The sequence below is a fragment of the Sturnira hondurensis genome, unplaced genomic scaffold, assembly GCF_014824575.4.
Source record: "Sturnira hondurensis isolate 20B ecotype Veracruz unplaced genomic scaffold, ASM1482457v3 Scaffold0004152, whole genome shotgun sequence".
Lineage (NCBI taxonomy): Eukaryota > Metazoa > Chordata > Mammalia > Chiroptera > Phyllostomidae > Sturnira > Sturnira hondurensis.
The window spans coordinates 6,081,326-6,221,825 of record NW_028076783.1 but is presented as its reverse complement, the minus strand read 5'-3'; the positions used below and the strand labels follow the sequence as shown (position 1 = coordinate 6,221,825).

Genomic DNA, 140,500 nt, shown 5'->3' with positions numbered 1-140,500 from the left:
CTCACAGCTGCATGACCTTGGGCTAGTCACTTTCTTCTAGAAAAAAGAAGTTAAAATAACTTCCTCCTGGGATTATTGGAGAAACAAACTAGCTGATACATAGTCATGGACTTGACATCCCATCTGGCCCATGCTGGGGTGGCCTGTTTTAGGTGCCAACTTGGTTAGCCTGCAGCACCCAGTATTAGTCAAGCACTTGCCTAGGTATCTCATAGATGGGGTTAAAGTCCTTAATCAGTTGACTTTAAGCAAAGGAGATTATTCTACAGGGTCCCAGAGCCCTGATTAAGTCAGATGGAAGGCCAAGGGCGAGCTGAGGTCTCCCTGCAAAAGAACTGTTTCCTCTGTGCCTGTGAGCCCCAGCCTGTCCCGCTGCACCAGGCAGGTTCTCCAGGGAAATGCAGAACCAGAACCAGTGGAATGTAAGTATTGTACCTTGCTTCCTTTTTAAAAGAGTGTTTTAATTGAGTTTAGACAGAGAAAGGAAGGGAGAGCGAGAGAAAAAGAAACACCGATTTGTTGTTCCACTTATTTCTGCATTCGTTGGTTGATTCTTGAATGTGCCCCGGCCAGGAATCGGACCCGCAGCCTTGGACTACTGAGACGACACTCTACACAGCTGAACTACCGGGCCAGGACCTGTGCCTTTCTCCTTTACACACATCACACACACACAGGGCAAGCTGGAGATGCATATACAGAACCCCACCTAATGCACATGCACACAGATACACCCAGGAAAACTTTTGGTGTAATTCCAGTTTGGGTCCAAAAGCCTGAGAACCAGGAAAGCCAATGTTTCAGTTTGAGTTCAAAGGCAGGAAAACCCCAATGTCTCAGTTCAAAGATAATCAGGCAGAAAGAATTCTCCCTTCCTTGTGGGAGGGTCAGCCTTTGATTCTACTCAGGCCTTCACCTGATTGGATGAGGCCCACCTACATTAGGGAGGACAATGTGCTTTACCATTGATTCCATTGTTAATCTCATCCAAGAACATCCTCCTAGAAATATCCAGAATAACATTTGACGAGATATCTGGGCACTTGGTGGCCCAGTCAAGTTGACACACAAAATTAACCATAGCCTGTGGATTTTAGATTTGCCTGGCCATCCCGTACAGTGGAGTAAGCTGATTCTCAGTAATAAATCTTTTAAGATGTGTCTCCTACTGGTTTTGTCCTTCTGGCTGGACTCTGACTGATAGACATGGTAAGCCAAAATAAGAACAATAATCATTACGATTATTGTCTTCTTGGTGAAGTCCCCAGCAATGGGCCTGCACGTGGAGCGTCCATGGCACACGTTATGGAGCCCTGTCATAGAAGAGAGCAGATCGCGTCACTTCTTCCATGACTCTACTGGGGTCTGAGCCGCAAGAACAAGTTCTTCCTGAGCGCCCAGCGTGGCAGCCTCACTGCGCCTTCCCACGACCAGGCCAGCCTCTCCGGGTGCCCAGCACACAGAAGAGGAGCACCACCCTCTCCTGAACGCGTCACCTGACCCTCACAACAGCCTCTGACGTGGCTATTGCAATTCTCCCCATTTCACAGAAGAAAAAACTAAGTCATGGGCACGCTCATCGAAGGGTCTTGGTGCTCTCGTCGAAAATTGGTCAAGCCCAGATGTGAGGATGTGTTTCTGGACTCTCAGTCCTGTTTCACTGATATCAATGTCTAGCCGGGCGCTGGTACCAAACTGCCCTTGTTTCGGTTGCTCTGTAGTAAGTTCTGAATTTGAGAAGTGTGAACCCTCCTATTTACCCTTCTTTTTCAGTATTATCGGACTGGTCCAGATCCCTGGAAACTCACTGGGAACTTTAGAATCAGCTTGTTGGTTTGCACAAAGCAGTCAGCGGGTGGCGACAGGAATCGCACAGACTCGGTGCCTCCGTTTCAGAGTGTCGCCTTCCTGGCGGAGTGTTGTCCTCCTGGCGGTGTTCCTGGGGTCTTCCGGCCCGTGAATATATGATGTTTTCTCATTTACTTAGGTCTTTCTTTCTTTATTTTTTTAGGAAGATTTTTATCTGTTTTTATTTTTGGAGAGAGGGAAGGGAGGAAGAAAGAGAGGGAGAGAAATGTGGGTGCCTGAGGGAAACACTAATCGGTTGCCTCTCACCAGAAACTGGGCCCACAACCCAGGCATGACCAGGAATTGAACCAGCGACCGTTCACTTCGCAGGATGACACTCAGCCGGTGGAGCCACTCCAGTCAGGGATATTTAGATCTTATATCGTTTATGTCAACAGTGTAGTTTTCAGAGGTAAGGTTTGCATTTCTTTTGTTAAATTTATTCTTATATATTTTATTCTTTTGGATGGTATTGTGAATGAAATTGTTTTCCTCAGTTTATTTTCAGACTGTTTATTGCAGATGTACAGAGATACAATCAATTTTTGGCTATTGATTTTGGTTCCCACCAATGTGCTGAACTTGTTTATGAGTTGTGAGAGTTTTGGTGGATTCCATGGGATTTTCTATACACAAAATTATGTCATCTGCAAATAGAGATGAGTTTTACTTCTTCCCTTCCGATCTGGACGCCTTTTCTTTTTCTTACCTAATCAACTTGACGAGCATCTCCAGTTCCATGGTGAGAGCAACGGCAGACAGACGCCCTTGTCTTGGCCTTTTTCTTTGACGACAAGAGAAGAGGAGAGCTGGGGTTGAGGGATCAGGCAGTCTCGGTGCATATCGTCTTGCTTTGTGACTCTGAGCAAGTGATTTAACCTCTCGGAGCCTGCGTTTTCTCCTCCGCTAACGTGAGTGTCCGGAGAGTGCTCATCTCACATGTGCAGACACGTGGGCCCCTTATGGGAAGTGCTTCACTTAGATCTGGCCCCTGAGCAGACCCGCAGACAAGGTGGAGGGCAGGGTGAGACATGCCAGTGAGGGTTAAGGTCTGGTGCTCCTCCCAGGTCCCCCTGGGAACCCCCTTCCCCAGGAAAAGGCAGGGCTGCTGGGGTTTGAATGTGCAGACTGGACTTAGTAGAGCTCTGTGTGTTGGTAATACATGGACAGGAAAAAAGATTCCATTACGCAGGAATGTCTGGGGAAGGAGGGGGTGGAGCCCGCTCCCCTCCCAGCGCCAGCCAGCCCTGCAGCCTTGATTGATGCGCTTGCACCACAGCAGCGTCTGGGCCTGCGGAAGGAGGCCCCTCCGCCACTCGCCCCTCCTGGAGTCAGGCCAGCAGCCAGATGTTCCTGGCCTTTGGGGAGCTGGAATGGGGGCAGGGAGGTCGGCAGCAGGCCAGGGGTCGGCCGCCCAGATGTCAAGCCTCCACCTCTTCCTTCTTGGCAGCGGGGCTCAGGTGGCATTGGTCCTGTCACTGACTTTTGGCCAGCGCCCCGTGTCCCTGAGCCATGACTCTGTTCAGAATTGGGGATGGTGGTCCTTGCCCACCCTGTCCTGATGGGAGAGGCACACAGCTGCCCAGGAAAGGGCTTTAAACTCTAAAGAGGAAAATGTCCCACCTGCCTAGGGCTTTTGTGTTATTCTGGCCAGAGCCAAAGGAAGAGGTGTGATGGGGGCCTTAACTGCCCCTGGCGTGGGGAGATCCAGGTGAGGTCTCTGGATTCATGGTTGGGAGAGTGGGTCTGAAGGCAGATTCAGAGCAAGAAGGTGGTGCACCACCAGCAGGTGTTAAGACAGACCCAAGACCACGGCTAGCCGGCTCAGTTGCTTGGAGCATCATCCCATGCATCAAAAGGATGCAAGTTCAATCCCTGGTGAAGGCACATTCCTAGGTTGCAGATTTGATCACCGGTCAGGTTGCGTACAGGAGGCAACCAATTGATGTTTCTCTCTTACATCTCTCTCTCTCTCAAGCCCTTCCTGTCTCTCAATAAACATTTCCTTGGATGAAGATTTTTAAAAAAGGACCATCAAGGCCCATCGCCTCATATGTTCCTATTAAGCAGCATGGTTGTGCAGTTACACAGCATCATCTCTGAGCTTTCTGGTGATTTTTAGCGTTAAACATTTAAGAATTAGAGAAGAGCCCTGGCTGGTGTAGCTCAGTGGATTGAGTGTGGGCCTGCGAACCACACGATCGCGGTTCGATCCCCAGTTAGGGCACATGCCTGGGTTGCAGGCCAGTTCCCTGCAGGGGCCAGTTCCCAGCAGGGGATGCACGAGAAGCAACCATACATTGATGTTTCTCTTTCTCTCTCCTTCCCTTCCCCCCTAAAGATAAATAAATATTTTTTAAAAAAGAATTAGAAAAGAACAGAAAAAATATATATAGAGAGAACAACAAAGAAGGAGACCTAAACATCACCCCAAGACTCACTGTTCACCATGTAGAATGATGAACTGCTAACACATCAATGTAAGTTCTCCTGTTGTTTATACTCAGGTTCTATGTGTATAAACATTTATGCACGCACATTTCCCCCCAAGTGGGTTCATGGTGCACGTCTGGCTGTGTGACCCGCCTCCTCCTACTCCCAGTGGGAGGTGCAGAGCCTGCTTCTGCCTTTGCATTGTACAGCTGCCCCATGTCACTGACTCTGGGACTGTTTCCACAATTTCCCAAATATGGGCAGTGCAGTGCTGAATCCCTTTGTACCTACGCTGTTTGTGCACATGTGGGTCGTTTCCTTAGGAGGAATTCCAAGGCGTAAAATTAATCGGTCAAAGAGTTTCTCGGATGGGGCTTCAGGGAGCAGATGATCAAACTGACTTCCTGAAAGCCTGAACCAATTTAACTTGCACACACAGACCCTCGCTCCCTGGATACCCCAGCTCGGCTCACACGCTCACCCTAGAGCCCACCACCATGTCCACCTCGCCCCAGCCCCCACCTTTGGGAGGAGGTGGCTGGTGGTGCCAGCAGTGAGTCCCCTGTGGGGCCCAGAAACACATTCTTGCTCATTGTTCCCTAGAGGGTACCATGGGTGGGGTAATCCTGGACTTTGGGTTAGTCCTGTCTGGGCCTCACTCTGCCAAAGTCTTAAGCTGGGGACACCAGCTTCACAGTTCTCGTCCAGTTCATGGGTCTGTGAACAACAGCACCTTCCCTATAGTGGGCAGGGTCTTCCAAGACACGCATGGAGACTGTGTCAGGCGTGAGAGCAGGACGTCATTTTCTGAGCGCCTACCCCAGGTATGGGCCCGTGCAATGACGGGCCTGCTCACCACCAGCCGGACACGAGAAGACCAGGCTCCTGTGGGCAGTGCAACCTTAGAGCAGCTACTGAGGGCAGCCTGGCAGCCTGCATGAGCCCTTGGAGTGTGGGACAACACAGCAGGAGCTGTGGCCTCTCTGAGAGGCACCGGAGGAGAGAAATGAACATGGAGATGACCCCTGAAGGGGTCCTGGACCCCAAGAATCCCATGGACTCCACAGAACAGCCACACGCACACTCTCTTTCGACTTCGCACGCCGGCCTGCACATGAGCTGCTCCCAAGAGTGTTCCAGCCTCTCTTCCCTTCACACATGTGCACACACACACCAACTGAAGCCTATACTTCATTGCCTCACATACATGTGATCACATTTAGAAACACAGTGATAATAATAGAATAGTAACAATTTTAATAACACATCTACTGAGCATTTACTCTGTGCCAAGCACTCCCCAGCTCGTGTCCAGCCCTCCCAACCACAGGCGCTGTGACCTGCACCCTTGCACAGTTGAGGCAAGTCACTTGCCTAAGGTCACAGGGCTGGTGAGCAGAGAGCCCCCCTTGGTGCTCACCACCAAAATTCCTCACCAGCCCTTGGTACACAATTGAACAGACTTCGCTTGTCCAGACTCAGGCAGCCGGAGACGCCGTAAACCCAGGCAGTAGACCACTTTCTTGGCTCCTTCACAGACCCAGAGTTTCTCCCTACCCCCCCACGACCTGCTCTAGGCAGGAAGGAGGAAATACCCCCCACTCCAGCCGCCATGCTCTCTTTTGCTGAACCCTTCACTTTTCTGTAGGTCTCCCTTCCTCCTCCTCCCTTCCTCTCTCCTTTGCCTTCTCAAGCCAACCTTAAGGACCTACTGAGGTCAGTGCTAGGCTCCAGTGGGAAGGTAACCTGGGTTCCCATCTTCGAGAGAATAACAGCTCAGCCAGTCACATGAGACCCCGAGGCGGGATTGCTCAAGGTCGCACAAGAGGTGACAGCAGAGCCAGGCCTAATAGCCAAGGCTCCCTACACCCAGGCCAGGAGACAGCCCAGGCCCTCCAGGAGAGCTAAGTAAGGCTTGCGCTGAGTTCTGAATGCATGGCTTAGTATGGCTGTGGACCTGAGCTCAAAGCAGCACTAACTCGAACCGTAGCTCCAGCGAGTTGTGCACCAGGTACTTCACAAGCCTCTCAGTTATCTTCCTGATGACCCAATAAGGCCCATAGCATTATGACCAACTTCCCCCCACTTTACAGCCAAGGAGACCAAGGCTCCCAGGGAGTCAAGACTCAAACCCAGGGCTGTTTCTCCAAAACCCCAGCTCTCCAGCTGTACTCACTGCTTTGGGTGGGGAAAGGGCTGGGGCTCCCACAGGGATGGTTTGGGTCAGCAGGGACTGAGCAGGCATTCACAAGGATGGGCAGGAGGACAGGAAGAGAGAGGAGCAGTCTAGGAAGTGGGCATGGCTGTAGCCCAAGTACGGAGGCTGGAAGGTACCCATGAGCCCCAGCACCAATGAGGAGCAGACCCTGGGGCCGGGGGAGGGGAGGCTGGTGGCTCAGGGAGCCACGCAAGCTCTTGGCACCTCTCACACTCCTTCCTGAAGAAGTGGCCGACAGGCCTGAGGTGATTCTGGGGACTCTGCCAGGGTTGGTCCTAGAGGAGCCACAAGAGGCCCTGAGCTGGGCAAAGGTCTCCCTGGAGTCACTAACCTGGCCCATGGTGGGTGGAGCTAGGAGGCCCTGGAGGCCGGGCCACCCCCAGAGAGGGATATTGTCTGATGTTGGGGCAGGTTCAAGGCTTTGAAGGTCCTCGGGACACATTGGTCTCAAGCTCCTTGGCATGTGGGGCCACTGCAGGCCAGTGTGGCAGGCTGGCAGAGGTGAGTGCCCAGCAGAGGCTGGAAAACAGAGAAGGGAGGGTGGGGGAGGGGAGTCCCAGCTGCACTAGTAGTCAGGCACACCCCCAAATCACGGAGGTCAGAGTCGGGAGTGTGGCGGCAGAACCAGTGAATGATTCAGGCAGGAAAGACCACAGCCTGTGAGTCCACCTTATACCCTGATTTCCCATCTCTAGTCAACCACCACCTCCTCCCTCATCTCAGCTCAGGTGACCCCTCCTCAGAGAAGCCTGCCCTGATACCTGCCCTCCGACTCCCTTCACACCCTGGAGGTGCGACCAAACTCCTCCGGGAGAGCACTATTGGAACTGGAGTCTCTTCGAGCTTAGTTTGGAATTATCACTCTCACTTATAGGGTTTTCTGATGGGTTCTATGTGCCTTCTAGCTGTGAGCTCTGAGAGGTCAGAAAAGGTGTTTGTCACATTTGCATATAGCAAAACCCCAAGACATTTGTTGAACAAATTGGTGTGGACAGGTACGTGCACGTATAAACGAATGAGTAGATGAGAAGATGATAGATGGGTGGGAAGATGGCTGGACCGTTGAGTGAAAGGATGTGTGGACAAACGGATGCTGTGTGGTAGGTGGGGGAGTGGTAGGGTAAGTAGATAAATGGATGAATGGATGGACAGATGCCGGTGTAGAAGGATGGGTGGTTAAAACTTTGGAATGTTACACTCTTAGAATAAGAATCATGAAACTCAAGACGCAGACTCAGAAAGGTGAGTAGGTTTGTCCAAATCAAACCATGTGACCCCAAATCCCTGGGTCCTGTCTAACCATTGTGCAAACAGACTCTGAAAAATGAGGGGCCGAATCCCCTCATTCTAGTCCTGTCTCATCTGTGCTTTCTATGTGACCTGGGTCAAGTACTTGGGCCTCCATTTTCTCTTTAAAAGAGAACATGAAATCTAGGGTTTCCCTACATTCTAGAGAAGGCCAGTCCCGCTGGGATTTGTCAGGCCCAGCCCAGAGACCCTCCACACACTTCCCTCAGAGCCCAGTGGGGCTGTCGGGGTGGACACCAGGCCTCTTCGGTGACAGTAAGGCCCCAGGTCTGGAGTGGGGGGCCCATGCTCCCTCTCTCTTAAGTCAGCCTGGCCATCAGCCCTGTCTCAGGGTGTGGTTTTCCACTCCCAGGTGTGCCCGGCAATGGGGGGGATGGAGGAGTAGGGAAGTGGGGGGTGGGCAGTGGTGATGCAGCTTGTAGAAGGAGCCCCTTTGTGATTTTCCAGCTCTACAAGCCCTGCCTGGAACTTCCTCATTATTCGTGTAGCCCCAGGCCTTGCAACTGGGGATAGCGTGCTTAAGGGGGACTCCTCCTGCAGTCGGCTCCAAGGGAAAGGGGCTTGTTGGCAAGGAAGGGGCCTTTGTGGCAGCCCCGGGAGAAAGTAGGTCTTAAACGTACTCAGAGGCCCCGGACACAGGACTGTGGGTGTCACAAGAGAAGGGGATCTTGTTCTGTGCGTGCATGTGTGGTGGGGGGGGAGGGAGAGACCGCGAGAGATGAAGACAGAGCAGAGAGCGGGAAGGAAAGCCTCCTCCCTGCCCTGTGACAGCTGTTGGGTGGGGAGGGGCAGGGGCAGACGAGAGGAGGCTGGGGCAGCGGCCACAAGGACTCCTGGGGCCATAAAACCCAGCTGAGGCCTTTGGACTTTTTCCTCTGGAGCAAGGAACCATTTTTTTTTCTCCGAAAAGCTGTCACAAAAAACGAAAGGAAAAGAAATCTTACACACAGTCGTTGTAAAAAATAAATTTCCCTCCCCACTTCCCCAGTTCCCTCCTCAGAAGGCGCCCCTGTTGCCAGGTCTCTCAGGTCCCTGTGGAGATACTCCCGCCCGTAGCTACTCAGCGTACCCACCCGCCTCTCCCCAGTGGAAGTGGCTCCACACACTGCTCTGCTGCTCCGCGGGCTTTACCATCACTTCTCAGCGTTGATTTCACCGCCACGTGCCGTCCAGCTGCGTGGACGCTCTGCACTTCATCACCCAGTCCCTCCTGATGGACAGTGACATTTTTTTCTGGCCTTTTGCTTCCACAAACAGTCCTGTCCTTATGGGTCCCCTTCTGAGTGCATGGGCTGGTGTGTGTGTCAGGTAAATTCCCAGAAGTGACATCGCTGGATCAAAGGGTCCACACACCCAATGTGCACTCAACACCCCCAAACTGCCCCCTGGGGAGGTTTCAAGCAGAGGAGTGACAGACTCCCAGGTCAGGTCGTCAGCAGCTCCTGATGGAGAGGATGGAGTGAGTAATTTGGAAGGATGGAGAGAGTAAGGTATGTGGTGATGAGCCCCATAGTCTTCATGTCTGAGGCGGCACAGGGATCTTCAAACGAGGGTTCACACCAGGTGTCTGTGAGCTCTCAGCTCTGGTGCTCCCTGGAGAGAGGGAGAAAGGGGCCCTGGTGGACATGTCTCTTTTCTTTGGGGAGGGGCTCCAGCCCCGCAGCCAGCAGTGCGTGGACTGCATCCCCCAGGGTGGCTGCAGGCAGCTGGTGGGGAGACGACAGGCTGCCAGCAGCTGCGAGGGGCCGAGTTCAGCCAAAGCCCGTGCAGAGGGCTGCCAAGGTTTCTTCTCCTTTTCCCGAGTCTTACGCTCTGGGCTGGGGCACAGTGTCATCCTCCTGTTTCCTATTACTTTACAAGGCTCCCACAAAAGCGCCAGCGGTGGAGGCCCTTTGATGTCTGGGCCGGGCCTGCCTCCGCCTGGGGAGAGGTATCTTTGTTGAGGATCAGACGGGCCTCAAACTGAGATGGTCCCCAGACTTTCCCTGCCAAGGGCTCCCCAGCTCCGTTCCAGCCAGGATAGCCGGCTGCTGGGGCTGAGGAGCGACTGTCACAGCCTGGCCAAGGCTGCTATGCTAGAGCCCAGAAAAGGACACAGAGGCCCAGAGAGGGCAAGAGGCTGCCCCAGGCCACACTGGGGATTGGCGAAGTGCTCCCTCTCTGGTGGTGAGCAGAGCTTGGGGAGGCGGTGAAGAGGATTTCTGCTGAGAGCCAGTGGAGCCTGGCAGCCTTTGTTTGCTGGTCTTGGTTTCCCTACCTAACGCCCTAAGAACCTTTTCTGGCAGCTGAGGTGGGTGGTTCAGTGCCAGTGTATGCAGTCACCCTACCTGAGTTCAAGTCCCGGGGTCTATCTCCTTTAGCTGTGTGACCTTGCTCAGTTCCTTAACATCTCTGTACCTCAACTTTCCCTTCTCTAAACTAGGATAAGCCCTGGCTGGTGTAGCTTAGTGGATTGAGTGCAAGCCTGTGAAGCAAAGGGTCAATTCCCAGTCAGGGCACATGCCTGAGTTGCGGACCAGGTCCCCAGTAGGGGACATGTGAGAGGCAGCCACATACTGATGTTTCTCTCCCGCTCTTTTTCCTTCCCTTCCCCCCTCTCTAAAAATAAATAAAAAAATATTTTTAAACTAGGAAAACGACAATCCTCACCCCAAAATGCCTTCATGGAGGTGAAATGGGAAGATTCAGGAAAGTCCTTAGCACAGTGCCCGAGACCTGGAGAGTCTCAAACTGAATAGCTCTTATCACTGTTGTTCGCCATGACATTAGAAAGGAGCCGGATGGGTTTCCAAGGAGAAGGGACTGGTGTGCAGCAGACTTGCTAATACAGGTCCCCACCCTGTCCACTCATGTTCTAAGGAAGGGCTGGGCCTGCCACTGCAATCCAGGGAATTAGACCCGTCTCTGCTCCTCCTCCAAGTCTCTCCCCTGAATCTCAGCTGGAAAGGGCTGGGGAGAGGGAGCTAGGCCAGGGGTGGGGCCACCAGAGGGGTCTGGGCTGGGAGGTGGGGGTGGGGTGCCTAGGCCGTGGCCCTGCAGCCTAGCTCCAGGAGGCAGCTGGAGAGGGAAAGAGGGCTGGTTTCCTGGCAAAGCTGAAAAGCTTCAGATTTGACTTGGAAACGCATCGAGAAGTCCCTGGTGGCTGCCTCCTCTGCAACAGCCTCTCTGAAGTTGAGCCCAGGCCGGGAGGGCTGTTTTGTATAAAGGGGCTCAGGGACCTCAGTGATGGAGAAAGGGCCGAAACCTTTCCCCCAGAATTGCAACACATGCAGTCGGCCAAGCCTCTGCACCTCCCCCCAGGCCTGCCCTGGGTGCTGGAGAATTCCAGCCTCCGAGTCTGCCTGTGTGGGCAGGGGACCTGGAAGGGGAGGAAGGGACCCTGCCCCTAGCAGCTCACGAGTGGGGAAAGAGAGGACACCTTTTCAGGTAGCCTCAAGCCATGTCCTGTGAGGTCCACCTTCCTTGTTCTTTTTGTCATATCTGTGTTTAGGATGTGATTTTACTTATATAACATTTTTTAAATTGACCCACGTTTTAAAACTTGAATGCATTTCTTTAAAAAGAAACTCTGTGCTCCTGCTGTAAATAGAAGGCGCCACTCCCCATACAGAGTAACCTCATAAATACAATACAGTAAAAACAGAACAATGTTAAATTCTGCATAGAGCCTGAGACTCGCTCTCTCTTTGATTCAAAAAAAGGAGACAGGGGAGATTAGCAGGCAGGAGAGAAAGGCGAGCTAGCACCCGACTTTCTCCTTGATCTGAGCTGCCAGACTGAGATACAAGACGCCCAGCTCACTTAATTTTCAGATAAACAATGAATATTATTTTAGTACAAGCAAGCCCTAAATATTGCATAGGCCACATTTCCACTGAAAAAAAGTTATTTGTTGTTCATCTGAAATTCAGATTTGTGGGCATCCTGTATTTTAAGTTGATGATCTGGGCACCCCATCCTTGATGAATGACAGACAGTTTTAAAAGAACAACATTCTCAGTGCTAGGAGATGAGATGTTTGCATGCAGTGACCCTGTGCCACCAAAAATTATCTTGAGAAAGGCTGTTCCGATTCAAGGTGGAATTAAACCAAGAAAACACACGTGTGGGAATTGGGAGGCAGGAAAGAGCGCAGCGGTTGGGGAAATTCTCAGAGGCTCCCTGGAGGGGAAGGAGGCCTTGGGGCTGGATCCCAAGGGCCGGCGAGTTTGGGGCAGCGATCTTGGAGCTCTGAACACCCTTCCCCCCTTCAACCCCAGGGCTTGGGAGACCGAGGACATGCCTCCGGGATAAAGCCCTGACCCTGCTCTCAGAGGACAGAGGGGCTTGTGTTTGAGGAACTATGACTTGTGAGTGTGAGCGGCTGCATGTGTTTGCCCAGATCACACCCTCCCGGGACACAAAAGGGCTTTTGAGGGCATCTTCTCTAATACCTCCTTGAGCCCCTGCCTACCCCATGTGGGAATCTAAAACTTGCTTGCATTCCTCCAGTGACAGGGAGCTCACCACCTATCAAGGTAGCTATTTCCATGATTGGGCAGTGTTGACTGTGAAAAAGCCCTTCCTTAAATGAACAGAAACCTGCCTTCCTGTAGCCTCCCATCGCTGTAGATTCTTTCCTCCCACCTCTCAAGATTCAGTTCCCCTTGTTTAACAAAGTGTTCCCCTGTGCCCCAGGATGGTCCTTCACAGATTTGTCAGCTCTGATGACAGCCCACTGGACTATAGACCCATTAAGAAAATAGACCCATTTCTTGGATCTATACCACTTACCAGTTGATTTCTAGATTCCTCATTCACGGGGAAACAGGTCTAGGGCCTGGGACTGGAGCTGCTGCCTGGGTGGCCATGACTTGTGTACTATCTTCTGGTAGGGAACATGGGAAGGTTGCCCGTGAAGAATGCTGGGAGCCAAGGCAAGGAGAGAACCAGTAAGAGTTGCAGGAAGAGCCCTGAAGAGCTGGGCCCTGTTCCCTGCTCAGTCCTTAATTTGCTATGGCTTCAAGCAAGTTCCTCTCCTTCCTGGCCCTAACTCCGCGTTAGGTTCTGTGAGTGGTTCAGCCTATGCCCATGGGTAAAACCTTCTGTGCCTGTTCTGATTGACTGGCGCTGGAGAGCCCAAGTCTGGAGTTCTGTGATGAGAAGCATTCTGAGGCAGTGTCTGGGTTCCATGGGAAAACGGGCCATGTGTGGGAGGTGGGATGGCAGTCTGGGAACTGCATATGTGCCAGTCGTGGCCTCGAGGGGTGTGCCAGCTCTAGCAGTGCCTGGCTCTGGGGAGACCAAGCCAGAGGAACCGAGATGATGGCTGAAGCCAGGTATGGGAGGGGCTGTCCTGCTGGAAGGAGGGAGGTGCCCTGCGTGGTTATGTGGGCCTAGCCCTGCCCTCTGCAGCCTGCAGACTATCACACGAGTGTTTGCCCACACCCTGCCACCCAGACAGTCAGAGGACAGAGGCGCTCTGTGGAATCCTGTGTGCAGGCCAAGATTCGGGCTGGAGGGTGGTGTGGGAGGTGGCCAGGGAGACTGGCAGGGCTGGGCGGGGGAGTGCAGCCAGGCTTCTCTGCCAGGGGGAAGGTCTTCAGGGAAAAAAACTCGGGTCAGAGCAGGGGCTTGGCTGCTACACAAAAGGGCTTTCTCCCTGCAGGGTCAGGAGGCTGCAAGGGGGAAAGCCCAGGCTCTGAGTATCTCAGAGGGGTCATTCGTATGAAATCCCCAAGCTGGGCAGGACCCCTAAAACTCAAGAAGTCCTCCCCAGCCTGTGGACAGGCCTTCCTGTCAGATGGCATCTCTTACCTTTGGACACGGTCAAAGGTGGGGTCCCGCCACCACCCCAGCTCCCCCCTGGGCCCCTTCCTGGTTCTCCTGCTATCTTACCATGTGGCCTTCACCAAGCCCCTTCCCACCCCTCAGGCTCTCAGCCTCCCCAGCTGCATGGGGAAGGACTCGGACAGAGGGCCTCCGAAAGCCCCCCTCCCAGGTCTCACATTTGGGAATCCAGATTCTTCTGGCTGAGGGTACTAAGCTCTAATGGTTTACAGCGCACTTTCCTACTTTCCCCTTATCCTCAACCACCTGGCTGGCTGGGCATGAGGAACACTGGCCCTCCAAATTTCCAGAGGATGAAATCGAGGCCCGTGGTGTGTACACCCCCAGAGGGCAGGGGCTAAGGGGCATGGGTCACGGCCGGTCCAACTGCTTCACCTGGTTTTCTACATGGATTTCCATGTAGGAAATGTCGTGGGAAAAAATACCTGTGCCTCCTACATCTGCAAGCCTCGTGCTCTTCCGAGACTTCTGAGGTGGGAGCTAAGAAGGACCCCTCCTCAGCTGCGCAAGTTCTGGGTTAGTTAGCTTTTCCTGGGATTTAGGCAAAAGCATCAGGTGTCCAATGGCAATAAAGAGGATTTGCAGACTTGTGACTGGAGATAGTTAGCCAGTGACAGTTTTGAATGGAGGTTGGACACTTTCACAACACAGAACCGCAAAGTATGTGGATGTCAGCTCCACAGAGTGTTGATGCTAGAAGGATCCTCAGAGCCACCTGGTTCGTCCCTCCCTCCCTTCCCTTTACTGAGGGGAAACCGAGGCCCAGAAAGCAGAGGGATTTGGTGCAGGTTACACAGCATCCAAGACAGAGACAGGAATAGAACTTGGGTCTCCTAACTTCCCAGACAAGTTTTGGCCCGGCCCACGTTACACGGGGGCAGCAAGGTAGGGGGACAGGGGAGGGGGGAGAAAGAGAGCAGGCTGGGGGTCTGGGCACAGCCAGACGAGAGGTATGTGGGGTGCAGCCACCTGCTGATAAGAGACCTACAATGCCATTGCAACGGGATGTTTTCATCAAGATGCAGTTTCCCCGCTGCAGACACTATTTTCTTTCTCGTGCAGACTACGCTGGTCTTCGAGATAAGGCACCTAGACATGTTCACACTAAGCCAGCCAAAACATGAGGCAGGAGGAAAAAAATTCCCCTCTTAATCTCCCCCCACCCCAGTCCACTCCCCCCTCATTTCCTCTCATTCTCTCCAAGTTCTCATGTGCCCCCCCCCACCTCCCTGGGGCTGGCTGGCCTCTTCCTGCCTTCCAGTAAGTCAGCCCAAAGGAGCCAGGAAGGTATGCGGCCCAGAGGAGGTCAAAGGAGAGAAGTGTGGAGGGCCCCCCCTGGGGACAGGCTCAGGCCCCATGTTCTCCCAAGACAGCGTGCAAGGGGGGCAGCAGCGGGGGACACGTTTCTATGGGATTCCCCTAGAACCTTCTCTCCCTGCCCCCACAATCTCTGAAAATGAAGTGCAGGGCTCTCTCTGGTTGGGGGTTTAAGCCAGAGGAGATCAGTGCTTTCCCCACTGCAGATTCCCTACTCAGCGACCGGCACTCCCGGTGCCCTAGTCAAAGGCCTGACAGGAATTTCTGGGGAAGGGGCTATCCTGCCTACTTCCATCTAAAAGCCCCAGACTTAAGAGACCTGGCCAGACAGGAGATCTAGAACCCACCAGTTCCTGCTGGAGCAGTCCCTTCTGCTCTCTAGTCTCTCTTGGTCTCAGTTTCCCCATCTTCCCACTAAGGAGGTTGGACTCAGATGTCCTGGCCCTGAAATCCAACCTTTGTTTTTTTCAGAAGACCCATGCGTTCTGTCTCACTGGGCTTGTGGCAAGTTGGCTGCATGGCCCCCATGTATTAGGACCCCGCCCCTGCTCCACTCAGGAAGTCAACCCGGCTCTTCACATCTGGATGGAATTTACCCCCAGAGCAACTCAATTACCGGTGATCTGATCAGGACGGCTCGTGTGTCAGCGGGGGCCCTGGTGAAGGTTGTTCTGCCAGAGACCAGGGTGCCTGGGCCTGAGCTCCACACCTCTCACTGCCCGGGTGCCTTCCTGAGGTCCCTGGGGAGACAGAGCTCCGTCACCGGTGTCCTGCTGAACTGGGGCTGGGGACCCAAAAGGGGCTGCCGCCTCCTGCCCTGTCTCAGTCCCCCTACTCACTGAAGACCTGAATCAGCACCCAGAGGCCAGAGGGACAAGGAAGGTGGGGTATGACTTTTACACCAACTGGCCCGGCCAGGTGCCCAGCCAGGGGAGCCTCTGAGGGGGGTGACCTCGTCTTCTTGTTCTGCTCCCTGGCAGGGGGGCCTGGGTGGTAGAGGCTGGGGCCTCCCTGCGAGGCTGTGACAGTGAGGTTTTGGGAACTGAGTGCAGTGCCTTAGTGTGTCCTCCTTGGGAATTAAGGTCATCCTCCTATCTTCCTTCGGCTTCTCTAAGTAGGAGGCAGTGGGCTTCAGGGTTTCCTATTTCTTCAGGCCTGTACTTTTCATCTCTTATTCTGAGCCCATTACTCAAGAACTGCTGTCCCTACCCCTCACTATATGCACGCACAGGGGGACCCCTGGGCCTAGGTGCTCTGGGCTGGAGTGCGCGGCGCCCATCCCAGAATGGCCTCCCAGGAGCGGGACCACCAGGCTGCCTACGGATCAGGGGTGAATTGGGCTAGACTGGAAACAGAAGGGGTCAGAATTCTCATGTGCATCACAGAAGGGCCACACCTGTGAGGGCCCCCTGCCCTCCAGGAGCCCCATGTGGTCACATGCCCACTCCAGTGTTTGTTCCAGCAAATGTCCATTAATGCTCAGCTCTGATGTGGGGACAGTGGGAAGGCTGGGCTTGGATCTCACCCCTCCAGGGGCTTGTACTGTCCGGGGTGAGGAAATATTGACCTAAAAGGCAGGGGAGAGCTGGGCTGCAGCCAGGTAGGCTGCACTTGGCTCTGGGCTCTGTCACATTCGGGCTGGGGGGATTCAGGCAAACAGTGTGACCTCCCTACCAGCCTCCTCAGAGCAAGCAGGCGGTGTCCATGGAACTGCAGCACAGTGTCTGGCACAGAGCACACGCACCTCGAAAGGCTGTTATTATTATCTCATGAGACAATTAACACTGAGACAACAACCTCTCACTACCCAGAAACTGTCTGATGCAGAACTCGTATGAACCCTCCTTCTAAAAAGGCCCCTGAGCTGTCCCCACTAGAGTGGCAAGTTCATGCATCCAAGTTCATGGACCTGTCTCATCAGTGAGCTGGTGATCAGAGGGCGTGCAGATGACAGTGGAGGAGCTCAGATCACCAGGGGGCAGGAAGGCTTCCGGAGGCCTGAGGACTGCAACTGGCACTGGCTCGAGAAAGGTGGGAGCGCTCAGGTGGGGAATCTTGAATGTGTGTCTAACTTGCTGCCTGCACTTGGGGCAATGGGACCTGCTATGGGGTCACTGAGGGGAGGCGACAGGATGTGAGGGCTTCTTCGGGAAGCTGCCTCTGTGGGCTGACGCTGTGTTCTCTGAGGGGCACCACTGGAGGTGGGGTCGGGCACGACCTGTTGGAACCGGACAGGATTAACGCTGGGTCCATCCACAGCGTGAAGCCCCGACAGGGGGTGCACCACACCCTTTAGTCCACAGAGCCTCCCTCGATCAGTAACAGCTTATCACCACTTCACAGAGGAGAGACACTGTGTCCCTAGACAGGGGACCTCGCCTTGTCAGTGGCAGATTGAGGCCAAGAACCCAGTTCTCCCAACTCCTGCACCAAAGCCCTGTTTTCAGTGGAGGGATCGGGTGCCCTGCCCGTTCACTTGATAAGTGGAGGCGCTCGGTGAGGGCACAGTGCTGGCAGTCTTGGGAACAGGGCTGGGGCCAAGCGGGGAGTCCCCTGAAGATTCTGACCACTGACTCTGGCCTCAGGCAGTCCTGGTTAAAGGACCAACGCCATTACTTACTGCCAATGTGGCCTGGGAAGCTCCTGGACCTCTCTGAGCCTCAGTTTCCCCCAAATGGGGAGAAGAGGCCCGCAGAGAGGGAGGTCTCTCCTGGGAGCCCTGGAGGGCATGGACTTGTCTCACGGTGCAGCCCCTGTGCCTGTATGGGGCTTGGTGCGTGCTGGAAACTCCATATCATCATCTTAGGCTGTTTGCATTTATGATGGGCACGTGCTACGGGTCCAGCACTGTGCTCACTAAACTAAGTGGATGGCCGGGAAGATGGTGAGGAGGGGGCTGCAACTCCTCCTTCCAACAGGAGTGGGAAGCTGAGGCCACTGCTGGGGAAGGCGCACTGACCAGAGGCAGCTGGGGGATAATGCAGGCCAGCAAGCGCAAGCTCTGAAGGCCCAGGTTCAATTTTCTGCTCTGCCATTGTCTTGCTATGTGACTTGGACCAAGGTATGGACCTCCCTGGGCCTCTGTTTTAATTCCCGGAGGACACATGGAGGGCACAAGACACCTGGAGCCAAGCTGTCAGGGAGGGAGGCTCCCATACCTGACTGAGGCCTCCAGGCCTGTTGGGATCTGCCAGCCTGAAGGGGATTTCCTGGGACCGGCCCAGTTCCCAGCCCTGCTGCTGTCTCCCCTGGATGGGTGCCCAGAGTTGGGGGGGTCCCAGAGCAGCCCTCCAATGGGAAAGGCAGGCAGCACGCTCCCAGACCACACCTTGGCCCTCCTTCTGGGGCTCTAGGGTCTCCCCGCCCCCAACCCTGAGGGGGGACAGTGGGGGATCTCTCCTGTTGCAATAAGAAGGCATTGCCCCATGGTCTCAAGATCCTGATTTGCTGTGTGACCTCAGGCAAGTCCCTGCCCCTTTCTGGGTCTTGGTCTCTTGTCTCTGAAACGAGGAAAGCAGAGGTTTCAGGGTCTTTCCTAACTAACATTCTGGGATCCTGCTGGGGCTGGGGATATTAGGAAAGAGAGCAGGGATGGGGTGGTGGGGACTGGGTCCCAGGGAGTTGCTTTTCCTGCTACAGAGCCAGAGGCAGAAGGGAAGAAGGAGGGTGGCGGGAGCAAAGGAGCCCCACAGCCTCCAGGTGGCTGTTTGAGGGGGCAAGGCAAGCCTGAGGTTTTGGAAACATATTTATTTTTAAGCGTCCGGTGTCACTGGGGCCGTTTTCCGAGGTTTTGAAATGCTCCAGAAGTCAGCCTGTGCATGTGCGTGTGTGCCGAGCCGAACATGGGCTGTATTTATTCATCCTTTAGCCTGAGCCCTTAAAAATATAGACGGCTAATGTCTTCAGTATGTATGAAATATCCCATATGCTCGGAAACAAAAGGGGCTCTGTTATTAAAGTTTCATTTCCACACGCCCCCTCCCCTCCCTCCCGCCCGCCCCCCTGACACCCTGCCCTCCTCCCATCCTGCTCAGCCTGCTGGAGACAGAGCAGGATCGAGGAGGCAGGCGGGCAGCTGTGGCCGGAGCCCGGGCACAGCCGGGCCCTGCGTGAGTGCATGCGGATACCGGCTCCAGGTGAGGGGAGGCCTCGGAAGAGGACAGCAGAGTCTTCCAGAGGAGAGGGGTCTTGGGGGTCCTCAGGATGGCCAGGGGAGGAGTGCCGGCGAGGTGGCCCTTCTTGTGGGCGCCACCGGGGCCGGGGCCCTGGCAGGGCCCGGCTGTCTGGGACGGAAATGCCCGCTCTGCTGCTAACTGAAACCACATGTGTCTCTAGGCAGCGGGACAGAGACGCCGCCAAGCTTGAGGCTTGGGGCTCTGGGGGGAGGAGAGGTACAGGCTGGCCCCACCGTGTGTCTTGGGGTGTGTGTGTGTGAAGGGGACCCCCTTAGAAGGGTGGGGGTCTTTTGCATCTGTACAAGTGATAGCATGTCAGAGAGTGTGTCAGTTTGAGTTCAGTGTGTGTGTGTGTGTGTGTGTGTGTGTGTCGCATGGATGAGTGTGTGTGTGAACATGTAAGTGTGTCTGCTGGTCAGTGGAGTGTCCCGCTCACAGAACTGAATTGGCCCTCTTCTTGGCCTCCTGTGGCCTCAGTCCCGGGCAGACTTCTACCTGCCACCCAGAGCCTGGGCGTCTGCTGGGTCCCCGAGAGGGTCCGCTAGCGCCAGGAGACACGGCAGTGGGTGGCGGCCCTTTTTTCCCCCCCACTCCCCTGTGGCCGCCGTCCTCCTTTGTTCTTTTCCTCCAGCAAGTTCCGTCGCCTCACACCTGCCAAACTTCAACCCATTTCCAAGCAAGAAAGGTTGAGGCAGAGAGCAAAGGGCTGAGAACAATCTCTCTTCCGAGTCTGTTTTCATCTTTTTCAGAATGCTCACACCACTAGGAGCGTGGCATGGTCACGGTAGCCCTAGAAGGTGAGAAAATCAAGCCCAAGAGAGGGGACAGCTTCTCACAGCATCGGGGAGACACTCTGGGGGCTGTCCAGGCCTGGAGGGGGTCAGAGGATTGCTGGGACATGGGCTCAGCCTGGGGGAAAAGCCTGGAGGCTGCATTCAGGTTCTGTGGCAAATGGAGGCCCCAGGGGAGCTCAGTTCTGGGTCTCCTCTCCCTAAGGAACGAGACTGCCTGGGAGCTGGGCTCTGAGTTTTGGGGGTGGCCCTGCCATGCCTTCTGTGGGTGTTGGACAGGTCTCCTCCAGTCTCCAGACCTCAGGTTCCCCCATCTCTGCAATGCGAGGCTGAGAGCCCAGAGAGCATTTCCCAAAGGGCGGTGTGCGCCTGTCTGGCGGCTCATGACATGGTGCCATTTAAGAAGGATTGTTATTTTCACCCATGTTAGGGAGAAATATACAGAAGCACATCAGACCAGCGAGTGGATTCCAGGAAAATGTAAACTACCCGAATGAATGAAGACTGGGGGCCGCGGGAAGACCCCAAGTCTTGTGCGTCCGGGTACCAGGCTCTCTTTAGGCTTCAACCATTTTAAATGACCACAGGAGAGTCAGTTCTGGCTGTCGAGGACCCCAAGATGCAATCTGCTGTGTAGACCCTCTTTGGGTTTCCACAATACAGCAGCCCTGTAATCCTGTGATTAGAGTGAAAAGCTCAGTTGTCATCCCGGAGTGTGTGTGCGTGTGCATGTGCGTGCATGATGTGTGGGAAGGGACCAGGAATGGAACAGGTAGAGCTGGGAAAAAGATCAGCCTGTCCCTGTGATCAGGGCTGGGTGCCCAAGGTCAAAGGCAAGGAGTTTGGGGAAAAGATTGTTCTCTAACTGACATTTTTAAGTGCTTTGGCTGGCGTCAGCCTTGCTTTGAATTGCCAGGGTGGGTGAGTAAGCCGGGGGCCCAGCCTGGCTTCAGCCTTTCCTGCCATTCAGCCTTGACTCCCTGGCCACTTGGCTGAGTTTTACGTGCCAACCCAGGACTGACCTGGGAGGGGTGCAGGGGTGTGGAGGGCCCCCCAGTTACTTCTCCAGGTGGGGCTGATTGGAGCTGGTGTCACCGAGGACCTGCCCCTGCATGTCTCCCCCTCACTGAGCAGCCCGTTCTTGCTCTTATTGTTACTCACGACAACGACTGTTTATCTGTGGACCTTCGCTGGTGGTGGGTTCCTTCTGCAGCTCTCTAGGCAAGCACGTCCCTGCTCTTCTGTGGCCGGTGCAGCTCCCCAGCTGGTTTTTTCTTGTCTCATCCTGCAACAGGCAGAGGGCACTAAACTTTGGCTCAAGGATGAAGATGGCTTCCTAGGGTGGGGAATGAATTCATGACCCCTTCTTGGGAGGCAGCAGGTACAGAGGAAGGTGCCCAGGGCAAACTCCCTGCTCTCTTGGGGCCTTGGCGCCTCAGACTTCCCTCTGGCCCCAGAAGACATTGTCCTCTGTGAGGCTGAAGAAGCCTCTAGCTCTGTCCTCAGATGGAGTGATATCTGCCTATTTCTAGAGGGTTCTTGTGTCTCTAGAATCATCCCTTTCCCCGTGGTGGAGGGTAGGGAGAGCCCTGTGAGCTTTAGGGACAGGCTGCCTCGAGTGGGCAGGTCACATGGAGTCATCCGCACTCATGGGCCCAGGTTCAAAGCTGTTTCAAATCCTGGGGAAGCAGCTGGCCAGGGTCAGGGGCACATTCCTGGCTTGCAGAACTTATCACATTCTAACTAACCTTGTGGGCCCTGCAGCTAGACCCCAGGTCAAGGGCAAACAGAGACTGGCTTTGTGACGCACTGGGCAGCTTTATGGGCATTGCTCTAGAGAGATCCGCCTGCCCAGGGAGTGGGAGGTGGCACCGCTTAGAGGGCGGGATGTGGGTTCAATGAAACGTTCCCTGGTGAAACATTCTCAGTTGGAAAATGGAATTGTTTGTACGACCGCGGTCCCCTTAAATATGTCACCCGTGGTGGGCTAAGCCTGGGTTCAGAGGGAGGCCAGGGACTCTAGTTAAACTTAGGTTACCCACTCACGGGGGTGCCCTGGGGCTCCCCTGGATTAGATTCCACCTTGCTTTCTGTTTCCTGAGTTCTGCAAAGGCAGAGAGTGGGCTGGTGGCAAAGCAGCTTGTTTACAGAGCCGCGTCCAAGTCTATGGGTGACAACGATGTCGACTCCAGGCAGCGGGGAGCTGAAGTTTGCTGTTGGGGAGGAAGAGAGGTAAAGGAGCAAAGAGGTGGAGGGGGCCTGCGCCCTGTGCCCCGCTCCCACCGCAGCTGTGGGCCTGTGCCAGATCCTTGTATGTCCTCGGCTCCACCTTCCTGATCCATAAAATGGGTTGTCATGAGGATTCAAAAGACGATGCACACCGGTCCTGGTACACACTATGTCTGGCACCTGTTCAGTAATAGGTCAAAGGTATCAGGCCTGTCAATAGCTCTGCTGATCGAAGGGGAGAGTGTCACTGTCATTTTATGTAAGGGAGAATGACTCTGAGTGATGTGCCCTAAGATGAGCGAAAGGCGCCGACTCTTTCTCCGGCCTCGGCACCAGTCCCAGCCCTGCCCCTCCTGGCTGGGTAACCTCGAGAAGGTAACTTAACCACTCTGAGTCTCAGTTTCCTCATCTATAAAATCAGGAAAACAGAACCTACCTCATAGGGTGACTGTGGGGATTAAATGAGCCACCCTAAAGCTCCTGGCACGTAGTAGGTGCTCAGTGAATACTACCTAGCTGAAGGGGAACCTTGAAACCTGAGGCCTGGCCCTGGCCTGACCTTCTCAAATGGTCTCTCTGGTCCCCATCAGGGCCACAGCCTTTGTGGATGGTAAATCCAAGGACCAGAGGCTCGGGAGCCCCAGGAGGGCTTCTGCCCCAGGCACTAGTTTCAGATCTTGCCACAAACACTACCAGACACCTCCTGGGAGGGTGCTGTGCCTCAGTGCCCAGACAGTGAAGAGTAGGGACTTGGTGTTCATTACCATTGCCAGCAGGAGTGCGGGCCGGTTTCCTACTGGAGGAAACCAGGTAACTGAGGCTGGGAGAGGGGAGGGGGCCCGTGTGGGGTCAATGTGGCAATGAGGCCACGTTGGAGGGTGGAGGCAAGAAACTGGGAAACCACTGTGGGGTGAAGGGAAGGGGAAGGCCCTGTAGTACCCTGCCAGGGCCTCCCTCCCCACTCGCTGGGAGCAGGAACTGGTTAAAGGGGAACAGGGAAGGAGGGAAAGAAAGCAAACAGTCAGAGAAAAGCCTGGAGCTTGAAGTGCTGGGATTGTTTGGTCTGGCTGAGCCACCTCCTGGGCCACTCCCAGCAGCTCTGCAGACAGACTCTCACACCCCCCACCACATGTGTGTGCGCGCACACATACACACACAGATGCACATACAGTCACGTGCACACACAACACACACATGCCCGCGGACATGTACCACGCACAGGCACAGACACATGGCGTGGAAGCCTCAAGGTGCCCCGGCGGAGGGTTTCTGCAGTTCCTTCCAGCTCCCCCTCACCGCTCCCCCACTGGGCCCCCCAATCACTGACGCACCAGCACAAGCCCTCACTGCAGCCACCGGAACACCAGCCGTGCGCACCTTGAGCTCTAAGCTCTTTACTTATATGAACTTGTTTAATCCTCCCAACAGCCCTAGGAGGCAGGCACTGTAATTAGCCCTGGTTTGCAGATGGAAAAACAGGCGCAGGGAGGTGAAGTGACTTGCCTGAGGTCACATTATTGGTTCAGCAGCCCCCAGTGCTCCTTGGCGGACTGCTGCCCCACGCTGTCTCTGAGGGCGCTGGGCTCTGGCTCTGGTCCAGGGACTGGGATCAGTGCCGTCACCCACACTGTCCCCGTCACGTAAAGCAGCAACGTGATGTTGCCCTTTTCTCAGGCCCAGGCCAGGACCGTGGACATGGAGCGTGGAGGAGCAGCACTGGGTGTCCTACTGTGTGCAGTGGTGAGGAGAGGCAGGAACTGGGTTGGACAGACCATCGCCTCTGCAGGATTAGGCTCAGTGCCCTCCAGCCTGCTCCTGCAGCTTCTTCTGCCGCAGCCCCCTTTCCCGGTCGGCCCGACAGCTGGGTCTGTGCCTCCATCCCCTGGGCCTTGCGTGTCCAGTGTGTGGCGCCCTCACACTCGTTCGGCCAGTCCGCCACTGCCTCAACAAGAGTGCCCTGCATGTCCTTAATAATAGCTCTGGATAACTGTTGACAAAACCTCTTTCCCTTTCATTATTTTATTTCATCCTGCCTGTCTGCAGGGAGGGGAGGGGCTGATTACTTCCTTTTATCTCAGCTCCCCCACTCACTGAGAGCCCTTTCCAGCAGAGGGCCAAACTGTCATACCAGAGCCCTCATCAGGCTCAAAGCTTCTTGCTGAGGAAATGAATGCCGAGCAAAACAGACTCAGCCCCAGATCAGGATCACGACCAGTGCTTCCTGAGCCCGTCCCGTGTGCCCGGCACCAGCCTGGGGCTTCTCCCATGTCCCTTCCTTATATCCCCACATCAATGCCTAGGTACAATGATTGGTCCCCTTTTCCAGATGGGGAAGCTGAGGCTTAGGCAGGCTAAGTTGCTCCTCGTGGCCCTGGTCTCCCCCACCCTGTATTGTGGATATTCCAGGCCCTGTCTTAGGCCCTGCTGCCCACACCAGACTCCTGATGGCAGGAGCCACTTCTGTTTTCCCTCTGTTCTCTGCACGGTGTCTTGCGCGACGTGAGCCCCCAGTGGTACCAGTGAGTGTTTATTACATTCAGCTGGGTTGAATGAAACTTTGGGAAAGGGAGAATGTAGCAGAGAAGAGAGGATTAGTGGGGAGCACCAGGCCAAGGGCAGACAGAAGCATAATTCAGTGTCAGTGCTGGGCGCCATCTTCAAAGACCACCCCACTCAATGCCTCCCCCACCCACACTCAATGTTTGGACTCCCTCTAGACTAGCCTGCCAAGGAGTTTCCCAGGCTTTGCTTGTTCACTGCCAGTGACAGGCAGCTCAGCCCCTATTGAGAGGCATGAGGTAATCCAGTGAAATAACTCAGCTGAGTGCCAAATGGCCCCCTGATAGCTGATCTTTACAGAGTGCTTTCTCGGTGCCAGGCACATTGAATCCACACCAAAACTGAGAGGCCAGTACAATTATTATCCTAGCTTTACAGATGAGGAAACTGAGGCACCGAGAGTCATGTGACTTCCCCAGGGTCTCACAGCTGGTACGCGGCAGAAAGCGGAGTACAACTCACAGTCAGGGTGCAGCCCCGGGGAGCGCCAGACAGCGGCCCTCCCGGCCTCCGGGCCGGCACCATCCAGCAACGTCAGTGCAAGCCTGTGTGTCATTTTAAGTGTTCTAGCAGCCACACTGAAAAGGGAAAAAGAAACAGGTGAAAAAATAAAGCTCTAAAATTTATTTTAGTAATACATGTATTTAAATCCAAAGCAGCAGCATTTTAACATGTAATAAATCTAAAAAATGTTACTAATGAGACATTTTACATTCTTCTTTGGGTACTGAGTCTTGGAAATCCAGTGTGCCGTAGTCTCTACTTCCAGCACATCTCACATCCCAACAAGCGCTCAGTAGCACGTTGGCTGGGGCACCGTTTCGGACCGCACAGTTCCGCACTAGACTGTCTTTAAGGTGCCTACTGTGCTGTACCCTAGCACACAGGAAGAGTGTGATACGTGTTAGCCACTCTTGTGGTTATTTTTTATCACTGACTGTTGTTGATGGTGGTCCAGGGGGAAGCTGGGCTGAGGCTTCCAGAAACTGATGTTTCTATTCTTAATCTGAGTCCTCCAAGCCAGCAGCTGGATGGCCCCCAGGCTGAGCCAAGCTGGGAGCCCTGGCCTCTGGGTTGAGAGGAGGCAGCCTAACTCTTTCTAAGAGGCGAGAGAGAGACTAGACTGAAGTCTCTGAATCTCCCCAGCCAGCCAGCCAGCTGAGCACCACATGAAGAGAGGCCTCTTTGGGGTTTGTAAACCCGTGGCCCATCTGCCTGGAGTGTGTGGGGTGGCCAGGCGCACATCTGGAGGGGAGAGGCCCAAGCCCTTCCTTCTGTGGTCCCTGGAAGCAGCACCTCCTGCACACTTTAGGAAGATCAGGCCTTTACACAGAGCAAACAAACATGTCCCTACCACTCTTTTAATACAATTAACCCCCGTGAGTTAAATGAAGCAGGAATGAGGCCTCCATGCTGCCCCCAGCTCTCTGTGGTTCCCAGGCAGCTGTCGAGGGCTTGTAAGGAGGCAGGCATGAGAGCCAGCAGCTCCCAAACCTGTCTGCACGCTGGGATCACCTGGAAAATTTCACAAATATACTGGGGTGCACAGAGGTTGTGCCTGAATGGTCCGAAGTGTGGCCAGGGCTTTGGAACGTGTCAAAGATCCTCCGGTGATCTAAATGCAGGCAAATATGGAAACTGCTGTATTAACCCCTAGGGTCACAAGTTCACTTAGCCCTCCCGGTAGCTATGGTGCAGGTATGGCTATGGTTCCCACTTTGCCGATGGGAAGGTGGAGGCTCACAGCCCAAGTTCAGCCAGCCAGGAAGCAGGCATGGTAGGCATCCACTAGCCAAGGTCTTGATCAGTGGTGTGCTGGTAACGCTTAACAGCTGACTCTCTGGGAGGAAGCAAAAGTCCCGCTTTTTCTTGCAGCATTTGCTTGTCCGCATGGTGTAAGGACTCCCACTGTGGCCGATCCTAAGCTACTGGAGTTGGGAAGCAATTCCCACAATCGGCTGCTGGGTCAATTTGGTGGCCCCAGCGCACAGCTGGGCCACTCTGCATGGTGAACAGAAGTTCCTATTGAGTGGAAGGTGGATGCGGTTGGCAGTTGTCTGAATCTTTAGTCATGGAACCTCTCTCACATGAAAATATATTGGTTATATTTGAGAACCTCGATATACCCAACAGGTAAAAAGCCGTATGTTATCAGTACAGGTTTATTTTATAAACTTAAATCATATATCTTGCTTCTGTTCAAACTGGGCAAGATCAGTTTGACCCCTTAGATGGGGTGAGAGGGACTGGTGAGCATGGGCAGCAGGTAGCATGAAAAGCGCACCCTCTCAGAGCCAGGAGCCCGTGCCCCAGCCCACCTCTGACTCTCACAGGCAGGGCCTGTGGCCCTGGGCCAGTAACCGCCACCTCTGGGCATCCATTTTTCCTGTGCGCAGGAGGCGAACAGAGGCCTGGGCATGGCTTCCCAGGCTGGCTTTGACCCTGCCCCACCTCTAGCCCGACCCCAGCCAGCCTTGACCCCGTATTTATAGCCATGACTTCAGTCTCTCCAGTTCTGCTGAAGCTGGTTCCCTGGCCCACATATTTATAACCCAGCAGGGCAGAAATAGATGTGACGTGCAGGGGATTTAGCTGATTTTGTGAGCAGGCTGGATTCGGGGCATCCATTTGGACCAGGCTTGAGTCCCCATGCATGCTGGTTGCCTGGACTTGTGGGCAGCCCAGAGCTGGAAGGGAGCGTAGAGACCCCAGGCCCAGCCCCCCAGTTGTACGGTTGATGGTCGCTGAGACCCAGGAGTAGAGGCTTTGCTGAGTCCCAGAGCGTGTGGCACAGCCAGAGCCCCAGGGAAGGACTCTTTGGGCTGTGCAACATGGCCTCTCCTCAGACCCCCAGACCCCCACCCCAGGTCCCAGTTTGGTTGTTTTCCTGCTCTTGGACCCTGGGTATGGGTTATCCTCCCTGGGCCTCCACCCCCGAGTCTGTTAAATGGGCATAATAGTTGGGGCCCGCCTCGAGAGGTTATTTTGGGCAGTAAACAAGGTCATACTATGTAACAGTACGGAGTCCAGCACACAATCAATGCTTAATAAATAGTCACTCTTATTCTGATTATATCTTCAATCCTCCCTTGATAAAAATGACAATTACAACAGCAAGAAAGTCCATTCTACCAAGAAAGTTGTATCTTTCTGAGCACTAACGATGTTAATTGATTTAACCGTCCCAACAGCTCTACGGCGGCATCATTCTTGTCCCCACCTCGTCACGTGCTCTGGGTGTCACACTGAGGAGACCCCCTATCGATGGAAGGGACTTGGAAAAGAATGCTCTCAAAGAAATAATGCCGATCTGTGAAGTCAGATTTTTTATATACCAAATCATAAAAAATACTCAGTCTTCAATGGCAGGCCTGTTCCCAGTGGACACCCAGGTTCTAAAGTGGTGAGTGATCGGATGGTCAGGATATTAGCATGAGAAATGCATCTCCCAGGGCTCCGCCAGGCTTGTGCCCCTGGGTTTGCCACTTAACGCCAATTTTATGTATTTGTAGCCGCACATGAGAAGTTAACATAATAGTGAACTTGAAATGTGTGTGCCATTCAAAACACAGGATGGCGTCTGTCCTAACAATCGTTTTCTCTGTCCTAACGATCCACTGTACTCCTTGGCCCCCTTTTCTGCTTAATTATTTTTCCATTGCACTTGTCACCATCTGACATACTTTTTTATTTATTTGTTTTCGTCTACCCCAACTAACACGTGAACTTCATGTGGGCAGGGGTCCTTCCCTTTCCATTCACTGTGTACTGCCAGCTCTCAGAATAGCGGGTGGCGTGTAGGGAGGCATTCGGGGACCACGTGTTGAATGAATGAGTGAGTGAATAAGGGCGTGACCGAGTCTGAGTCTCCATTCTACCAAGAAAGCAACTAAAATTCAGTGAGATGAGTGATGGTCCCAAGTCACCCAGCTGTCATGATGCTAAACGGACGTCTGGTGCACATTCATCCCTCCTGAGACCACCCCGAGTCCCGGCTTGGTCCTTCCCCGCCACTCCCAGCTACCTCTTGCCTGGTTTCCCGATGCATCCAGAGCTCCCCCTAGCTTCTTCACCCGACGCCCCTTCTGGCCCAGGAGGTGGACAGGAACAGAGGGGAGAAGTGAAGTAGGGAGGGAGGAGGAGAGGTCAGGGCCACTGGGCAGCCCGAGCAGTGGCGGCTAGAGGCTGAGGCAGGGAGAAAAGCGGCCAGGGTTGGTCATTTTGTCCCGCAGGGCTGGAAGGAGGGGTCAGGCATGTGGGGTCACGCTGGCACACCCCTGTGGGACTGACTCTGGGAAATGCTGGGAGAGGGCAGGTCCCAGGGGACTCAGGAAGAGCTTCAGCCTTGGTTACTATCAGCCCCACCAACCACTCTGCCCAAGGTCTTTTTCAGCTGGGGAAACAGAGGCCCTATTGAAAGGGAGGGACTCTTCCAAGAACACAGAGCAAGGTAATCGCCAATGCCAGGCTTCCTTGCCCTCGCCAGTTCTGTGGGGTGGAGGAGCTTTGGAGTCAGGGGGAAGAGACCCCCACCTTGGCTCCCATCCCCTCGTGAGAGAGAAATATTAAGGCAGGAACATATACTCTTAGATCAGATTCTTGGGGACAAGGGAAGCTCCCTTCCTAGTGCAGGGAAAAGTCAATTCTGGACAGGCCGGAAACTACTCCCCACCCCACTCCTGACGCCGAGGTGCTGCCCGACAGGCGGGGTCCGTAGGTGCACCTTGAGCCATCTGGACCAGTTCTGAGTTACACCTTTCCCCAGGTTAACACCATTTTTGTCCCTAGGCTGTATGCACAGTACATGCCCTGGCCACCCCCCCATTCATTATTCTACCTGATTAATATTTACTGAGTGACTAGTATGTGCCAAGCCATGTACCAGGTGCTGGAGATAACCTCCTCTCTCTCTCTTTCCCATCCTCCGATCTTCCCATCCTTCCTTCCTGTTCTTCACTCATTCATTCATCCACTCACTCATTCATTCAGTAAGTGCTTGAACTATTGAGGCAGCACAGCCTTATGGGTGAGAGTAATGTTTGCAGCCAGACTCTCAGGATATGAACCCTGACTCAATCACTTACTGGCTGTGTGAACTTGGCAAGTCACGTAAACTTGATTTCCTATCTGTAAAAATGGTGGTAATAATAGCACCTTCCTTATAGGGTTGTGATGAGGAGATGATGATGCATGCTAAGTGTCTGGAACAGCACCTGACGTAGTGAACACTTCGTGAACATTAGCTGTTATCGTTATTGTTATTGTGTGCCTGGCACTGTGCCAGGGGCAGAGGGAGTCAGTCCAAGAAGCTCTGCTCATGCGGATCCCTGCATGTTCCAGCCTCTCACCCTCTATCCTGGTCTTCCTGCCTCCAGCCATGCCAAGAGGCCTCTGGTCCTGGGGACCCTGTTTGGGCTCCTGGAAGCTCAGGGGAGTGAGGAGGGGAAGCTGATGGCTCATGGGGAGCAGGGTTTATGTGAGGAGCAGGAGCGAGTGGCTGGGCCCCTTGGTTCAAGTGCCAGGCCTGAGTCTGACTCGCTGTGCAGCCTGGGTGAGCCCTTCTACCTCTCTGGGGTGGGGGCCGAGAGTTGGCTGGACTCCATCAGCCCTCCTGCCCAGGCTCAAGTCTAGAGCCTGTGGTCAGATGAGGGACGTGGATTTGGGGGAGCTGGCATTAGAGGACCCCCTCTCGTTTCTGCTGAGGCTGGAGTGGAGCCTCTGCCATCCACAGTGAAAACGTGCCCACACCGACATGTGTGCTGTGTCTGACCTGCAGCCTCAGGGGCTGTGGGGGTCCCCAGAGTCAGTCTGCAATGAGAGCAAGGCAAAGAGCACAGGGCCCAGTGGCTCAAGTTACACCCTGCTCTACACTCACCATCTGTGTGGCTCTGGGTGCGAATGTGCTCTTTCATGCCTCAGTTTCCCCATCTGTAGATAGCACTTACCCGTTGGCCCCATGGGGAGTGTTAGGTAATAGGTTTGGCCCAGCACTAGCAGATGCTGAGAAGTGGCAGCTGCCCTTGTAGTTACAGGTCGCAGCTCTCCCCACCTCTGCCTAGCCCCAGCTCCTGAGCAGGGTGGGTGTTCCAGGTCTCGGACCCACACCGGGCCTGCCCAACCCCCCGCCCCCCGTCCCCCGCCCAGAGGGAGACTTGAATTGAAGAGCTCCTGCCAGCCCCACTCTCCACGCTTGGCAACATGAAGACAACGCCGGCCAAAAATATTTGTGTGGGTGGCGGAAAGTTAGCTTTTCCGCCTCTCTCTTCTTTCCTGGAAACCGTGGCCACCATCAAATACAGCAAAACAGAAGCAGGGACAGAGAATGGCGGGGCCCCTGCGGGGCGTCAGAGGGGGCCCTGCACGCCCCCCCCACCCCGGCCCACTCCTTCTGCCTCCTTTCATCTGTCCCTGTGCTGCTGTGGGCGGCAGGGTGGGGGACTCCAAATGCTCAGAATCATGGCACCCTGCAATGCCAGGGCTACACAGAACCCCCCACAACACCCTTCGTCTCAACCCCACCATTGTGCCTTTGGGCAAACTGACTCCAAAGTGCAGGAGACACCCGCCCGAGGTCACACAGCCAGTAAGGGATTTTCAGAATTCACTGGCCCTTTGTGAGCTTTTAAGATTCTGATGGCAGAAATCTGGCAGCAGCTGGTGAGAAAGAATTTGGAGGAATGAGGCCCTGGAGCTCTCTTCTGCGCTGGCCATCACAGCCACGGAGTCAGAGCAGGGGTCAGCTCTTGGCCTTGTCGCTCTGCGACTTAGGCCAAAGGTCACTTGGCCTACCTGAGCCTCAACCTCCTCGTGTCTAAAATGGGATAATGATAACAGCACCCCTCTTGGGGTTGTCCTGAGGGTTCACTTCGCTAACCATAGTGAATGACCCAGCAGGGGACAGGTGTTCAACCTTGTGAGTGCCCATTCTCCTCCAGGCAGAAGGTTGGCCTCTCTGCACTGATTTCTTTGTCCCCAAGGCTACAGTAACAGGTGCCTGTTATCTTTCCTATCTGATACTTGTTTGCCTTCCCCTGGTTGGCATTGATTTTCCCCAGGGCCTGGTAATGCGCTTATCTTTCCTTGTGCCTACCAGACTCTTCCTGGCACAGCTCCAACTAGAAGCTGAGGCCTAGACCCAGCCAGTTGGGGTGGGGGTGGAGTGCCTGGAGATGGAGGCGTGGCCTCCAGGTCAAGTACTGCAGCAGCCAGGTCAGTCCAGGCCCTGAGGTCACCAGTGTCCACAGGTGTTCACAGTTCTCGAGGTTCTCACTGCCCCTGGGGCAGCCAGGGCACAAGTGTGTGCGTGGTTCTCCTCTCCCTGTCTGCAGCAGGGTGAGATTCAGAATGTTTGCACTTGGCAGAGTGTGCATGGCTAAGAAGCAGTGGAATCAAGATCTGTTCAATGAGCTCTGCTTCTGAGGGTTCCTCCCATTGGCCTTGTCTTAAGCCCTACCTGCCTGCCTTGGGGCATCTTGTCCACCTTCTGTGCCTCCACAAATGATCTGCACACCATTGTCTCCAGCCTGGACCTGCCCTCTGCTCTCCAGGCCCCAGGTAGAGGCGATCGTAGGCTCATCTCCCCTGGAAATCCCAAATCAATTTCATCTCCCTGCTCCCCTGAACACCTGCTCTGGGGCTCCTTCCCATTTTTTGCTGATCTCTGTTAATGAAAGGCACGAAGCCACATTGTCACCAGAGCTGCAGCCTAGACTCCGCCCCCTTCCTCCACACCCACTCTCCATCTGCTTCCCAGCCCAGCCAGTTCTTCCACCCAAGTTTCTCTCCCATCCATTCCCTCCTCACATCCCGCTAGGAAACCTCCCTCCCCTCTCTCCCAGATTATTATCATAGTTAACATTCTAAATAATCATGCTTTCCACACCACCAGATTTTAAGTCTTTGTGAGCCAGAGCGTCATATCTTCATTATCCCCACTGTACATCCTGTGCTTTTTATAGTGTCTGAAATGTGATAGGAGGGCAAGAAATTTTGTAAAATAAAAGAATAGCCAATATATTAAGTTGCATCTCAGAAACTGTGCTAAGTCCTCTGCATGCACTTTTCTCACTGAATTTTCAGTGCTACACTACACTGGAGATGTTGTAGTTCCTATTTCACAGCTGGGAAAGCTGAGGCTCAGAGAAGTCGCGTGGCTAGCTGCCCATCACACAAGCGGCAGGGCTGGGATTCCAGCTGGAAGCCTGTCATGTAGGCACATCGCTGCATCATCTCACTGGGTGCCCAGCCTTCCGAGGTGTCCCCGTCCTCAGTCTGGTGCCCTCTGCTCCACTGTTCCCGAGATTCCTGTGGTGTATGTACCTTCAGTGGCATGTGAAACAATTCTTTCTAGGGGGTGCCCACATAAGTATTTTTAAACAACTAGCTGTGTATTTAATGTGTGTTGGGAAAAATGACTTAGCACAACATACTTGTGGTTTTCCTGCAATTACTGCTTAAGTCCAAAGTAATAGAAGTAAGTTATTTTAAAGTGGATTTACAGAAAAATACTGAGCAAACAAAGTATCAAATGGCATAAGGATATGGCAAAACCTGGAGACACTGAGTGACTGAAGCTGGAGACTTTCCCGTGGGTGTGCATGGGACCTGGACCCCAAGGTCCAGCCAGGTCTAGAGGCAACCCTAAGGTGAACAGATAGGCCTCAGAAATTCAGCCCCAAACAACCAGTGAGCTGTCTCATGTGCTGCTTCTCTTCTCTCTGTGCAGATAGATTGTCTTGAAGTGGGGATCTCACTGACCAGAGACGGATTAAGAAGGAGGGCTTTGGGGCCCACTCAGTCCCGGGACGCCCACTGTTGGCCATCGCCCAGCTCTGTGAGTCGTCCAAGGAAGTCAAGCTTCAGAGAGCCAGAGGAGACCTGGAGAGGAGAGACCAGGACGCAGGCAGGCACCCCAGCCCCAGCCTGGGTGCCAGCTTCTCTGTGCCCCTGAGCAGAGGCAGCACTATGCTGGGCCCCCACCTCCCACCCCCACCCCTGGGGCCCAGCGAAGGCAGGCCTACCCCCTGTGCCTTCCGGATCCCCGATGGGAGCTACAGGTGTCTGGCCTTGGAAGCTGAGGAGAGCGGTGGTGAGGAGGGCCTGCAGGGAGAGGCAGGGCTCATGGACATGGAGGAGGAAAAGGCAGCCAGTGGGAGTGGGGACAACCCTGCCTGCAGAGCCACACAAGGAGCACCAGAGTTGCCCAAAGCCCTGGGCATCCAGCCACCCAGCTGCCTCAAGGAGGCACGGAGGGGGCCCCAGCATGCCAACAGGGCCAGCCAGGACTGGGACTTGGTGAAGGCCCGGCAGGTGATAACAACCAGTCCCAGCCCCAGCCCCAGCTCTGGGCCCAGGATTCCTCAGAAACCAGGTAAGCCCATATCCCTTTTCTTCTGGACTGCCAGTATCACAGGGGACCCCACAGGTCCTTAACCCAGGGGCTCCTGACCATATTTTCCCATGATGTGTAACAGGCCATCACAGTCCCACGGGCATGCCCAGACTGGCAGCCCTGGACACACAAGGAGGCTGTGAGCTACGTGCAGTTCCAGCTGCTCCACATCTAAGCCCGCCAGTCTGTCCACTGAAGAAGGCACGTGAAAAGGCCAGGAGAGAAAGCCATGCTATCCTGCTTGGTTGGAGACAAGTCCACCTCTCGCTTTTGTCTGCCCTTTAATCACTGGTGCTAACAAATGATGGTGGGGTGTGAACAGCTGATGGGGCGGGACTGCCTCGCAGAACGTACCGAGCGCCAGCTACTTGAGGGTGCTGGGGACACAGCACTGGGCAACACAGACCTGGTTGCTGCCCTCGCGGAGCTTAGGAGTGGAGACTGAAGACTGATCTACTCTGACCTCCTAGTTTCGCAGGTGGGAAACAGAGACCCAGAGTGAGGAAGTTAAGGACCAGGTCACTCGGTCTGTTGGTGACAGAGCTAGACCCATGTTCCTCACCCAGGCCTCAGTTTTCCATCTGTTAGAAATGACAGGGGCAGGACCTGACCCCCACCAGTAGGGGAGAGCTCCGTGTGAGCAACCCTGAAGGAAGGGAGGGTGATAATAGGTGGCAGGAGTCAGTGGAGCAGGGGGGTCAGGGACATCGCACTGAATCACCTCCACTGCCTGGCCCTGGAAACCCTGAAGTGGGTCCAGATGGGGAGGATGTGAGCCTGGCTGTGCGCGCGAAGACCTGGGAGGGCTCGTGCGTCAGAATGCTGAAGGAACACTTCATTTCTCTGCAGGCGTTGCTGACGCCCCGGCTGGCATCTCACCAGCCAACCTGCCCACTCTTTTTTTCTGAAATAATTCTTTCCAGCCTCTGATATCCCCCCATGGCCACCCCCACCCCCTCCCACACCCGGGTCAGACAGGGAGCTGGGCAAAAGCAAGGAGGGGCCTTCAATGCACCTGAGGCAGCAAGGAGGAGGGCCCTCGCACCAGAGCCATCCCGAATTCAGTTTCCCTAGAGCCGGAAAACCCAGGGCTTGCTTCCTTCCCTCTCATAGTCCACGGCTGGGAGCCAGGAGACATGGGTAGCTGGTTCTATAACTGATGTCAACTAACCAAATCCCAGCAAACCCTTTCTCCTTGGTGAGTTTTAGTTTCTTCATCTGTCAAAATAAAATAAACACATGGGCCTTATCTACTCCACAAAGCTGTCGTGAGGTTGCAGTGATCTTAGACGTGGCAATGTTTTGGAAATTTTAGAATAATCTAGAAAAGCATGTGAAGATGTTGACAATCATTAAAATGGTCATCATCAGCTCAGGAATACAATAGCAATTATTTGCTAAACCTGTATTTGCCAAGCCCTCTGTGCTAAGAGCTTTACACATGTCATTTCATTTACACTTGTCACGACCCCATTAGGGACATGCTGCCAGTATCTCCTACACACAGATGAGGAGACTGGGGATCAGAGAATGGGAGTGAGTTGTCTGAGATTCATGGCTAGCAAGCTGCGAAGCCGTGATTCGGTCACAGCTTTTTTGAAATAAGGGGCTTTGGCCCTAGCCACCACTTTATTCTGGATTTACAAGGGGAAAGTGTCCACCAACACCTGGTGTGGAAGAGACATGGATTGAGGAAGGAGAAGGACTACATGGAGCTAGGTCACTTCATAGTATATTCTCATTGGTCTTACTGCCTCCTCTCAAGGCAGGGATTTCCCCCCTTGAACAGATGACACAGCTGAGGCTCAGAGATCAGAGTCCCTGGTCCAAGGTCACAGTCAGGGTGGGAGCTGAGACTATGATAACATTCTTCTTGCTACGTAGCCTGGTTCATTCCTCTCGTGAACCTGCAGCCAGACGGTTATCCAGTTCTGTCCTGAGCATCTCTAGGGACAGAGGAGACAGAAGTGATCTCAGGAGGTAGAAGCAAGAAGGAAGCTGGGTCTCTGGGAAGAGTAGAAATCGGGTGCTCTTGGGTCAGAGCCTACATTGGCCTCTTTCCTCCCTGAGGAAAGGGAGTGGCCAAAATACCTTCTTTCTGCCCGGAGCCCCGGATGGAAGAGGCCTGAGGAGCTGCCAGGTATTAGCGGATTAGGGCTTCCTTTTAAAGCTTCCTCCCACTACTGCCAGAGGATTATAAGCATCTTCAGACAATTACACCCAGCCTTCCACATTATAACTGCCTCTCTTCAGTGCTCCCTGACAGTTTTAAGTATGGGCCATGACATCTTCTGCCTTGGACACCCACCACTTGGGGTGGGTGGGTACCAGGGCCATTTCTCTAAGGCCTGAGTACCAGCGGAGCAGAACGGAATTCGGTCCTTGGCAGGCTGGATGGTCAGGGGATAGAGAGAGATGAGGTGGGCAGCAGCTCAGGTTCTCTGCCATCAGCTGCTGCCAACTTGGGAGAATATATGTGGGGAGGAAGGTGTCAGGCGGGGCTCACAGTCAGGCCTCAGGCAGCACTACTAAGTCCACAGCTCACCAAGGGAGCCCCAAGCTACAGCTGTCCTCTCAGCAAAGTCTCAGTGGGTCGTACTGGGAGGGATCATTGAGATTACTGTGTAGATAATCTTGTGGAGATTCCGAAGCCCAAGTATGAGAAGTAATTTGTCCGAGGTCAATAACAAATTGGTGGATTAGGGTAGAGCTAGAACCCAGGGCCTCTGCCTCCCGGCTCAGCTGCCAGGCTCTTGTGCTAAATGCTTTGCATGGGTTACTTCATTTCATACTTTTCTTATCTCTCTTTCACAAATGAGGAAACTAAGGCAAACCGAGTTTAAGTCCCTGGTCCTAAGTCTCAGGCCTGTGGGTAGAGGAGCTGGGAGGTCTGGCCATGCTTTCCACCGCCCTCTGTGCTGCCTTGTCTCCATGGAGATGAGGCAGCAGGCTGTGTTCTTCCACCCACCTGGGGCTGGGAAAAGGTTGTTCATGCTCTGGGGGATGCTGGGGGGTTCTGCCAAACTGTCTTCCCTCCCCCTTGGAGATACTCAGGGAGACTTAGCTCCTCCTCCACTCGTGGTTGTGGAAAAGCTACCTTTCTTCCCCTGCAGGTCACTTGTTATTGGGGGCTTGAGGTATCTGGAAGACACTGCGGGAACCTCCAGGGTGGGAACGAGTGTGTGGATCTGGGTTGTCAGATGAGCCCTGCCCTTAGCCATGCCTGTCTAGCTGAGGCAGAGGAATCTGTGCCCATAATGAGGGCTGACTGTGGTCACTGGGCCAAAAACATGGCCCCCGACCCTCAGCCCTGTGGGAGAAAAGGCAGTCAGAGAGCCAGGGCGCCACCCACTTCTCTCCCCACACCCCCACTGTAGTGACCATGATAAGACGGTGATGGTTTAGGAACAGGGCTCACAGGTTCATGTATACCTCACATGTACTCACACATATACACTGACACCCTCATAAACATGCATGAAAACACACATGGTGTATACACAGCATGTTGTTATGCAAACACATGTGTACACTCACACCTGCACACATGTGCATGCCCTCAGACACCCAGACATTGTGCATGGCTGTGCATCCACACACACCCTCCCACCGAGTGCCCTGACCCACGCCTGCCTAATCAGATTTGCACGCATAGCTGTAGTCCCACCGGAACACACCAGCACACAGACTCCCTCCCTCCCTTAGACAAGGTTAAAAGCATGCTCTTCACTCCCTTTTCTCCTGTTCACAGACCTACACTTTGAAATCTCTCTTGCATATGCACACACTGTCTTTTACAGGCATATCCCCTCTTGCACGCCCACTGTGACACACCCACGTTCAGACTGAACAACTTTCCGTCCTCCTTCCTTTTCCCATCTCTTTCTCTTTCACACCCACCCACACAGTAATCCTGGCCTTTCTCTCTTCTCTCTTTCTCTCGCCCACACAGTTCGTTTCCTGGTCTCCTACTGGCTGGCCTGCAGACATTTTTTAGCACATTCACTCACAGGGCAGGCAATACCCACCCTGATGCCAATCCCCAGGACCCTCTCTGTCCCTCCCACCCCCACCAGGGGCAGCCCCGTACATGAGCATCCACGGTGTCAAACGGTTCTCTGTGACCCATGAGGCAGAACAGTCAGGGAGGGTTTGTCCCCTCTGTCACCTTCTGTCCTGCATTCTGAGCCTGCCCACTGGGGACAGGGGGTGTCCCCAAAGCCCTCCACTTGCAGCTCTAGGTTTGGGTTCACATCAGCACATTTCTGACTTTCTTTAGCAGAAATCTAAACACGGAAAGAACCTTGGCGTACAAGATAGATGAAAGTGGAACCACCCTGGTGGGGTACTTGGAACCCAGGGAAACTTCGGTGAAAACCCAGGCCAGCATTTTTTCCAAGTATAGTTTTGTTTCAAAATTGTTGGGAGTGTGAAGGGTGCTTGTTATTAGTCCTGTTTTCAAGCCCACCAAGTCTCCCCTACATTGGGAGGGGGTACCAGAAAGTGGGAACCTCAACTTCGAAGAGCATCCCGGGTGATTCTGATGCTCACTGCCTGCAGGCATGGGGCTCTGCTGAGCTCAGTCTGAATGGGATTTAGTTCAATGAAAAGGTGGGGAGCTGCAGGCCAGGAGACACCCAGCATCACTGCCCGCGGCGTTGCCGGCCCACTAGTTAAGTCAGGGCATGGCTCCAGGCTGCTGGGAGGTGACAACCTAGCTTCATCTCCATCTGCCTAAATTCTACCAAGGTCCACAGTTATTCTAGTTACTGGGGCCGGAGGGGGTACTGCTCCTGGGGCTGGGGAAGTGGGAGGCGGTGCCAGTTATGGGGAAAGAATCACAAAGACAGATTTAAAAGGGCGGGGGGGGGGCGGGGGGGTAGTGACGAGGATAGAGAAAAGCGGCGGAGATGAGGTAGATGGGGAGAAATGAAGAAACTTGAGTGGAATAGAAAGCAGAAGCGTTTAGGGAACGACCTGAGGGATGTAAAAATGAGGAGGAAACAGAGAGGCAGACAATCAGGCAGCAGAGGGTGAGGCAAAGGGGGAGGAGAGAGGGAGGAAGAAGCGGGAAGAGGGGACCCTCCGGGGGACCAGAGGCCGAACCCGTGGGGGCGGGGCGTCGCACCTCCGAGGGCGGGAGGGGCGGCGCTAGGGCCCGGAGGAGCGGCCAGCAGGAGCGCGGCTTGTCGCTCGCCCGCCCAACCCTCCCGGCTCCCGGTCCCGGAGCAGCCCGCTAGGCGGTGGGGGTGGCTGCGGCGGGGCGGGGCGGGGTGCCGGGTGCGGGCGGGAGTGGCGGGGGTCTCGGGGCGGGACGGCCTGACAGACGCGGCCAGGTGCGCAGAGGTGGCGGCGCCGGTGAGCTCGGGGACCACGCGCGGAGGCTGGAGGTGAGTGAGGGGCGCTGGCCGGCTGGGGTGCCGGCGCCGATCGCACCTGGCCCCTTCCCACCTGTGCTGTTCTCGGCACCGCCTGGTTGGAGGTGGCACCTCTTGGCTCCAGTCCCCGCATGCAGGGTGACCTTGGCCAAGTTGCTTCTATACTCTGGGACTCAGTTTCCTCATCTGTACGGTGGGGTGGAGGGCGGGCCGGGGAAATCTCGAGGGTCAGGAGCAGCTCAGGGGCGGGAGGTCTCCCCGATGACGGGAAACTACTCCGCAGGGCTGCGTGGGCGCTCCGGAGCCCCAACCCTCAAGCCGATTCGGGACCGGGTCAGCCCAGGGCTCAGGGGTGGGCAGCAACCGGAGGTCTGCGCCCCGCGGTCCGCTCTGGGAAAGAGCGGGTCAGCTGGACTGAGGAAAACGGCGAGTTGGACTCTGCCCGGGGTTGACCAACATGGGCGCCTGTGGGGCAGCGGGACGGCATGTGCTGGGCCCGCGGCCCCCCTTCCCGCGGGCGGGGCGAACAGCGTGGGGTTCAGGCTATGCAGGCGAGGCACGCAGGACGTGGAACCGTCCGACCGGGGGGACCACTGCTGGCCTGCCTGGGGAAATCGAAGCCTTTCCTGAGCTTCTAGGGGAGAGGGGGGACTGTCCTAAGAGCTTCACATCTAATTCTCACACCGCTAGTCTTTCCCATTTGCCAGGTGAGCACGGAGGTAACATGAGTGGAGGGTGGGGCTCCTTTCTAACCACCACACAGTGAAATCAGGGGCCCCAATCAGGGTCCCATCAAGACCTCCCCGCCCCGCAGCATGTTCCACAGGGTTGTCTATGGGGAAGGAGAACAAGCAGAGAAGCAGCACCTGCCCCACTCCCCACCCTATCCAGAGGAGCGGGTGGCCCTGGAATAAACCAACTTGCTGGGTGATCTGGGAGCAAGGCCCCTTCCCTCTCTGGCTCCCAGTGAGAGGGTGGGAAAGGGGTCCCCAAGGGAGTCAACTGCGTTGGAGACGGCAGTGCTTGTGGCAGATGTGGGAGTGGTCCGTGTGTGTCCACCGGTCATGTTGCAAGGTAGAGAATGAGAAGGGATGCTGATCAGGGGGACTTGGGTATGCCAGAGTGAGGGACTGGACCTGCCGGTGCCAGCCTGCCTGCCACCAACCCCAGGCCTGGTCCCCATCTTGTGTTGGAGCAGAGCAGCAAACCCATGGCCTCCTCTCCTCACTAATTGCCATTCACCTCAGGCAGTGGAATGGGACTCCTCCTGGGAGCTGAAAATGCCCTGCTCTTGCAGGTGGTCCCCTGGCTCTAGTCTTCGTGTGAGATCTTGGGTTGTTTCCTCCTCTGGTCCTCAGTTTTCCCATAGTACAATGAGGGGGATGGCCAAGGATCCCTCTAGTGTGGTACTCAGAGAACTTCCCCAAAGCACGGTGTTTGCTGCTGTGCCACCCTGGGCCCCTCGCCACTCTTTGCGGGGCCATGGGCCGGCTGCCACCTTCTCCCCACCTCCCAGACTAGTACCTCTATGCAGCTGTGGTTGGAATCAGCATTTACATAGTTAATACAGGCCTTTAACTCCACCCTCCTTGTTAGCTTGTTTTCCCCTAAGGTTAAAAAAAAGGAAAAGGAAAAGACAGGGTGGCAGTCAGGGCCTGGATCACAACTGATCCCTAGCCCCTCAGTCAGCATTGTACCCAAAGCCCCCACTTCGGAGCTGGGGGGACTGAGGCAGGAGAGGAGAAGAGATTTGCACAGGGTGATTCTGTGAGTGGAAGTGGGCAGAGCTCTCTTTCCTTGGGACAGTGTTTCTCCCTAAGTGGGAGAGACCGCATATAGCAGAGGAGCCTTCTCCCCATCTCCTCTTCACCCCCACCCCCATTGTACCAGCTCCATGGCTGCCATGTGTCCCCCTGAGCCTACCTCACAGCTCTGGGAAATGGGCTAGGCAGGGGTCAGCCCTCTCCTTCCACCTGCCAAGCACTGTCAGCCCTTGAGGCTGAACACACCTCCAGGCCTAGGGACCTGGCCTGGGAGGCACCTGTCCCTTCAGAGCAGCTCCCAGGCTCTAGACATGAGCTCATCAGAGCTGCCGATGCCAGGAAGGGAGGGACCGAGGGGGAAGCAGGCAGGACTGTCCAGACTGGGGCACTGTGGGCCCCTGGGAAAGTGGAGGGGTGCTGTTGTGGAAGACTGCCCCCACTGTAGTGTGGCATCAGGGAACATGATAAGCCAGCAGAGAGTCAGTGGGGATGGGGATGGGGACAGGCTGTAATGCAGAGACCCAGGTGCTTGGCCAACCTCTGCCACTTGCCTGCTATATGACCTTGGGTGAATCCCTTGCTCTCTATGGACCTCAGTGTCCCTGGCTAGCAACGAGACAGGGAGGGTCTGTAGACATCGGGGTATAGTCAGGTCCCTGACCTCAAGGTCCCTGCCCTTGAGGAGTTGCATTTTAATTGGGGAGATAGTCAAGAAAATGGGAAGCAGAGAAATCAGCAAGGTAATTTCAGGTAGATAAAATGGCACAAAAAGCAGTAAGTCGTGCCGCTGAGATGGAGAGGGGGCCATGCTGTGTTGGTGGCTGGGGAAGGGCTGGCTCTCTGTGGAGGTGACACTGGAGCCGAGGCCTTAGTGTTATTTGAAGGTGTGGCCATGGAGGGCTCGTGGAGGAGGTATGACCAGAATGGGAAGGGTCTGGTTGGGGGGAAGGTGTTTCAGAGGGTGGTAAAGGTCTAAACTAGGAGCTGGGGCTGTGGCGTGCGGGGCATTGGCTGTGGTTGTGATAATGCCTTCATCCCTAGTGCTGCAGACAGCAGACCCAAAGGAGCCTGGGGCCCATGACCAGGTCAGGTGGCTGGCTGGGCAGGCTGAGTTAGTCCAGTGTGTATGTGAGCTCAGAGCTCTTTTTGAACTGGACCCTGGGGCTCAATCGCCACTCAGTGCCGCCAGAGGAAGAGCTGCTACGGGGACAGCCTCCCAACCCCGTGATTCCAGAGGCTTACAAAAGCTGTCTCTCTCCAGCATGAAATCTTTACCAATTGGCCAGTGCTTGAAATTCCACCATCCTGGCTTCATCTTTTCCATTTGGTGAAGCAGTATTGTATAGTACCGTGTGACCCTACACTACCCTGCCCCGCCTCCCAGGGCGCTGCTACAGATGGACCACGTCCAACCTACTCCTGCGCGCCCTGCCTGCTTCGTGGCTGATACACAGATTCCGTGGCTGGAGCCCTGGGCTCTCGTCCTGGCTATCTGGGAGATCTTGAGCATGTTACATAACCTCTCTAGGCTTCTGTTCTCTCATCTATAAGATAGAAACATTAGTAGGCCTTACCTTGTACTCTTGTTCTGAAAACTATATGAGATATTATATGCTAAAAAAACCCCTATTACTCATTAAATAGTATTATCGTGTTTTGGTCTCTTTTAAAACAGCAAGCCCTTAAGGAGATAGACACTCATTCACTCCAGGCTCAAGTCTCAGGATAAGTTACTTTCTGACGCTGGGCCAGGAACAGTTTTTGAGGGTGGGAGGATGGGCACAGCACAGTGAAAAGGGCCTGGCCTGCGCTCCAGGAATAGGCACTTGAACTTCAACACTTGAACTTCAAGTCTTAGCTAACTGGGTGGTGGTCTCAGACAAATTATTTGCTTCCTCTGGGACTCAGACCTCTGTTCCGAGCTGCTATGAAATGGACTAAGAAGGATGTGGGGGTGGGAGAGCTCGACAGATTCCAAAAACATGGAGCCAGCAGGGGGGCTGTCACCACAGGGGGTCAGGAAGGGGCCAGACGGGTGAGCCCCACTGACAGGGGAGTGGGCTGGCTGGAGTCTGGCATTTACCCTCTGGGATAACGTCTCTTGGATGCTAAGAGTGTTCAAAAGATAAGAGCTGGTGTGCTGGGGAAATAGTTAATGTTTATGGTTAAGTACCATGTGCCAGGGGGATTCAACTTTCTTTACATGTCAACTACTACTGTTATTATCAGCATTTTATAGATGGGAAACTGAGGCACAGAGAGGTCAAGTGAGCTTCCCAAGGTCACACAGCTGGTAAGTGGCCAGATTGAAACCCAGGCAGTCTGGCCCAAAGCAGTATGCTACTACTGCACAACATAGCTCCTCCTGCTTTAGACAGAGTGCCAGAGGCTCAGAGGGGCCAAGCACCTGGTTAAGAACACACAGCACTCCTCTGGGATCTTCATCCTGTCTGGGCCTCGGGTCCTTGAAGGAGAAGCCTCAGGGGGCTGGGGCTGGGGTTCTGAGGTTGGCCCTTGAGCCAGCTCAGCCTCTTTTCTTCCCCTTCCCCCCTCTCTGGGAATAGGTCGGGGAGGATCAAGTGTGCCTGGAGCGTTGAGGCCATGGGAGGTTCTGCCAGGGCCTGACAAGTGGGCATCATTTGTGTTATGGGCCTTGCGTGGATCCCAAGAGCCTGAGTTGTTCTGAGCTCCCATGGAGTCTAGTGTGCCTCCCGTCACTGGACCGACAGGGAAACTGAGGTCAGAGAGTCCAGGGACAGGCTCAAGGTCATAAGCAGAAGACGCCCTTTTCCCTGGGTCTCCTGTCCTGCCCCCGGGCTGCTTAGTACTTGTGGGTACCATGGGGAGTAGGAGTTGGAGACCCTACCACCCATCCCCAAGGTAGCCCTGGTCTCAGCCAAGACATGACTTCCACTAAGGGGCCCTTTGGGAGGGCACTCGGAGTTGGGGGATGGGAAGGGTGCTGATTAAAAAATAGAATGTCACGCGCATGGGGAGCAAGCATGCTACTACCCAGCTGGTGCCAGTTGGCTCCCCCGTGCCCAGCTGCCAGGTCCCACTCAGAGCTCCTGCTGGGGGCCCCGCCCACCCCACCCTGGCTCTGGGCCTGAGGCTGAACGCTCCCAGCCACCCTCTCTTCTCCCTTCTCCACCCCTGCCCAGCCTCCAGGCAGATGGTGCCCTCACTGAGCCTGGGTGGGCCTGAAGCTCAGCTGTTGGCTTTAAGCTGTGCCAGGGGGTGGGGAGTGGGGGCGCGTCTGGCATCACCACACTGGCTGTGTGGCCTTGAATGAGACCCTTTCCCTCTCTGAACTTCAAACAGGGACAGAGTGATGCTACTGGTTAAAGCTCCTTACAGCTTTCAGAGGCTTTCTCAGATGTCACCTCTCATGTAGACCTGACTGACAGTGCAGAAGACCCCATGCAGGGAGGTCTTGTGACCGAAAGGCCACTCAGCTGGAGTGCAGCAGAGCAGAGGGCCGCACGCCCAGCTGATCTGGCAAACCTCAGTCCTGTGCAACTTCTCCAGGGCAAGTCACGTCACTGGAAAGCACGGGGGAGAAGGCTTTGCGGTAGTAGTGGGAGCTGTGTTTTTATTCCTTTATTCCTTCATTCAGTCAGCAAATATTTATCGAGCCCCAGCTGTGGCGTGGGGGCTGAGACAGCAGAGAAATGACGACCTAGGTCCCTGCCCTCTGGGGGCTGCAGACCATCAGGCAGGGCAGACTGGTGCTAAAACAAATAATGATGGAATTGCAAGCCTGAGGGTGCTGGGGCACAGGAATGTGACCTCTGAGGGCAGACAGGTGCTTCCTGGGCCTGCAGAGTCCCGAAGGATGCAAAGTACCGTCAGAAAGGGACGCCAGAGGGGTGAGGGGAGGAAGGGGTCCTGGTGAGAGCAGCGGCAGTGCTCGGGCCCCCGAGGTGAGAGGTGTGTGGCTCCTGTGGGAGCACTTGAAGGAGGACCAGTGTGGCTGGAGGCTGGAGCACCCTGAGGGGTGCTGTGACACGGGGGAGGGGCAGTAGGGCGTCAGGCCGGACCTGGAGCCTGTGAAGGGGTTTGAGGCTGGTCCTAGGAAGGGGGAGCCATTCCTCCTGCTGGTTTGGGAGGCTGGTCTGGCCTCTTTTCTTTCCCTTAGATGTCCATCCTGATAGAGCTGCCCGTGGGCTCCTCTGCCCTCCCCACAAGGCTGCACTGATGACTGACTGCACGGGGCTCAGCCATCTCTTCCTCTCCATGATTGTTCAGGTTTTAATAGCCGCTGGTTGCACCCTGCCTTCTGGGAGGGTTTGGGTCCATCAGTCCTCAAATGCAAGCGGGCGAGGGCGTGCTCTTGGGCGGGAGGCTGCAGTCACTCAGGATGAGTGCTTCTGTTCAGGCGAATTTTATTTCCTTTTATTCCTTGTGGGAGCCTGTGGACCCAGGAGGTTCAGCTTTCGGCTGAATAAAGACCTGCCCCTGAACTAACTCCCACTGCCTATAATTGCTGCCTTATGCTGAAAGTGCCCTTTTCCACTTCAGACACCTTCATTCAACCCCAAAGCCCCCAGGACCAAGCCCGTGCAGAAATCAGGAGGCCTGTGTTCTGGGTCCAGCTCCACTGTATGCTCTTGGCACATCCCCTTTCCTCTCTGGGCCTTGGTTTCTCCATCTGTTTTATAGAGAAATACTCTAGTTTTTCTATACTCAATGTATGGCCCCTGGAGGCAATATCAGCATCACCCAGAAGCTTCTTAGAAATGCAGGCTCTCAGGCCCAGCCCCAGACTTCCTGAATTGGAATGTGGAGTTCAAGAACACCTGAGAAATTACTGTGTCCGTTACAATGTGAGAAGCACTGTTCCAGATCAGTCATTTTTACACTGAGGAGAAAAAAAAACTAACATCTAAAGCTATAGAGTCTTCTCTCTCCAGAGTTTTCCATAAGCAACACAGAAGAGGGGAAGCACCCACTCTGTATTTATTCATTACACTACGTGGGAGCAGGGGGGAGGGGCAGGTTAGAGGACTGCACTGTTAGACTGGGGATCCTGGGCGGGGAGGGGGGGGCGGAGGAGGAAGGGTAAAGTCGCTCTGATGGAGGAAGGAGTCGACTCGGCTTCTCAGGCCTCTCCCTCATGCTGTGAGAGCTCCTGGCCAGAAGCCTGGGCGAGCCTTTCAGCTCTGACCTCCAGGGTCCTCTGTCTCGTGGGTTTGGAAGACAAGTTCGGAGGGAGGGTGCTTGACGGTCCATAGCCCAGGGATGTCTCTCCCTGCTTGTCCCCATCTTGAGGTTCTGCTCTCTTGCCCGTGGAATCCCTGAAAGGGTAGCCGGTGCTATTCTTAGCGTGACAGAGTGGCAAGAAGAGAACATGCTAATGCATTATTTATGCCTCTGAGTCAACGGGATTACATTCAGGGCTCCTGGAACATGACCCTCCCTTCATCCCTGCCTTGGCAGGTAGGGCACTTCCCAGGAACCGAAAGCCATCCCTCTGGCCTGGCCGTTCCCACTCAGGGCCTTGGACCCTCCGAACTGGGAAATGGACCGAGAAACACAAAGGCAAGCTGGGACTAGCAGAGAGCTGCTTTGGTGATGTCACTTCCTCATTCATCAGCACGTTTTTATCAAGCACGTGTTGCACACGTGGTAGGTGTGGGGACGCCGATGGCTGAGACAGAATCCCTGCCTTCCAGGGGCTCACACCTTAGCCTGCGAGCCAGTGGCATTTCATCGTCCCAGGTGGGCACGCACCAGGCCTGAGGCCAGGTACTTGGCACCTTTGAGGCCTCACAATCACCCTGCCGGGTGGGGATTTAGGAGGCTCTTCTACAGTAGAGGAAACTGAGGCTCAGCATGTACAAGGCTCGCTGAAGGTTACCGTCGCTAGTGGTTGGCCCAGCTGGGACTTGAACTCAGGTTGGCTCGAACAGAAGGACCGTTTAAGATCAAGTGGCACGTGGAGTGTTAGGGCCTTGGGAAGCCCCTGCCCCGCCCAGTGAGGAGACCCTCTCAGGACTGGAAGGACATTAACTGGCTGAGGTTGTCCCATTCCCTGTGAACCTTGAGTTCCTGAAGAGGTTGTGTGTGTCCAGGGTTTTTGTAAACCTGGAGTAAAAGGATAGTAGCGTGTGGTCGGGAAGTCAGAATCTTAGGGGAGGCGGTGACAAGGCCCCAGGCAGCACATCTCCGGGGCTGCGCCCAAGACCCGAGCTCTGAGAGGCCCCTGGGCCTTTCTTTCATCAGTTTTCTGCTCTGTCAGCGTGGCAATCCCTGCTCTGTTTCTGTCTCTGACGGGCGTGACAGTGCTAGGAAAACTATGTCAAAATGTTGTGCATATTCCAGGAATGGTACATAATTAGTATATATATTTCTGTATATAAATATATAGGGTCCAGCACAAATAACGGCCCTTTTATTACAAAATCATAAGCATGTAATTCTGTAACATAACAATGCCACACTCAAACACGCCATATGACATTTTAGGTTAAATGTTCAAATTAAGACTCTACATTTTTACACCCATATCATTGCCCCACCAGCCACACTCAAGCAGGCCTTACTTCCGCCAGACCCTGTATTTTCTTCACTGTATTTTTTAACATGCATTTCTTACATGCTCATCTGCTTATAAACACATTTATCAAATCATTCTCTCTAAAGCCTTCAGGGAGGCTGTTCAGGTGCATATTCTGTGATCCTGGGTCTGGGGCAGAGCCCAGGAATCTGCATTTCGGATGTGCTCCCTGCTGGGTTTGGGAGCACTGCAGGTTTCCGATTTGAGCTGGGTCAGGAACAGTACTTGCCCGAGGCCTCACGGTGAGGTGGAGACTGAAATCCAGGCCTGCGATCTCAGCCCACCCTTTCCTCCTACTCTTAAGCTGCCTGGAGCATCCTAAAGGGATGAAACCAGGGATGGGGGTGACTGCAGTGAGCAAGGATGTTGGTAGCAGCTATAACATTTACGTGCTGTCTTAAACATTTTACATGGCTCATCCAATTAATTGCAGTAATGGTAGAAAAGGGGACATTCTCCACAGGAACAGGATCCCCTGAGACATTGGAGCACCAGGTGGCAGATTTTAACGTACCCCTGGAAAAGAGAAACCATGACTGAGGCACAGAGATGCTGGAGAACTAAATTTGAAACTGCACCATGGAGCACTTAACCATTCTCCGGTAATATGTGCCCTCCGGGCAGGGGCTGCTGGGTAAATCCCTTCCCTGGAGACAGGGCAGTCTGGCCGGAGGGAGACACCTGTGCCTTCCCCCATGGTGTGTCCTTGCTGCATGTGCCTCCGTGCCAGTCTGCTGCCTGAGTACTTGTGTGCCTCCACGTGCATACCTGTGGGAGCTCAGTGTGTGCACATTCGTGTGTGGGTTCTGACGTCTCTGGCTCTGCACGTGCACACTGCTTCAGGTAGTGCAGTTGTGAAGCAAGCAGCACCTCTGTGTGTGTGTGTGTGTGTGTGTGTGTACAGGGGAAGGTGTGCTGCTATTGGCCAGTCTCCCACCAGCATTGAGAAGCTGTTGAGCACATGTGTGTGTACAAGTGACAGCAATGCAGGGGGTCCCTGAGACCTCAAAGGGCAGAGGGAGCAGGGCAGGAGAGAACCGGTTTTCCTCATCGGTGTCCCATCGCCACGTTGCGTGCACCATCCTCAGAGCTCCAGGGCACCAGCCCCTGCAGGACCTTAGTGCCAGCTCTTCCCTCTGCTCTTCCCTCTGGTCTCTTTCCCTAGGACATGCACGTGCTTCACTCACTCCCTTACCTTCTTCACTTCTTCACCTGGACGTGACTTCTACGTGATGCCTGCTTTGGTGATCGAATTTACCTTCGCACATCACTCCTCCATTTATCTCCCGTCCCTGCTTTTTTTCTTCTCTGTAGCATTTTACCACCTGACTTACTTGTCTAGTTACTTGCCCATTCATCTTGCTCCCCTACTGGAATGCAGGCTGTTCTTCATGGCTGTGAACAGTGCCCGGCCCAAGGTCGGTGTGAAATAAATGTGGGTTGAATGAATGAGTCCCTGTACCCCCTAACTCACTCACGTTCTTTGGGCTGTCTGACTTTCGTTACTGCTTATCCATTTTTACCTCGCCCTGAGCATTAATATGCCTTTCACAAGATTGGTGTGTTTATGATGCTCCTTTCCCAACGCGCTTGCGCAATTTCCATAACTATGAAGATTTTAATGATCAGGGTATCACCTAAACCCTTTCACTTCCACTAGAGGTGTGAGGGCATCATGCTCTAAGAATCAAGGGTCCAGGCCAGTCCAGGCCTCTTAGAACACATGAACAGACTGAAGCCCAGAGAGGGTCAGGAATTAGTCCAGTGTGTCACCCCATGTGTGACAGGATACACACGAACCAAATCTCATGACCCCAGTCTTCTTTTGCAGTTTGAGGGACAAGGGGAAGGCCGGGCTGGATGATTCAGCCTCTCCTGTGGCACAGGCTTCTCCAGCTGGAGGAGAGCCAGACAGGCCTGGTAACTGGTAGATGGCATGGGGGAGCATGGCAGGGTCCAGCCCCTGGCACGCACAGGGCCTTGGTGCCCTTCTGGCTGCAGGGCTGTGTACCCAGCGATGGCGGCCAACCTTGGTTGTACCTTCCCTCCCAGGAGTCTTGAACCTGGGCGCTCACATCTAGCAAGAGGCAGATCTGGGATTCAAACCCCGGTCTCTCAAGCCAGTACAGCACACTGGCTAGGCACTGACACTGGGGTCCCCTTGCAGCGAGCATTCTGGGGGTGAGGGAGTGAGGGTGGAGGTAGTTGGGCTGTGCCGGATGGGGCTGAGCCAGAGAGAGACCAGCCCCAGAGTGGGCTGCAGAAGGGAGGGAGGCAGACAGAGCCCGAGCCTGATAGACTTATACAGAGGCTTGTTTGTGCTCAGTTGTGCACGGTGCTGTATACTAGAGAAATCGTTTCTGTGTCTCATTGGCTTAGCAGTGGCTCTACTAGGCAGACATCATCTTGTTTTACCGATGAGGAAATTGGGATTCAGAGAGAGGAATGATTTACTAAAGGCTGCACAGGATGCCTTGGGAACAGGCCGCACCCCTGGCTGGGTTTGGTAGAGGAGGCTGGCTGGCTGGGAGGTGGGAAGGCAGGCGGGCTGGCTGAATGAATGTGGGAGTGAGGAGCAGGAGCAAAGCCTGCAAACAGCTCGAGGTTGAGATAACTTCAGCGGCTCAGAAAACCTTGCTAAGCCCCAGTTCCCTCATCTGTACGATGGACATAACAGTGCTCTCAGGTCACAGATTGCGAAATAAAACAAAACAGTATAATAAAGTAATGATAATACTGAAACCAAATGCCGGGAACGTAAGAAGCAACCTGAGTAATAAAAGGGAAGTGCACCTGGCCTCTGACAAATTTGCCTACCAAGGCCACCTGTTCCCAGGCCTTCTCTGGCAGATGCCTGGGAGCCTGAGACCCCAGAGAGTGAGCACCGCCTGGAGGAGCTGGGAGGGGTGTTGGGGGCGGGGCTGTGTGTCCCGGAGCCCCCGTGAGATCCTCCCTGCAGAGCAGGAGGGTTACAGCCTCAGCCTGGAGCGGCTCCCTCCTCCGCCGTCTGCACCCTGCTGCGCCAGCGTGCCTGGGACGTCATTACCATTCCTCCTGCGTTTTTCCCCCCAGTTATTTATTTTTCTGTGCGGAAGGAATGTGGGGAATTTACCACAGGGCGCTGGCCTTCACTTTTGGCTGCTGGGTGGCTCTTCTATAAGAGGGAAGCAGTCGAGACAGATGGCTAAGGCGGTGGAGGCGGTGGAGGGTCCCCGCTGAATCAGTGGCCCCGGGAGTGGGGCGGTTATGTAACCCGCCTGGAGGCTCAAGACAGACAGTGCAGTGCTCCCCGCCTCTGGGCATGAGCCTGGAGACCTCGGGGGCCCATTGGAACTCCACATGGACCAGCCCATTCACCTTCGGCATCTGGGAAAGCCCAGCGGGTGTGTTCCTCTGATGGGTGCCTTTCTGTCCACCTGGTCTTGAATTGGGGTATGGTGGGTGTGGGTAGGGAAGTAGAGCAGGGCAGGGGGTTGCCTTGAGCTTCCCAGCCTCTGCTGGGCTGTCTCGTTACTTGGAATGCCTTCACATCTCTTTCTTCCTTTCTTTTTTCTTTCTCCTTTTTTCCTTTTTTTTCTCTCTAATAGTTTGTTTGTTACTGCACTTTTTCCATTACCAATTATCCCCCTTATACACTCTCCCACTTCCACACCACCCACTTCCGCAGTCACCGCACTGCTGTCTGTGCTCCTGAGTTCTTTTCCTTTTTTGCTCTCTCCCTCCACCCATCAACACCCCCACCCCGGAGCTTTCTACCTGCTCTCTGTCTATGAGTCTGTCTCTGTTTGGTGGTTTGTTCAGTTTGCTCATTAGTTTCCACATATGAGTGATCATACGGGATCTGTCTTTCTCTGGCTGGCTTGTTTCACTTAGCACAGTGCTCCCCACGTCCATCAGTGCTGTCACAGAGAGTAAGATTTTCTTTTTTGCTGCTGAGTGGTATTTCATTCTATCAGTGTACCATGGTTGTTTTATCCGTTCATTTACGGATGGACCCTTGGGCTGCTTCCCTGTCTTGGCGATTGTAAGTAATGCTGCAGTGAACATAGGGGCACGTATATTCTTTTGGCTTAGTCTTTCCGGTTTCTTTTACATCTCCGTCTTTCAAGACCTAGGGCATATGCCACTCCCTCCAGGAATACTTCCCAGATTGCCTCATCCTAATTCATCTTGCCCTTAGGCTCTGCATTCCCCCAGCAGTTAAGAATAGTCTGCCTCTTAGGTCATCTCCCTCTTCACCCACAGACTTGTTGGGTCCCCCCACCCTCAGTCCCCACAAACCACCCACTAAATCCCTGCTGTGGAGTCTAGACAGACCTGGGATCCAGATGAATCTAGAATGCACCTCCCTGGATGCAGGTGCATTTGGACTGTGGGGGTGCTCATCCTACAGCCATGCGTCTAGTCCACACCTAGGAACTCCCTGCTGGGAGGATGGAGACCAGCTGCCATCCCAGGCTGTCAGAGGGCTGAGGGGAGGAGTGAGATCTTTGTAGAGGGCCCAGAGTGTGTCAGGCCCAGGCTGGGGCAGGGGCTGGAGACCCAGAAATGGCCTAGGCCAAGCCCTGCCCCTGGCAGAGGCATAGTTTAGGGGAACCATCACTACCCCACCCTGGTTTGCCACCTTTTTTGTCACCTGGGATAAGGGTTTCCTCTGGATGGGAGGGTGTGGCAGTAGTTCCCAAGGCTCCCGGGCTAGGACCTTGGAAGCTGAGGCAGCCAGGGAGGGCTTAGCAGGGGCAGCCTGAGCAGGGATGGACCTAGAGGTGGGAGCCTGGGCCTGAACTTGGCTCTCAGTGAACCAGCCTTTTCCAGTTTGCTGTGCACCCAGGGCTGAGCCTGCCTCTCTCTCTGCATCACCATTTCCAAGTCCCTGAAAATCTAGTTGTAGATTAATGTTTGGGCCAGCAGCGAGCAGTGCTTGCGGCCTATAGGGATGGCTGCCAGCCAAGGCCAGAGCCAACTTGGGAGCCCTTGTCTCGGGTTCCCTCCAACCCACCCATCCTGCTCTGCCTAATCTCAACCCACGGTCAGCAGGGAGATACCAGGAGTTGGGCCAGGCCTGGCTTCCTTCCCCTCCAGCCTTGGTTTCTGAGCTTTCCCAACCTATTGTCTCTGCCATCCAGTCTTCCTGCTCTGAAGCCCCTGGTCCAGGTTGGGCAGGGGAGGAGCATTGATCTAGAAGTCTGAATGGATTGATAAGGGCTTCCTGGAGGAAGTGGCAGTGGAGCTGGGCCTGGGACACTGGGTGGGGAAATGAGTGTGCTTTGTGGGCAGAGCTCTTGAGGAGGATGTGCTCAGGCTTGGGATCAGTCAGACTCCCAGCTGCAACTCCACTCTGCCTGCCCCTTGCTGGCTGTGGGACCTGGGGTGAGGTGAGTTCACTAACTCTCCGGACCTTGTTTTCCTCACCTGTCAAACGGAGGTAAGGGAGCCTCCCTATGAGCTGCTGTGAGGAATCAATGAGAAAATACACGCTGAACCCTGAGCTTGGCAGCATCTGGTGCTCCTTACATGTTGGCTGTCGTCATCCTCCACGGAAGGTGTGGGGAGCCCTGCGCCCGAGCTTCCTGGGGGAAATTAGAGTCAGTCCCAGATTGCTGCAGAGCAGCCTGGCCCATGGGATAAGCTCTGGACTTGCCCTCGGGGCCACCACGGGTTTGAATCCCAGCTCTGCCTCTGACCAGCTGTGTCCCCTTGGGCAGGTCACTTCACCCCTCTGAGCCACTTCCTCTCTAGCACAGAGGTGAGGGGCGCTGACCTGGTGGACAGCTGTGACTGGAGCCAGAGTCTGGCACAGCCTGAAGGGCAACTCTCAGTAAAACGAACAGTGTACGAAGTGGTGAGGTGATTGCCACAGATTCATCGGTGTTGGGGAGGCTTTTGGAGGATTGGTGGCTTTGAGTTGGGTGGGAAGGCTGGGGCCTGCAGAAAGGATGTAGACAGAAAAGGGTTCTGGGGGGGTGTCTGTGCCAACCCCACAGAGAGGTAGGAGCTCGCAACACAGGGGTAGGAGCCACAAGCCACTGGACTCCCTCTGGCCACTTCTGAGTGCGCCGGGAGCAGGGCGGCCAGGAAGCTCTTGAGCAGCCCTGACGTCAGGGGCTCTGAATGCCACCCTGAGGGTTTGCTGCTTGGTTCTCCATGTCCTGGGGAGGCAGGAGAACGGCACGAGGATGAATCTGGCCTAGTGGGGCGGGTAGATTGGCGGGGGAAGAGGCTGGGGGCGGAGAGGCCATTTAAAAGGCTGTTGCAAAATCAGTTTTCCTGATAAAGAGCTGGGCTGAGTCATCCATGGAGGAGAGAAGTCACATCCAGCTCCTCTGCATTGCTGTCGATGTGGGATTTTCCTCTCTGTCAGTGAGGCGATTGGCCGCCTCTCCCAGAGGCTTGGAGAACCAAGGCCGGCTCAGCACCCAAGGGGAAACTGGGCTGCGAGGGAAGACCCAGCCAGAGTGAGTAAGATGAGCACTCAGGTGCCTTTGTGATTTGGGGGGTGTGGCTTAGGGCCTATAGCATCCCTCTTTGGTCTCAGGTCCCCTCTGGGCATCCAGGGAGAGGCCTACAGTGGCTTTTCCTGGCCTTGCTGGTGGCAAGGCTGAAGCTAGGTCTGGGGCTCCCCACTCTGTTCCTATGCGTTTCTCATGTCCTGCAGTCCTTCCCACCTACCTTAGTACGAATTCTTCTCCACAGCTCCAGCAGTCTGTCGGGACTCAGTCAGGCTGCACTCACCAGGACTTTGGCATGGATGGAGAATCCTCCAGAGAACGGAGGCTGTGTCATTTCCTCCTTTCAGCAGTGAGGATATAGGGCAGGGGCTGGCAAGGTAGCCAGACCATTACTCAGGCCAAGTTCATCTTCCTGCCCCCAGCTGAGCCAGAGGTTGTGCAGTGGCCAGCCATTGGTTTCTTCCTGACCCCACTAGGGGGGCAGTTTACCCAGCCTGTTTACCTGTCCCATTGCCAAGACTCCCAAGTGGCCAGAGTGGGCTGCTTCCAGACAGTCTCTATTCCTACCTCTGGCTCCCTGTCCTGCTCCACCCTTCCCGGGCCTGGATACTCCCATTGACGGCAGCCATGTGAAGGAACATTTCCTTGAATTCTCTCCCTGTCCTGACCTTCTGCTCTGGCCTCCCTTCCCCGGCCTGCCCCACCTCCCTCCTTTGGATCCTTCGTCCAGACAGGCCTGATGGTGGGCAGAACAGGCAGCTGCCTACTGAGCCGATGGGGTGGGAGGAAGCGCGTGTCCCTGCCTGAACACAGTTCGAACGCAGGTCTCCCAGCTCCCAGCACACATTCTTTCCACTCCACTAGTCTTTTATGTCCTAGCAGTCATTTCTGCCTTAGCATGAATGAGTTTGTCAGCTCTTCTCCTGAGTTGGTCAGCCCAAACAGCATGAGTTGTGCCAGGCAGCTGAATGTGCGGGAGAGAGGGCGCTGCTGGGCACTGATCACGAGGCGAGGAAGCAGAGGGTTCTGCAGACCATGGTCCAGGAGCACCAGAGCCTCTGTCAGTGCCCCCCCTTCCAGAGTCAGGGTCTGGAAGGCAGAGTGGTTGAGAAATGTGACTCAGCAGCTAGACTCTGAGTTTTGAATCTCCACTCTGCCACTTGCAAGTCGTATGATCCTGGGCAGGTCTCTCTGAGCACCGATTTCTGGGAGGAACGACAGTATTATCTCTGGAGATTGTTGGGAGGATTGAAAAAGATGATGAGTATAAGGTACGTCGCACAGCACCTGGGCTGTAGTGAGGGCTCAGTAATGACCACCGCCATTCCGACCTCGTTCTAAGGCAGTACTCAGGGCTTCCTGTGCCCCTCCCCGAATTGGGGATGGAACCCTGGTGGACACTGGTCTTCCCAGCTCTCTCCCACCTCAGGCAGCTCTTCTCGCACCTGCCCTTACCGCTTCCTCTCCTGAAGGCCTGTCACCAGAGCTCCTGATCCATTGTCCAGGCTGGAGCTCTCCAGGGCCAGCACCCCAGCCTGGCCCTGCAGAGGCTCAGAGAAGAGGGGGCACTGTGACTTGCACAGGTGCAGGCTGTAACCAGGCAGGTTGAAGTCTCAGTGAGGTGCCTGTCCCCTGCAGTCCTTGGCCACCTCCTGCCTTTCTGACACCAGAGAGCATGATCTTGGACCCACTGGATGGGGCATTGCCAGGGGTGGCCGTCCCCTAGTCTGAGGAATTACAGGTGGAACTGTCTCCCCTGGTGCCCTGCAGTGGGGGACTCTGGGGTGCCCGTGGTCGGCCCAGCCCCATCCCCTCAGCTTTGTCCATGCAGGATGGCAAAAATCATCCAGATTGCTAGCTCAGTCTGCTTCAAACCTCCTGCCGAATTCCTTTCCCATGGAGTCACTGTGGGCTGGGGTAGAGGGTGCGGGAGCTTCCTCAGAGGCAGGCTCTCACCTCCTGGCCTCTTGGTCCATGTGCCTGCTGTCTCAGAACAGCGGCATGGGGGACGCTCCAAGTCTAGCTGGGGATCAGGTGGGACCAGGTCGTGGCCCCACCACCCTCTCTGCAACCGTTTCCCTCTGTGACCACCCAGGCCAGCTTATCCCTGAGGGCCTGCATGCTCTGCCATTTGAGAGTTTTCTAAACCCGTGGCCTTCAGAACCCGTGTGGGGATAGGACTGAAGCAGGGAAGGGCTGGGAGGATTTATAAAAGTCCAGGCCGTTCGCAGTTCTGGATTATGAGCCTCGCATTGTGGGACTCTGCTAGCCAGAAAGTTCGGGGCTCTCTGGAGTCAGGGGTGAGCCGGTTGCACCACTTTCTGGCTCTGTGACCTTGGGCAGCTGACTTCACCTCGCTGAGCCTTGGTTTTCTCATCACTGAAAAGCAGATAGTAATAGTTCGTGCTCCATGGGGATGTCATGGGAATCCATCGGGATGGCGCCTGTGAGGCGCATGGCCAGGCGCACAGTGCGAGCCCAGTGAGTGTCAGCTGCCATTGCTGCGCTTGCTGCTTGTGTGTCCTGAGGCCCATCAGTGGGGCTGGGGTGTTGACCCTGGCCATGCCACGTGGGGGTGTGCTTTGTGTCTGGGAATCTGTGAGGGGCTGTCAGGTTGGAAAAAGGAAGCTTTTTCTCTGGGTGGCATTCGGGGGCAGAAGTTAGTGTAAGGAACAACTTCATAGCTGAGGACTCTTCCCGAGTGGAAGGCCCCTCTCAGGGTAGTGACCTCCCTGTCCATTGAGTGTGTAAACAGAGGCTTGTGCCCTCCAAGGTACCGTTTTAGGGACTCAGGAATTGGACCCGGTGACAGCCATTTCTGAGTCGCTGAGGTTCTGCAGTCGGGGCAGTAATGCCTCCTACCCACCCCGGAGTTCTGGAATGCCCCGCTGTGTGAGCTTAAGAGAGGCACCTCTTCTCGCAGGACCCTGGCCTGTGCAGTGCTTCTCCTTTGCTAGAATGAGCCCTTCCAGGGAGAAGAGTGGGGTCACCAGTCCCACCTCCTGCCTGGGCAGCATGAGCCCTCTGCCCATGAACCTGGGCTTGAGGACACTTAGCCTCCTGGCAGCTGTGACCTCACTGCAGCCTCCCAGTGCTTTGTCACCTGCTCAGTTAAGGAAACTGGGTCCGAGAGGTGCGGTGACTTGCCCAGGTCACCCAGCTAGCAAGTGGCAGAGCCCAGATCTGGGTCACCAGGCCCGGTTTCTGCTCAGTGCAGAGGAGATAGACAACGCGTGAGCTGAACAACCTCTCGGGCCCTTCAAACCTCACCCAAGGAGCAACCTAGCCAAGCCCCCAAACCAGTCACCTTGCATCAGAGGGGTGATCCAGGCAGGAGGGAGCAGGTGTCGGGGGCACATGGCATAGGCTGGGGGCCTCACTGTTCTGGACAGGTGGGCACAGGTCCTGATGGGAGGGGGAAAGAATGGGGTTGGGACCAGACAGCCCGTGGCTGCTGGGCCTGGTCGCAGTGAAACTGCTGCTGCAGCCTTTCTGCTCTGCGTGGCCTCCCTGCTGACCCTAGCGGGAGCCCTGCCTGCCATCAAGCTCTGGAGCTCAGTTTCCTCATCTGTAAAGTAGGGGTGGTGGTGACATTGCACCTTTGTAAGGGCCCTTCCAGCTCTGAGTCTGTGAATTCTGAGCCTCGCTGGCCGGATGCCTAGAAAACTGTCCCTGGACGCTCACTCAGCATGTCACGGCCAGTGCTAATGAGGGGAAGGGAGGAGGAAGGGCAAGGTCAGATTCCTTCAGAACTAATTAGCTTCCCTCAGTGGGAGCAGGGGCCGGGGAGAAATTTTCTCAGCCACTGAGTGAGCTGCTAACCCTGACCACAGCCTGTCCCAGCCACCTGTCTGCCGGCCCATTAGCGCAGGCATCCATTTGTTTAGTGGCTGTTCAACAGCATAAGCTCAGCACCGATTGTGTGCCTACCAGCAGTGAACTTACAGAAGGCTAGTAAGTTTTCTGTAAGTCAGAAGGTCTGACCCCAGCCTGACCCCTGACCTCAGGTCCCAGCCTCCAGCTCGAGACTGAACCCCAAACCCTACTGACTATGTTCCCCGTGCATCCCAAATGGGACGAGATTTCTACTCTTTAGAAATGAGTATGGGCTGTGGACCCAAAGGGAATGGGTTCTGACCCCGGCTTTGCCACCCTCTGCTGTGCGACTTTGGCTGAGTCATTCACATGTCTCTGGACCTCATTTTCCGTTTCTGTGAAACGGGCGAGTAATGCTTGTCTCGGGTGTTCTTGTGAGGATAAAACGAACTAATGCAATGTTCTGGTACAGTCACTACTGAAATCAGCCCCATTTATTACTTTTATAACATTAAAATCTGAGCATTTTTATCGCTTCTTGGCCTTTTGGCTAAGATCAAGTTTAGTATCTGTTCTTATCAGTTTAAAATATGAGCATTTTAAAATGAGTGTTTAAATTAAAATGGGAATAAAGTCTGCAAGGACGTAGAAGAAGCTAATGGCAGCTGTGACCTGACCTGATTTGTGGTGTGGGACACTCAGCAGGAAGGGACATTTTTCACTGTACACTTTTTTTTGTTTTTGAACACGGTATACTTTTTCATGTTTTTAAAGATCATGTGACTGTATTGCCTACTCTTAAAAGAGGAGTGTTCCTGTTCGTGTTCCTGTTATCAAATGACTGTTCTCAGAGTTGGAAGGTGTCCAGTGTCCTAAGAAAGGCACCTAGCAAATGTCCTGGGGGTTCCTTCATGCATTCAGTCATATTCACTGGGCGCCCACTTTATCCCAGGCTCTCTCCCAGGGGCCAGGGTGAGAGTGCCGAACAAGTCAAGCAAGGTCATTGCCCCCTTAGAGCTCAGGTTCTGGGGTGGGGGGGACAGAGAGTAAACACAGAAACAGGTGAAGAAGATCATTCTGAATTGTGTTGAGTCTTATGAGGAAATAAAACAAAGAGATGAGCTAGGAGAGGGAGGGCCGATTACAGAGGAAGGTCCCTCTAGGAAGGTGACATTCAAACAAGTCCTGAATAGCAAGAAGGAAGCAACCTGGAATTCCACCTGGGAAAGATCATTCTAAACAGGGGATAAAGCATGTGCAAAGGCCCTGGGGCAGGAACAAACTTGGCCTGTTCAAGAGACAAGAAGAAAGCCTGCAGGGCAGAGCCTGGTGAGAGAGGAGGAGGCGGATGAGTGGGGGGTGGAATGGGGCTGGACGCTGGGGCCGAGCGCGCTTCCTGACTCCGTGAAGTGCTGCAGCAGCAACCTGCGGGCTGCAAGTGAGGGGCCAGTTAACCTGAAACGGTGGCAATTGGGGAAGGTCTTGCCCAGGTGGTGGCATTTGGGCTGGGCTGTGATGTCTGGGTCAGGGATCCGTATGAAGAGAGGGGACTCCAGGAAACAGTTAAGTAAAGATCAAATGCCCGAGGAAAAGATCATCAGTGGGAGGGTCATGGGTGACTGTCTGTCTGTCTGCCTGTCTGGGTACCCGTGTGACTCAGCATTTCCACTTGCTAACCGGGCCTCTGTCCCTCCCTGCAGCGCTGGGCCGGAGCACCAGCCTCACTGAGAAGGACCTGAAAGAGGCCAAGGCGCGGAGCCAGCAGATCGCAGCCCAGTTGACCACCCCTCCCAGCTCCAACTCCCGAGGCGTCCAGCTCTTCAACAGGCGCCGGCAGAGGGTGAACGAGTTCACCTTGGAGAGCCAAGGCCAGAGGGGACAGAAGCCCAGCCAGGAGTCCCTCAGAGTGCCCCCTGCCAGCCCCACAGGCCATGCCCCAGAGCTCTGCCTGAATCCCACCTCACTTCCCAAGCCAGGCCCTCCAAGGAGCCCTGACGGCCAGAGCCTTGACGTAGGGGTCTCTGGTCACAACATGGAGGGGTGCTCAGAGGAAGCCAGCTTACTGCGGCACCTGGAGAAGGTGGCCAGTGAGGAGGAAGAGGTACCACTGGTGGTGTATTTAAAGGAGAATGCTGCCCTGCTGACGGCCAACGGGCTCCACCTGTCCCAGAACCGAGAAACCCAGAAGAGCCCACCAACCCCACCTCCAGCCGAGGCCCACAGCCCAGCTGAGGATGTCAACCAGAACCTTGCCTCACCCAGCACCGCACTTGTCACACCTGTGTCTACCAGCAACCACAACCTGCCAGCCACCGATGTCAATCAGAACCTGCTGGCCACTGTCACCCCCCAGAGCCTGCCGCTTTCCAGCATCCAACAGAATTCTTCAGAGGCACAACTCCCACCAAATGGCACCGTACCCAAACCTAGCACCCTGTGTGCTGGTGGGCAACCCCAGGAGCTGGCGGAAGAGGTGAGGTCCAGTACACTCCTAATTGATAAGGTATCCGCTTCATCTACTACCATCAGCGCCTTCCCCAGAGAAGCCACTCCCATCTCCAGCTCCGGGGCCCCAGCCCCGGATTTCATATCTAGCTCCCTGCTCATCGATGTCCAACCCGGCGCAGCAGCAGCAGCAGCAGAACAAGAGACGCCTGGGCGGGCAGCGGCCACCACACCTACCAAGTTGTACAGCGAGGTCCACCTCACGCTGGCCAAGCCCCACTCCGTGGTCAACAGGACGGCCAGGCCCTTTGGGATCCAGATGGAGCAGAGTCCCATGGTGGAGAGACGACACCTTGGGGGGAAGGCCCCAGCTCCCCAGTCCTCCAGCATGGCGGATAGGAGCCCTCGGCCACAGAGGCACGTAATGTCTCACAGTCCCATGGTGGAGAGGAGGCCCATGGCACAGCGAAGCCCAGCCTTGGAGAGGCGCCCCTTTGGGAACTTCACCCCACCCCCGACTTATGCTGAGACCTTGTCCACAGCTCCCCTGGCTTCCCGGGTTAGGTCTCCCCCATCTTACTCTGCCCTGTACCCCAGCTCCGACCCCAAGCCTTCCCATCTGAAGGGCCAGGGGACTCCCACCAGCAAGACAGGGATTTTGGAGGAGTCTATGGCCCGGAGGGGCAGCCGGAAATCCATGTTCACCTTCGTGGAGAAGCCCAAGGTGACTCCGAATCCAGACCTGCTGGACCTGGTGCAGACGGCTGATGAGAAGCGGAGGCAGAGAGACCAGGGGGAGGCTGGTGCGGAGGAGGAGCCCTTTGCGCTGGGGGCTGAGGCATCCAACTTCCAGCAGGAGCCAGCACCCAGGGACAGGGACAGCCCCACCGGGGCCGAGAACGTCCTCCCCGAGTGGGCCTCGTGCCTCAAGTCCCCGCGCATTCAGGCCAAGCCGAAGCCCAAACCCAACCAGAACCTGTCCGAGGCCTCCGGGAAAGGGGCTGAGCTCTACGCCCGCCGCCAGTCCCGCATGGAGAAGTATGTCATCGAGTCTTCAGGCCCCACTGAGCTGGCCCGCTGCCCTTCCCCCACCATGTCCCTGCCTTCATCCTGGAAGTACTCCTCTGGCAGTCTCCGGGTGGCGTCGCGAAGCCCAGCGCGGACCCCACCTGCCTCCCTCTACCACGGCTACCTGCCTGAGAATGGGGTCCTGCGCCCAGAGCCCACCAAGCAGTCGCAGCCGCCGTACCAGCTGAGGCCCTCCCTCTTCGTCCTCTCTCCCATCAAGGAGCCTACCAAGGCCTCGCCAAGAGCCGCCTCCCCGGTCAAGCCGAGCTCCCTGGACCTGATGCCCAGCCTGCCCAAGGCGACCCTCCCTCGGTCACCTGCCCTGCCTCGGCCCTCCCGCCCGTCGCCAGGCCTCTACACAGCCCCTGGCCAGGATGGCCTCCAGCCCACTGCGGTGAGCCCTACCTATGGCAGCGATGTCTCCCCGGTGTCTCCCTCCAGGGCCTGGTCTCCCAGAGCCAAACAGGCCCCAAGGCCCTCCTTCTCCACCCGAAACGTCGGGATCGAGGCTCAGGTGTGGAAGCCTTCCTTCTGCTTCAAGTAACAGATCCCACAAGGATCCCACTGCCCGCCAAGGCCCCCTCTCTGAGGGCAGGATGGAAAGCAGACGTGGCAGGAAGTGGCCCAGGGCTGAGAGTCAGGGGGATGGGGACACAGGGCTCAAGGGCTGACGCTGCTACCAGGTAGCTTTGTGATGTTGGACAAGTCACTTCCCCGAGCTGCCCATTTCCTGTCACAAGGGTGGTTGGACTCCACGTCAGAGGGATATGACGTCTGCTTCTGGGTGGGAGGAGAGTCATGGAGAGAACTCCCAAGGCAGGCCCGACCCAGGCTGGGGGCTTCCTCTGGCCGTTGTGAGCTAATGGGATGCCAGCGTCTTGCTGGGGAGTGGCCTAGAAGGGGACCCTAACAGGGGCTTCTGGAGCACACAGAACCTGCCAGTGCCTGCGGAACAGCCAGCCAAGGGGCTGCCTCCTCTGCAGCCCCAGTGGGGCCACCCTCATGGGGCCTCAGCTCCCAGCACCTTTCTGCCTGTTGCTGGATTCTCACCTCCACGGGTCTGTCTCTTCCGCCTCTGCCTTCTGGACGTCGTTTCCTCCCCACTGCTTCAGAGATCTTTGCCTCGGCCTCCACATTTTCTTCTGCTGGATGAAGACAGCCCTCCACTGCTGTCTGACGCTTTTCTTCTGCCCTCGTGCTCAGCTGCCTCCATACCTTCTCCAAACACCTGGCTTCGCTCTAGGGACCGCTCAGGCAGTTCAGCCCCCCGCCCCAGTTCCCGGGCCTGCCCTCACTGTTCTGGGTTAGGGGAGCTCCGGGGGACCCCAAGAGATGGAGAGCCCCATAGAAGGACGTGCAGGCATGGGTGTGCAGTGAGGACACAGGCACCTGGCGATGTTGCCTATTTTCTCTTCAGCTATAGCCGAGATCTACCCAACTGAAAGCAGCCATCTCCATGCAGGGGGAGGGAGAGAGGCCGCGGAGCAGGTTTCTGGTCCCATCTCAGCCTCTCATTTGCTGTGTGACTTTGGCCAAGTCACTTTCCCTTTCTGGGCCTGTTTTCTCATTTATACAATGGGGACCCTACTGGCTCTGAGCATCTGTGAGGACTGAGGACTGGCTGGTGCTTCTGGAGAAAGGCCTTGTAAGTGATGACAGTTCCCTGGGAAGAGAGGGGAAGGACAGGGGCAGTTGCCATAGGACAGATGGAGATTAGGTGTCTGCTAGGGTGTTCTGGGAAGGGTGTGGCCGGAGGAGCTCAGGGATCCTCAGCTGGGATGGCACAGGTGCAGGATTGCCTGGAAGTAGGAGCGTGGCAAGGGCTGGGGCGGGAGCACAGCTGCTCCGCTCCGCGCGTGGGACAGAGGAGACCTCTTATAAGGTTTTGAGGAAAAGGCTGGGATGTAAGAGACGGATCCCATCTATGTCTTCAGATTCATAGTGCAGTGAGAGTGTTGAGCCAGGCAGTCTGAGAGCCTCATCACCTCTGACAGCTTTGATGTGTTGCAGCTCCCCAAAACCAGGCTTTGTGGGTGCTGAGAGAATATAGACGCAAGAGGCAGAATTCAGATGGAAGCTCCCCAAGGCTGGGGCCTGAGCACCACCCACTTCCCTTTCCCAGCCCTATTTCTGAGCTCCTCAGTGGGGAGAGGGGTGGTGGGGGTGGCGCCCATACCGGGCTGAGCCTGCCGTTTTCCTGAGCTCTGGGCTCATCTCCATGGGAACAGGGGGTGCCTTCCCAGTGAGTTCATTCTGCCCAGAATGCGGGGGCATGGAGAAGGGAGTCATGAGTGAGCTCAGCGACTTCACGCCAGCCCCCTCCCAGGACAGAGTGACACCCCTGCCCCTAAACCCCTGCTCTCTTCAAAGGCCAGTGTGGAAGAGCCCACCTTCCGTCCTGCAGTGCCTGCGGCCAGGCTGGCCGAGCTCTTCCCCCAACTTTGTTTTCTCTCCTGTTCTCAATACACTCTGCCTCAAATCTGCCTTGCTTCTTTCTTTCTTCCGTACTCGCTGGCTGTGGTGAGGGCTGTCTCCCTCCTTCCTGACTCTGGCCTGGGAAGTGGGGCGGGCGACTCCGTTACTGTGTGTGGATGCGTGGTGTGTCTCCCTATACTGCCTGCATCTGCTGTGTGTCTGGATCACCTGTGGGTACAGATGTGTGCTGGCTTGCAAGTGAGGTGCCCTCTTTCTTCCCCGGAAACCAGAGCCCCGTGGAAAACACATTCTTCTGCTTTCTCCTTCCTTCAGAGTTTTGCCAAAAAGGCCGTAGAGCATGGGGAAAACCCACAACCTCTAACGGTTCAGGGGTGTTGACCTCTTTAAAAGTGGAATTTACGTGCCTTTAGCTGGAGCACAAACTCTCGGGTTCCCTGAGGTCCTCCCTCCTCTCTCTGCTATCTCAATCTGGCCACTTCCCACACTCCTCACCACCTGCCTCTGCGAAACACTGAGTCTCTGCCCCAGGTGGAGAGGAATGAACTGCCATGGAGAGTCAGAACCAGGTTCTAGTCCCAGATCTGCACCTGACTCCTTGTGTGACCCTAGAGAGTCCCAGGGCCACAGTCTCCCCTTCCGTGCAATGAAAGGACTACAGAAGGCAGTGTGGGAGCTGGCTCTGCCTGGTCTCCACCAGCTCCTGTCTGACTCTGCCCTCCTCATGCCTTCGCCCCACACATGTGCCCTGCTTTGGGGCTGGTGCTGGGGTAAGTAGGAGTACTTTCAGAATTTTCGCCCATGTGTACTTCACAGGAGTTCTGGTGTATGCTGGTGCAATGAGATCTGTGTCAGAAAATGAACAGCTTTGCCCACAGCCTTTTTGTCTTGTGCACCCTCCCCCACCCCAGAGTCAGTATCCAGCCATGGCAGTTCCGATGAGGTCAGGCTCTGGCCCATCTCCAAGTGATGAGGAGCCACTCACCACTGCCCCCGACATTCCAATCCAGGCTTGAGCAGTCAGTCCTGTTACTCCTTCCACCTGCTGCTGGCCTTATCCTTCCCCTTGTGGCCACCAAAGGAACCCTAGAGACAGTGAACCCTTAGATTTCCAACAGTTCACACAGCACCCCCTGCCTCAGCCTACTCTTCTGGCTGAAGAGTCCAGGTTGCTCTTGATGGGCTTTGATCATGAACTCTTGGCCCCACTTCCCTCAGCTGGGCTGACCACAAGCTTCCTGGGATGTCACTCAGATAGAGCACCTCCTGGTGTCCCTGGCTCCTGTATACACAACTATGAACTTGAGAGTACAAGGGGTGGATCCCATACAGAGCTTGAACTTTCCTACTTGATGACTGGGGTCTTGGGTCACTCCAGCATCACCATCCTGGGAGAAACTGCTGCACAGCATTTCTCTTCAGGTTAATGGGCTCAAATTCTAAGGCTGCTCATCTAGCAGCTGCTGCCTTGAAGAAAACATATACTTTGTCTATTGCTTCCTTTTGATGGGGAGAAATTAGATTCTGATTGAATGAGAGGCTGGATGGCTTGGCTTCGACTAATTACTGATTGGATTAGAGAATGGTTATGAATGGCTCTAAGTTTTGATTGGGTAGGAAGCAGTGAATGGACTGGCTAGTTCTGGACTCAGGGATGATTGGTGGTGAATTTGGATTGGACTGAAGGCTGAGTGGACTGGTTTCTTGCTGGAATCTGATTGGGTGAACAGTTGGATGGTCTAGCAGATACATGCTAGACATGGATCCCACACCCTGACCTTTCATACCAGTTCAAATTAAGTGTGGTGTATCCTTCAAGTAGTAAATAGCCACACACACACCCACACACATTCCTGGTGGGCAGAACATACAGGATAGTTATTTATACCTCTGAACTTCATCTCCATCACTGTAAAATGGGTGCGATAATGCCAGCTACCTCCCCAGTCTCTTGTGAGGACCTAGTGGGAGACAGACTATGAGACTGAACCTTGGGGACTGGAAAGTCCCTAAGTAGGTAGAAAACAAGTATGATGGTACAGAGCAGAGCAGTGCTTTATAACCTCAAAGATGTCCACACTCCCCTGCCCCACCCCACCCCATGCTGGCGAGAAGTCCCATGAGGGGAACACGCTGCCTAGGGAGGAATGGCCCAACTTCCTTTTGTGTTTCCATCTGTCAGTGGGAACTTACTCCCTATTCAAGGCATCCAAGGAGAAATTAGAAGGCAACCATGGCAATGGGGTGGGGGCTGGTATGGCCTTTGTCTTAAATCCAACCTTTAAAAAAATGTTTTTGTTTAAAATTTTGGAATAGGAATATGGAACCCTACCATGTGGTTTAAAAACCTAAACTTACATAAAAAATAATGCATTAAAAGCCTCATCCGCACCCCTGTGGCCCTACACCTTGCCCAGTTCCTAACGAAATACTTTGCTTAGTTTCATGTGAATCCTTCCAGTATTTCTTTCTTTGTGGCAACTAACATCTAGTGAGCACTTTCTTCCTTCCAGGAAACCTTCTAACACGTGAGTAGTCTTCAAAATCAGTTACCACACTGAATTTTCACAACCACCCCACATGGTATGTGCTGATATGAGACCCTATTTCACAGAGGGAGGAAAAGGAAATCCAGAGGTTTCCAGCTGCTTCTGCTGTTGAAGCAACTGCCCAAGTTCATTCAGAGAGTACAGGGGTCTGTCTCCAAAGCGAGGGTTCTTAACCACCAGTCACCTGCCTCCCTGTTAAGCACAGGGCCAGGCAGCATGGGCTTTTTTAAACATCTGGACTGAGAGTGGGGACACCTACGTTTTATTGCAGTCACTACACGACTTTGATCGCTGGCTTCCTTGACTGTACAATGGACAAACCAAACTCGAACCCTTCCGAAATTCCGGTATGGAGGACCCCAACACTAACGCTTGCCCCCACCGCCTCTGCTCTCTCCACAGGACCGCCGCGAGAGCCTGCCCACCTCCCCGCCCTGGACGCCGGGCACGTCCCGGCCCCCCAGCAGCCTGGACGGCTGGGTGAGCCCGCGGCCGTGGGAGCCCGGCCGCGGGAGCAGCATGAGCAGCCCCCCGCCACTGCCGCCGCCGCCACCCATGTCCCCTTCGTGGAGCGAGCGCTCGGTATCCCCGCAACGACCTGAGACCGAGGTGCGGCCCCCCAGCCGCCAGCTGCAGGCTCTCCTGGCGCGAAACATAATCAACGCGGCCCGGCGCAAGAGCGCCTCCCCGCGGCCGGCGGGCACCGAGAGCCTGCGGCCCTTTTCCCCACCCAGGGCGCCGCCGCCGCCGCCGCCGCGCATGCGCTCGCCGCAACCTGCCCGCCCGGGCCCGGCAGCCACCCCTGGGGCCACGTTTGCCCCAATCCAGCGGGGCCCGTTACTGGCTGGGCCGTCGCCCTGTGCCAGCCCCCGCAGCCCGCTTCCTGCAGCATCCAGGCCCTTCCCCTATCGCCGCTCACCCACGGACTCGGACGTGTCCCTCGACTCCGAGGACTCCGGGGCGAAGTCGCCCGGCATCCTCGGCTACAACATCTGTCCCCGTGGGTGGAACGGGAGCCTGAGGCTCAAGCGTGGCAGCCTTCCCGCCGAGGCCTCCTGCACCACCTAAAACCTCCCTCGTCCCCAACTCATCCTCCACCACGGGAGGGCCCAGCCGGAAAGAAGAGTCCTCAAACTTGGGATACTTCAGCACCATGTCCCCACGGGATCTGGCTTGTTTGGACAGCCCTAGAAATAAAGGGCCAGGAAGGAGAGCTCTGGGCTTGAGGGTGGGGTACTGACACAGCCCCAACTCTATCATTCAGCCCTTGTGTGGACCTGGGCAAGACTCTTCCTCTGACCCTCAGCTTTTCCACCTGCTTACTGGAACTTTGGCCGAAGTAATCTCCAAACCTCTAAATGCCCACTCCCATCAACACACACAAGCCTTGGAGAAGGCAGTTGTATACATGAAGGGTGTTGTATACGTGAACCCCTGGACTTGCTTCATCCCAGGGTTCCGTACTCCTCCCTCCCTTCCTGGCTCTGCTCTCTGGAGTCTGGCAAATGAGGGGTGTGTTCAAAAGATCCTAGGCCTAAATTCCCTGCCCAGGTCCCAGCCTGACCGTCTGCCTTCCTGGCTCCAAGTCTCAGGCAGTAGCAGCTGTTTTCCATCCCTGCCCAGACAAGCTCTATTTTTACCATGGTGACCTTTAGAGAGGTCTTCCAGGCCAGCTCAAGGTGCCCGGCTCTTCTGGAGACAAGAGGCGGGAAGATTCCTCCCACATCCCTCTATATTTTTCTCCACCCCAGCTCAGACTGCCCAGGGCATCTTAATTGCAGCCAGAGAAAAGTGCTATGAGGCAGTGATTGCCCCCAGGCCCAGGACTTGCGCCTCCAGGCATGCTCTAGGTGCCTCCAACCCATCTCTCTCTCCTGGGCCCTTTCATAGTAGCCCTTTCAGCAACACATGGAGCTTTCTGCTAGCCTGTGGCTTTACCTGACGCCCTGAGGTTGCCAGCATGGAAAGAGGGACACAAAGAGTTCCTTGTTACAGCAGGGATGCAAGCAGTGGCCAGGACGCATAGAGGAGCTTCTAGTGGAAAATGGTTTGGCTCAGATGACCTCTGAGGGCTCTTCCAGTCTTCAAACTTGTTCTACAGTATTAGGGAGGGAGGCAGTAGTTCAACCGTTTCCAGAGTTGGCTGGTGGTGCCCTCTAGAGGTTCAGAATATCTGCTTGAGGATATTAAGTGCAGGGGTGGGGGGGGAGGGTTATTGGAATTGGCTGAGGATCAAAGGTATGTAGGAAACTAGGATGTTGCTGAAGATGAAGGACAGAGTGTGATGTGGGGTTCCGGATAGACTTACCCTAACCCAAAATTACTTCCTCACTGGAACCCTCAAGTGAGGCTAGGAGAAGCTGAGGGTCAGGATGTAGGTGGGGTGCTTGGAATAAAGAAGGGATCCCAAAGGGTACCAAGGGTCTAAGAATTGGAAACAAAGGCCCTGTTGGTGGGAAGATGAGCGGGTGCTCCAGCTTGGTCAATGACGGGTGACCACATTTACCAAAGTCCTCACATGCTTTAGGGTCCCTTGTAGCATGGAAGACAGACTAAGGCCTGTTTCGGAGAAGAGACACTGAGGCCACTGGCTAATGTGGCGGCATAGAATATCTACTTCTACCTGCATATCCCCAAAGAGCCAGCAGGAGGCAGCCATGGCTGCGGTTCTGCCTGGCTGTGCCCTCCTCTCACTGCCTTCTCCCCCAGTCCTTTCCTCTAACCCACTAGAGATTGCCTGTGTCCTGTCTCTTGCCTCCTATAGAATTCAGCTCTGGCCCTAAATAAATGCTTCCTGCATCCTTCTGCCTCCTGGGTCAATTTCAGCCGTCTAAAGCCCTTCTCTATAGGGCGAGGGAAGGTTGCTCCTTCCCTTCTCCCCAACCACGGGACAGTCCCTGGGACTCTGGATGGATGAGAATGTGTAACACACATGGGAAGCAGCAACCATGAGGAGAGCAAGGGAACGATGGAAAAACTCCGGGCCATAGAAGAAGTCACTGAGCTGAAGACCCGGTCCTGTGGCCTACTAGCCAGGTGCCCCAGGGCCAGCCCACTCCTCCAGGCCTCAGCTTCCCTATGTAATGAGGGAGCTGGGTTAGGTGGTGTGTCCAGGCGGGCTGGCCCAGAACCTGACCACAGGGCACTGTCACTGGAGCGGGCAGGCCCAAGCTGGGGCAGGACCCAGGGCTCTGGAGCTGCTTCCTCGTGGCAGGTCAGGGCTCTAGGCAGGGGGAGGAGATCATGTCCAAGTCCAGATAATACTAGTGAGCTCAGGACCCCCACCACTGCAGTGTTCCTCTCCTCATGGGGGCATCCTTCTTCCTGAGAAGGGGATTGTGACCTCACTCCCAGCGAAGGCCACGCCTGCCCTGGGCTCATTGCTCACCTTCCTGTCTGGAAGCTCAGACCCTGCAGAGGCTGGACAGAGGAACCTGAGTGGCAGAAAGCCAAGCTCAGGCAGTCCACGGCAGCGTCCAGGCGTCTTCCTAAGCAGTTATCAGACAGATATGCCCTTGCACAGTGTGCCTTCACACAGGTACAGATGCTCCCTGCCCTGGACCCAGGGCAGCCCTGCTGGTCCCGCCTTTCCATGGCAGTGGTACTTTATCTTTGGCTGGAACCTCCCCTGAACGCAGTATCCCCCTGCCTCCTGATCTTGGTCCCCAGATACCTCAGAATAAGTTCATCCCAAATGGATTCAGTATCTGCCTCATCCCCAACTCTACGTGCTCCTCTCCTATTACCTTCCTTAGTCGCCTGAGCCAGACCCTGGACTGGCCCTCCCCTCCCCTCGGCACTCAGTCTCTCACCAGGACCCCCAAGTCCCTCTCCTCCTCTAGACACCTCCAGTACTTCCCCGTCCAGTCACCCCCATCCCTCCCCTGACCACAGTGACAGCCTGCCTCCCATCTGGCTCCCTCCCCTCCACTTTCCATATGGCAGCCAGAGTCATCTCTGGAAAAATGCCAGCCTGACCACTCCACGTCACCACTTTAAACTCTTCAATGGCTCTTTATAAAGCACACTCGCCTTTTGAAAAGCTTGCTATGATCTGGGCCCTGCCCACCTGCCTGGCCTCATCTCTCAACACTCCCCCTCCTCCCAGTTCTGGTTCCACTTGCCGGCCCCCTACCATCCTCGTACGTGACTCGGCCTTTGCCTGCGATTCCTGTGTCCTTTCTCTGCCCAGTTAACTCCCACTCAGCCTTCAAGGCCCAGCTCAAATGTCTCCTCCTCTGGGAAGCCTTCCCCACCCCCGGGCCAAGCTGATGGCACCCTCCCCTGGATGCTCCCTGAGCATTTCCCATGATGCATCATCTCAAAGGCTTATTTACGGGCCTGACTCGGGCCGGCTGAGTTCAGCACAGAGTCCTGCTTCATTTTATTTTCAGTCCAAAGAGAGAGGCTCAGAGAATGGGAGAAGGTGGAGAAAGAGAGAGAGGAAAGAGGGAAAGAAGAAGGAAGAAGTGAAGGCAGAAAAGAAAGAATACGTAAGTCAAGCAAAGATATTGAAGGACAATTCATCCATCCATCCATCCCTCCAACAAATATCTATGGTGATCCTATCAGGTCCCTCTCTAGACACTAAGGATACAATTAGCTGGCTCAAGTGACTGGAGACTCTCAGCATTTCCAGGTGACTTTGGTGTGTGCAAATGAACGTGTGTGTGTACACGTGCACCAAACCCTTCTGTCGGCAAGGGCCTGCTGCTGGGGCACCTGTCTTCCCTGGGGCCTGGTGCTTTTAGCATCTGTCCCTGGATCCTGTTGCAGCCCGAAATAAGGCTGTGAGCCACGACAAGGCAGGAAGGATTCTCGCCAGCTGAGGCTGGGGCTGACTGCAGGGCACGCTCCGCTCACTGACCGCCTGACCGCGGTAGGAACACGGACCACTCCACTCGCAGCTTCCCAACAGAGGTGTTAATCTTGAGGGTCTCACACTCTCTCTGCCACTGTGGTCTCACCTTTCAGGTACCACCATCCGAGGGGAACTTGCGGAGCTGTGGGGAGTGGGCGGAGGGATGAGCCAATCCGCAGAGGCCCTTTCTATCACAGTGAACAGAGGAAAGGCCCTGCAGAGGGTCTGGGGAGCATGAGGCCTTGCAGAAACCTGAGTCCTGAGCTGGGTGGGGCAGGAGGGAATCTAAGCCCCAGGTTACTCCAGGTTAAATGGGGCAGAGGTGGCTAGGATTCGGGGTGGGAATAGGTAATGGCTCTGCTTAGGACTCCAAAATCTTTAGGTAGTGGAGGGAAGCAGGATCCTACCCGTCTGAGTGTCTGTGACTTTCGGTGTGTGTTGGGGGACGATATCCATTAAGTAGCAGATCTGCAGACTGCGCAGCCCTGGTGCTCATAGCTGGAGCATTCTTAGCTGCCTCGTGGCCTTCACCCTAAGCCTTCACCCTAAGCCTTCACCCTTAACTCATGCAGCATGTTTGCATCCAGTTTAAGGGGCTTGTGGATGCTCTCTTTTTTTTTTAAGATTTTATTTATTTATTTATCCTTAGATGGGAAGGAGAGAGGGAGAGAAACATCAATGCATGGTGTATGGTTGCCTTTCGTGCGTCCCCTGCTGGGAGTTGGCCTGCAGGGAACCGGCCTGCAACCCAGGCATGTGCCCTGACTGGGAATCAAACCGCGATCCTCTGGTTCACAGGTCTGTGCTCAATCCACTGAACTACACCCGCCAGGGCAACTTGTGGATGCTCTTGAAGCCCATCCATGGATCCCCACGATCTAGCCCGACCCCCTGTATTACAGATGGGGGAACTGAGTCACAGAGCTGGGAAGCAACTTGCTCACACCAATTACAGAAGGAGTCAGAACACCGATCAGATGCCAGGTCACCCAGCTCCGCGCCCACTGATCTAGGCTGGGAGCAGGTGTCAGGGGAACAGATGGAGGCAGACTGTCTTTCTAAAGGAAGGAACATGGGATAAACCTGGAAGCAAAGCAGACGGGCACAGGGGTCTGTAGTTGGTCAGGGGGCCCACGGGATCTGTCTTCTCTTTGGGGGACAAGTTAGGGGATTTGGACCAGGGCCTTCAGGGGCTTGGTGGGACTCCAGACCTTATTTTTTTGGTAAATTTCCTGGAAAGTGCCAGGAGATACAAGTGGGGACACGGAGAAGGGGAAAGAGAGGGGTGAGGAAGAAGAGAGCACCATGGGGTGCTAGAATTATTGGGGCGATCACTTCATAAGTTTTATAAATGCCTAATCACTCTATAATATTATATGTCAACTATAATTTTAAAATAAAAATATTTCCCTGGCTGGTATAGCTCAGTGGATTGAGCACGGGCCTGTGAACAAAGGGTCGCCTGTTCGATTCCCAGTCAGGGCGCATGCCTGGGTTGCAGGCCAGGTCCCCAGTAGGGGACACATGAGAGGCAACCACACATTGATGTCTCTCTCCCACTCTTTCTCCTTCCCATCCCCTCTCTCTAAAAATAAATAAATAAAATATATTTTAAAATAAAAATAAAAATATTATTAAAATAAAAGAGAGCATCATGAAAGTTAGCTCCAAGCAGAGGAAGTGGGTGATGGTTTTCCCAGCTTCCTTGGATCAGCCTGTGCTCTCATGTCTTAGCGCCAAGTACTGGGGACAGCAGGGGAGGGCCAGACTTGCAGACCACCATGTCACCCCAGCCTACCCACCCAGACCCCGTGCCCCCCCACCTCTTTCAGCCACTGATCAAAGCTCCCGAGTCAGCAGAAGAAAAGTTGGAGACCCTCACCTTCCCCACCCTTAGCACCCCAGCTATTGTTACCCCTAAAGAGAGAGCGTTTCTCTAGTGTAAGAAAGATTGAGCATCCCCCCCACCACCCTCCCAGACCTCAGCCTCCTCCTCTGCACAGAGAGGCCCTGAAGGCCCTTCCAGCTCAGACAGCCCTTGCCTAAGGCTTTGGGGTGGGCTGGAGTCCGATGGGCCGGGGACTTGGAGGAGGTCTGGGAGGGCAATGGAGGCGGCCTGGCCCATTCATGGATCATCTCACCTATAGGATGATCCCCAAGGAGCAGAAGGAGCCAGTGATGGCTGCCCTGGGAGACCAGGCTGGACCAGGTAAGGTGGACCCAGCCCTCGCGCGTTCCTCAGACCTCATCCTTCCTTGGTCCCAGATTGCAGCCACTCGGGCCTTCTGGCCCCAGGCCCACAAAAACAGGTGTGAGTTCCAGGTCAGCCCCAAGGGAGTGCCTGGGAAATCTGCCGCCTGGGCCCCAGACCAGGCCTGGCCCCAGCTTTGTCCTTATCTCAGTCCCAAACGGAGTTCTGCAGGCTCCGGTCCCAGATCCAGCCTGAACTGGAGCCCCATGCTCCCCACACGCTTGTCCTTGCTTATTGAAACCGTGTGCCCCACGGAGCCCCTGTGCCAGGAGACAGGGGTGAGGGAGAGTGGGGCAGGGTGGTGAGAGCAGGCTACCCAACCAAACTCACACCAGTTCATTTAAAAGCCGACTCATCCAATGAATGCATCATCTAAAATACATGTTTATCAACTTTATAAGACCTCTTTCAGAGCTCTTGTCATAATTTTAAAGTCTGTTTATTTGGCCTACTTTAGAGCATTTCAAGTATTTTAAAAACAAATTCAACTAAGTCCGGCCTCTTAAACTTTCATGTGAATCATAGTGACATGGAGCTGCTTAAAATGCGGATTTGCAGCATTTTAAGCAACTTATGAAGTGATCACACCCCAGGGATTCTGATTCAGTGGCCCTGGCGAAGGAGCCATTCATTTGGCTTTCAGACAAGCGCCCAGGTGACTCCCCTGGGAGGGTGTTGGGGGTCCTGAGGAGGTGGGCGCTGGGGGCCGTGAACCGTGCTCTGATGAACCCTCACCCAAGACCGCTGCTAGGGTTGGCCTCCTAAGAAGCACTTAATCATGTTGAGTGGCTTTATATGTGAGTCATCCTTTTAACCAATTTTGTATGTTCTTGCCTCCTTTTGTTGGAGTCAAGTCTCTTTTTCTTATTCCATGATTTCGTGTGCTGAAACACACAAACTTTGTGAAGTGCTGATGTTCTAACTAGAAGAACTGGGCCCTGCATTCCCTCTTCTGGGGCCTAAGTAATTCACCAGACCCCCAAATAGTGACACACATCATTTATGGCAGACTGGAAGTATGTCAACTGCTGACTATGGCTAGCGTAATAATTAAAGACAATTTTGAAACTAAAGAAAACTAGAAAGAGGGAAAAAAACTCACAGCTTTGCTACTCATTGTAGAGGAATAATAATAAAAACACCATTATTGTTATGTATTTATGTATAGTCTCTTATATTTTTACATGTGCAATACATTTTCTTGTTAAAAAAAGAAAAAAAAACAGTGCAATTTCCAGACTTCCCCCTTCCTATGTCCCACAAACTATCACTACTAATATTAGGTATATCTATCTCCCTGTGGGTTTTTCAATGCATGCATGAGCATGTATATATATTTTTTAATATATGAGTGGGCCCACAGGCCCAAGAGGGAGAGATATTTCTCTCCCTCTCTCCTTCCCTTTCCCTCTAAAGATAAATAAATAAAACCTTAAAAATCAATAAAAGTAAGATAAAATATACAAGTGGGTCCTGGCTGGTGAGGCTCAATGGATTGAGTGTGGGCCTGTGAACCAAGGGGCCTCTGATTGGATTCCCAGTCAGGACACATGCCTGGGTTGCGGGCCAGGTCCCGGTGGGTACGCCTGGGAGGCAACCACGCATTGATGTTTCTCTTCTTCTCTTTCTCTCTCCCTTCTCCTCTCTCTAAAAATAAATAAAATATTTTTTTTAAAAAAGGAAAGTACTTTTAAAAATAAATAAAATAAAAAATATGAGTGGAACCTCAGAATACAAATTCTGAAACTCGCTTTCCCCCCTTTGGACCTACAGTAGATTTCTCTCTGCCCTCAACATGTAGATGGTGCTCTCTCTAATTTTGCTCAAAGAATGAAAAAAAAAACCCTTAACCTCTGTTTTAAAAAGACCATGTAGGAGTCCAGCCTTGAATGGACTGAGTCACAGACCCTGAACAGCCTCAGGTCCGCCTGGTGACCGCACCCATCTCTCTGACCTGGCCCCTTGTCACACTGCTGTCAGGCAGCCTTGTCAACCTCTCTCCTCAAGCATCCAGTATCTCCTCCTCCATCTTCACTCTCAGCGAATGACCTTCCTTCTTTCACTGAGGAAACTCCAGTCACCAAAAGGGAACATCTGCAGGCTGCCTCCTTCACGTCCGTCCACTTGCCTGTCCCCAGGCCACATTCTCAGTTTCCTTCTTGATGGAGTAGGTGAATCTCCTCGCCCCTGTCTGAAGCCTGCCCTTCTAGGTGGGCACCAGATGCCGCCCCCCTTTCCCCAGCTCAAGAGCTCCTCTCTGTACATTGCGCGTTAAGTTTTCCCATCAGCTCACAAACACGCTGCTATTTTTCCCTCTTTAGAAACAAGCACACAAGCAAACAAATATCCTTCTTGATTCCACACCTACCTTCTTCCAAAGCCACGTGGAGCACAGCCCCTCAAAGCAGCTGTCTCTACTTTCTTCCCCTCCTCTTCCTCTCTTTTCAATGCCTTATCAAGGTGACTTCCAAACACACGTAAAAGTACAGAGTGCAAATCCCCATGGCCCTCCTTTTATTCCTGGAATCCAAAGCAAATCCAAAATTGCATGTCATTTCATGCTCTGAATACTTCTGAATCCATCACAAGTATTAAAAGGACATTTCCCTGCATGCCACAGAGATAGTAGTACATGGAGGGACAGAATTATCAATATTGATAGAATATTGCCTAATAACCAGTCTCAGAGTCAGCCGTCTCCAATTTTCTATTTTGTTAGTGAAGATCAAAACAAGGGCCACTGTTTTTATTTGGTTGCTATGTCTCCTAAGTCCCCTTTAATCTAAAACAACCTTCACTTATTTTCCCATGGCATTCACTCCTTTGAAGGAGCCAGGCCAGCCGCCCGTAGAAGGTTCCACCTCCTAGATGTGGCTCATTGCTCCCTCGTGGTGTGGCCAAATTGCTCCTCCGTCCATTTTTGCTGGAACTCTTTCCAATAAGACCTGTACACCCAAACACTCCCCAGCAACTGCTTCTGTGAGGATCACCAAGAGTAACCACGTTAGTAAAGATCGTGACCGATGTAGAGCTCATCTCACCCCACACACCAGCAGCTCCTGACTCCGTGGGTCCCCTGCCTCCCCGAAACGCGCTCGTCATTCGGGTTCCAGGGCACCACACCCTAGATTTCCTTCTGCCTCGCTGGGTGCTCCTGCTTGGCCCCCAGGTCTGGAGTCTCACTTTCTCCGTCTAAATGTTGGTGGCCCCAGGATGTAAACCCACTATGGTCCTAACTGTAAGAGAAGAAAGAAGTGCGATGCTCTTCACTGAAAACAGCTCACGATGCCCCGATCTCTACCTCAGGTCAGCCTGCTCCCAGGGACACGAGACTCCCCACTCGGTTATATACCCAACTTTGGAGAAGATCAGGGGCTCGGAGTATGGAGTAAGCATTATAGAAAACAAAAACTTGTTCACTTGGAAAGGTGAAGATCTTCAGTTGATTAAAAAAGCTACAAAGCATGCAGGCTATGATTTCATTTCAGTTAAAAACTCACATATGAACATATAGTCATAAAAAAAGACATCAAAGGATGTATACTAAGACATTAATAGTGGCAATCTCTGAGTGGTATAAAATGGCATTTTTCTTTCTCTTATATCTGTATTTTCTTTATTTTTATTTATTTATCTTTAGAGGGGAAGGGAAGGAGAGAGAGAGAGAAATGTATGGCTGCCTCTCACGCGTCCTCTGCCAGGAACTGGCCTGCAACCCAGGCATATGCCCTGACTGGGAATCGAACAGCAGTACTCTGGTTTGCAGGCCCGCACTCAGGCCACTGTGCTACACCAGCCAGGGCTTGTATCTGTATTTTCTAACTTTCTTCAATGCACATATATAATGTTTTATAATCATAAAAGGCTATTTCAAAGTTAAAGGAACACGTGTAGAACTGAACCCCTGGCTCTCCCACCCCTTCTCCTCCAGACGCTCCCCATCTCCGGGAGTCGCCACTCCGTCCTTCCAGTGGCTCAGGCCAGAAAGTCTGCCAGCATCCTCCACCCTGCTCTCTCTCACGCCCCCACCCATGGCCCACCTTTAAAAGATACCTAGAATCTGACCATTTCGCACTACCTCCACCTCTGTGGGCAAAGAGCTGCCCAGGAAATGCATGGAATAAAGAAATACAAACGGCCAAAGAGCCCGTGAAACGGCGTTCAATTTCACTGAGTGCCAAACAGGCAAATTAAACTCTGAGGCGTCATTTCTGCCCCCCAGGTGGGCAGTCCCCTGAATGATGACACTCGGTGCTAGCCCGTGGGGGGAGAAGCTGTGATTCTCATACACAGCGGAGAGTGCTGTGAGGAGGTCCCCTCAGAGGTGGCTCCCAGTGACCTGAGTGTTAGGCAGTAAGAGCTCCCTCTGGCCTCCCCCCGCAGCGCCTTTGCTGGACTTGGGCAAGAAGCTGAGCGTGCCCCAGGACTTAATGATGGAGGAGCTGTCGCTGCGCAACAACCCGGGGTCCCTCCTCTTCCAGAAGAGGCAGCGCCGTGTGCAGAAATTCACCTTTGAGTTTGCGGCCAGCCAGCACCCGGTAAGTTCCACTGTGCTCACAGGGAAACTGAGGTCCAGAGAAGGCCAGTGGTTTGCCTAAACCCAAACAGGGAGCCAGAGGAGGACCTGGGCCCTTGGGGAGTCCCTCAGGCTTCAGCTAGGGGAGGCTGTGACGTTCCCATCAGACTGGGCCCCTGCCTTGCTGTGCAATCCCAGGAAACTGTCACCTCTTCAAGTGCCTCGCTCCGGATACAAAACACAAAGCGGAGCGGGCAGAAACAGCTTTGGAGCGAAGGGGCCCTGGCTCCTGCAAACAGTGCTGACGAGTGGTCCTGTGCTTGGGCTGAATGTGCAACAAGCAAGATTTAGATTAGACTTGATCTAAGACAGGAAACACAGAATGCCTTTTTCTTTTTTTGTCACCAGAAGGAGGAAAAGGCTGTGGAACAGAAAGGAGGTGAAGGATGGTTTTTCCTCGGGCTTCAGAAAGGCAGCAGGCAGCTTCAGGCACTTCTGATGGGCACAGGGCAGTTCATCCCTGCTCCACCCAATTTGTGGGTGGGGCGGCAGCCACTGAGAAGGAGTCATATGGCAGAGCAATAGAGATGACAGAATGCCTACTTTTCCTACATGCCTAAGACACTGCTAGTTATTCTCTTTACGTGTTATAAGCTCTTTTCTGCTCAAAAAGTGATATTATTAGCATCTCCGTCTTACAGAGAAGGAAACTGAAGTTCAGGGAGGTTATGCGCCCAGAGTTAACATTATAATAGCAACTAATGTATATAGAGCATCACTCCGTCCCAGGCACCAGGTTTAGGGCTCTGCACTATTAACTCATACCTCTCAAAACCCTGGGAGCGGGGTGCTAGGATCAGGCGCCCCCCTCTGTTCAGTGAAGGGTGGTCCCTGGCCCCCTGCCAAGCTGGCTTCCCTGCTGTTTATTTGCTACTCACCCTGCACAGACTGTAGCGGGAAGCACCAAGGGGAAGGTGACAGGAACAGAGCAGCAGGGGAAGGTGAGGACAGAGGGAGACCCACAGCAGGAGGACCTGGGGATGGGACCTAGCGACTCCAAGGCCGTTATCCATCGCCTCTCAGCACCCACCCTGTGCCCAGGTTGCTAACTGCTCGGAGGATCAGAACTACCGCTCGGAGCTCCACATCTTCCCGGCCTCCCCTGGGGACCCCGAAGACGCCCAGCCTGCAGCTTCCCAGGCTGAGCACGCCCCTAGCCCCAGCGCCCTGGCACCAGGTGAGTGGCCCAAGACCAGAAGCGACAGCAGGGTGGGGTGGGCGTGCTCCACAGCGGGTCAAGAAGAGAACTCAGAGAGTGACTAGTCTGCCCCCTTCCCTTCCCAAACACACATTGGCCACGGACCTAACACAAGACTAAACAGGAGCAGCGCGGTGCCCCAGGTCACACAGCGAACTCCAGTCCCCGTGGAAACTGGGATCTGTGCCCCAACTCGTGATTCCCCTGCTCCAGTCCTTTTTTCCAGGGATGGGGGAGGGTATCCTTCGCTGGAACAACTTTGGGTGTCACATTCCACCCCGAGCTGCTTCCCCTTGCCCAGTTTCAGTCTTCCCTCCCCTAAACGCATCCGAGGGGTGGGCGGAGGGAGTGGGGTCCCAGGAGGAAAGGAAGCCACACGCCCTGCTCCACCTCCAGGCTATGCTGAGCCACTCAAGAGCGTCCCACCAGAGAAGTTCAACTGCACGGTCATCCCCAAGGGCTACCACTGCCCATGGCAGGAGTTCGTCAGCTGCCGGGACTACCAGAGAGATGGCCGAAGTCACACCCCTGGCCCTGCAGAGTATCGAAATTTCAACAAGTAAGTCGGTGGGCAGTGTGGAGAGACCACAGGAGGGTGCGCAGGTGCTAGTCAGGGCACTACAGGGGCTGCATTTCCTGAGCACTTGCTGCAGGCCAGGCTGTATCTGAACGCGTCGTAAACGTTTATTGAGCTCTTGCTAGAACTCTTGCCTCAGCACAGAGTAGGTGCTCAATAAATGTACGGGAAAGTGTCACACACCCCGTTGGATCCTCGGCACCACAGGGCGGGGTGGTGCTACAGTTTTTCCTATTCCACCTGTGAAGAGACCAGCTCAGGCATATCCGCAACCTGCCCGAGGTTCCGAAGCAAGGAAGCAGGGCAGGGCTGGGGCCCAAGTCTGGACGGCCTGCCTCAGAGCCTGGCTTCTTGTACCTCTTCTCACGTGAGAGACGAGGTACATCGAGGGGCACATCCTTCCCTGGTGGGGGCCCCAGATCTCACCAGTCCTGGAGAGCTCAGCCTTTTCCTCATTTTCATCAGTGATCTGGGAAGCAGCGTGGAAGCTGCCCCAAAGCGGGGAGTGAGGGCCACAGTGGAGTGGTTTGTGCTGTTTAGAGCATGGGGCCTCCATGTGGGCTTAAATTCAGGCTCCTCAGCCAGCTGTGTGACCTTGGGAAAGTGACTCAACCTCTCTGAGCCTCCATTTCCCCATCCGTAAAATGAGACTACTACAGTACCTACTTCATAAGATTGTTGTGAGGGCGGTGTGAGAAGCCATGGGCAAAGTTTCTGGTGAGTAATAAGCTCTCAATAAACAATAGTGGCTATTGTTGTTTACAGGTTGAAATGCTAGCTGGAAAAGCTAATGGGGAACAAAGGGACATATTTAACATTTTGCCCTGAGAGCCCCAAAACAAATCATAGCAGCCAAGACAGGAACTCAGCACTGGAGGAGGGCCTTGGCCTGGGACATGGACTTCGGTTGCGATTGGCCTCCTCAGCCTGACACGGTCCCTGAAACATGCCCTCCCACAGTGCATGTGAGTGCGGGGGGTCTGCGGGGAGGAGGCCTCTCGAGGTCCAGCCCCCCGGGCACCTGCTCAGACCACGCAAGCAGACCGTGTCTCTCACAAAGGCTATGGGAGGTGGGGGGTGGCAGGGGCAGGCCTGGCTAGGCCTGGGGAGCAAGCCTTAGAGGGAGGGCTGCAGGAACTGGCGGGGAGGGGCTTTGAGAAAAGGCTGCTGGGGGGCTGAATGTGACTGTCCTCAAAGCCAAGGAGGGCCCTGACGGAAAGAATTGTGTCCCGTGCCTCCCCGCCGCCCTACCCCGCACCCCCTGCCCCCCCCCCCCAGCACTGTGGGAGCCAGGAGCCACTGGCAGATGTCCTGGGGTTTCCTGCCAGCCAGGACTGTGCTCTCTCACCTCCTGGGGCCCGCAGACCCTGCCTGCCCAGCTATTTAAAACACTCAGCAGACATTCGGCCTTGACAGCCAGCTTCCAGGCTGGCCAGCTCAGGTTGCAGCCCCATCCATCTGACACTTCCTGTGACAGCCTGAGGCACATCCTCACCAGCATGGGGACCCCCTGAGCCCAGATCATTCTGGGGTGGAAGGGCCAGCTGAGGCAGCGTGAGAAGGAACAGCAGTGTTGGTGGCCAAGCTGGGCTCAGGAGCCAGGGTTCTGGGCTCCCAGTCAAGGGCCTGACTGTGAGGCTTAAAACCTTCCCAGCCTGTCCCCACGGGGCCTGGCTGTTGCTGCCACAGCTGGGGTGGTCCAGGCAGAAGCTCTGCCCTGGCTGGAGCCCAGGTTCTGGCCCCAGGTTCGCTTTTCTACCCCAGGGACAAGCACTCTCCTCTTCCCATTGATCCCAGGCTATGGGGGAAACATCCTATACGCAGTGTTTTTTCTTTTTCTTTCTTTTTAAAAGAGATTTTATTTATTTTTAGAGAGAGAGGAAGGGAGGGAAAAAGAGAAGGAGAAACATCAATGTGTGGTTGCCTCTCAGGTGGCCCCCACTGGAGACCTGGCCCGCAACCCAGGCATGTGCCCTGGGAATCGAGCTGGCGACCATTCGGTGCGCAGCCCACGCTCAATCCACTGAGCTACACCAGCCAGGGCCCTTTTCTTTTCCTTAAAATTAAAAAATTGTTTTAAAGTCACACACTTAGAGTCTCTTGAAAAAGCAAACACACTGTGCCACTACAACTAGAGGTGGGGTTCCCTTGTCCACAGTCCCCAGTCCCAGTTTCCTTCTCAAAAGTAACACTGTTGTCAGGTGGGTATGGACGTTTCCAGAATATTTTCTAGGGGCGGCTGCATACCTGTAGGGCAGCCGTTTTCAACCTTTTTCATCTCCTGGCACCATAAACTCATTGCTAAAATTCTGTGGTATACCCCCACAGTATATTTTTTGCGGATCTGACAAAAAATTGGTATCATTTTGACTCATTCACGCCAGACGGCTATTGTGTTGCTGTTGTCACGTTTATTTGACACCCTAAGGGAAGAGGGCAGCGCCCTGACTAGTCCGAAGTGCGCGTTCCAAATCTTCCCGTGGCGCACCCGTGTGCGCCCTCGGAAAACAACTGCATAGGGGATAGCATTGTTTTGTGTGTACACGTGTGCGTTTTAGTATTTTGCACTTTTTTGTAATTCGCTTTTTTCACTCAACACTACACTTTTTAGCTCTACTTAGTACATGCAGATCTTTTTTGCTGCCTTTAAGCCGCTGTGCGCTATCCCGGCATGTGGCCGTACTGCATTTATCGTGTCCATTCCCCTGCCAGCGGACAGCGAGTAGGCTTGTCTCTGGCTTGTCGCTGCTCCTGTCTGCTTCCCTGCGCACACGTGCACGTGCGTCCCAAAGCCACTCGCTTGCAGGTGGACAGAATCTGCACATTTGCAGGTTTAAAGGGTCCTGCTAAATTGTCCTCCCAGGGAGCCACGCCACCCTGCCCCACCCCCACCCCACAGCAGCGGAGCATGAGTGAGACTCTGCCCGTTGTCAAATTATTTCTTCTCGCCTGCCTTACAGGTCAGCAGCGCAGGGCCACTGTGACCCGCACTCCCCTGGTTTCGCGGCTCTTTCTCACTCACCTCTTCCTCTGCAGCTGGTGCCATGTTGTTCTCGGGGGAGAGGACAAGACAAAGGAGAAAACCTGTCCAGACCCTACTGTCTCCGGGAGCTTACTTATAGGACAAGCCAATTCAAATTCTGAAACCGTCACTGCTATTTCTGAGTAACAAGACATCCCAAATAGGGGTAGAACTGGAGAAACCTGGTTTTGTACACAACTTTGCTGTACAGAAGGGTAAACTGAGGCCTGGAGAGAGGCAGGGAGGGGCCCCACCTGATTACCCCCATGTCAGTGGGCTGCCTCTCCCAGCCCACCTCTCCTGCTGTTCTTCTCTCCCCAGGACCCCCATGCCCTTTGGAGGACCCCTGGCAGGGGACATCATGTCCAGGGCAGGCACTCCCTTCATCCCGGAGCTCACCAGTGGCTTGGAACTCCTCCGCCTCAGACCCAACTTCAACAGAGTGGCCCAGGGCTGGGTCCGCAACCTTCCGGAGTCTGAGGATCTGTAGACCAGAAGCTTCAATACCCTGGTCTCAGAGTTCGGAGAACACCCAGAGCTGAGATATGCAGACAGCACTTCACAGTTTCAAAAGGGCCTTCACACACAATACCTATTGCAAATGGCCTCAAAGGTCACAAAGTTCAGTAGTCCCCAAATGTGGGGTTTAGAAAGTTTTTCCTTTTCCTGAGATGCAGCTGGTCTTTATCTACTCATGTTCTAAATATTCACTAAGTACCTACTATGTGCCAGACTATGTGACAGCCCCAGGCAGAGGGGCCCAGACCCCACGTAGAGTAGGAAGAGATAGTAGGAAGAAAGATTTGTAAGGCAGTAGATCACCGTGCTTTTCCCTAGAGCCTGCCCATCGCCTGGAGGAGCACAGGTAGTGAGGCAGAGGAGGGTCTCGGACCCTGGGTGCGAACCTCCCAGAGGGTTGGAGCAGGGCCTCAGAGGGGGAGTGGGAGTCCATCAGGGGAAGAGGGTGTGAGGGGGGTGCATTCCCGGCCAGTGGACCAGCATGTGCTGGGGAGGTGCCGACTTGTCATAGGTGCAGGGTGTTCTGGAGAAGGGAGGGGGCTGTTAGAGGAGGTGCTGACTCCTTAGAAGGCCAGGTTGGGGTGGGCTGCACTCAGGAAGTGGGGGAGGGCCTGGAGCTGGGGAGTGAGGGGTCTCCATGGTTGCTATGTGGGTGCAGATTGCGGGGGAGTAAGGTAGGAAACCAGGAAGCCTTCCAGGGACAAGGCCTGGACTAGGGAGGCGGCCATGGAGATGGGAAGAAGGGGGCACCTTGCAGGACAGATGCAAGTGGGGCACTTACAAAGACCCCTTCTTCCTGCCTTCTGCTCACCACTCTGAGTGGGCCTGGGGGAGATCTTGTCCTAGTTTCCAGCAGGAGTAGCTCATTAAGAAGAGAGAAAGGACAATGAGGATGAGGATGGCTGCTTTTTATTGGGTGTCCCAGCACTGGGGCTGGTAGTAGATTCTCCACCTATCTAATTTCTGATTTTCAGTCCAACCCTAAAAGAGAAGTATTGCCCCATTTTACAGATGTGGATGTCCTGGCTCAAAGGGGGAAAGGGGCTTGTCCAGGGCCAGAGCCCAAAGGGAAACTGTCCTATTCCAGTGGCTATCACTTTCCACTGCATAGGGTGGCCAAGCAGCGTCCACTCACTCTGGGGTCACCTCATAACGGTACCTGCCTTAGAGTATAGAGGTCAAGAGTGTGGCCCGGGGTGTCAGACTGGGTGGGATGGCTCTCCTGCCGCTGCCAGCCACTTCTCACCTGGGGGCCTCTGTCCTCATCTGTAAGATGAGGAGAAGGACAGAGCCCCCTGTGCAGGGTGGTTGTAGCACAGTGACGGACACTACAGAGTAAGCACTAGATTATTATTACACTCTCGCAGCTACTGCCCTCAGCTGGCGGTGGATGCAGCCTGAGAAGCGGGCTGCTAGGGTGCGACTGGAGGTCAGCGAAGTTGAGGCCGGAAGGGAAGCCCCTGATCACTGCAGGGCCCCTTTGCCCAGGAACTACCTGTCCACCTCACCTCTTGCTGCCTCTTCCCTGACCCCTCCCTTTGGGAGATGAGGAGGTCAGGAATCTGTCTGGTTCCCCGGGCACATTTTCCTTTTGCTCTGGATGTTCCCTGTGCCCCACGCAGTCCCAGGGGCCAAGAGCCTGACTCAGACTTGCTTGCCATCAGCGCGTCATCTGAATTTGGGCATTGTCATTTAAAGTCATGTTTCTATGAATTGAAAATCAGCCATGAAAGCATCTGAAACATACAAGAGAGGATTAGGACAGCCTCGTGTCAGCTCTGCTGTGCCCCGAGGGTGACTGCAGCCACCAGAGCACAGCAGAGGAGAGCCTTGGTGGGGGAGGGGGCCTGCCACAGCCCAAAGCAAAGCCTCATTCCTTTCTTCTTCAGACAGTATGACTTTCACTGATACTTTTAGGAAAAAAAAAAAGAATTCTTATTGGAAAATATGTAAATAAGCAAGCAAAGGAAGAAGTAAAATATGCAGACATCTGCCCACATCACCCCTCCCATGTGACCCTGCACCCTGCCCCACCCACACACCAGAGGTGACCACTGGCAACAGCTCGGTCCTCCTAGAATGCTGGGGTTATTTGAATAAATATGAGTATGTGTATAGTTGCATAAGTGCAAAGATATGTTTTCATGGGATCATACTAGCTGTATTCTGTATTTTGCTGATTTATTCAACAGAATGTAAATTTTGGATCCTGAAAAAGCGGGTCATTCACCTTTCATGTAATTCAGGGTCCCAACGACTCTTCATATGAAATTCTCTGCTCTTGCCTGATTTGTTCTTTATGTAAATGAAATCATATAGTGACAAGGAAAGGAAAGGGACTGAGAACAGCCCAGACACTGGAAACCCAACCTCAGACACGGTAGCCATGAACTGCAGTCGCAGACAACAACACAGAGGCGTCTCGGGAGCAAAGTGGTAGGCAGAGGCAGGAGGCTCTGGTGTCTGCATCTACTGATGCAAGGACGTGTTTCACGAAGTCGGGACGGCGGTAACTGGGCGGAAAGAAAGGTGTGCGGTTGTGAGGGGCAGGAATGCTCCTGGGAAGGCCGGGAGCTTTCTCTTTCTGGACCTGGGTAATTGTTGCAGACATTCACTTGGAAATATTTAATATAGTTGTAAATTTGTGTTTTATTTACTTTTTCAGTACGTTATGTGATATTTGACCAAGACAAGGCTTCCTTTTAAAAAAAGTTAATAGATTAATAGCAGATTGGATGTATGTGAAGAGAGAATTAGTGAACTAAAAATGACATTAGATATACCTAAAGAATTTGTGGACTGAAAGTGCCCACAATGCATCACAGAGAAGTAAAGAAATGGAAAATATGAGAGAAGTTCAAGGACATGGACAATAAAATAGAAATGCCCAACACAACTAATAGGGGTTCCAGAGGAGTTTAAAAATGACTGGAGGTTTTCCAGATGTGGTGAAAGACAGAAATTCATATAATCCTCACCCTGTTATGAGGACAAATTAAATCCTTCAGAAATACTGTACTAAAATCCCAGAGCTCCAAAGTCACAGAGAAGTGTCCAAGACACCCAGATAAAAAAGTTAGATTACCTACAAAGGAACAACACTTACAATAACAGCAATAATGAAAAAATATATCTTCAAGCAGTGGGAGCAAAATAATTTTCAGACAAATAAGTATTAAGAGTTTCCCACTCACCCCTGTAAGAACTACAAAAGAACATATTCTGGGAAGGATCCAGAAAGTACAGAATCTAAGAAGCCATGATCAGCAGAGAAATCCATTCCACAGAAAGGATGAAAAAGAAGCAAAGGCACATAAAATGAAGTGGTATAAACCCACTCGACTGCGTCGGTCATCACAATAAACACAGGAGGACAGGACTCACCAGGTTAAAGACAGAGATGCGCAGATGGGGTCAAAGGTGACTCCAGCTCCCTGCTGTCCGGAAGCAGCCTTCCTGAAAAGACAACACAGAAGCAAATTAAAGAAGTGAGAAAGGACGAGCCAGTCAAATACCGTCCTGAAGAAATGTGCTCTACTCTCTGGCACTGTTGGTGGGGTTATAAATTGGTACAAACACCATGGAAAACAGTATGGAGGTTCCTTAAAAAATCAAAAATATAACTACCACATGACCCAGCAATTCCACTTCTGGGTATATATCTAAAAAAATTGAAAACACTAATTAAAAAAGATATGCACCTTATGTTCATTGCGGCATTATTTACAATAGTCAAGATATGGAAGCAACCTAAGTGTCCATCAATAGACAAATTATCAAAGAAGTGGTATTAGATATATACAATAGAATATTATTTGGTCATAAAAAAGAATGAAATCTTGCCATTCGTGACAATATGGGTAGACCGACCTAAAAGGTATTTTGTTGAAACAAGTCACACAGAGAAAGACAAAAACCATATGATTTCACTTACGTGTGGAATCTTAAAAAAAATAAATGAATAAACAAAAGGGAAACAAACTCATACAGAGAAAAAACTATTGGTCACCAGATGGGAGGGGGGTTGGAGGGATGGGCAAAAAGGGTGAAAGGAATTTAGAAGTACAAATTGCCAGTTATAGCAGTATTTGTGTGGACATGAAATACAGCACAGATGATATAGTCAATAATATTCTAATATCCTGGCTGGTGTGGCTCAGTGGACTGAGTGCCAGCCTGTGAACTGGAAGGTCACACGTTCGATTCCCAGTCAGGGCACATGGCTGGGTTGTGGGTCAGGTCCCCAACTGGGGGTGTGTGAGGCAACCAATCAATGTCACACATCTTTCCCTTTTTCCATCCCTTCCTCTTTCTCTAAAAATATTTTAAAAACGAATACTGTAATAACTATGTGTGGTGCCGGATGGGCACTAGACTTACCAGGGTGACCACTTCATAAGGTATCTACCTGTCTAATCACTATGTTGTACACCTGACACTAATATATGTCAACTATAATGGAAAAATAAGTTTTAAAAAAAGAAAATGTGTTCTAGTCATTAATAGACAAAGTAGACTTTTGGACAAAAAGCATTATTGGATAAGGATACTTACATAATGATAAACCCATAATCATAGTGAAAAATTTTAGTTTTTTCAATTATTGATCAGTTACCAAACAAATAATGAATAAGGGTATAGAAATTTGAATAAAATGAAAGTTTAGAATCCTGCATCACCAAATTAGAGAATACTCATTATTTTCAGCCACCTATGAGACATTTTAAAAAAAACCAAAAACTTTTATGCATCAAAGGGCACTGTCAAGAGAGTGAAAAGGCAACTCACAGAAGAGATTATAATGCAAAGGATAAATATCCACGAATCCCTATGATATAAATCAGTGACTCAATAACGAGGAAAATGGATGTTCCTCCACTCCTTCAGGAGGTGGAGCGGAATGCCCCTCCTCCGGATTCTAGACTGGGCTTGTCAACTTCCAAAGCACAGAGCAGGAGGAGGAAAGTAGTGCCTTTACAAAGAAACCTGAATGACACCCCTTAACCCAGTGATGGAGCCAGAGACCTGGGTGCAGAGGTCACTTCACACTCCTCTTCCACCTCCATTTATTTTGGGTTACAGTGTCTCACTGTAACTTGGCTTCCAAAAATCTGTCACACTGTACTCTTTGCCCCACAGGCAGGCACTGCTGTACTTTAGTTGTTATGCTGCTATTCCTTCTGAGCCTTCTCCTGGGGGAGGGGGGGGCAGCTCAAAATACTACAGGTAGGGGAGTGAGCAGGGTTAGGAGGCAAGGCATCATGGACCAGACAGGTTAAGTGACATGCCCAAGGTCACACAGCTGGAGGTGCTGAAGTGAGGATTCGAACTCAGGTAATCTGGCTCCAGATCATTACTCAGTATAAACAAGTTGTTTTTTTCTTCTTGTGATCAGAGTTGACTACCTCTGTACTACAGTAACCCCAGTTGCTTTAACAGAACCATTCCCAGGTCTCAATGGCTTACTATGACAAAAGCCCTCCTATCAAAAGCCCTGCCATGGCAGTGACAGAGGAGCCTAGGGTCCTCTGGTTGTGTGACTGTCATCTTCCAAGACCACTCTGCTCATGTAGCCAGATGGGGGAAAAGCTCACAGGGCTGGGTGGTGTTTTCACGGACCAGGTCTGGGAACGGCAAAGGTACCCCAGCCCTGTGCCCTACGAGAAGGAAATGGAGTCTGATAAGCAGCTACGTTTGTGTGAAATAGATACCACATAGCTCCTAGTTCTGATTTACTCAAGAAGGACTGCGCATCTATCCTACACATCACCGTATACTGGCTTACACTTTTCAACAACTAAGACAGTGTCAAAATTTAGAATCTCTTCCTTCTCAAAAAGGCAAGAATATGCCATTGGGTAGTCATACATTTGCATGGGTCTGTAGTCAAATCTGGCAATTATTCAAACATTATTGCTTCACATCTTATTCACAAATTAACTAAAAATCTTTTACATCCTCAAAAGTAGACAAAAAACCACCCCCAAACCCTACCCAAAATGGTGCCAAAATATTAGAAGTACCCTCTATTACGGAAATAAAATCACATTTGTTTCTAGATTCTAAAATCTTTAAAAGAACAGAAAAGGGCAAGATGAAAGTCTCCAGAGGAAAACCAAGTTCTCCATGAAGCTACAGAGGGTGTTTGTTACATGGGGTATGTCCATCCCCCACACACAGATTTTAGATACAAATGACACAGAATTGGCTTCGCAGATAAATTTCACCTATCTCCTTTTAAAATTACTTTTCAAAGCTACCATTTATCAGCCAGCACATGGCAGGCCGTGGGCCCTTTTATCATCAGAGTGAACAGAGATAGAAATCAAATCCCAGGCAAAAATTTACACTTATATATAACTTGTTTCTAACTTCCACTGACCTCAAGTTCAGCTACCAAAGGATAAAGAAAACAGAAATCTAGAAATAAGTCTATGACATTTGGAAAATTGACCCATTTTAATTTTTTAAAAACAAACAAAAAACCCCCCACAACATCAAATTAATTTTACCATTTACAACTCAGTTACACCCAAGCACTCTAAGACCAAACAGTGCCCTGCCCAGAGGCGGGGAATCAAAACGAGACACACGTGGCGAGCGCAGGCGGCCACAGCCCCGCCGGCGTCACCGTCTTCCCTTCACACGCACGCCGGCGCTTTCTGCTTCAGTCTGTTCAAGTGCCGTACAGGAAGTTCTTCAAAACAATCTCATCAGACACCAGGTTTCTTCAATGATGCACAACTCCGTGACATTTCCATCCAATCAACAGGAATAAAAAGAATTTCTGTTTTTGTCCTTTTCGGTAGCGTGGAGAAGTAAAGTGTCAGCCAGACCCCTTCCATGAGCGGGGAGGGGAGAAGCGACCAGGCGGTGCGGGCTGCAGGTTTCCACGTGTCCTTCTCTCAGGGTGTGACTGCAGGTGTCAATCACACCCGGGCCACTACAATGATTAGTACTGGTCATCTTTTTTCAGATAAAAGGAAATACCCAAGGGACATAAAAGTGGTCAAAAGGTTTTTACCGCAGGTCAATTTTCTTTTCCCCCAAAAAACAATACAAAATGAACATATAGTTGGGAGGGTAACTCCATTGGACATTCCAATTCACCCCGTTGCTTGTTCCCCATTGAGGTAAGGGGAACAGGCGTTCAGTTTTATTAGTAAATGATAGTAGTAACCAGATGTGTTAATGGCAGCTTATTTCAGGTCCAGCAATCAAATCGTGGCTGTGGTTCTTCGACTGCCCACATCTGCACACATTTAGCTACCATGGAAACTACAAAGGAAGGAAAAATATATTTATTCCAAGATTCATTTACTGGGATTCTGAAGCGCCCTGCCTTCTGCAGAGCCCCAGCGTGGCGACAGTGCGCTAGGGGCTGCTGTGCTTCCCCGCGTGAGCTCCCATTCTCTGAGGGTCCTGAGAAGGGTAGTGGATTGGTCCTGGCGCCCTCATGAAAGGAGGCGGTGGTCCCATTGGGTGGAACATGTGCGGCCCAAAACCTGTAGATGGCGGAGAACAAATGTATCAGGCTTGCGGTTTTCCTGATCACCTTTCAAACCTCTGAATCTTTCTAAGGCCAACACCCCTCACATAAACCAAGTGACAAGAGGCTTCAAAATCGTCAGTTTGTAAGACTTCTTTAGGGATGTCTGCCTGCATTTCTTCCTTAGTTTGAGAAACCACTCCTCTCAGTCCAGATTAAAAGAAAACGCCACAGGACTCAAGGCATGCACTGGTGGGCCATCTGAGCCCCCGCTGGCTGACACACTGCCCAGTCTAAGTGGAACTCAATCAGGATTTGGGAGGTGAGGGGAGATCAGGCAGACCTGGATTTGATGGACTCAGATGATGGATGCTGCTGTCTTCCTGAACCTTAATGATTTACACCAGAATTGAGGATGTTCAGCAACTAGGACTTCCTTCAAGGAGCATGGGAACGCTGCCACAGAAGCGCTGGCTCCTGGGACTCGCGGACACTGGGCACCCTCACTGACAGTTTCTAGACAGCACTATACAAAGTGTCTGCTGGTCCTTGAACTGTTTCTTACTGGCCACCAACAAGGCTAAGACCTTGAGTCAAATAGAACTAATCACACCATCAAGTTCAGTTAGTCGGGTAATCTTTTGTAGTAAGACTTTCTTAATCAATTTACATTATGGCACAAGCTGCTTATCTTTCTGCAAACGGGCAATACTGCTTTGTGAAATGGCAAACATCCACAGCCCACGCCTTAAGCAACAGTGCTCCAGGGCATCAGGATTGTGTAAGAAGAGGAACAGACTGAGGATGGGTCTCTGTAACCCAGTAAGTCCCATTTTGAGTTACACATACACAGATCTCTAGGAAACTGGCAACTTCCCCCTCCTTAGCAGGGCAGGAAGAAAAGGAAGCATCAGGTCAGATCAGATTTACCTGAGGAATTCTGTGGGGCAAACTCACAGGACTCAGACTGTTAGACGAGACAGTGAGGTGCAGAGACAAAACTTTCCCAAGGACATCCTGGGCTAAGTCAGACTGGGCTGCTTAGAACGCAGGAGGAAGTTACCTGGGGGCGGGGGCGGAGCAATACCAGGGGGTGGGGGCAGGGCGATGTTCACCACAGCCGGCGGGCCGCTGGGGGGCAGGTTGAAGTAGTTGGCAGAGGCTTCTTCTTCTGCTGCAGGAGGGGGAGGAAGAGCTAGAGAAGAAAACAAACAGCAGTTAAAGGGGAAGACCACTGTGCAATGCTGTTTCTAGCCTTTTTCCAGTTTTTAAAGATTTTATTTATTTCTAAGTTTTTCTCACAGATTTGTTTTTAAAAGATTTTATTTATCCCTGGCTGGTGTGGGTCAGTGGATTGAGCACTGGCCTGAGAACCAAAGGACTGCTGGTTCGATTCCGTCAGGGCACATGCCTGGGTTGCAGGCCGGGTCCCCAGTTTGGGTGTACATAAGAGGCAACTACACATTGATGTTTCCCTGCTCCCCTCTCTCTCCCTCCCTGCCCCTCTCTCTAAAAATAAATAATCTTAAAAAAGATTTTATTTATTTATTTTTTAGAGAGAGGGGCAGGGAGGGAGAGAAACATCAATGTGTGGTCGCCTCTCACATACCCCCAACTGGGAGCCTGGCCCACAACCCAGGCAGGTGCCCTGACCAGGAATTGAACTGGTAACCTTCGCTTTGCACGGAACCATGCCCAGCCAACTGAGCCACAGCAGCCAGGGCTCCACCACCTGAGGAACATCAGTGCAGTCTTGGTACCTGGTGCCGGCAAGCTACTACATAGGCAGATGCACTCACCTCCCGGCAGGCCTGGAACGGGCTCCAGCTTGATCCCAGACTCTGTGGTTCCATCCTTCTCTTTTTCTTTTCCTCTGGCTGCTTGGGACCTGGGACACAGACACAGGACATCAGCACTCTGTCCCTTCTCTCACACCTCTACTTCTCATGCTTCCTAGTCACATGGAGTTCCTTCACTCCTTGCCTCCTCTTCCACACTCTTTCTCCTTAAATGCCACAGTGCAGAGTAAGTAAGAGCAAGGTTTCTGAAGCCAGAAAGACCTGGGCTCGAAATTTGTAAGAACTGCTGTAAAGAGAGAAGAAGCCGCCTCCGTGTGTTCGGCACAGAGGCTAATCAGCACCCAGGAAGCACGCCACATGGGTCCCTGCTGCCGGCAGCGATCTCCTCCCTGGTCCCAAGTTGGAAGTATGTTGTTCCTTTGAACTTCAGGGCATTTCAGCACTTTCAAATGAGCTATTAATTAGCTATCCTTCTCCACTGGACAGTCAGCTTGCAGGGGACAGAACCTGAGTCTAGTTCACTTTGTCAACTCCCAAAGCCACCTTTCAGGCCCCAGCATAATACTTGGCCAAAAGGGCCCGTCACAAAAAACAGAGCCCTCAAAGAGCATTACCACACCGAACTTCTGAATAAATTCCCAAACTAGGATGATCCCAACAGCCACAAGAATGAATGTTAGAGAATTAAATATGCTTTTCAGTCTATTCGCCAACGGCTTATAGCCCCAGGTAGTGAACAGTTTTCTTGAAAAATCTCGAAGATGTTTTAAATACGGTCCATTCTCACCTTCCCCACTTCACGTTGAGTCTGCGGCCGTTGACGATCAACTTGTTGAAGGACTTCTCTGCGGCCACCTCCGCGGCCTGTCTCGTGGCAAACTGGATGAACGCGCACTGCTGTCTCTGCACCACGGTGATCGTCCGGATCTCTCCGAACTGGTAGAAGTGGTTTCTGGAGGGACGCAGGCGGAGAGGGCCACGCGTTAACACTCAGCCCTCCCCGGGAGGCTCACAGGTCGCTGACTCTTCCACTGACTCAGCAACAGGAACACGGCCCCATGGTTATCTGCCCAACTACATGCAGGTAACCCCCAATACCTTACCGAGGGAGCTACGTATCGAGAGGGAAAGTGAAATAATGAGCAAATAAAGGTTTGAGCATCTCAGGGGTTTTTTTCCATGGAGAAAAGGGGGCCCCAATAAGATATTTAAGGACCCTAAATTCCAGATAAAGGGCTGGCCAAATACAGCCCCCATGGCTCAGGTACCAAGAATGTTTTTAAAAAATTTAAAGGTAGCCCTAGCTGGTGTAGCTCAGTGGATTAAGCGTGTGCCTGCGAACCACACAATCGAAGTTCGATTCCCAGTCAGGGCACATGCCTGGGTTGCAGGCCAGTTCCCAGCAGGGGACTCACAAGAGGCAGCCATACATTGATATTTCTCTCCTTCTCTTCCCCTCTAAAGATAAATAAAATCTTTTAAAAAAATTTAAAGGTAGTAAGAAAGAGGAGAAGAGAAGAAGTCTGCCACCCTCTGGGGGTTGTCTGACTCACTTAGTCAGGGCTTAGCGGAGACAAGCTGCCAAGGGCTGGTTATAAACTTAGAGGAGCCTCTTCTCCACTTAATCTCTCTGGAGGAGGAAGGTACTCCCACTCTCTGCCCAGCTGTCTCATCTAGCTAACCAAAATACAAGTCAAGAAGCATATGAACTTACCAAATGCCAATCTCTTTAAAAAGCCAACCATTCAAACCATACGAGTGTTATAATTGCAAAGCTCTCCCTCCCTTACCTAATGAAGTCTACTTGGATGTATGCCCTATTCTAAAAACTCTGATCGGCTATTAGGCCATAAAGAATCTCATGTAATTACCACCGTATGCAAGCAAGTATGAAATAAGCACTATTGATGAACATTCTACTTTGGCATCATAGACAGCAATTTTATAAAACTTCCAGTCAGTATGATATTTACTGACTGTAGACTGGCTAAAGAAAAAATGTACTTTGTAAAGGACTACCTTGCTTGCTTGCTTTTTGCCTCCTAAAATTATTTCAGGGCAGTTAAATACAAAAAGAGCTCATAAAATTCTACCCACAGACCTTAGATCTGTCTCAGTAATGGTGTCGCCCAGACCACCAACATAAAGCGTGGTGATAGTCTTGTCCTCTGGAGGGTCTAGACGAGGCATTGTGGAGGCGCGCTTTAGAAGCTTATCTGCCACAGGGTCATTGATTCCGTAATACCGGTCTTTAATGTTCTGATCAGCAAGGGGGTCATCTGGATCTGTAGGCTTCTCATGTCTATGGTTCAAGAAGAACAGTGCACAAAGGTGAAACAAAGGAAGAAATCTATAGGTATCACCCAAGAGCAGCTACCTGAGTCCCAAATACATAGCCTAAAACACTTCTAACCCAAAACCTTGGTTGTACCAAAACACAATTTGCATAATAGCTAATATCAAGTGATTTCCTGCGGCCCAAGGACTTGACAGCCTCCTAAAAGCAATTTCGATGGCCATCTAGGATGGCAGAGTTTCCTTACACAGAAACACTGTGGCACAGCGCACCCCAAAGTAAAGGGCAACCAAAACAGTGTTATCCCTCTCTAGGCCACCGATTCTTAAAGTATTTGGGGTCTTGTATTCCACTGAGAGTCTGATTAAAGCTATAACCCAGCCCTAGAAAAGACCCAGAAAATGGAAGGGTTTTTTCTGGCAGGGCCAGGAATAACCAACCCAAGTTAGGAGCCCCTAATCCAGATGGCAGTCCATCTGAAACACACTCACACACCCTGGGGTGCCTGACCTTAACTGACCTCAGCTATACACTGTGATTTGAACCAGTGATACCATGACAGTGAAGACTTATGTGTCAGGTAGAAACTCTCAGGGTCAACATCTGTGTCACACAGCACAGCAGTTTAGCTTCCAGAAGCTCAGTCATAAGTAAAAGTTCCATTATATGTAAACACAACAATTTAATCAAGCCTTTCTAGATTCAACAGCCTTAAGACATGAGCTATTCCATGTGTATTCCTAGCTGTATTACCACAGTAGTTATATAAACTTTTAGACTTTAAAGCAGAAATAGTTTAAGCTACCACCTCCTACTTCTTAGCTGACTAATCATCTGAAGGCAAATGCTGAACACGCACTGCGGCTCCTACCTGTACGGACACTCCTCTCCTCTCTTACACTCCCCCTTCACCCAGAAGGAGCAAATGTGGGGTCGGTTCCTTTTGTAGTAGGGTGTGGTCCGGGCCAGTTTGAGCAGCATGTCACTGGTGGATGTGGCTTTCCCCAGCATGCCAACTGGCCGTGTTCCATCAGAGTTAGAAATCTACGCAGGGGTGGCAAATCCACAAGATGAATTATGCAAACTGTGTCAGCCCACTAGGGTTCTCTTACCCAACATAAGACCGTATCAAGGAAGTGGCCGCGTACCTCCCTCTCCATGTTCTGTGTGTAGTACTCTTTGTTGACATCGGACTTAGGCATGTCATCCTTGAAAGACAGCCCTGCATCACGAACCTGGATGGGAAGGCCTGGCACAAGGGAAGGAGGGAAAAAACACTCAGGCATGTTTTTAAATACTACTAAATATACATACAGAATACAGTATCATTCCTTCCTTCTCCACTTTCTTATTTGGTACCAAAGACTTTACTATATTTTTACTCAAAATCTTTAGCACTGTCAGACAAATACTGCTACAGAGCATTCTAATAGTTCTAATTTCTGAGCTGTCATGATTTTGAAACAAATGTTTAGAAAATCTTTTAGATGAACAGACTTTAGAAACAGTCACACTATAAATTAATAACATATCCAGCTTTTATTACAACACCACTTATTTAAAATAATAATGAAAAGTGGTTTTTAGGCTGGTCCTACAGGTCCTCTGGACAGTCATGGTCAAGTATGGGTCATTATATACTAGAAGCAGAACACCTCCTTAACATATAAATAATAATAACAATATAATAACAATATAATAACATATAATAATATAATAATAACAATATAATAATATAAACATATAAATAATATGTGACCAGGACTCTGAGAAGCAGAGTCACTCTCTGAATTTAACATTCACAAACTCCTATTTTCCTCTTTCCTTTTATTGTACAGTCCAAACTCTCGTTGAAAAACCATTTTCTCATGAACAAGTCAGTTTAAAAAAAAGCAGTTACTCTTGAGATGGTAGCAGTGTATCAGTCCTAACAAAACTGTTGAGACAAAAACCTAAAGCATAATAAGCCTGTGAGCTTCTGGTAGGGACTGTGGAAAAAGACTCTGGACCCAGAAAGAAGTCCAAGGCAAGAAAATTACCTACAACAGGACAATGCCTATTCCTGCCTCGGCTACAGGGATGTATGCGAGGGAGTCTTAGGCTGGTTCTAATTAATTCCCAACTTTTCCTTAAGTTCCTACTGTGGTTCAGGAGGACTCTAGGATATACTAATACGGTTCTCCCACCGGGAAAAGCAGAGCACAGCAGACATTCCAAAGGGGGGTCAAAACTGAGGTAGGGCAGCCATGGGAGACAGACGGACTGGTTGGCTGTCTGGGGTGCCAACACACGTTCAGGTCTACTGGACACAGCAAACATACCATACTCCAGATCCAAAAGGCAGGTCTGACAGACATTCTTCAGTTTACTGCAGGTCTGGCACACTTCGGTCTTCTTGAAACGCATGCGCACCCCGGGGCACCAGCGGAACACCGTGAACGGCCTGGCGCAGATCTTTAACACAAAATAAGCCACAGGGGGTGAATGGTCCCGACCTGGACAATCAATCCAGGAAACTCAACAGCAAGGGGGGAATTCGAAGGAAGGATCTCCAAATTCAGGGCTTGTTTACGAGAGACCTTCACAATCATTTAGTCAAAATGTAACCAAATATTTCAATCACATATACAACACTCTGCCACAGAGGTAAAAAATTCACATAGTACAGAAACAAAATATTCGAAAGTCAAAGTCCTCTCTGCCCCAGCGGTAACCACCATTAATAATCTGACCTATAATCTTTTCAGGGTGGGGGATGGAGAGTGTCGTATACTCCTTTGAGAATCTTACGACAGCTATGAGCTTCTTCCTCAGCTAAAATTCTCATGTGCATAGCCGATGCACACTTGTACAAACACGTGTTCAAAACCCACCCTACATTCAAGGGCTAAGGCTCCCTACATTCAAGGTTAAGACTCCCTACATTCAAGGGCTCATTCTTTTTTTTTAAATAATATACTTTATTGATTATGCCATTAGTCATCCCATTTCCCCCTTCATTCCCCTCTACCCTGCACACCCACTCCCCCCATTCCCCACCTTTAGTTCATGTCCATGTGTCGTAAGTTCTTTAGCTTCTACATTTCCCACACTACTCTTGCTCTCCCCATTTTCTCCCCAAGGTCTGCGCTACTTATTCTCTATACCTTCTTCCCCCCTTTCCTCCTCCCACTCCCCTGTTGCTAACCTTCCATGTGATCTCCATTTCTGTGGCTCCACTCCTGATCTAGCTGTCCTCTTAGTTTGCTTCTAAGTGTAGTTGTTAATAATTGTTGAGTTTACTGTCCTTTCACTGTTCGTATTTATCTCCTTTTTCTTAGATAAGTCCCTTTAACATTTCATATAATAAGGGCTTGGTGATGATGAACTCCTTGAACTTGACTTTATCTGAGAAGCGCTTTATCTGCCCTTCCATTCTCAATGAAAGCTTTGCTGGATACAGCAATCTTGGATACAGGTTCTTGCCTTTCATGACTTGGAATACTTCTTTCCAGCTCCTTCTTGCCTGCAAGGTCTCTTTTGAGAAATCAGCTGACAGTCTGATAGTAACTTCTTTATAGGTGACTGACCCCTTATCTCTTGCTGCTTCTAGGATTCTCTTCTTCATTTTAATCTTGGGTAATGTAATTATGATGTGCCTTGGTGTGTTCCTCCTTGGATATACCTTCTTTGGGACTCTCTGAGCTTCCTGGAAGTCTATTTCCTTTGCCAGATTGGGGAAGTTCTCCTTTATTATTTGTTCAGATAACTTTTCCTCTTGTTGCTGTTCCTCTTCCCCTTCTGGTACCCCTATAATTCAGATATTGGCATGTTTAAAGATGTCCTGGAGGTTCCTAAGTTCCTAAGCCTCTCTTCATTCTTTTGAATTCTTGTTTCTTCATTCTTTTCTGTTTGGTTGTTTCTTTCTTCCTTCTGGTCCACTCCATTGAGTCCCAGTTTCCTTTCCATCACTATTGGTTTCCTGTGCATTTTCCTTCATTTCACTTAGTGTAGCCTTCATTTTTTCATGTAATTTGCGACAATAATCAACCAGTTCTGTAAGCATCCTGATCACCAGTGTTTTGAACTGTGCATCTGATAGGTTGGCTGTCTCTTGGTTGCTTAAAAGTATTGGCTCTGGGGCTTTGATTTGTTCTGTTCGAGCCATTTTTGGTCAGGTCACACCTGTTATGTACGAGGGGTGGAGGCTTAGGTGTTCACCAGGGCAGGGCAACCTAGTGGCTGGTTTATGATGCTGTATGTCGGGGCAGGGTCAGAGAGGGAACAGTGGCACTTGTTCTGCTCTCTCTCGGATTTTAGTCCCATCTGCCTCTTCCCATAAGCAAATTGGGCCCTTCTGGTGCTGGTTCCCATGTGGGTGGGTCTGTGTACTTTCTAAGACCCTGTGAGTCTCTCCAACAAACTCTCCTGTGAGGCTGGAAATTTCCCTTGGCACCTTTTCAATTGGTGCCTTTAGGCTTTATTTTCTAGCGCTAGGGCCCTGGGTTGCATGATCATTCTTGATGCCCGTTTTTTGCCTGGTTTATCTGCACGTGAATGTGTGACTGCAGTCAGCCCCACACAGCCTGCGCTCCCAGGTCTGGCAGCCACCGCCTTTCCTGAGGCGACCTCTCTCCACCAGCCGTCGACTCCACCCCTCTTACCAGTCTGGTTGAATGGTTGTCGGACTTCGGTACAGTTCAATTTTCTGTCTGTTCTGGTTGTGTTTTTGTTTCTAAATCTTTGTTGTCCTTAATTTTGTTAATAGTCCTTAACAAAATTAAGGACTATTTTGTTGTGTGAGGAGGTACAGTGTTTCCACCTACGCCTCCATCTTGGCTGGTCAAAGGGCTCATTTTCTTAACCTCACACACAAAATAGTCAACAAGTATATAAATGATACACGAAAATTGTGTTGCACTGATTTTTACTGGAGAACCCCAAAGCCCGCAAGTTGAAGGCTAATTTGGTAGAATAAAAAGGAAAATAAAATGAAATCATTACTCTTTAACAGACGTACTTACTTTGCATTCTTTCCCATACTTTTCTTTGGTCTGAAACAGAAAAGAGACAGAAAAGAACTAAAGTTCCGAGAAAAAAAACAAAAGACCCAATGTCTGCTTCTTCCCCAAATACAAACCAGGAAATGTGCCTGGAAATCCCTGGCATTTTAAATGGGGGCAGGGGAAACACGTTTTGGGGTGGCGTACGGTATTCAAATCACCCACTATGAGTTATAATCTCCTAAGAATCTCAGGAACCCAACATCAGGTGAGCAGGTGTCTTTCCACAGCCAAAACTCCTGGGTTCACTACTGTCTCCCCAGTTCTCTCCCAAGACCTGAAATTCCTAGGTTTCCACAGTCCCCCAGTCAAAAAGGATGTTGCTGTGACCAGCCCACTTTACAAAGGTTAGTCACAAGGTAACTACTACAGGTTGCCTGATACCCTTCCTCCACACAGTAAATGTACCCTTTCCATAAGCTATTTAACATTTTGAATGTATCAATATACCAACACCTGAGACAGATCGAAGTACAGTTCTGATCTAAATACTGACTGTTAATGGTCACTGATTGTACCCTTATTTATAACAATTTTATAACTAATTTTACCCTTATTTATAACAATAATGTTAAGGGGCCACAGCCACCTTAACATTAAAGAGACAGACAAGGTGCAGCAGCCAAAAGCTATTTGATTAAGAGTCAGGAAACCTAGTTATAGTCTTGGTTCTCCTTCTAACGTGCTAAGGTCCCTGGAGTGAAACTAGCCAAATTTAAATCCCAGCTCCAGTTACTACTTGCTATATGAAAAGACATAAGCTCAAGTTTCTAGTTAATCGATCTCCCAGGTAAATGCTCAACAAATCCAAGCTATTATTACGGCTCCTACATCACAGGACTGTTGCTGAGTTCCAAAATGACAGAATAAACACCACAGTCCTTTGCAAACTGCCATGGGCTTTGGGTCAGTAAAGAAGCACCGTTACTTCTGGCTGACTAAGGGGAGCGCTTCACGGACAGTGTGCAAGTACCACCACGCTGACAATATGAACAATTCCCGCTTCACACACGGTCACTCACCATTCGGATATATGGGTTTTCTCCAAGGCACGTCTGGCACAGAATGGGGAAATCCTGGTGAAGTTGGGAAATCTGGTTGAGAGCCAGGCTCCGAGGACCCTGGGATCTCAACCCCACTCTTGGGTAACGGGAGTGGGGGTATGAGTGCGAGGAGGGAGGTGGGGCAGGAACCGGGGTCCAGCACGGGCCCGGTCGCGGGAGAGGGAGCTCCCTGCTCTTCCGGCGGGAGAAGAGACCAGCACAAAAAGAGCGGAGGGGGACGCCACGGAAAGGGGGCTGGGCTCGGACCCTGGCTAAGCCCCCCCTCCCTCCAGCCTCCAGCTCGGGCCGAGCTAGGCCGCGGCGCTGGCTCCTCGCCGGGGTCCCCTCGGCTTCGCTGCAGCCCCGGCCCTGGCACGCCCGCCGGAGGCCCAGCCTCGGCGCCCCTCTCCGTCCCGCTCCGGCGGGCACACTCACCGCATCCTCCCAGTTCTGCCTGTTGTAAGTGTTGGAACCCAGAGAGGTCGCCATCTTGAGAGCGTCCGCGGGCCGCGGAAGCTTGCGAGTGAGGAGAGGACCGCCACAATCCCGTCAGGCCCGGGGCGGGTTCCCGGACTGTTACGTCTTATTTGCGCGCCTGGCGCGGCCCTGGGGCGGGGCCTGCGCGCCAGCACGTCGCGAGCTCGGGAAGTCCCCGCTTTACGTTTGGGATGGTAGTGTGTGAAATTGTCAGTGCTTCTTTTGAGATGGTCCCTGGTTGGGATAAAGAGCCAGAAGTACATCTGGTTTATTTAAAAATGGAGTGAAAGAGTAAAGGAACAAGTAATGAATGAGGGGGTGGGGTTAAATCAGGGTTAGCTCCAACTGAGCGCTCACTTCGTCAAACGCTGGGCCGACGTCTCGCTGTGCCAGTATCTTACTTAATTCTCACAGTAACTTGCAGGGCTGCCTGAGTTAGCAAGCGAAAAACAGAACGTCTAGTTAAATCTGAATTTCACCTAACGAAGCATGTTTTAGTATAAATATGTTCCAGGCATTTATACTAAAATTGTTACCAAACAGTGATTTGGGTCCTGCTGCCTACCGCCAACCTGCAGGCAAAATTCCATAGGCAAAGGTTTGGTGATAAGGAAAGGAGTCTTTTTTTTTAAACAAAGCCTCATGATTTTGGAACAATAGGTTTCCACTTACATTAGTCACTTAAGCCTATCAATCTATCAGTTAATGCTAATCTCTTTAACTCTATTACAGCTTTATTCACTTAAATCTATCGATTAAGGCTAAACTCTTAACACCTTGAGTTTTTCTAACATTCTCCTGTTTTTAGTTATCTTATTTCTATAGGGTTAGTTTACAAACTAAAACAACAGGAGATACAGATGTTACCATAATTTTGGAAGAATGGCAGGCTTCTGCCTCAGAGCTTGTCCCCTCTAGAACACCCAAACAATAAACCTGCCGCCCTCTGCCAGGCCAGCCCCATCCTAGGCTGTGCCCGGGGTTCCTTACCCTCCAAAATAAGGTCTGTCCGTTGAAAACAGGGGCAGCTGCTGCACATCATCCAGGCATCTGCGAAGAAGATGAGCCCACGAGCCAGATGCTCTCTGGAGGCGTCAGCTTCTCAGCCAATCCCGCCGTAGACTATTTACCATCGCCTCGGCAAACTCCTCCTGAGGCCCCTCCCTGCTTCTCCCCAGTGGTCTGATCAGATCTATCAACTACTGTTTTTTCAACTTCTGAAATAAAGTGTCTTAAGGATCGACACAGGCATAGCTATATACTTTTTGGGAGCAAGTTATAACCACTTTGCCAATATTTTATGAATTTCAAGCATTCTGGTACCAACTTTATAATTCTTGACATATCTGATCAAACTACCTAAAACATTTGTCCCCTAATTTTTAAAAATGAGGTTTATGTAAATATAGTTTATGTACAGTGTTCCTTCTCATTGTACAGTTAGGAAATTTTACATACATTCACCACAAAGGTAGACTAGTTCCATGCCAAGAAGTCCCCTTGTACCCAAGTCAATCCACTTGTCCCCACACATACTATCAGAGGCCAACCACTGGTGTGGCTTCTGTCCCTATAGTTGCCTTTTCCAGAATGTCCTAAGTGAAATCCTATATAGATTTTGGGGTCTTCTTTTCCTTAGAATATTGTATTTGAGAGTCACCATACTGTTATACATATCAGTAATTTGTTCCGTTTTACTGCCAAGAATTCCATTGAACGGATCTATCAGGGGGTTAAAAAAATCCGTTTGCCAGTTGATAGACATTGGAGTTGTTCCAATGAATGTAAATAAAACCATTATAAACATTCATACACAGGTTGTTGTATGGATGCATGTTTTTATTTGTAAATACCTAGGGGTGAGATTCTCTGATCATGTAAATATGTATTTTTCTGTATGAGAAAGTGCTTGGGTTTATCTGAGCTTCTTGGATCTGTGGTTTGTCTTTCATTATATTTTGGAAATTGTTAGATGTCATCTGTTCAAATGTTCTTCTGCCTAGTGTCTTCTCCATCTGGAGCTCCAATTACACATTAGACCCTTCAGTGCTGTCCCACAGGTCTTGAACACTTGGTTGTTGTTTCACTCTTGGTAGGGAGAGTTCAGTGTGAATATCTATTGACCCATCTCCAAGTTCCCTAATTATTCTTCAGCTATGACAAGTCTACAATATCTAGAAGATATTCATCTCTGATCTTGTTTTTTTAATTTTTTTTAATTAAGAGGGGAAGGGAAGGAGGGAGAGAGAGAAATATCAATGTATGGTTGCCTTTCGTGCACTCCTGCTGGGAATTGGCCTGCAACCCAGGCACGTGCCCTGACTGGGAATCGAACCACAATCCTCTGGTTTGCAGGCCTGCACTCAATCCACTGAGCTACACCAGCCAGGGCTGATCTTGTTTTTCATTTCAATTTGTCCTACATAGTTTCTACATCTTTTTTTAATGTGTTTTTTAAAGATTTTATTTATTTACCTTTAGAGGAGAAGAGAAGGAGAGAAATATCAATGTATGGTTGCCTCCTGTGCATCCCCCGCCGGGAACTGGCCCACAACCCAGGCATGGGCCTAACTGGGAATCAAACCACGATCGTGTGGTTCACAGGTCCGTGCTCAATCCACTGAGCTACACCAGCCAAGGCAGTTTCTACATCTTTGCTGAACTCTGCTCACACATATTACCCACACTTTCAACTAGATCCTTCGACATGTTAGTCAAAGTCCCTGTTTGATAGTTCCTACATCTGAATCATGCCTGTATGTGGTTTCGTTGTTGATGAAAAACAGGTTGGTTTTTCTTTGTGTATCTTTTTTTTCTTGATTGCCAGTCAGTGCTTATATAACAGCAGCGACTGGATAAATAGTAGTGATGCTTGGAAATGGACAAGTGTCTTCTTTTGTCAGGCTATTTGTGTGGGGTTTGGTCCATCTAGTCAGGACCTGAGCTGGGTTTGGGTTTTGTTGTTGCTATGGTCGCCTTGAATGTCCCACAGCTTTCACCCTCCAGCCTTATTTTGTGCTTTAGGTTGGAACTGAAGAACTTTTCTCACCCGTTCGTATTTCATCCTTAGCTTCCAACGGTCTGGCACACCTGCACCATGGCAGCCAGTCTCTGCCCTCCCTCGCCCCCAGCAGCTGGTTCGTTCCTGGCAGCTTGCTAGGTGGGTGGTGGGAGAGCGGTCAGAGTTGGTTTTTTGCTGTTGCTGTTCTAATTCAGCCTCAATCTTTTACAGGTTCCTTGAGGCCAGGTTTTGGGAACTGGTCTTTTCTCAGTATTGCTGCTCCTCCTCTCTGTGGCAACCAAACCCTGGCTTGTAGAGGCAGCTGGTCTTATGCAGGAGTTTGCTGCCCTTCCTGTAGTGGTAGATCTTTAATAGAATTGGTATGGAATCCTGGGGCTCAAGTTGAGGTTTTTTTCTTAGCTCGCTCCAGCACCAATGAGAAACCAGCTTTTGCTCCTCCCCCAGTGGCTTAGGCCTGTTTACTCCTTATGAGAGAATGGTCTGGGCAGGGAGAGGCGAGGTTTCATGCCTTCCCCAAAGTGGCGGCAGATCCCTCACACATGCCTCACAACCCAAGGCTCTGTGGCACTGGGGCACGGCTCCCTGTCCTCGAAGGTCTTTGTGGACACCTGGTGGACATCATGAGTGCGTGCAGGCTTAAGTGTTGGAAGCTCTCAGTTCCATCCTGCCACATTAGCCTAAAGTTGGCCTTGAACATTTCCTCACTATTTTAGTTGATTTCCTCTTACCTGCTCTTGCAGCAGCTGCCGCTTCCTCCTCCTGTGCTCTGCTACACACAGGCGGGCCAGCCTACGGGTCTGACCTCTCTCCAGAGGGGTCTGTCGCTCGAGATTCGGCGATTCAGAGTATTTGACTGCTCTGCCACTGCTCTGCTCTGATGGCCCCAATAAAATTTATGATTTTTGTCATCTATCCACCTTCAGTTTTTTTAGGAGTGGGGGGGTGACGCTCTCTCCAGGTTTCTACATCATAGGCAGCAGTCACTCTTATTTTAAAGGAAACTTTGATCACTTCTGTTAATAGAGAATTAGTGTCAGGTTTAGATGTGGCCTTAAAAACAAGTACAAGGAAAATGAAACATGTTTTCAGTAAGTAGCTACTGTTATCTACCAAAGGCTCAGCCAGAAGTCTGTGTTAAAAAGGGAATGAGTATTAGATGTGACAAACATAATTATGAGTATTGATGCTTTTTCCTTTATTTAACTGGAGGGATGGGAGCCAGGGGACATGAGAAGGAAACAACTTTCTCACTTGAGGTCATTATCTTGTGCAGCTGTCTAGCATCTAGAGTGAAATATATTACACCACAGATGCCCCTAACCATAAGAAAATGATGAATGAAGTGCGGCAGTCCCCCCATCTGTGTGGGGTACTTTCCCAGACTGCCAGCAGAGGCCCGAAGCCTTGGATGGCACAGATCACTATCTGTATTGCTTTCTCCTATGCATACACACCTTCCTTCACTTCAAGGAAGCACTTTATGGCTTTTTCTTGGCATATCCCAATGCCAGCTTCACTCCCCTTGTGCTTTGGGACCATCATGAAAACTAGGGTGACCTGAACATGGGCACTGAGATACTACAACATTCGATCTGATAAACAAGTCAGCTCCTAAGTGACTAGCAGGCATATACAGCATGGATGGCTGACAAAGGGGTAATTCATGTTGTGGGGGGCACGGACTAGGATGGCATAAGATTTTATCACACTACACAGAATAGCACACAATTAAACATTTATGAGTTATTTCTGGAATTTTCCATTTAATTTTTCTGGACCACAGCTGACCACAGGAAATTGAAAATTACGGGGTGGGGGGACTACTATATTGCAATTGTGCAAATGACTTAGTTCTGGGCACTTGTGTTTACTCCCGGCTGCCCTCTGAACGGAACACATGAGAAAGCGATGACAAAGGGGACTGGATTTGGCCCTGAAGGAGTGTGCTGTGTGCACACAACATCCCATCACCCAAGAAAGAGGCAAATGCTCTGTAGGGGTATGGTGCTGTGGATTAGGATCCCACCTATATGGGAGAGATGGGGGCAGGAAAGTAATTCTGAAGGTGCAGGGGAAGGGTAGAGTATTCTATATTGAGAAAACACCAGAAAAAGAAAACTCAAGTCAAGTAAGATATTTGGCTTATGACAAAGAGGCATATGTATAGTAGAACAGATAAGAGTTCAACCACTATATTAAGAAGGATGACAGTATTATCCAACAAATACTGGGTGCCCACTATTTGCCAGGCATAGGTAGGTACCAGTCTCTGCAGATGCAGCGATCTTTCAAAAAGATGGCAACCCCTGCGCTGCAGGGCTCGCGCTGTAGGGCTCACGCTCTAGGATGAGAGATTCACAGCCAGACTGGGTGTGAGCAGTTAAGGGGCTGAGAACTGATTGTTTAACAGTGTGGACTGCTGGGGACCTGGTGGGGCTATGGGGTCCGGTGAGACTGGGAGGAGAGGAACTGAGAGCAGGGTTGGGGGCTCCGTGTTGAGTGAGAAATGGGACTGAACAGGGGTGTGAGGTCCAGTTCTTTTTTAAGGTCAGAGAAATCATAACAGAGAGCCGGAGAGGGAGGGGAAAACAGGCCCCTGAGCAGGTATGAGGATGAGAGAGAATACGGGCTCATCCTTAGCACCACTAAGAGGGGGGCATCAGGCAGGGGCATGACAGTTTGCTCTGTAAAAGGAGGAAGAATCATAAGAGTGTGGAGGCGGGGGGAGTGGGCTACTTGTTGGAGCTGGGACACTTTGTATATTTTAAAGTTTATCTTTGGGAGCCACGACCCAGGAGAGAAGCTGGTAGAGACCTAACAACGTAACATTTACATAATGGTTCAGGTAACATCTACCCATACAGTGTTACAGTGAACCCACCTAATATAGGGTTTTAGCTTAGTTCATTTAAAGAAATGGAAGAAGGGAGCAAAGCCCACTGACTCTCATACTAACTCCTGGGACCCCACCTGACTTCTTACTCCGAGCTGTGCTATTACAGTCAGTCTTCATGCGACCAAACAAAGACGTTCAAGCTTTGTCTGCTTTATTGGACTACATTAAGTTAAGCAATAAGGCAAAACAGGAATTTGTCATTCATAAAGATCAAGGAGTGCCTCTTATTCCGACAAGGAACCAAGGAGGAGGTTTCTTCACAAATATGCATGACATTTAGCTCACGACACCTACAAGCACACTCAATAAAATTTTGGTGGGCTAATCAAATCACAAATCCAAATGAACTTCGTCTTAGGTTCCCAAACTGTAGTCTCTAGTGCTAATGACCTCTAATTCGCCTGCACTGGTGCACAATGTCGATGCATTACAAATCGTGCACCTCATCTAATACACAAAAGCAACAAATAAATTTCAAATTTACCAGTTGCAGGTGCTGAACCATTTCTACTAACATAGAGAACACCAGCTTGCACTGAAAACTATCTTGAGGACACACTGAACAAATGGCTGTTACTTAGCCAGTTAATTTGGCTTCTGAAGGAAATGAATTTTATGATCCAAAGTGTTTGTGTTTCTGTGTCACGGGATGACAAAACCCATCCCTTCATCAGTATTCCTTTTGGGAACCAATACTGGCTAGGTGCCACGAGTGCGCCGCACACCCACTCGAACGCGGTCTCTGCGAAGGTGGAAACTTGAGTTCTGGGCGGTGGTGCCCTTTCCTCCACTGGCAAACGCGAGCAGTGGCCTTGCAGTAGATTCTAGCAGGTAGTGAAATAAAAATTAACCTGACACTCTGTGGGGTCACAACAAATTAAACTATTTCTACAGTTTGCAAATTTGTAATTACACAACCTCTGCCTCAAGTTTTAAGAGGCTAAACCTTATTATTGTCATAATATTAACACTGCAGCATGTGTATCACTCTGTGGAACATTATTCACAAAATTGGCTGGACTTTAAGAATATCACTGTCTTTCAAAGGCTTCCTAAATATCTTCCAGGGGAGCTGACAAGATACAATGTCCTATGTATATTTCTAGATTACTATATATCTTAATTTTTTCTCTTTAAACTCAAGGTTTGAACTTAAAAACGAAACCAGGGTAAACAGGAAACTTCCCCTTTCACCACCTGCCCGCCTGCTGACAACGCATTTACAGAAAATGTGGTGGTACGGCTGGCGGTCCACTTTGTCAAGTCTCATTTTAGAAAACATCACAAAACTTAAGTGAACAACCCAACTCCAGGATGCGGAGTGAAGAAAGGACGTGTGCTGTCAGCGAGTGTTCGGGGCTACTCGCTGAGCTGTTTACAATCGACAAAGTCTCATTTGACACACATGGTAACACCCACACTCAGGAAGAGGAAGGTCCTTTGTCTTCATACTGAGTGGGTTCAGGAGATAACTGTTAATCTCCCCTTCAAATCAATGGAAAGAACATTAGTTCAGATCATGCTAACAACCTTTGAAGTGTTTTCTGCATTCCAGAAGTGAACCTGTCCACAAGTAGTTTTCTTTGGGCTCTTTCCAGGTCCCAAGTACTCAGAAAAATTATGAGTTAAAGAGATAGAGCAGAGAAGGGGAGGGGGTGAGACATACAAAGACTACCTCCCCGTGGAAGGATTAATCCCTGGGTACTGTGGCAACGCTTAAAAATCAATGGAATTTGCTGCCCCCTCAACATGACATGTAAATGCCTGCTTCTCAAATTCTTCTTTTTTTAAATATTTTATTTATCTTTAGAGGGGAAGGGAAGGAGAGAGGGAGAGAAATATCAATGTTTGGTTGCCTCTCATGAGTCCCCTGCTGGGAACTGGCCTGCAACCCAGGCATGTGCCCTGACTGGGAATCGAGCCGAGATCGTGTGGTTCGCAGGCCCGAGCTCAATCCACTGAGCTATGCCAGACAGGGCTCAAATTCTTCTTAAAAAAAAAAAAGTTCCATATTCTGTTGGGGAAAAATTTTAAGAGCAACCAATAGAGTATTCACTCAGAAGAGGGCAAATGAGAACGCCTTAAAACTTCTCACGGCTTTCCAATCATCACAAAACTAAAGACAATGTGGCAATTCTATTTTTGTCAATGGAAGTCTCTCGCATGATGGGAGCCACGATGGCGAGCAAAAGGATGTGTTTAGACTGCGAGGTTTGGTTAATGGAACACAGAAAGCAGGCGGTACACTGAGGCCGATGTCGGATCGTGACCAGCAGGTCTTCCTTTCAGTAATCATTTTAGGTTTCTTCTGCGAGAGTATGACCCTCTGTGTGGTCAGATCAGGAGACAGTATGTCAAGTTTCTCAAGTGTAAATCTAACGCCACTCCCAGGAACAGCCACCACCCCTGTTCTCGGGATGGAACTGTGCTGTCGTTAGTCAACATGCAGGGCTCAGTGAGGGAGACATGACTTACTGGTGCTAACAGAGTGAGAGCAAGAGGAACAGCAGTTACCCCGTGTTCCTAAGGCCGCGCCTGCCCCCACCCTCCTGGGAACAGGATTCAGTAGTGCACGGGTACATCGTTATACACAAGGCCTAATGAAGCAGCAGCTTCTGCGTTTTACATGGGTTTGTAGTGATACCGTCCTTTGGAATCTGCCCACCAGTGAAACCTTTTAAGGAACAAGTGGGCCCAAACTGAGTTCCACATGCTGTGTGAGCCAGATGACTTCGGTGGCCTGGTCACTTTCCTCGATGGGGCGGATGGGGGCTGCCAGGTTTTTAAAATCATGCTTCATCTTAAAGCACACGGTCACTTCACCCTCCTCACGTTGTGGGGTCACTTTGATGAAAATACCCACTTTGTTGGCCTTTCTGAAGGCGATAATGCTGTGGAAGGAGATAAGCACAGTATCAGGTCACAAGTCAGCCACGCCACTGAGGCTTAGTCACATTTTATGGCTCAGCAAGAAACCTTTGATGACAAGATATAACCACCCTCCCATTTATCAGCAATGAAGAGTTTCCTCACCAAAATGTTCATCTCCTTATTTTCTAAATGTTACAAAAGTAAAATATAGTCATGAGAAAAAGTGAAAGTCTTCCCTTTATTTTTCCCTTCACCAGAAGAGAAAAACTGCAAACACTTTGGTTCTTGGACAACCAGATATTTTGTGTTTACATTTTTCTGCATTTTTAACACACACAAGACACACTATTCTGTAACTTGCTTCTTCCCGCCGCCCATCACAAATACCTTCCCACACGGGACACGGAGACCGTATCCATCCCGCCTGGCGGCCACCCAGTCCTCTGATCCACGTTTGCTGTGACTGGCGTGCCCGGGGGCTGTTGCCAGCGTTTCTCCGTTACAAACGCACGGTGCTGCACCAACCCTTTCACGGTCACTTGTGTGCGCGTGTGGCCATGTTTCCACAGAACAGACTGATCATAACTCAGAGCCAAAGGGATGTCTGGAACACCATAAATCAGTGTTTTTGTATATAACCTCTGTAAATTAGGAATTTTTAGAATAGGAAAAAAAATCTTTTTAGTTGAAGTTCCATTTCACTTTTCTCTGACATGCACTTGAAATTTGTACTTTAATAACTTAGCTTCAAAAAATAATGAAATAAACTATTTAATCTACAGTTCAAATAAAAGTCTTAGAAAAGTTACTGGAATTAAACATTTACATTTCTAAAGAGTATTACATAATATTTACAGATATGTAAAAATCCTATAAAGTATAGTAATGTGAAATAGAATTAATTCAAGTTTACCAATCTGTCATGTAATTAACTGGAATTTGGTATCTCAGATGACTCTTCAAGACAGTGACCCTGGCTCAACAAATTTATGTACCAAATTACTGTAATTTAAGGACCCACATAAAGCAAAAGATTACAGAGAATGCAGTTTGTTCTGTAGTTAACTAATTAAACCTTTGATTTGTATCATTTTTTAAAATTCAGTTAAAGATAGCAGAAAGGAAAAAGTCTATCTTTCTATTCTTAATTTCCCAGGCAAAAAAAAAAAAAAAAAGAAATAAAGAAAGGAAAAAGGAAAGGAAAAAGTCAGCCCTGGCTGGTATGGCTCAGTTGGAGTGTCATCCTGTAAACCCAAAGGCCACAGGTTCAATTCCCAGTTAGGACACATGCCGAAGTTGCAGGTCCATTACCCAGTCGGGGTGTGTATGACAGGCAACTGATTGATGTTTCTCTCCTCCTCTCTTTCCTCCCTTCCCCCGTCTCTAAAGTCAGTAAGCATATCCTCAAGTGAGGATTAAAAAAAAAATCAGACTCCTGGTGCCTCCCCTAGGCCTACTGAGGGGAGAATCTCTGAGTGGCCCGGGACTCTACACAACCACCAAACCACCCACCCACCGTGGTGCTTGCTTAACTTAACCCATTTGGTAAGCACTGTACTAATCTCACCTGTGCCCTCACTTTATTTTCCCAACCCACCCTGTTCTCTCTTCTTCCCAATATCTTGCTAAGGGAGCTTTTGATCATTCTGTTACAAAGCCCTAAATATTCCTGTGCCAGGATATTAAGCTATTGCTTTTTCAGCTCTAAGGTCACCCTCCACATTAGGGGTGTCAAACTCATTTTCACTGGGGGCTACATCAGCCTCATGGTTGCCTTCAAAGGGCCAAATGTAATTTTAGCACTATATAAATGTAACTACTCCTTAACTAGAGGCAAGGAGCTCCACACTGCCGCCAGGTAGAAACAAGGCGCAGGCTGAATAAAACAAGGTGGAGGCCCGGATTCGGCCTGTGGGCCTTGTGTTTGCCACCTGTGCTCTCGATCTTGCTTTGTGACCCAGGACTGTGCAAAGCATATTCCTGCTCTGCAGGCTGGCTCCCTGTCGGGTTCCCGTTAGGGGGCTCCAATGGGAGCCCAGAACCTGCAGGAAGCAGGGGCTCCCTGTGGGCTTTCTGTCTGTGAGCAGTTCCCATGAACATCCCAGCTACACTCCTTCACCCAGAAAGTGGCAGCAACCAGCTGCAGTTTTCTGACTCCTGTATAACCAGCTTTATCATGCACGCCTGCCAAACAACATCCTCTCTCTTACTTCCCCACAGGTCTTGAAGTTTAGCTCCATGGGGCTCTTCCTTCAAGCTGCTCAATTTTAAGATTCTGTCTCCCTTTGTTCCCTCAGCTCTGGGGTGGTAGCTCGTTCACAAAACTGCCATCTCTGGGATACTTCAGAGTTCTTTTTAACCTTTGAAGACACCCAGTTAACAATTCTTTATATTAAATCCTCCCTGCTCAGCTAATGTGATTTCTTCCTTTAGACTGGATACAGACTGATGCATTTCCCATTCAGGGAAAGGTTTGGTTTTTCATTCTTCAGTTGTTACATATGAGAGAGTAAAACCTATTAATTACTGTAGGAGAGCAAGGGTAGGGGTGGACAAACCCAGTGACAAATCTGTAGGGTACTGCATTCAGTTCCCAACCTGTATTCTGTACCCAGCCATTATAAATCATGCACCTGAATTTTTTTATTCACATGGGAAAATACACTGACGTGAAAAAACGAATGTTCAAACCATGTGCTTACAGAATGATACCGATGACGAAAGGAATCTACAAAAGGACAAACACCAAAATGTTAATGATGCTCATCCCTGGCAGCTGGGTTTCTTCTTCATGGTTTTATATATATTTCCCAAATTTCTACAGTAATTATTTTATAAGAAAATTTATTTTTTAAATATCCAGATTAAAAACTGGATGTCAAAGTGGGTCTCTTGTGCCAGCCAACTGTGGTGTGTGGATCACAAGCAGCTCACTTACTCAGGGTCATCCTGGAAGTCCTGGGGCTCGGCCAGCTCGTCGTATTCAGCTGCAGCGTCCTTGCCAGCCAGCACAAGCTCTTTGGGGGGCACCGCCACCTGGAGAGCAGCAGAGACAGGCCTTTCTCAGAAGAGACCAGTGCGCTGTAGAGCATTCATTCAGCAGAACATGGAGAGCATGACACTGATCCAGACACTCAGAATTAGCAAGACTCAAGAAACACACAGCATTCTGTCACTTAGACAGAGGGACACAGGCATTTGCTATGTTATTATTCGAACTCTGTGGTGTACATAAAACGGTTCAGTATTTTTTACATTCGGCCCTTTGAAGGCAACCACAAGGCTGATGTAGCCCCCAGTGAAAATGAGTTTGACACCCCTGATGTACACGGTGACCTTAGAGCTGAAAGAAAAACACAGAGGTGAAACGCTGGGTGTCGGGTACGTCTGGGTGCGGCCCTTCAGGCCTGTCCGTGTGTGATGATCAGGCTTTAACTTCGCCAGGTCACAGGTAACAGATAACAGGGCCAACTTCATTTCTAATTATGGGTACAAATATGGCTGGGGAGGTAGAAAGAGAAATAAAAATAGAAAATCCACAAGCTGGGCATTTCCATCAGGCACTTATTTCTGTCTCTATCATTATTAGACCAGCTTGGTGTTACCTAAAAAAAAAAACAAAAAACAAAAAACAAAGAAAAACACCAAGGAGAGATGTGTGTTTTCTCTCTTGGGAAATAATGCTAATATGTGAAATGATAAGTCCTCCACTTAAGGACTAAAAGGAAGGAAGCCCTCGTTAGTAAAGCACAAGGAAAAAAGAAAAAAGGAATAAAAAAATCTTTTACTAATATTATTTGAATTATAGGAATCAAAGACAGGTATCCTTTCTACCAATTTTTATTAATGAATATCACACAGAATTATGAGTCAATAATAGATGGTCTACAGAGACAAGTTTTTGATCTAAAATTTCAGATACCAAATTAATCACCAAATAATAAAATGTGGAAAGATCGCATTTCATTCATAAAATAACACTGAGAGTCCAAATCACCTATTTTAATATTTAGTCAGTGCTATGTACCCGCTGTGCAAGCAGAAGGCATCTCAAGGAGCCACACCAGCTTACAGAGGCGATGTTATTTCGTGGGAGTGTGGAAGAATGAGTGTGCATTAGACTGACAGAGAGGTGAGGGCACATGTGCCAGGGGAGTGGGGACAGGAAGGAGGCATTCTAAATAAAACGAATAGCACATGCAATTGTCCAGCATGAAAGCTCACAATCCACTGGTCCTGCTTGGGGCACAGTCATTTCTGTGCATGATCTGGAGAATGCCAGATTTGCGAACTTGGGGGAAGAGCACCTGACAGAACGGACAGAGGTGAGGACATCACGGAGCTCGTCTGCTATGCCAAAGAATTTGAATTTCATCTCAAAGTTAGAGGAATACCAAATAATCAGCATGTCATGGTCAAAATCTATAGAGGCAATAGATTTGATTTTATTTTTTAAGAATTTTTTAAAAGATTTTATTTGTTTATCTTTAGAGAGGAAAGGAAGGAGAGAAGGAGAGAAACATCAACGCATGGTTGCCTCTCATGAGTCCCCCGCTGGGAACCAGCCCGCAACCCAGGCATGTGCCCTGACTGGGAATCGAACCACGATCGTGTGGTTTGCAGGCCCGTGCTCAATCCACACTGAGCTACCCCAGCCAGGGCGAGGCAACAGATTTTAGAAAGAGCACCCTGGTGGCAAGACCAACGATGTGAAAGGAAGCAGGGGTGGCCCCAGAACAGTGAGGCCAGTTAGGAAGCTACTGTCCAGGCGAGAAACAAGGAGTCCTTCAACTAGGGCAGTGGCAGTTGTTTGCAGATAAAGTAAAATCTTAGGAGGTAGAATTAGAACTGGGGACCGCTTGAATGTGGAAATGAGAGAGAGTGGGAGTCCTTTAAACCAGGTCAAATGAGGTCGCTCAGGGTCAGGTAGGACAAGGCACAGTGCTCCTACCTTAGCAGTGCTGTTGATATTATCGGGGTCCCCCTCATCACACTCCAGCAGTGTCACGTGGGTGAGGTTCTCCACTGGATTCGTAAGAGTCAGGAGGACCTGGCTCTCCTGTGAAATGGGAAAAGCACCTCTCAGGCATGTTCTACTACTTTTCTTAGTTGCTACACCAAATATTTCACAAAATCCTCACCCATCTTCCCCAATTACTCCTGAGCAAGAACACCTACCTACCCACACCTTTCCATCACCACTTTCTGAAAGTGCTCACTCATTCCCAGTCTATTATTTATATGTTAGACCACATACTCTCTAGAGTTGCTCTTTCACAGAGGAAATGAGACAGATCCCATAGAAAGGGCCAGTTACTAGATCCAGAAATTCTAAGGAATGTATATATCTAAGTGATTATTTAAAGTTTACAACTCTTGCTCCACCCAGTCCTCCACTTAAGGCCTAAAAGGAAGGAAGCCCTCAAAAATAAAATACAAGAGCCGCAGGCTCATCAGATTAACACCAAAGAAAAAATGGCACATCAAGACTGTAGAACACTTTTTTTTGTTTGCCCTTGTTTTGCGCACACTGGAGATCAGCAAAAAACATCATTAAAATGAACAGGGACTTTATAAATGTCTTCATGGGCACCACAAAAGGAAAGAACTAAAGAGGCTGCTGCATAATAGTCTCCAACTCATCAGGGGAGAGTGGTGGGAGGAAGAGGAATATATAAGGACCTCAAAGCACAGCGGGGCAGTGGTAAAGAAGAAATTTGGGTGATTCCTGGTATCTGCTACAGCGCACACATGAGATGATGGAGAAGAGCTACAGAGGCCAGTGGGGTTCAACCTCTTTCTCCTCGCCACCCATGCCTCCCCCTCTCTCCACGTGCACACCGCTCCACTCACAGATGTCCCTGTCAAGACTCCCAGCTTAAAGAAATTTAAAGTCTCAATTCCTTTATTCCTCCAAGCTTTCTTCTTTTCTACAGTTTGCATCCCATGCCAAATACACACAGCCACCCACACACACATCTTTGATCAATGAATTCTTTCTTTTCCTATTAACAAAGGAAAGTACTGACCTTCATGTAGCGAAGGTTGGGAATCGACATGATTCTCACTTCTGGGATATAATTGCTGTGCATCGATAAAAAATGCATTAGTGGTCAATGGAGTCTCATAAATTTATTACTTTTTTTTAGCTAGTGCAACCAAGATTTCTTCATGTTAATTAAAACATGTCAAATAAAAAGAATTTTACAGAACTGTATCACCACTACAGTAAGAACTTAAGACACTGACCAAACTGGTAATAAGTTCTTTCTGAAATCTTATGTACACTTCTGTCTCAGAGCCTATAGATGTGTGAGTATCATGGACGGTATCTTCCCTACGTATTTATCGTAAATGTTTTTGAGATTATGACTTAATCACACATTGTAGGAGTGTAAAAACCCTATCACATACTTTTATATAGTACTTACTATGTGCCAGGCAATGTTTGAAGCACTTTACAAATACGAACTCATGCACTCTTCACTGCAACTGCATGAGACAAGCATTATTATTACCCCCATTATAAGGAAGAAGCAACTAGGCTTAGGAGGGGACGTAACCCGCTGGTAAACGGCCAAGACTCAGACCCAGGCAGTCGTGCTGTGCTGCCTTTCTACATGAGACCAATGAACTGTACTCACATGTGTTTGTTCTGGACTCCAAGCTGTCCAGGTTCAAACCCCAGCTCAGCATTTATATACCAAGATACTCCTTTGTAAAGACCAGGGCAAGATATTTACCTTATTGTGTTTTGGTTTTCTCAATTTTAAAATGAGGACATTAAGAGTACCACATCTTAAAGTTACTGTGAAGAATACATTAAATAATATACGTAAACGTACTTAGAACAAAGTACTCATAAATGCTAGTACGTCTCATGTATTAACATGAGACAAAACCTACTGCAGAGACACTAAAGTGGGGGCGGAGGGGAAAGTGAACTCTAAAATAGAGGCAATAAGGTACTTTAGCTTCAGACTAGACATTCTCTCGTGCTGGTCACCAGGGTTGCCTGAGTAACTTAAAACAAATTCAAAGGCCCCATTACAAGGATTTGGATTGGGCAGAGCACATGTACTGAGATTCCCAGGTGATGCTGCCATGACGTCAGAAAAAAGCACTTTTTCTCAAAGCAAGCTTAAGAAATTAACGCTAGGTACAACCTGCCATTCAGGGTTTCTATCATGAGCATAATTCTTAATAAGAAAGGCGTTCACACCAGGCTTCACATGACCATTTTCACAGTATTCTTCCTTGCTAACCAGTCATGTATTAAATAGTAGACAAACAGAACATACTTTCTGGTGATTCACAGTTATAAAGCATTTGCAAACAGAGCGGCTCAACTGAGTCCTCTCACAACCCTAAGTGGGAGGCAGGACCAGGGTTCCCACTCCAGAGACGAGGGAAGTCAGTCTGACAGAGTAGGTGACAGGCCCCAGGCCAGGCCCTTTTAGCTCCTCCCTCCTACCTCGGCAGACCAGCACTCCCGCGCCTCTCGATGCTGGTGGCGCTCTAACTGCTACGTGATACCCTGTGGTGCTAGTGCCATCTCAACAGTCAACTATTTGTTAATGGTGGATCAGCTTGTCAATGAAATCATTTCCAGCTTCGGTCAGGAAAATGCTGCAATATACATCCTTATAAATATAGCTTTACACACTGGTGCTTTTGCTTCTCCAGAACAGATTTCTGGGATGGCACGGCTGGGTTAAAAAGTCTGTAACTTTGTCTTGATCTTCCAGACCACCCCCCAACAAGACGAGCAGACACAAGCCTGCCATCAATGTGTGCAAACATCTGCTCATTCTCACAGGCACCAGATGCTCTTTATCTTTTCAAGCTTTTCCTAACAGTCTCAGCATCTTTCCATATAGCATTTACTGGTCCACTTGGAATTCCTCTTCTGTGAGCCACCTATCCAAATCCTTTCCGATTTACAGGGATTCTGCATTTTGAGGTATTAGACTTTTATTTGTAATGAAATGGCAAATGCTCTTTTCCGTTCTACTGTCCCAGGACTTTGCTGTTGTGGCTTTTGAATTTCCTGCCTTACTTAGGATGGATTCTCTCACCTTAGAGTCAAGACAGTATTTTCCTAATTTTTCAAAATATTTTTCTTGTTTGACAGGTGATTTTCATACACAAAAATTCCCTTTCAACTGACAAGTCTCAGTGCGTTAACCCTAACTAATCACTTTTATACCATGCGGTGAAGCGTTATTAGAACACAGTTATATAAAATGAACATTGTTACAGGGATACTCGTTATACACTGCTTATTATTTTTTTTAGTTTTTAAAAAATTATTTCCAAACTTTGGTACTTTATAATTTGTAATGAGTGACAAGTGACTCTCCATCCCATAACCAACACACCCCTGGCCCCAGACCACACTACCCTGTATCACTGATGCGGACACACCCTGCAGTCTGTCTACAGACCTGCCTTGAACTTCAGGGCATACAATTCAAAGCCTGCACTGGGACAGAACAGCAAGACTATCGTGATGCAGTTTTTCTTTTCTTTTTTAAGCCAAGAAGAGTAAGCACATTTCACAATGAAAAAGAACACCCAAAACAGTAACCAAAGACAACAATCCCCAAATACTCACACAGCAACCAGCTGGATTTTAAATTTGATAGATGTTGGATTAAATTCTGGCTTGCTCAAATTATGTTCACATTTCTAAAAAGAAAAATACATATAATATTTATCAGAGGAAAACAAGGATATATTATGCTAATCCAGGGAGCTACTAAATTCAAAAGAATACCATTTACTAGAGTTTTGTTTTATTTTGCTGCAAAACTATATTTTGAAATAGTATATGCTACAGATAACCAAAATATACAAAAGATGTTTCGAACTTTAAGATCTAAGCAACCACACTATCAAATATTGTTATACCTTTGCAATGTTTCAAAACTTAATAAAACTAACACATACTGAGCACTTACTACGTGTGCTAAACAATGTAGATTTTGCTGGGGTTTTTTCTTCATGTTTTCTTTTATATTGTTTTTTAAGTCCTTTTTATTTCCTCTCTACTAGCCTAGAAGGTACCCATCCTTGCTCTAAGTAAGTTTAAATATCACACAATTTAGGAGGTAGGTGTATCACTGTCCCCATTTCCCAGGTGGTGAAAATGGGGCACTGGAAAAGTAAGCAATCTGTACAGCTTCCCAGAGCCAGTGAAAACTGGAGATGGGACTGAAATCCAAGTAGTGTGATTCCAGTACCTGGGCTTTAAAACACAGTAACAATTATTTACTCATTTCTTGAATGGGTACAACATGCACCTAGTTTAAAAAAACTTGAACACTACAAAAAGGTACAGTGTAAAGGTACCCATTACTTGTCCCCTGGTTCCTCTCCCGAGCCGACTAGTTTCTCATGCGTTTTCTCCCAGACAGTCCATGCACATGAATTTATATGCACACATCAACTTTCTTTTTCACAGCAACACAAAAGACAGCATTTTATATACTCTCCTGCCCTTTGATTTTTTTCATTTACTCTGTTGTGGACTTCCACACCAGCATACACAGCGGGGCCTATCCCCTACTGTAATGACTGCCGTAACTCACTGAACCAGATCCAAACTGACGGGTATTGCCATGGTTCTGCTACTACAAAGAATGCCGCAGTATTTTCATACATCAAGTTATTTTTCATATGTGCAAGTGCATTGGTAGAATAATTTCTTAAAAGTGGATCAATGGGTATGTGCATTTGTTATTTTGATAGTGCCAAATTGCTAACTTCTGCCAGTCTGATAGTTTATGAAATGGTATCTCACTGCAGTTTTAAGGTGCCTTTCCCTCATTACGGTGTAAGTTTGATATTTTTCCTATTTATTGGGTTTGGGGAGTTCCTCTGCCATGACTAGTATGTTAGTATCTACTGCTTATTCCTATACTAAGATTTCCTTTCAGATTTGCTAAAGTTCTTCATTTTTTTAATCTTCACTCAAGGATATGTATACTGATTTTAGAGATGAGGGGGAGAGAGAGAAACATCAGTGTCAGAAACTGCGACTGGCTGCCTCCCACTGAGGATCGAACCTGCACCTTAGGTATGTGCCCTGACCAGAGACCAAACCCCAACCTGCTGGTGTCCAGGATGATGCTCCAACCAGCCAGGCTACCTGGTCAGGACTAAAGGTTTTTACATATGCTGGGTACTAATCCTCTGTTAATTATGTACCTTACAAATTACTTTTCTTAGTCTATGGTCTATTATTTTCATTTGTTATGGTTTTTCTTTGGAGTGGGGATACAAGTTTGACTTTTAATGTGTCAAATATAAAACTTTTTTCCTTTATAGCTATGCTTATTTGTCTTACTTACAGAATATTTCCTTACCCCAAAGTCAGGAAGATATTCTCTTATATTTCTTTCTAGAAGTTTTGCTCTCCATATTTACTCTTTATAAAGTTCCCAATGTTCCTGAAATTTACTTTTGTGTATTGTGTGAGATAAAGAGCTAAACCCGTTTTTTTAAAATATATAATCATTTGGCCTAGCAAAACTTAATAAGCTATCTCCCCCACGATCTGCAATGCTGTATTTAGTAAAATCAAGTTTCCTCACATGCATGCGTCTTTCTGCTCTCTCTGTGAAGTTCTAATAGGGTAGTTTTAATCTAATGTGTGTTTTTTTTATTTTTCATGTTTATACATATATTTTTCCCTCCTTTCTCATATAAAGTTGAGTACTTGCTGTGCGACCTGTGTTTTGCACTTAAAAATACATCTCATTTTAGTGTATCCTTTTTCACAGATTTGCAGCACTCACTGCATGGAGGAACCCAAATTTTTGCACATTCTGATTTGTGCTTGTACAGGTGGGCCTTCAGGGCTGACTACTGGAAGTGAGGCTGACAGATCAGCAGGACACACAGCCTGTTCACTTCCAGTAGATTTTTGTGTTACTTATCTGTCTGGTTTTAGTATTAGGGTAAAGGTGACCTATTAGAATGAGTTAGGAAGTGGTCCCTCTGCTTCTATCTTCTCAAAGAGATTACACAGAGAACCATCATAATTTCTTCCTTAAATCTTTGGCAAGATTCACCAACAAGCACATCTTGCCCTGGTGCTTTCTGTTTTGGAAGGTTATTAACTCAATTTCTTAACAGATACAGATCTATTAGTCTATTTCTTGAGTGAATTTTGGCAGACTGTGCCTTTTAAGAAATTGGTGCATTTCATTTACCCAATTTATGGGCATAGAGTTGTTCAGTCTTTAGTATCCTTTTCATTTCCATGAAACTATGGTGATGTTCCCCTCACTTTCAATTCTGATATTAGTAATTTGTGTCCTGTCTCTGTTTTTCTTAGTTAGCTTTGCTAGAGACTTCTTAATTTTATTGGTCTTTTCAAAAAAACCAGCTTTTGATTTCATTGCTTTTCTCTAATGATTTCATTTTCAATTTCACTGATTTCTGCTCTGATTCTTATTTCTTTTCCTCTGCTTACTTTGGATTTAATTTGCTCTTCTTTTTGTAGTTTCCTAAAGAAAAAGCTTAGATTTCTGATTTTAGATCTTTCTTCTTTTTAAAAATTTTTATCTGTTTTTAGAGAAAGGAGAAGGGAATGAGAGAAAGAGGAAGGAAAGGAGAGAGAGAGAGAGAGAAACATCAATGTGTGGTTGCCTCTCATGTGTCCGTCCCGCACTGGGGCCCTGGCCTACATCCCAGGCTTGTGCCCTGACTGGGAATCGAACCCTTGGGTTGCAGGCCTCTGCTCAATCCACTGAGCCATACCAGGCAGGGCTCTACTTTTCTAATATATGCATTCAGTACTATAAATCTCTACAACCACTGCTTTTGTTGTGTCCAACAAATTTTGATAAGTTGTGTTTCATTCTCATTTAATTAAAAATATTTTTAAATGTCTCAAGATTTCTTCTTTGGCCCATGTGTTATTTAGAAATAAGTTCTTTAATCTCCATGTGTTTGGGGATTTTCCAGTGATCTTTCTGTTACTGATTTCCAGTTTAATCCCATTTTGATCTGAGAGCAGATACTGTATGATTTCTATTCTTTTTCTAAGAGAGGGGTGTGGAAGTCTGCAACTATGATAGTAAATACATCGTGTAGCTCTATCAGTTTCTGCCTCACACAGTTTGACACTCTATTGTTAGGCATATACAACTAAGAAATGTTACTATCTCGGAGAACTGACCTGTTCCCTATTATGTACGCCCTTCTTTATCCCTGACAACTATCAGTCCTTACTATGGAATATGATCTGCCTGAAATTAACATGGCTACTCTTGCTTTCTTTGGATTAGTGTTAACATGGTATTATTTTTCTCCATCCATTTACTTTTAATCTGTATGTGTCTTTATATTCAAAGTAGGCTTTTCCTTTCTTTTAAAAAAGGTTTTCCATTATAGAAATTTTCTAATATAAGAAAAAATACAGAACAGTAGCATAAATCCCTCAGTGCCACCATCACCCAGCTTCAACAATTAGCAATTTATCAGTCACAACGGCCAATCTTGTTTCACCTACATTCTCATCCACCCCCCATGCTTGATTATTCTGGAACAAGTATGACACTATGTGATTTCATCCACAAATATTTTCATATGTATCTCTAAAATATAAAGGTATTTTTAAAGTACCATTATTTGTATTACCCCCCAAAATAAACAATTCTTTTAATAGCATAAAAAATATAGATACTATTTAAATTTCCCCGAAGGTTTCATAAATGTTCCATTCCTTCCTCATTCTTTGCCTTCTTTCCCTTCCTGCCTTCTTCTCTGGCCCCCTTCTTTTTTTGTTTTGTTTGAATCAGGAGTTAGATCAAGTCTACACACTGTTTGATATGTCTCTTAAGTCTCTTCTAATCTCACACTGTCATTTACTAACAGTAGCCACTTGTCACACATGGAAATTTAAACGAACTAAGATGAAAGATTCAGCTCCTCAGCTGCACTATCACATTTTGAGGGCTCAGGAGCCACATGTGACCACTGGCAACCATGACAGACAGTGATACAGAACATTTTCATTATCGCGGGAAATTCTATTAGATACGACTGATCTAAAAGGTGTCTTTTTTTTATTTATTGAAGAAATTCTGTTGTTTCTTTTATAGATTCCCAGAGCCTGGATTTTACTAATTTTTCTTCTTTCTTGCTTTATTTTAAATTATTTTTTACTAGTCCTCTCTACTAAATTAATGGCTATATATTTTTCACTATTCTTTTAGGGGTTAGTGTTATGAGCCTAATTTCCAGACACCTCAGTTTCCACACCTGTACAGCAGAGGCAACAACAGTACGTACCTCACAGAGTTGTGAGGGTTGGGTTTACGTTGAAAGCATTTAAAATACTGCCAGGACACCCATGTATTCTCTATTATTTACTACATCCCAGAGATTCTGATGCTGGCCAGCTACCAATCCTGTTTACTGTATGTGCCTTTCCCTGGTACCAACGGCAACTCTACAGAAGGCAGGACCTACCCGGCAGCGCAGGGACCGTTTGATTAGAAGATGTTTGTGACGAGGGTAGAGCTGAGAAGCACAGATTGGCTGGAAGTCAGGCTGCAAGAGGCGCTGCTGAAGGGTGGTTACTAGCATGAGAGGCAGAAACCAGACTCAGTTTAGGAACTTGCTCAACATCAGACTTATATGAAGTTACATAAAATGACATTGCTTTTGTGAGTAGTGTTCTTCAAAAAACTACCATATACAAATTGGACATCTGAAAGTTCTTCAAATGACTACTTCTATTAAATCTATTTCATTTTTGACATGATTCATTTTACTACTTCCTATGCTAGGAAAAATTTCAAATCACAAGGAATAAAAGTAACAAAAGCAGAATTAGTTATAAAACATAAACAAAGTAAAATCATGTGTAAAATTACCCTCTGTTAAATTTACTGGTCTTGTGTAATAGTCTTCAGGTAGAGGCTCCACTTCATCTACAGCTTGAGCTGGCTCAATCTTTACCTCTTTCTGGTCCTCTCCTTCTTTAAGGCTAAAAGAGGAAAAGCAGGCATTTTCAAGGGTCCACTGATTACCTTTCAAGTCTATGATAGCACAAATTGAAGTATTCTTCCATTATAGACTATTCTTCCTGCTTAGGTCTTTTCTAAGTATGAGGATCTTCTTCACCACTGGCAACTGTTATTTATTTTCGTAAAACTCACATTCTTTCAATATTCATTTTGATACCTGTTTGTTTTCTTCAAAGACACTTAGTAGCATCCAAACTTACGAGAGTCCGGCAAGGGTACTGATGGTTGCACCAGCTCGTGGTCGCTGAAGCCTCGTTCCGAGACCATATTTGTCCTAAACAGAGTTCATAAATTCCTATCAGAAATCCCACCTTTAAACATTCTACTTATCAAAAGAAAGAATTTCGGGTGTGACAGCATGAGAAGCTCAGGGAAATAAGCAAAAAACAAACAAAACCAAAAGAAACTAATTTGAAAGCTTCCTTTAAAGAGAGGAATTTATAGCCCCACACCATCTCATTCTTAAAATAATAATAAAAGCACCAAATATGGAGACTAAAACTACATGAATATAGTAAAACTGAACATAATGAGATTTTTTTTACTATAATCTGAACACACCTAAGCTATGGTTTAGACCAGAACTCTGTGGAGTGTCTAAGACACATGGTCTGTGTCTTCTTGGACACCAGTGATCATCTGCTAACTTCTTCAGGGTTAGCAAGAATCATAAAAGAGAACTTACCACTACATGAATAGTATGTTGCTGTAGGCCCCAAAATAGCAGCAGGTTGCAACAGAGACAAAAAAATGCAGCATAAGATAGAAGCAAACTCATACAGCAGGCAGGTCATGTGGGAAAGTCGGAAGAATGATGCATTTAATTCAAATCCCTTTCCTAAATATGCTGGGGCACATGCTGTTTGTACCACTGGACTACGCAGAAAAACTCATTACAACGTCATTAAACTCTTTGGCAAATGTAGGCACTTTGTGAGTTCTGTAGGTGTTTTGTAAGTGCTTTTGTAGAATATTGATAAAAATATTCTAGATATTTTTATATGGGCCTCATCAATTTGTAGGGTTTTGCTGGCCTAACTAATCCTCATGCAAAAGCAGTCAAACAAATTATTTAACCTGTCTTGTTTCCTCCAGTGTAAAACGGGGTATACAGTCCTATTCCCCAGGACTGCTGTGACAATTAAGTGCTTAGCACAGTGCCTGACACATCGCTTACTGCCACATCGCTTATTGGTTAATTCGCTTCCTGCCAAATGGTATTTACAAAATGCCAACCTGCTTGGCTCCAAGCAAACACACAGAAAACCAACTGTTCTGTGAGAGCAAACGAAACTTGGGGACAACAACAAAAGCTCCAAATTCCTATTTCTTGCTTCTGATCGGTAGCATACAGACTAGTAAAGAATGACTTCAATAAATACTTCCTATTAAAAACCATACTTGTATATATTACTATTTATTTAACCACACTAATACGCTGTGTAAAGTCAGTGTTTTTTATACTAAAGAAATACGGGAAAGTGCCCCAAAACTGTAACCAGAGGTGGAAAACCACTTCTGGGTTTCTAATATGCAAAAACTGTAAAGGTTCTGCGGTGCCCACAGACTGAAGTTCAGCCTCTTTGGAGGATGACCAGAAGAGAAAGGGGAATGACAGAGGAATAACCACGAATGTCCTCAACACTCAACGACAACTACTGAAATGGCAAACGTGTAACTGCTGGACTTAAACCCCTCTAATTTGAGAAGCCTTTCTCTGTTACCCATCCTTCAGAACCTAGGGACAATGGCCCCCTCTGAAACAGTCCCTGTTTTCATGCCGCAGAGGTCCTGATCAACAACAGGCAAACTCCTCTTTGCACTAAAAGTCCTCACCGAAAAAGCCAAAGGCATGTAGTTTCTACGCCGTGCCAGTTTCTTGCGATCTCGTTCCACCTTCTCTTTCTGAGCAAGCTGCTGGTAATATTCAATCAGTTTGTTCATCTGTAACAGATCAAAGACTCAGTATGTGTTTCAGAAAAAAGCTAACAGGAAGCATAAAAAATTAATCAACTATACCGACTAGACATATAATAAATAGAAAAGACAAATTATTAAGGTGGCAGGTTTGCCCTTTTCTTCAAAGAGTATTTATCTTCATTACGTGATCTACTTTGGAATTGAAATGGAACTTTCAAGCTCAGAAACAGAAAGAACTGGGCAATGAAAAGACTTGGAAATGTCGTGCTCTCTACTCACTGTTCTTTTGCTTCATTACTTCTTTCCCCTTGCAAATGCTATTTTTTTCCTGATGGCCATAGAACCATCTATTTCTAAGAATGTGCTATTTCACACTCTACTTTCTCCCTCATCACACATTTTCATTTTCATAATATATTTTAATCATAAAATATATTAATTGTGACGAGTTCAAAAAATCCACAAAAATAAGTGAACCTTCTCTTTTATCTCTCGTGCCCAAATCTAGTCTGTCCTCACCAAAGGTACCTGCTATTCGAGCTTAGATATCCTTCTTGCACACTTACAGGTAAAGGTCTGATATTATATTTTTCATACATTAAAAAAAACATATAGACACACAGCTTTTATATGCATAAAAATAAATACAGGTCTTTTTATTTTTCATGTCAGAGAAAAATTTCCTGGCTGGTGTGGCTCAGTGGACTGAGCACCAGCCTGTGCACCGAAAGGTCGCCAATTCAATTCCCAATCAGGGACACGCCTGGGTTGTGGGCCGGAGGGGCATGCAGGAGGCAGCCAATCGCTTGCACATCAAGGTTTCTCTCCCTCCCTTCCCCTCTCTCTAAAAGTAAATAAATAAAATCTTTTAAAAAAAGAAAAAGAAAAAAACTTGTAACATTCTTTTCCACCCAAAGAATTATAAACATCCCATCATCTACCTCATTCTTTTTAAAAGCTATATCTTATTACACAGTGCAGATATTTAATCATTTCCTATGATAGTACTTACTGGTCTCCTGGTTCCCACTCCTGTCCTCTCAATTCAGTAGCAATTACATTTGGGAAACACTAATCTGACCCTGTCAGGTCTTTGCTTAAACCCTTTAAAGGATTCTCAGACTCCTTACCATGGTCCTACAGGGCCCGACAGCAAATACTTCTCGCCAGCCGCTCAACGCTGTGCTCTGCTCATCACACTCACCTTGTCTGCAACTTGCTCTGCTTCTCTTACCTACGAGCTCCTTGCATATGCTGCCCCTGCCTTGAATCCTTTCCCTTCTGTGCCTGCTGTCCCAGAACCTTAGTGACACCCTTAGATGTGGACATAACTACTCCCAATCACTATCCACATGGCACAACTTCTTTCATGCTACTTAGTTTTTCCTTTACCTGGGGATTATTTAATTTTGTTTTCCCTTGAGGATAGGGACCATGGATTCCTATTGCCCAGGACAGTCTCTGGCACACAGTAAGTGCTTCATAAATGTATGATGATTATATATTTTTGTGCTTAAGTGTAAGTATTTTTGTAGGTCTGAATCTAGCAAGTAGGTACTGCTGAGAGCTCAAGAAATTTGTACTAATTCACACTAACAACAATATATGCAAAAAGGTACAATTCCCCACACTATCATCCAGTATATTTTCAGTATTTGTAATTTTTGTTGATGTCATAAGTGGATAATTATATTGGTTAATTTGCAATTTGATTGTACATACTTCATTTCAATAGTATTTCATTATATTATTCACATTCTACTTTCAGGGGCAAAACAAGTCAGCTCTAACATACACCACAGAGATCAGTTCTCTGTGAACTGTTAAGGGACGTTCTAGTCATGACTCTATAAGCAACCACTACTGAGTCAAAGGGCATCTTCTAAACTAGAGCTGTTTCCAGGAGTTAAGATGTCTGTATGTTCGTGATACTTCCAAGAGTATATGAGAAGAAAAGGAACCTCAACTTAGTTGGTGGGTATGTGAAAAACAAAAACATATTATTTCCTTTTTCCAATTCACAACTTGAGCACAGAACTAAAACTATACCCAGGCTTCTCTATGAACCTAATGGAAAAACCTGCCATCGTGATTTAATGCTCTACAATGAGGAATACTTTCCATGTGTAACAGACACCAAAATAAATGTCAAGGACTTCTAAGCACAGGCCACACCCACTGATAAAACAGAAGGTCTTCAGTCTTCCCCACCTTTTCTTATTTCACTCCCTCACTAATGACCTTTTACTCACCCGCTGAGTGTGAGGGTTTTCAGGTTCCTGCCAACCACCACTAGCTGCAAAATAAAGGAGCATTAAATAAGAACTTTATAATTTGATTATTTTATTTTCACAAAAGTAAGTCATCTGCAGGCCACAATATAAAATTAAAAACATAAAATCACAGAACTTCCAAGAAAGAGTCTAAAAATTATATAGACCAGAATGCTCAGAATAAAATTTTTTCTTTGAATGGTGATAATGATCACCAGCACAACTAACAAGTTTCACTTCATTTTATTCTTGTAACAACCCTGTGAGGGGCGGACTTTCATTACAATATTAGCCTTCTTTTACAAATGAGAAAACAGAGGCTCAGAGAGTTAAATAACTTGCCCAAAGCCACAGTTAGGAAGTAGTAAAGCCAGGATTCGAACCGACGCCAGAGGTCCTGCTCTTATATGCAACACTGTGCGATTTCTGTTTTATGACCCTGGTTTGGAAAAAAAATTCTTACATGAGAAACAAACAGCATAAATCATATAGGAAAGATTATGCCAGAAAGCTAAAGTGAAACCATAATGAATACTTTCAACAAATGGTGCTGCAACAACTGGATACCCACATACCAAAAAATAAATAAATAAACAAACCTCTAACCTACCTCACTTACGCACACAAATCTTACCCTGAAATGCACAACAGACTTACACTAAGAGCTAAAACTGTAACCTTTCTAGATGAAAACCCCAGTGAAAATCTTAGTGACCTTGTGTTAAGCTAAGTTTCTTCGCTGAGATACAAAAGACACAAACTGTGAAAGAAAAAATCGATAACTTGGACCTCATCAAAATTAGCAGAGTCTTCAAAGGACACTGCTGAGAAAATCAAACAGCAAGTCATAGACTGAGAGAAAATATTTGCAAAACATATAATGAACAAAGGGTTTTTATCTAGAATACACAACTGTTAAAACTCAATAAAAAGACAAAACCTCAGTTTAAAAATAAGCAAAAAACTTGTACAAACGTTTCACCACATATATATACATATATATGGCAAATAAGCCCATTAAGAAAATGCACATTAAAACCACGGTAAGGTGAGGCACTACACACCCACTGGTATGGCTAAAATGAAGAAGCATCCCAACACTGAGGGTCGCTGAGGAACTGAAATTCTCCTTACATTGCACGTGAGGGTCTGAAAAGGGACAGCCACTCCAGAAACCAGTTTGGCATTTTCTATAGTTGAACATACCCTCACCCTATGACCCAGCAATTCCACTCCTGGGTATCTGAGCAAGGAAAATGAAAACATATCCACACTAAGATTTGTAGACAAAGGTTCCTAACAGTTTTATTCATGAGACTAAAACTGGAAAAAACCAGATGTCCATTACTGGAGAAACTGCAGTATTGGGTTGGCTGAAAAGTTTGTATGTTTTCTTCCTTAAGATGGTTCTAGTAGAGCTTAGTTGTCTTTAACTTCACTCAAAAAAATAAATTTTGTTAGATTGTATTGTAACAGCTGTCATATCAGTGTGCATTAAAAGAAAAGTTACCAAAATAGGTGAATTTTTGTGTAGACATTTTAATATTGAAGATGGAAGAAAATACGCAACAGTTTTGGCATACCATGCATTATTATTTCAGGAAGGGTAAAAAAGCAAAAGCAGATTCATGCAGGGTATGGAGAAAGTTCTGTGACTGATGGAATGTGTCCGAAGTAGTTTGTGAAGTTTCGTGCTGGAGATTTCTCACTGGACAATGCTCCAAGGTCAGGGAGACCAGCTGAAGTTGCAAGTCATAAAATCCAGACATTTACTGAGAACAATTAATGTTATACCATGCAAGAGATAGCCGACATACTCAAAATATCCAAATCAATCAAGTTATTGTGAAAATGAAAAATGTGTCTTTTATTTTATGGAAAAAACTATACAGACTTTCTGGCCAAGCCAATACATCCACACAACAGATATACTACTCAACAGTAAAAAACAAAACCATGTGTGAACCTCCAAAGTATCAGACTAGGTGAAACAAGATAGACATCAAAGAGTACGTACTAGAAGACTCCAATTACATAAAATTCTGTAACAGGCAAAATGACAGCGACAGAAAGTGAATTGGGGGCCAGAAGCCAAGGGGTCGGGGAAGAGACTGACTACAAAGGGGCCCGAGGAAACTCTGGGGCGCTGGAGTTGGTCTGCAACAGGACCCTGGTGGTGGCTACGCAAGCACACGTATCTGTCAAAAACCCTAGAAGCCTACACTTAAAACCGGTAAGCGATACCTCAGCAAAGCTAATAAAAAAAACTGAAAAAATTAACTGTAATGAGATACCATTTCACAATCATCTGGAAAAACAATACTAAGGACCACCAAGGACCTAAAGTGAGGGGTGGCCTGCTCTTACACATTACTTGTGTGGGTGGGGGGGAAACTGGTAAACCATTTCACAGAGCTGAAAGTGTACACAACTTAAAACCAGCAATTTTAGTTACAGAGAACCCTTACTCTTGGGACTCAGGAGATGCAGACAGGAATGTTTCTGATGGTACCGTGTTGAAAGGGAAAAACTGACAGCCACCTAAATGCCCATGAAGGGGGGGTCTAAGTAAGTCAACTGCGTAAGTCACGCACAAAACCAACCACTACTACGAGTGTAACACTGATGGAGAAGGGTTGCAGCAGGACACACACAGCAAGTCTCCACGTGGTGCACACTGAAAAACATTACTCTCTGGTGGCTAAACACACAGGTGGAGAAGCATAAAGGCACACGTGGACACCGAGAAGTGACGACTCCTCTCTCCAGGGGGAGGGGGATGTGTTAGGGGCAACACAAGCGCTTTCAACTGTTTGATTGTATTTACTTTCTCAAACTGGATGATAAATACATGAATGTGAATTATACATGTAAGTTAAAATAACTTTTTTCAAAACAAAAAAGACTCTTGCTGAAGGTGCCACTATACTTGCAAGAAATGGCAGCAAAAACATCCTTCCGTACATTATTCATATTTTAAAAGTTGTCTATTTAAGGCAACCAGGAAAAAATAATTATGCAGAAGAAATGTTTTAGTTGTAGTATCTTTAAAAATCTGAATGTGCTACCTAATTGCTTCTGTAGAAGTGGTGATTAACCCTGAAGAGCCATTAGGGAGACGTAAAGATGCCACTGTATGTTTTCCCTGCGCATCGCTGACACGACGACTCACTTAAAAACAAATGGTTCCCACTGAAGTGGATTTAGAGCTCCTAGATGCCCACCACATCATGGAAAAATGAAATTATCTGTGCTCTTTTAAGAGCTCCTACAACTCAATTATCATTGTCAAGTCCCCTAGAAGAAAAAGATTTTCTAAAAGCAAGTGCAGATTTTAAGTTCTGAAAAATTCTCTAGTCTTAAAGGCTCACAATCCAAAAGGCATAAACATGCACTTACAGAGGACCAAATTGAGAAATCTATTTGGATTTGTAGGTTTTGTTTCTTTAATTTGCTATGAAGAGACACAATACAAACATGGAAATATACACTTTAACTCACTGAGGCATATACTATGTTTGCCACTTTGAGGGTTTTTTTTTAATGTTTAACTTAAATTCATAAGCAAATTCAAACAACTCGCTTGCTACATTGAAATTAAAACATATAGGTACAAATATTTACTCAAAATCTAAAGAGCTGCTATGAAGTCATTTTAAAATAAGTCACATTTCAGGAAATACCTACCCACCAATGAGCATTTTTAAGAAACTAAGATATGCTTGTTTAGTTAACATTTTTTGTTTTTGAAGAATATTTTATCAACTTAATGTTCGAGGTCAAAAGAACAAACAAGCTGACAGGGACCAGAGGGAAGAGGGGAGAGAATCACAGGGGAAAAGGGGATGGACTCACATGAACAAGTATAAAGGACACATGGACAATAACTAAGGTGGGGGGGGAAATGGGAGGGAGGTGGGGAGCACTGAGGGGGACAGGGCTGGGAATATAAGACAGAAAACTGTACTTGAACAAGAATTAAATTAAAAAAAAGAAAACGCATAATTTAAACTTAAAAAAAAAAGAACAACTGAGAACTCAAGCACTCTAAACCAAGAGGCAAAGTAAACAGAATCAAGGATTAAATTTTAAAAATATTTTAAAATTTATTTTTAGAGAGAGGGGAAGGAAAAAGAGAAAGACAAACATCAATGTGTGGGTGCCTCTCAAACACTCCCAACAGGGGACCTGGCCTGCAATGCAGGCATGTACTCTGACTGGGAATAAAACTGGCAACCCCTTGGTTCACAGGCTGGCACTCAATCCACTGAGCCACATCAGCCAGGGCCCAAGGATTAAATTTTTAAGAACAGTGCTGCATCTAAAGAAACATCATCCATATTTCCTTTCATACTGTGTAAAGAATTTTCTATCTTCGCCCTGGCTGGTGTGGCTCAGTGGATTGAGCACAGGCCTGCGAATCAGATGATCTCGGTTGGATTCCCAGTCAGGGCACATGCCTGGGTTGCAGGCCAGTTCCCAACAGGGGACACACGAGAGGCAACCATACATTGATGTTTCTCTCCCTCTCTCCTTCCCTTCCCCTCTAAAGATAAATAAATAAAATCTTTAAAAAAAAAAAGAACCACTGTGACAAATTAATTTTAAAAAAAAAGAATTATCTATCTTCATTTTAGTTATATCATATGACCTAACGAGTTTGTTATGAGTTTCCCTCATATTTTAGTAAACAAAGATCTTTTATGAAAATTCACAAATGGTAAGTTTTTAATACATCTAAAAGTTTTCAGAAAATTAAATGGAATTCAGAAAGAAAAAAGACAGCAGACTTAGCAATGCTACTATTTATATAAAAATTATACGGCAACTCAAGATTTTGAACTGATTGTATAAAGAGTGTTTCTACTTTCTAAAGTGCAAGAAGTGAGCCCTGGCTGGTTTTTTCATCAGGAGAATTTTTTTAAAAGATTTTATTTATTTATTTTTAGAGAGAGGGGGAGGGAGGGAGGAAGAAAGGGAAAAAAAACATCAATGTGTGGCTGTCTCTCATGTGACCCCCCAATGGGAACTGGCCTACAACCAGGCACGTGCCCTGACTGGGAATCAAACTGGCGACCCTTTGGTTCGCAGTCCGTGCTCAATCCACTGAGCCACACCAGCCAGGGCAGGAGCATTTATTTTTTTTAAAGATTTTATTTATTTATTTATCTTCAGAAGGGAAGGGAAGAAGAGAGGGAGAGAAATATTAATGTACGGTTGCCTCTCGTGTGTCCCCTGCTGGGAACTGGCCTGCAACCCAGGCATGTGCCCTGATTGGGAATCGAACCGCAATGGTGTGGTTCGCAGGCTCACGCTCAATCCACTGAGCTACACCAGCCAGGGCAGGAGCATTTATTTTTTATAAAAAGCATCCATATTTTGAGTTTGAGAAAATGTCAGATTTATAAAAGCTATTTTACCAACTCTAAGAAAACTAATTAACCTAATCTTAGATGAATTATTATCCATAAACATGAGAATTTGGGAATGCAAAAGAGTTACTGTCAATATACTCTAAATTTAGCTCCTTCTACCCACGAGGTAACAAATAATCATCTGTGGACCATTACAGCACTACTAATTTCACATCTCATGTTGAAGTCTTCGTCACTCACCCACAGACTTGTCTGCCATGCCCACGTCTCTAGATGTCCAACGACAAAACCCACAGGCCAGGTAATAGGCTTTCTTCATGGTGGTCTTGGCTGGGTCATCTGGAAGCTGTGTGGAGATGCTGGTTGCCCGGGTGGAGAGCGTGTGCATGCATCCGGGACAGTCAAAGCAGTTGGCACACCTGTGATAGAAAAAATACAATTCATTCACTCAACAAGTATTACCAAGCACCTACTAGTATCAGATATTGTTCTAGGTGTTAGAAACTCAAGAGAGAATAGAAATTATTAGAAATTAAAGGAGAAGTGTCTCTTAAACACAAAGAACTAACAAAGTATTCTTGTAACTCTTGCAAACTTTGTTTTGAAATTTCAAAAGTACTGTATGTTCATTATTTAAAAAATAAAAAGCAATCATCACCAAAGTTCCTGAAGAATTAGAGCCTCCACAGAGGGAACCAGTGCTAACGATCTGCAGTTAACTGCTTTCAGACTCCTTTCACGCTCATTCAGAACACAAGGAGTTTGGAGGACAACAGAAACATCGGAGCTCCTGCCTTGAGAGACAGCAGACCAACTGCACAACGGAAAATAATGGCAACAATGCACGATGTGAAACTGGTCTGGAAGACAACTGCTTGCTTGCTGTGCCAGAGAGCTGAAGGAGGCACCAAACAATGCCCTCCAACTGAGACGGTTCAGCAGCACTGCATTTTCAGGGCTTTCTGGCATAGTCCTCCAGGTGCTCGGCCAACATTCCCTCTTCCGGGGCCCTGATACCCTGTTGCTTTAAAGTTTCCCACGCCTGAGATCACCAAGATTCACCAGCAGTCCTGGTCTTGGTCTGAAGTTCCATTCCATCACTCCAAGTAGCTGTGACATTTTGCCATCTGGATAATATGCTCAAATAAGGGTAGTAATAGTATCCACCTCACAGAGATATTTTCAGGATTAAATGGTAAAATTAACCTGTGGACAGTATACAAAACTATATGGCTTACCAGAGGGATTTCTCAGAGATACGAAAGACAAATAATAATAGTCTGCATCCACTGGGGTGGTGGGAGCATGACTGGTGGCAAAGGGCTTTCACGTCAAGAGAAATACCACATGGCAGCCAGGAGCAATGAGCACACCTACCACCCAGATCTTGGTTTTCGATACCACTTTCCAGTAAAAGAAACCAAGGCTTCCTAGAAAAATGGCTCATTCTAGGATTGAGGCAGAGAATATTCAGAATGAACCCAGAATATCTTATACTACTGGAAAGAAAGTTCTCTAAAGAATAAACAAACAACCCTCATACAACAATTGGGGTAAGTCAAAGGGATACAAGAGTCTACTGAATGGTCAATGAAAGCGAATCGGGGGACCAAAGGTGGACCACTTTGAACAACAACAAAAAAAAACCCCACAAAAAACTGGATTGCAACCTAAAGTGTAAAATAAATATCTATGAGCCAATTCTGCCTTCAGTCAATGGTTAAACAAATAAATGGGGGAGAAAAAGCTTTTATGTAAAGTAATCCCAAATAATTTATGTAAATAGCCCTTACAGAAAGGGAGCAAAACTCCTCACTATTTAAGTGTGGGCTGTGACAGTGATTTTCCTTCTAAAGAGTACAGCATGAGAAAGGTGGAGGGGTGGCGGCGGGGTGGGGTGCAGAGTAACTTCACATGGGAGAAACCCAACAAGCACCAGCTAAAGCCAGATAGATTATCCGGCTCGATGCCAACAGTGACAGTCATACTGAGAGTATGTTCTCTTGACCTCTGTGGTCCTCCTCCCCCAACACATTCCCCTATTCAAAATCCTGAATAGGATCCTGGAACAGAAAAAGGAGATTAGGAAAAAATTTAAGAAATCTGGCCCTGGCTGGTGTAGCTCAGTGGATTGAGTGCAGGCCTGCAAACCACGCAATCTCAGTTCGATTCCCAGTCAGGGCACATGCCTGGGTTGCAGGCCAGTTCCCAGCAGGGGACACATGAGAGGCAACCATACATTGATATTTCTCTCTCTCTCTCCTTCCCTTCCCCTCTAAGATAAATAAATAAAATCTTAAAAAAAAGAAATCTGAATAAAATGTGTTCTTATTTAATAATAATGTACCAGTATTGTTCATTAATGAGACAAACATAGCATACTAATGTAAGATGTTAACAACAGGGAGGCCCTGGCCAAGTAGCTCAGTTGGTTAGAATGTCCTTCCAATACTCCAAGGTCATGAGTTCAATACCTGGCCAGCATACATACAAGAGTCAACCCATGAATGCAGAAATAAGTGGAATGACAAATTGATGTTTGTCTTTTTATCATCCCTCCCTATCTCCTTCCGCCTTTCCCTCTCTCCGTCCCCCTCTAAAATCAATTTTAAAAAATAGGGAAGACTGGGTACGGGGTACATGGGAATTCTTTGAATCATCTTCATGATAATTCTTAATTCTGAAACAGAACATTTATTTAAAGGGTCAAAGGACATTTCATCTTCGTCACAGGTGATGCAAAAGAAAAAAATAGAAAAAAAAAGCTAGTTAAAAAGTAAAGTTCATTATAGGTGTTTTCTTACCAGCTAGTAAGAAAAATAGTTAAGGAAAACAAAAAATGAATCCTGGTCTTACCTGTTCTTTTTTAGTTTGGCTTCAGCTGATGGCATATTTTCTAAACAACTGGGACAATAGTGGGAGTCCACCTAGAAAGAAACAAGAAATAAAAAAATCAGAGGGAAAGAAACTCAATTTAGCTTTGTGCATATATCTCTGTTGAATAGTACAACTGAAAGTGTATTACACTGAAGCAGAAGGTGAGAGACCACTGATCTGGCAAAGAACCTAAGTTGTTTTCAGCTTAGGGTTTATTCCTCAATCACCTGTTTGTTTTAACCATCCAGACTTTCTGAATCCCTTCTATTTTTCCTTTCTGATCTTTCCTTTTCCTTTTCATTGGGATTTTATTAATTAGATTTGTTAAGAACTGTCTATGTAAAAGAAGAACTCCATAATAATCTAAAGAACAGATTAATAAAGTAAACTAATTTGTGAAACTGTACTCAAATCTCCTATCTAGTTTAGCTTTATTGGATTATAGTGGTTTGACATTTAAATTGTGAGACTTAAAAAGTTTGCTCATGACCGAAGCAATACATGTTCACTGAAGAACAGTATAAATGATCATTTACAAAGTCAGCTAGTCAACCAGTCAGAGATATTGAAATGCAAAATTAAACTACTAAGCCAAACTACTACTGTATTTAACTCGATTTAGCTGTGTTTTAAAACACAAAAAAAAATTTGTGTAAAAATTAAATTCATTTTTAATGAATTTAATTCATTAAATTCTGTATTTTTAAGGTCTGAATAATTATTTGGTTAAATGTAGATAGACCCTATTTGACAACCCTAGGGGTCTAGTCTACAGGAGGGAAGACGAGTCACTCGAACAGAGACACTATGATAAAAACTGGCTTCTTTTCACCATCTGCTATGAACAGGACCATCTTTGAAAGATTAATAAAACTGCAGCTTAAAAATCTCCCAAAACATAAAATAGAGTATTGCTAACTACTATTTGCAGCATAAAAGGCAGAATGTAAGTCATTCCTTGGGGCCCCTTTCCCAATTACACTTGTCTCTTCACATGCAGCTCCAACCTAGGTTCTCCATCGAACTTTCTGGACTGCTCCAGCCCTCACTAGTCTCATCCTTTCCCAAGCCCTACCAGCCTCTCTCTCACAGGTACACAACAGTGTGTTAAAGGTGCAGTTACAGGCTGAATGGCATAACTGAAGACATCCTTAGGCAGCATAAAGACTGCACTCCCTAGTCACCGCCAAATGAGAATCTAATCCAGTACATTCTAAGGGTGGAGCTGGAACAGGGAAGCATCTCAAAGGGAAAGGACCTGAGGAGCTAGGCACACGCACACACACAGAAAGTGTTATCGGAGAAAAACAGCCCATGAAAAATCAGTGCCATGTTATACATATAGACATTTGTTTTTCTTCTATTATTTCTTAAAGATTTTATTTATTTTTAGAGAGGGGGAAGAGAAGGAGAAAGCAAGGGAACGAAACATCAAGGTGTGGCTGCCCCTCATACCCCCTACTGGAAACCTGGGCCACAACCCAGGCATATATGTGCTCCCACTGGGAATTGAACCAGCAACCCTTTGATTTTCAGGCCCACGTTCAATTCATTGAGCTACATCAGGCAGGGCTTTCTTCTATTATTTAAATGCTTTCCCAGACTATTCTTAATATTGTGAAAAATACCCCAATAAAATAATAATTTTTAATCATATGTAAAGTGGCTTATAATATTGGATATGTTTTTCATATGCATTTTTAACAGTCCAGGGATCTTCACCCAAGTTCTGAGTCACTCAGCTCATTTTCAAATCCTGGTTCTCCCTCCGACCCCCAAATGTCTGGCTCTGTGATCTAGGGCAACCATTTCTTTACCTGTAAATAACTTTCTTTTTTAAAAAGGTATCTTTTCTAGCCCTGGCTGGTGTAGCTCAGTGGATTGAGCACAGGCGTGTGAACCAGAAGATCACGGTTCGATTCCCAGTCAGGGCACATGCCTGGGTTGCAGGCCAGTTCCCGGCAGGGGCCAGTTCCCAGCAGGGGTTGCACGAGAAGCAACCATACATTGATGTTTCTCTTCCTCTCTCTTTCCCTTCCCCTCTAAAGATAAATAAATAATTTTTTTAAAAAGGTATCTTTTCTTTTTCCATCAGGTTGCTGAAAGATTAAAAGAGATTGTGTAAAGCATATGGAACGAAGAAAGTTCTCAATTAATTGTACCTATTATTACTATCAGCTTTCCTTCCTGAGACTGTGAGCTACTCCAGCACAGGATTTATGTCTTGCTCATCTTTTAATCCTCAAAATTTACTGAACAAACGGGACGTGTCAAGCCCTGCAGAAGTTCTGAGTTTATTGATCTGGTGATTTTTTTTTACGGGGTGGGGTCTTTCACCTTCTGAGAAATCCCACCACCAACGTCTATTTGTTGTGAACGACGATAGCACCCTACCCTCCGGGGACGCGCCACGAACAGAACACTCTCAGCTTCTTACAGGACCTGCCCCATTCTAAACGCTTTTTGCTCAGCTCCCCCATCCCAACCTCTTCCCTGCTGCAGGCCATGGCCTGAGCCCGACAGAGTCGGAGGCGGGCCCAGCTTCTGGCCAAAGTAGAGGCAGAACTTCCCAGATGGGAGGGGCATGAGTGACAATGCCTCCGTTCACTGCGCGCAAATCAATCCTGAAAGACAGTAGCTCCCCACTCAAGTGGCGTGAACTAAGCATGCCCACACCCTTTTCTTTCCGACCCACCCTATTGTCAATCTCCCCACGAGAGGGCCAGGGTCCCCAAAGCCAAGTTTGTCCAATCAAATGGTGCTCTGGAACCAGAAAATCCGCTCAGCCCCACCCAAGGCCGCTCCTCCTTTCCAAGTGACAAACGACAAGCAAATTAAAGCTCAGGCAGAATTGAGTGACGGAAAAGAGACCAATCAGCACGCTCGCAGAACCTCCCCGCCCGACGCAGTGACTAGTATGAACTCCTCTCCCCCTCCCCCAACACACATACTCTTCCTGGGACGACTGCGTTACCTCGTGAGACACACATTCCAGCGACCGCAGCTCGCTACAGTAGCGGCAGAAGTAGAGCTGCGAGAGAGGGGCCCGAACCTTCTTTTCTCCCTGGACTAGGTAGAGAACCCGCTCCGATTGCAGCAGAGACGCCATCTTGAAGAGGGAGGTGTCAACGACACTCCTGCTGCATCACGTGATCCTAGAGCCAACGTTTTCCTCGCCGCCCTCCCTACGTCTTTGAACGTAGACTTTGACGTAAGGTTTCCGACCCAGTGGGGCTTTGTGCCCGCGAGAGACCGAATGCGCGTGCGCAGCGAGGTTCGCTGAGTTTCTCCTCCACCTTAGGCGCGCCCCTCTCCGCCATCAGCAGCTTGTGTGGGTCAGGCTTTTCTATCGTTAAGCGCGGGATCGCAGATCGAATCCAGACAAGCTCAGTGCTCATCTTTTGTTTGTTTCAGGAACAAAAGAACGAAGAACGTTGTTCTTTGTTTTGTTTACAACTGCCTCTCTTGCCCTCACCTTCTAGGAAAACATTCTGAAAGTGGATGGAAGGTTTC

General features: G+C 49.8%; 4 protein-coding genes and 1 pseudogene across 11 annotated transcripts; 3 read left to right on the top strand and 2 right to left on the bottom strand.

Annotated features, from left to right (window-relative positions):
* Nucleotides 1–33,432: 33,432 nt before the first annotated feature.
* Nucleotides 33,433–69,363, top strand: SYNPO (synaptopodin). 4 transcript variants are annotated; one of them, XM_037044889.1, is made up of 3 exons: nt 33,433–34,077; nt 59,764–62,090; nt 66,961–69,363. In XM_037044889.1, the coding sequence occupies exons 1-3, from the start codon at nt 33,672–33,674 to the stop codon at nt 67,624–67,626; spliced, it is 3,399 nt and encodes a 1,132-aa protein (XP_036900784.1). In that variant the 5' UTR covers nt 33,433–33,671; the 3' UTR covers nt 67,627–69,363. The 4 variants fall into 4 exon arrangements, with proteins under 4 accessions (XP_036900784.1, XP_036900787.1, XP_036900788.1 ...); XM_037044892.1 differs by lacking the exon at nt 33,433–34,077 and adding an exon at nt 40,003–40,183; XM_037044893.1 differs by lacking the exon at nt 33,433–34,077 and adding an exon at nt 51,051–51,181.
* LOC118986233 (uncharacterized) lies at nt 58,594–58,700 on the top strand (annotated as a pseudogene).
* Nucleotides 69,364–71,015: 1,652 nt separating the features above from the next.
* On the top strand, nt 71,016–86,022 carry MYOZ3 (myozenin 3). Of its 4 annotated transcripts, XR_005066312.1 has the most exons (8): nt 71,086–71,532; nt 73,567–73,628; nt 78,054–78,208; nt 79,288–79,423; nt 79,841–80,003; nt 83,365–84,948; nt 85,534–85,535; nt 86,013–86,022. XR_005066312.1 is itself a non-coding variant. In XM_037044887.1 (6 exons), exons 2-6 carry the CDS (start codon nt 73,568–73,570, stop codon nt 83,531–83,533), a joined length of 684 nt encoding a protein of 227 aa, XP_036900782.1. In that variant the 5' UTR covers nt 71,016–71,051; nt 73,567; the 3' UTR covers nt 83,534–85,519. The 4 variants fall into 4 exon arrangements, 3 of the variants coding, with proteins under 3 accessions (XP_036900782.1, XP_036900783.1, XP_036900781.1); XM_037044887.1 differs by lacking the exons at nt 71,086–71,532; nt 85,534–85,535; nt 86,013–86,022 and adding an exon at nt 71,016–71,051 and having other exon boundaries at nt 83,365–85,519; XM_037044888.1 differs by lacking the exons at nt 85,534–85,535; nt 86,013–86,022 and having other exon boundaries at nt 71,086–71,437; nt 83,365–85,519.
* Nucleotides 86,023–89,999: 3,977 nt separating this feature from the next.
* RBM22 (RNA binding motif protein 22) lies at nt 90,000–101,812 on the bottom strand. The gene is made up of 11 exons (XM_037044885.1): nt 101,667–101,812; nt 101,211–101,264; nt 100,150–100,179; nt 97,468–97,600; nt 96,295–96,395; nt 96,018–96,190; nt 94,952–95,152; nt 93,638–93,802; nt 92,851–92,939; nt 92,115–92,246; nt 90,000–91,067 (listed from the first exon to the last, which is right to left on the bottom strand). Exons 1-11 carry the CDS (start codon nt 101,718–101,720, stop codon nt 90,937–90,939), a joined length of 1,263 nt encoding a protein of 420 aa, XP_036900780.1. The 5' UTR covers nt 101,721–101,812; the 3' UTR covers nt 90,000–90,936.
* A 7,969-nt stretch (nt 101,813–109,781) lies between these two features.
* On the bottom strand, nt 109,782–140,142 carry DCTN4 (dynactin subunit 4). Of its 2 annotated transcripts, XM_037044883.1 has the most exons (14): nt 139,962–140,142; nt 136,967–137,037; nt 134,351–134,529; nt 128,715–128,758; nt 126,379–126,486; nt 125,228–125,248; nt 124,743–124,816; nt 124,390–124,502; nt 123,983–124,092; nt 119,115–119,188; nt 116,527–116,581; nt 115,449–115,556; nt 113,436–113,533; nt 109,782–110,517 (listed from the first exon to the last, which is right to left on the bottom strand). In XM_037044883.1, exons 1-14 carry the CDS (start codon nt 140,094–140,096, stop codon nt 110,304–110,306), a joined length of 1,404 nt encoding a protein of 467 aa, XP_036900778.1. In that variant the 5' UTR covers nt 140,097–140,142; the 3' UTR covers nt 109,782–110,303. The 2 variants fall into 2 exon arrangements, with proteins under 2 accessions (XP_036900778.1, XP_036900779.1); XM_037044884.1 differs by lacking the exon at nt 125,228–125,248 and having other exon boundaries at nt 139,962–140,141.
* Nucleotides 140,143–140,500: the final 358 nt, after the last annotated feature.

Excerpts from the sequence above, each read along its gene's own strand:
- SYNPO (XM_037044889.1), top strand. The coding sequence starts at position 33,672 with ATGCTGGGCCCCCACCTCCCACCCCCACCCCTGGGGCCCAGCGAAGGC. Across the intron at positions 34,078-59,763 it reads CAGGATTCCTCAGAAACCAG|CGCTGGGCCGGAGCACCAGC; the intron begins GTAAGCCCATAT and ends CCCTCCCTGCAG. Across the intron at positions 62,091-66,960 it reads ACGTCGGGATCGAGGCTCAG|GACCGCCGCGAGAGCCTGCC; the intron begins GTGTGGAAGCCT and ends CTCTCTCCACAG.
- MYOZ3 (XM_037044887.1), top strand. The coding sequence starts at position 73,568 with ATGATCCCCAAGGAGCAGAAGGAGCCAGTGATGGCTGCCCTGGGAGAC. Across the intron at positions 73,629-78,053 it reads GGGAGACCAGGCTGGACCAG|CGCCTTTGCTGGACTTGGGC; the intron begins GTAAGGTGGACC and ends CTCCCCCCGCAG. Across the intron at positions 79,424-79,840 it reads CCCCAGCGCCCTGGCACCAG|GCTATGCTGAGCCACTCAAG; the intron begins GTGAGTGGCCCA and ends CTCCACCTCCAG.
- RBM22 (XM_037044885.1), bottom strand. The coding sequence starts at position 101,720 with ATGGCGACCTCTCTGGGTTCCAACACTTACAACAGGCAGAACTGGGAG. Across the intron at positions 100,180-101,210 it reads AAAACCCATATATCCGAATG|ACCAAAGAAAAGTATGGGAA; the intron begins GTGAGTGACCGT and ends TTTCTGTTTCAG. Across the intron at positions 96,396-97,467 it reads CCTTTTGGATCTGGAGTATG|GCCTTCCCATCCAGGTTCGT; the intron begins GTATGTTTGCTG and ends CCCTTGTGCCAG.
- DCTN4 (XM_037044883.1), bottom strand. The coding sequence starts at position 140,096 with ATGGCGTCTCTGCTGCAATCGGAGCGGGTTCTCTACCTAGTCCAGGGA. Across the intron at positions 124,093-124,389 it reads ACCAGTAAATTTAACAGAGG|TAACCACCCTTCAGCAGCGC; the intron begins GTAATTTTACAC and ends CTCTCATGCTAG. Across the intron at positions 116,582-119,114 it reads AAAATCCAGCTGGTTGCTGT|CAATTATATCCCAGAAGTGA; the intron begins GTGAGTATTTGG and ends ATCGATGCACAG.